At 38.7% G+C, this 144,179-nt stretch overlaps 1 protein-coding gene and 1 long non-coding RNA gene across 6 annotated transcripts; one reads left to right on the forward strand and one right to left on the reverse strand.

The window, feature by feature from the left end:
- Positions 1–1,058: 1,058 nt before the first annotated feature.
- Positions 1,059–98,527, forward strand: IGF1 (insulin like growth factor 1). Of its 5 annotated transcripts, XM_045872730.3 has the most exons (5): positions 1,603–1,929; positions 6,419–6,575; positions 54,498–54,679; positions 56,172–56,223; positions 69,342–75,674. In XM_045872730.3, exons 1-5 carry the CDS (start codon positions 1,867–1,869, stop codon positions 69,365–69,367), a joined length of 480 nt encoding a protein of 159 aa, XP_045728686.1. In that variant the 5' UTR covers positions 1,603–1,866; the 3' UTR covers positions 69,368–75,674. The 5 variants fall into 5 exon arrangements, with proteins under 5 accessions (XP_045728687.1, XP_064446795.1, XP_045728686.1 ...); XM_045872731.3 differs by lacking the exon at positions 56,172–56,223 and having other exon boundaries at positions 1,059–1,929; XM_064590725.1 differs by lacking the exons at positions 56,172–56,223; positions 69,342–75,674 and adding an exon at positions 97,028–98,527 and having other exon boundaries at positions 1,601–1,929.
- Positions 54,635–64,842, reverse strand: LOC135364397 (uncharacterized). The gene is made up of 4 exons (XR_010411376.1): positions 64,784–64,842; positions 64,350–64,411; positions 57,926–58,029; positions 54,635–54,858 (listed from the first exon to the last, which is right to left on the reverse strand). It is a non-coding gene; the product is annotated as an uncharacterized LOC135364397 (long non-coding RNA).
- Positions 98,528–144,179: the final 45,652 nt, after the last annotated feature.

Below are 144,179 nucleotides of genomic sequence, written 5' to 3' on the forward strand. Positions count from 1 at the left end.
CTTCCCAACCACGTACCCCAAGCCCTCTCGTGACACATCCCTCATTCTGGATTTTCAAAAGAGTTTCACTTCCCTGTCTTTCTAGAGAATTTTTTATTCGCTTCCATTGTGCACTGTTCGTATTTTTAAAAGAGTACATACCCACCACATGACAGTGACATTTTCCTCTCTGGCTCTGCCACTCTGCCCTTTCAGCTCCTTGACTGTGATGCATGTGTTGGGCACATAGCAGACACTCACTAAATGATGCTGAATATAATGCACCATTGAAACAGCATAACTCCAGATTTTTAATTCTTCTTTTTGGAAGGTAAACGCCATAAGTTATTAACTACACAGAAGACTTGACCAAACCCAGCTCCCTTTCAAAACCAACCAGGTTTTCCTTTGAGGGCACTTACCTCTGCAAACACTTTTCTGGCCGCAGGACAACATAAAGATCCAGACTAGGGTATCCAGCAGACCTCTGTTTTTAATTGTTGCATCAGTCTCATCAAGTCCCCTGAGAATCACGAGAGAGAAATGCAAGGTCCAGGTTATTTCCACAACCCTGGGAAACCAAGCTTGGATAGACATCTAGGGAAAGTGTTATGTCTGATCTGGGCTTTTGCAACCTTATTTCATAATCCACTTTCTTATCTACATCTCGCAAAACCAAAGAGCAATTGGTACAAACTGTATTGACAAAAGATCAGAACTTGATTCTCAATGGCAAAGGCAAGTATACATTATAAATAGCAAAACAGCTGGCTTGGACCATGTTGCCGGCCACTCATCCAGTTGAGGGATTTAAATGACATCATAACCCTTGAGAGGGTATTGCTAGCCAGCTGGTGTTATTTAGAATACACAAAAATTGGAGAAAGAAAACACACACACACACACACACACAGGTTCAAGTTATGCAGAAAAACATGAACAATGGAAAAATAGTTTGCCCCTCGGGTGCCCTTCCCTGGGCGGGGAGAGGAGTTGGGGAGAGGTTGGTAATAGGAAGCCTAGTAGAGAAAGGAAGAAAAAGATTTTATTTTTTCAGTTGGCTTTATAGCTCAGCAAAGTCTTTGCCCTGTTGCGGGCAAAAAGCATGAGACAGTGTCCTAAAGAGAGCCAATTGCAATTCTGCCTGCCCCTTTTCTAGGTTCTAGGAAATGAGATCATTCCCCTTGCTTGGCAACTAGGACAAGGGGTCACCCCAGTGCTGTCTTCCAACCTACTTTATCCCAGTCATTTCAGGGTTAAAATTGTAGGATTTGCTCGAGATGTTTTTTTTTCTTCGTTTCTGCTTTTTTATTTTTGCATTTGCTCTAGAATAGAAAAATGCTCGCCCATCCTCCATTGTATGTTCCTTTAATACCGGTAAGGTGTATTAGCAGATGTGTGTGTCTCCATGCCCAGCAGAAAGTTAACCAGAGGACAGATCCTTATTTTTTTATGGCAGCATCAGTATATTAATGTCTGCTAACCCTGTCACTAACACACATTCTTTTAAGGGAAAAAAATGCTTCTGTGCTCTAGTTTTAAAATGCAAAGGTATGATGTTATTTGTCACCATGCCCAAAAAAGTCCTTACTCGATAACTTTGCCAGAAGAGGGAGAGAGAGAGAAGGCAAATGTTCCCCCAGCTGTTTCCTGTCTACAGTGTCTGTGTTTTGTAGATAAATGTGAGGATTTTCTCTAAATCCCTCTTCTGTTTGCTAAATCTCACTGTCACTGCTAAATTCAGAGCAGATAGAGCCTGCGCAATGGAATAAAGTCCTCAAAATTGAAATGTGACATTGCTCTCAACATCTCCCATCTCTCTGGATTTCTTTTTGCCTCATTATTCCTGCTAACCAATTCATTTCCAGACTTTGCACTTCAGAAGCAATGGGAAAAATCAGCAGTCTTCCAACCCAATTATTTAAGTGCTGCTTTTGTGATTTCTTGAAGGTAAATATTTCTTACTCTTTGAAGTCATTGGGGAATTTTCTTTAAATTGTGTACTGTTTGCTTCTGCCTAGAAATGTTATTCACTTTAGAATTTTCATTGTTTCGGAACTGGGAGTTATTTATAAATTGCTGAATATGCAATTCTGTGGGATCTGAAAAACTAGCTCCGGGAGATGGATGCCTTTGCACAGATATCTGTATGAGTAGAAACTATTGCAGGGTACTTATGCTAAATCCTCCACTTGTGCAGGGCTTCAGTGGTATCATTATAGAAGATTCCTTTAAATCCTGTCTATGGTTAAGGGCTATAGAGCATGGATATGAACTTTTAGATTTTTTTTTTTTTTTGCAGGTGCAGATGTTTTCTTTTTAAGACCATGTTTGTGTGTGTGCACGCGCGTGTGTGTGTGTGTGTAACTCGTCAGGACTTTTTATTACAAGGCATGCCACATACGAAGTTACCTTTTAGGTGATATTAAAGCTTTTAAATATGATCTTTGGAGCTAAGGTCCCAGAACTCTCTGCACTTATGCCCAGAGAGTCAAAGTTACAGCGAAGTTTAATTTGCTCTTCTGAAAAAGAACTTGACAACTCTTGCTGACCCTGCATGTTCGTATAATTTAAACAAATGCATACTGTATATATGGAAAGCGGAAACTTTCTAGCAACTGCATGTCCAAGTTTTCCCTTTGGAAGAGGACTTTCATGGGTGAAGTTTGGACTTGGGATTTCGTGTTGTAAAACTGATTTTATACTCGGTGTTGTAAAGTCTCTTTAGGTAAATTTGGCTGCCGCTGTTAATGCCAACTTCTCGTTTCCAATCACTGGCCCTAGTTCAAGTTTCCATTCTCAGCAAAATTATATCCTTCAAGACTTGTGTTTTTCCAATTTGCAAGCATTTTTAAGCCACTGTCACTGGCTCCTCAATGCAATTGCCTAAGAGCTCAATTCATAAAACTTCCCTGCCTCTTAGTACAGCATTCATTTGCTCCTCTCAAATACTCCACCACTAGGATTTTTCTTAGTCAAGTAAGTGGCTTAGGAGTTAAGAGTACATCTTTGTCAGGCACCTGATTCTGCTACCTTCCAGGTGCCAAGACTGGCTACCTTGCTTTTAAAAGAAATGAAGTCTCTCTCTATACTGTATATAGAGCCTATATAATACACTATGTGGTCTGACAGCTAAGGTTTTTGTCTTCCTACTTAGATGATCATAAAAGGGGTTGTTGAGTGTTATCTCTGCATTAATTACCAGTTTGGAAAACTTTCTCCAAATGAACTTTTCAGAAATAGAGCTAGCAAATATTGTTACTTTTCCTTTGTACCTGGAGCAAGAAGTGGCTTGAGGGAGCTTCGTGGTCCTTCAAATGTAATTCACTAAGTAAAGGTGTCCTGCCTAGAGGCAGAACTCACAAGCTGACTGTACTCTGAGTCTCAAGATATTTGTAAGTGTTTGAGTCAGAGGGAAGGGGGTAAGGCAGAGGACTGGAGCTTGGGGTCCCTGTTCAGAGCAGCTACAATAGGCACACAATGGAAATTGGTGCCTTGATGGGGGTGGGGGGGGAGATGGACTCAAATCCCAGCTGTGCAATTTGTTCATTGTTTGATGGACAAAAGGCAGTTTACCCAGACTAATGGCATACCTGCCTGGGTGTCCAAATGTAACTAGATGCTTTCACAAACCCCACCCACAAAGCAGCACATGTTTTTAAGTCCTCAGTTTTCTATTCACATCAGCCTCATAATACCCACCCTGACCTGCTGTAAAAGATCTGGAACAAACAAAAAATGGTTACACCTACAGTGAGTATTTTCTTATGACTATTGCCCTCAAATTTTGCTGGGCATTTTCATTGTAGCCCAGACATCTGGAATCAATTGATATTCCATTTATTTAAAACAAAAAAGAAAGGTCTTTTAAATTTTGAATTTGTGAATGATTTTTGAGAAACAGTGCTCTGAATTCTTTTTCTTTCTTTTTTCTCTTCTCTTTCTGGTTCTTCCTTTCTTTCTCTCTATATCTTTCCTTTCTCTCTCTTTGTTTCTTTTGTGTTTGACAAAATAAAAGACCAAGAAAAGGACGGACATATGGGGCCACTTGTTTCAAACTTTTAACCCCTAAGCAAGTTTGTTATTATTTTCTTTGGGGGGAACATAATGTGATAAAATTCTCTGGTTCTCTGTGGGTGTACTGGACTGTTACCTGAACTAAGGGAAAATGCAGTGGAGGTTCTCTCTTGTCCTAGAACTGTAAGTGCTGATATTTATCTAACAACATAACTCAGCAAAAAAGAAAGAAAAGGAAAACGAAAAGCTATAAAAAAATAAATCTTATATTATGAAATGCTAGTGATCTATATGTGAGAACTTATATGTGTTATGCCAGAAATAACTATTAAAAATATAGTTTTGACATCTCACGAAGTTCTCAATTCACTAAGGCTACCTCTTCCCATGGATTTTACAAGAACTGAAGAACTTCAAGCCATCTACAGTTGCAGGTGCTTCAGCATTACTATAGACTCAACAAAGAAGGGAGGGATGGAGAAATAAGATTGGTAGAGTAGCATGCATTCTAGAACTGGCCCATTGCCAGAGTGTGGGGTATGTTCTGTAAGATCAATTCACAGTTCGCTCTTTTGAAAAAGGCAATGAAGTCCAGACAGGTTGGAACTGTTGAGATTTCCACTGGAAATACTGAAGGGGAAACCCCCCCGCCCCAATTATTTTATGACTAAGAAAAATGTAGATTGGATGAGAACCTGTTTCCTGCAGTCCTGGTGGCTTTGGCTGTGTGGAGGTGAAGGGTTTCCATGCAGAGGTCCTATTGAGAAAATGGAAGAAGTGTTCAGTTGAGCTTTCACCTCCTCTTCTATTTTATGTCCATTATTTATGATGATTTGCAAATAGAGGGCACTTTTCATCTTAAACTGTTTTACAAGCATTAACTGAGTATTTACGTTTTGTTAACGAGAGGCAGGGGCTTAAGGTGTTTTTTTTTCCCCCAGTTGCTGAGCTGAAGGTCTGGCCACAAAAATGGAAATCTTAATTAAAATGATGGAGGAAAATCTGCCGCTGATGTAGAGAGCCATTAAGTTGAGAGTTTATGGAGGGCAAGGAAGGCAAATGACTGAGTCTGTTTCTCCACAAGGGATGGGGTTGAATGGGTCTGCCACTACTGTGAGGTTCAGAAAAGCCTTTTTTTATAATGATCGCTTCCAGCATAATTCCATGACCCTTTTGATAAGGTCCCTCACTTACATCCTGCCAGTGACTCTTCCAAGGCCACTGAAAGTAAATACAGCTGAGAGAGGTAAAGCTACTCACCTTGGGAGGCTTCCTGGAAGAAACCACATCTTTGTGCCACAGTAGCAATATGGAAAAGTCAGTGATCACCTTAGCATTGTTTATACTACTTTGAGAGAGGATAGAGCCCTGAGCCACAGAAATCCTGCTTTTGGCCAGGCTGCCATTTGTCTGTCACCGGGGGTGTCTCAGCATATTCTGCTATAAAATGGATACAGAGACACATAAGTCCCTCCAAGACATGAAGTCAGAACTCCTGTGGCAGAAAAAAAAAAAAAAAACAAAAAACAAAAAAAAAACTTTTGCAGGTTTTGAGCCCAATGCCCTGTTCATGGAAGGCAATCTCTCCACACATGTTGATTTGATAGTGCACTTGACACAGAGGACTTTAGAATACAGAAGATGTAGGGTCTACTTAGCATGAGCCAATTTCATTCCTAAATCCTATTTTTCCTGTTTCTGGTTTTTTTTTTTTTTTCACTTCCACTTGTGGTTGTGTTAACTGCTGATATTCCCCAGGTAAGAAGTTTCTCTGTCTCTCTGTCTTCCTCTCTGTTTCTGTTTCTCTCTTTCTCTCTCTCATTAAGTGAAAAAAAGCAAAAACAAAAACCCTGTAATGACATATAGTATTTTCACAAATCCGTTTTTATCCACAGTAAATTATCTTTAATCAGTAGCTGGGGAATGATGTTCTAGTTAACTTAATATTCTGGTCCATAATGAATGCATGGGCCATCTGTGGATGGCCAATCTTTAGAGAATTTAAATTAATAAAATGTATTTGGTCCCAAATCTGGACTGAGCATAGTTTAACCTTTGACAGTTCAAAAGGTTTACCAGGATCTCTGAGTGGTGTGGGATTCTACTGCAATAATAGCAGTTTTCATTTACATAGTAAATGTTTCTAGATATTTTATCTCATTGAATTGCAATAGGAATCTGCAAAGAAGGGGTTCAGTGAAGTCCACGGTGGCAAGGGGATTAAACACAGGTTGTTTGATGCCAAGAAGTACTCAGGCCACAGCACCCTGAGGTCCGTTATGCACTCTGTTGCACTGCTGTGCAGGGTAGTTCTGACTAATGGCAGTAATGTAATGCTAGGAGTGAGGCACATTTGCCTCACCACCCCTGCCCTTGCAAGGACCAAGGAGGAAACATGACCATCCTTCTATTTTTCTGGCAGGTAAAGATGCACATTATGTCCTCCTCTCAGCTCTTCTACCTGGCCCTGTGCTTGCTCACCTTCACCAGCTCCGCCACGGCTGGACCAGAGACGCTCTGTGGGGCTGAGCTGGTGGACGCTCTTCAGTTCGTGTGTGGAGACAGGGGTTTTTATTTCAGTAAGTAGCCCTCCCTCTCACTGCTCTGTGGATTTACAACCACAGGCAGTGTGTGAATAACTGAATGACTGCCCGTGGCTGGCAGCCTTCCTCAGCCTCTGAGATCCCTCACCTTAAAGTAAGCCTAGTGTTTCAGCGGGGCTGTGGCAAGTTTTGCAGATTTAGGATGGAATTTTCCTCCTTAGCAGTTTGTCTTTTAACTACTTCCTGCTGAGCTTTCCCAAAATTATTGTGCTCTACCCTCGCTATTCCTTTCCTTTCAGTGAAAGGAAGGGACAGAATGACCCTGGGGAATTGAGGTTTTTGTTTTTGAGATCTGTTGGTGCCCATATAAACATATGGAAACATGGAGGCCTGTTTTAAGTGCTAGGTAATTTGGAGTAAAATAGTAAGGTGGACTGGGAAGAAGAATTAAGAGGGCACATCCCAGATGTCTCCGCGCAATGTGAAATCACCAGGGACAGAAGGTGAACTTTGCTCAAAGGCACATTTACGAAAACACAGGCACTCTCTAAATGCAAACTGAAATGCCATATTAATTTGTCCTCTATGAAAATTGACCTTGATGTTTTGTTATTGCCTTCCTTCGACTTAACTTTTCTCTGGGACTCTCCAGTGATATCTCCATCTGGAAAAGGGTTTCTGACAAGTGTGGGGTTACTTATCCCATAAGTAGGTCTCAGGTGATTAAAAAGCTGACAGTCAATAAAAAATAGACAGCCCAGGCAATGTTTGCAAATAATAAACACAAACATAAGTCAATGTTGCCTGGGGGAACTGAGCACTTACAGAATCTACCTCAGAGACATCTATCTCATTGTATATTATAGGACAGTGAAAGATTTAAAGCCAATTGCTCATTCTATATAATTATTTGGAATTTTAAAGAGTTCCAGGAAACTGATGTTCAGGTCCTCAGTGAGCATGAATCATTCTTGGAGGTTCATTATCACTGGAGTGTAGACAGCTTACCTCAGTTGCCCACTAAGCTTTGAATAGCTCCTCTGATGACTCACACACTTAGGTCTCTCTCATCTTCTTCCCAGGGAAGGTGGTGTGTGCCTGTACGTGCGTGCATGTGTGCGTGTGTGCGTGTGTGTGTGTGTGAGAGAGAGAGAGAGAGAGAGAGAGTAGGGGGAGGGGCTTGAATATAGCAGTCTGGGATGAGTCAGAGAGATGGCAAGGGAGAGGCTGATGGGGGACTGATGATTTGTATTCACCATAGATTTGGCAACAAATAGTCTTTAAACAACTAGTGACAGAGAATGAGAAGTGCTTTTTACTACTTGAATGGGCAAACACCCCTCTCTGTTTCCAGCTAATGCTTTAATAGAATGAATTCATTTATTTTTCTGGCAATAAAGCAATTCTATCCAGGTCTCTGTTGTAGGGCAGATGAGTAAGTTCATTGGGTGGGTATTTTCAAATAGCAGACTTGTTTTACCTTTGAAATATACAGTGAAAGGCAAATGTGCTACATCAACATCACCCAATGATGGGTTGTCATTATTCTTTACTTTGCTGCTACTGATCCACATATAAAAAAATGAATAAGTAATTCTCACATATTATGCCCAAGAGGATTTTTTTTTTTGCCTTGATAATCCATTTGTGCAATTTTCTTTGATCCAAGGATCAAGGTAATTGCCAAGTCCACAATTGTCTTCCGTTATGTGCCAGGATGAATTGCCTTATTCAACTTGACGTGCTCCAGGATTTCCATGTACAGTAGAAGGAAACTGGATCATTCTGTGCTTATGATGTTTGCATTAGATAATGAATATGGGAATGTAAATAATGATTTGGTCTCAAGTAACCATATAATACTGATACATGTGCACACAGACGGTTAAGAGTATTGGACAACTATGATGGAAACCAATTTCAAGGCACCAAAAGGTTCTTTTATTGAAATCACCTAACCAGGATCTACCCTCTCAATGGGCTCCTTGATGCCAAAGACTATGTTTATTTACCACTGAATCCCAGTATCTAGCTCAATGCCTGGCTGATATAGAAAAGGCTCTATTTGATCATTGAACTGACAAGCTTGAATTAAATTGAACCCAATTGAATGGAATGGAATTACTTATTTGGGATCTCAGTCTTCAGAACCATAAAGAATTAGGCTTGTCAATTACTTTGGATAATTCGTATCTCCTGTTTACCCAGCTATTGGATAAAATTGCTTTTCTTTTATTCAACTGAATATGACTGTGAGGCTGACTAGAGGCTGCATTTTGGTCATCATCCCTAAGCTACACTGATGGTCTGTTTTGTGTCTGAGCCAATTATTCTAACAGGCTTTAACTGTTGTCAACAAATTGTATTGAGTTTCCTTTTTGTCCCTTGAGATTTAGTGTGTGTGGAGAAGTTAGCTCTAAGCATTGATGGGTCTTTGAGATACTTTTTTAGAGGAAAGCAGTCTTCCTCACCTCCGTCCCCTGTCAGTTGACTCTCTTCATTGTTTTTACCCTTATTTTCAAAGTTTTATTGCAGCTGTGCCTTTTATTTAAAGCTGCTTCAAATCCACTTTGAAAGTACAGTTTTGTTGTTGTTTTCTTTTTTTAATAGTGGAAAGCAGTTTCTGATCTTCGTTTGAAATTCAAACATCTAAAAGAAAATTGCCTCCATATTTATCTTTTTTGCCAGGTCAGAATGTTTAACAAGGAGAGTTTTCTTAACCTGTTAGACACAGAACAGTTCTGAATTAAAAAAAAAATAATGTTTACTTTGTATAGACTGACCCAGTGTGTGAATGAGCTCATATTTCTCTATAAGCACAAGTTCTACGACAACACAGTGGAAGCAACCTTCTAGATTATCTGTTTTGTGAACAATTTTTCCAGCATAAGTGGAACAGTTCCTCTATAATTAATGCAGCTTCCCCAGACATTTTATGAAATGAAAGTTCCCGTAAATAGCTAATTACTAATTCTTCCCTATGCATCATAGTAAGAGAAGGTATCAGCCAGTCTTGTGCTCTCACAGTCCTGTGAGGAAAATGGTGGCGTAATGAAGTGGCACATTGGGAAAGAGCTCGCTATTATCTTGCCAGATTGATGGAGCCCTCATAGAGGAGGGCTTGTTATAACCTCATTTTGCATGAAACATAGCAGGAGGAAAAGAGCTTCAAGTGAAAAAGAAGAAGTTAAGCTTGCCATAGATATAATTTTTTGACAGTCATGGTGATTAACCATTTTAACATGTACTTTAAGGGCTTGTGGAATTTCTCTCTTTGGAGATACTTAAAAATTTGAAAGACAACCAACCATCTTGGATGGTTTCAATTAAGAGCAACCAAAAGAAAGCAAGTTTCTGGGGTCCTTTTTAGTTTTAAGAGTCTATAAACAGTCCCTTAAATAAACTGTATATGCTTTACCTCAGCGGTCTGGGAAAAAGGAGAAGTAAATCAAATAGAAAAGAAAGTTGGATACCCTTTCAGCTATTCCAGATTTATAGCTTTTGTAAAACACACTTCCAATTCGTAGTTATTAAGAACAGGTCTGAATAAACTAAGCGCATTCTTCATGCGTTAAAACATACTGCTTTATGGAGTTTAAGCGAAACTTTGCAATGAATTTCACTGTTATTGATTACAACAAACTTCCTAGATCTAGGTATTATTATTAACTCATGTTTCTTTCATTTGAAATATAGTGCTCAGAAAACTGCTCCCAGACCTGTCACTCATTAGCTGTATGCCTTTGGCAGGCATTTAAACTTCCTGGGTCAAAATGTCCTTGTCCATAAAACAAGGGGATTTTGTTAAAGTAAATGACTTCTTATAACTTTAACAGACTCATAGTCCAGGTTATAATGAACAAGGATTTGGTGCTATTCAAGAAAGGAGAACCTTAGATTTAAGTAGTGACCAAAGAACATTTAGTGTCCTTTATCTTCCCTAAAGAGTTTCTGTTTGCCCCCAAAGATAGAAGATTTCACCTACGTAAAGAAAGAGTAGCTAGCTTCTTTGTTTTGTTTTGTTTTGTTTTAATCTGGGTTTCAACCCCTCAGGAGTGGAATAGAAGCTCAGACATGACCAAATACATGAAAGTCATCTGGCCAAAGGAGCACATGCAAGCAGATTGCCATGTTTCTTTGTGAGGAAGGACCAGCTGACAGTTCTCATCTTTACATTTTCTCACTCTCTTGGATGTGAGAACAAGTGAATAGGTCAGTTTTTAGTTGCCCTTTATTAAGTCAGATGGGACAAATAAGAATCTATAGGCTTCCAAACCTTGATCAACCGCCTTTTGCCAGCCTATTGATACTGCCTTTCCAATTAAAGAAGGGAGTGTATAGTCCAGGGCATTCAAAGATATACACCATTAGCATTGCTTTGAGTGGGGCTGGGTTTGAGCTACACCATTTGTATTCCACGGCTTGGTACCCCTTAGACCGCCAGCCATGCATTTGTATGACAGCTGCTCAAAGTTAAGGGTACAGTCTCTGGTTGTGGAAAAGCTTTTCTCTTTGAAATTAATTGGCACATGTGGGGTTTTACCTTATGGCCCTGGGCTCATTAGTACCACTAAGCTAATAGGCCACAGATAGTCTTAAAGAAAAGTAATGTGTTTTTATATTGATGCTAAATGCTTGCATCCCAGAGGACCAGTCTATGCAAACAAAGGACCACTTAAAAAGTGATAGCTTCTGTGAAAAATTAGAAAATAACTTGCATTTTTCTGACATTTTAATACTCTTTAAGACCATCTCCCTGATGGAGAATTATAAGAAGCAGAAGAGTGAAGGGTTCAAGACCAAGAGCATGGTCTCTATTGCCAAGAATTCAGAGTTTGAATTCTAGCTTACATGGTAGGTGGCCTTGAGCAAATTACTTAACCTCTTTGTTCCCCAATTTCCTCATCTGTAAAATGGGGCCTACCTCATAAAACTGGTGTAAGGATTAAATGAGTTAATGTATTAGAACATATTAACTTAGAATACTGCCTGGCACATAGTAAGCACCATACATGTTAGCAATACTTATTTACTCTCTTGTGGGGTCAGTTGCAGAGTATATTGTAAAGGTTGAGGTATCTGAACAGCCCAATTAGTTATACACTCATTTTCTCTCCTTAAGGGTAGCTGATAAAACCTATTATTAGTAGTAATAGGTATATAACAATATCAGTAGCAAGAAGAATTCTTGTATTTGACTAGTATATTTACTTGTTCAAAATCCACTTGCATCAGCTCTCTCACTTTGGTTTTACCCCATAGAAGGCAAGAATTATTGCTTCACTGGACAAATGAGAAACATGAGACACTGAGATTTTGTGACCTACCTCACTGGACAGATCTAGAACCAAAGTTAGGGTCTCTTGTCTCCAAGAATTATGTTCATTTGGCCATTTACATTGTTTAGTGGCCCAAAATGTTATGGCATAGAGAGATGCTTCCAAAAATCCCAGCCCTCTTCTGAGAGAGAGTAACCCAGTTGATTCTGAACACTTCATTGAAAGGAAGCATGAGGGAGATATTCATGTGATCACCCTACATTTTATCTTCCAGAAAAATTTAGGAAATACTAATTGAATATCTTCAGGGTGCACAAGAAAAGTCTCTGATTAGGGGCTGCTGTTGTTCAAGAGACTGGACCCCACTCAGATTGAACACTGCAGTTCACCTGTGAACACCAGGATATGCAGTATGATCCGGGGGAGATCTTCTTCTGGACAACTTCAAGTTTTCTTCCTTCTCTGCCAGCAAACTTCAAGTGCCTCATGTCTTGCAGCTATTAGTTCTGTTGGTTTTTCTCAAAGACCAACTGAAGAAGGGCTGTTTATTTGGACCAGGAATTTTTCTCTGGGTGTTATGGGAGAGAAGCGGTAAAGGAGAGGGGATCACAAGGTGCCATAATCCAGATAAGGTGCCAGGCAGGAAGAGGCTTCTCCAGCTTGGCCATGGAAGGAGTTACGAGAGCAGCCAGCGGTTTGGATGTAAGGCTTCCACCTGTGCAGGTATCATTCAACCAGTTGTTTGACACTATTGGTTTTGGATGTCTCTTATCTTAAGTGGCTGGTAAGTTAGGCATTTTGGATCCAGAAGAGAGTTTTGGCATTCTTCAATTCCCTGGGCCACCATATACCTTTTCCAGACATCATGTACCATGCCAGCCCTCCTCAGGGCCTCTGTTAAGAGCCAACCTCAGTCTTCTACCAGCCTTCCTTCCCATTTCACAGCCTATAACAAAGCATCAGACAATGAAAACAGGTACAAGATCTCTCTCAAGTAGATTTCTCATTGTTCTCAATAATGGGCTATAAAGCCTTTGCTGTTTTATGCAGCCAGATCTCTGACAACCATGGTGGCAAAAAATCGTTCTTGCACTGGGCTGCTGCCCTGGCAGAGTTCCATCCTACACCTCCCTGTGAAACATCACCAAGCCCTTACATCACAAAGAATTACTTTTGATTGCCTGGAAAGTTCAAATCCTCGGGCCTTATTAGCTGTTAGACTAAGAAGATGACAACACAGCATTTTGTTTGTCTTTATCTATATGCGAGATCATGTTTAAAACAGCAAAGAGCTGTTATTTGACGTGCAGTTCCTTAACTGCAGTAAGTTGTATGCCTATTTAATGCATTGTTTAGTCTCACATTGGCTAAAGCCACTTAAAGAAGCACTTGGCAAGCTCTGGCTTTTCATTCTTGGCATAGCTGCCCCTCTTACTTTTTCACTGAACCTTAAATACCAAGAAAAACCCTTCACTTACTTTGTATCTGGCATATTGCTTTATGCAATTGGCCAGAACTTTTGCACGTGGCCCTCTGCATTTGTCCTAAGGTAATTAATGGCTTTGCAATATTTGATCAGCAGCAGCACGGACACAAAAAGAAATTGTGCAACCAGTAGAGACCACACAGTCTTTTAAATTAAAACCTTTTGCATTTAATGCTCAGGCATACTACAGGATAGGGTTTCCATGCCAAAAAAAAAAAAAAAAAAAAAGTCATGCTGAAGCCCTTGGAAAAACACCCAAGAACCTGATTATTGATTAAGTATATATCTCTCTAATATCTCCTTCTTAAAAATACCTGATTATTCAAAGGAAGTAAAATTAAAGATTGCTATAAGTTTGGAAACACTTGAAAAATAGTCAAACATCAAGAATGAAACTCATAGAGAGGTGATGTGTCCAAGGTCACGCTGCTATTTAGTGGCAGAAATAGAAAAAGACACTGTTGATTCTCTTTTCTGATTCCAATAGGGTGTTTGGCCTCTGGCAGCAATGAACCATGCCTATGTCAAAGTTACCTGGCAAATTAAAATGGCCTGGGAGAGGCCTCCAATCAAGCTCACCCAAGTGAATATAGATCTTGGTGGCTCTCTCATTCCAATAAACTCACCTGAAACTTAAGTTTAACACTTTCCCTTGCTACAGAAATTTGCACAGACTAAAGTAATTCCTTGCCTGTTTCTTATACATTACACAAAAACTTCAGATGTGCTTTAGGCATTCCAAGTCCACTTAAGGTCATAATTTAGACTATTATTGTATATTATATTATTCTGACTCTTTGGTCACTCTCTCCAATGTCAACTTGGGTAGAGCTGCTTTGGAATGACTTAGCAAAGCTGTGCTCCTGGAAAATCTGAAACAGTCTGACGAGTTGTTGGATCAGCTTTTTTTCTGGAGATTTCTCTGACGGCCCCAGGCCAAAAGAAATTTACACCTGATTTTTTTGCAGACTTCCAAGCAAATACTCTATGAATCTCTTCAGATTTTCTTCTTTCATCTGTGGTCTTTATGAGGTATTAAAAGGCTATTGGAGGGGTCTTTTTAAACTTTGAAATCTGGTTAGTCATAGAGTCAATTCTGTGAATATTGCTGGGAAGATGGTACTACCTCTGTGCCATTTACCCTGGTGAAAGGGCTCTTTCATCAGAGGCAAGTGATTAAGAAAGTCTGCACTGAGCCAACCTACATGCAGCCAATAAGTCCTGATTATCTATGAAACTGGGGAAAGGAGCACCAAGAGTTAGAATTCTGGATTAAACTGATTTGAGGACACTATAGATTTTGGCCTCCTTACTTCTCCTTCCTCACTGCCCCAGCCCCAGACCCTTTGTGAGACCAAGTGGCATGTTTTTAAATCCTACTTCATTCTCATACTCCCCACTCACCTCCCCCAGCAGTGTCATTGGCAACAGTTTCTCAACCTCAGCACTATTGACATTTTGGGCCATATAATTTTTTATTGGGGGAGGGGGCTCTTCTGTGCACTGTGAATGTTTAGCACCATACTAGGCTACTACCCCCTCTGGATGCCAGTATCTTTCCTCTGAGTCATGACAAGCAAAAGCATCTCAACATTACCTGATGCCCCCAGGGTGGGGGTGTGGAATCACCCCTAGTTGAGAACTACTGGACCAGAGGTCTCCGGAAGAGAAGCAACTAGAGGGATAGGAAAGCCATGAGTGAAAGAAACAGAGATACTAATTATCAGTCACTGGTTAATCAGGAGCCTATGTTCCATTGCCTAGACTAAGCAATGAGAAGATTCACTGTGGTTTTAAAAACTTTTTTCTGAAAATATAAAGCTCTTCCTATAGGCTATCTAGAAGGTATTTGTAGGCACCCCCTTTTGTGTTATAGCTATAGAACTCATTTATTTTAGTAACAACAGTAAAGGAAGGTAGAAATGGTGTAAAGCAAAACTTTGTGCTTAGAAATATGATTATGACCACTTGGAGCAAATGAAAAAGAAGCCCATTATCTATGACCTCAATATTTATGGCCATTTCCTTCTTAATCATATAATAAATAGCTGTCAATGTCCCACAAGTGAAAAGGCCTGGCTCAGATATGGTGGTCATAATTTTTCTCTTGCCTTCTGTGTCTTTCCTATCTAAATATCATCAGAGGCATTTTATTGCCCAGAAACAACCCCAGCAGAAAACAGAAAGATCAATGAAGTATTACATTGGAAACCAGAAGTTCCACATTTGAGCCTCACCCAGTTCCCCTTCTTAATAGCACTTCTCCCCCTTGGCGCAGTTAGTTAATATCCTTGGGTCTTACATTCTCCTCATTAGTAAAGTGGGAATTAAAATATTACACCTTGTTTTGAGACTCAACTATAGAAGGCTTTGAAAACCTAAGGGGCCATCCAAATATGTTACTGTTAATTGATTGAGTTGAATGCTTTGCCTGTCTCTCTTATCACCACAAATTATTTCAGTGGTTTGACTTCAGTTATTAATGGCATTGACCCATTAGTTCAATTGTTCTTCAATAATTATAATTTAGAAAAGTTAATTTGGCAGTGTATCATCTCAACCTTATTAATTAGAAAGAAAAGTATATTGGTATCTTCTATTAACATATCGCTTTGCATTTAGACCACCCAAGAGTTAACTAATGGATTTTCAGAATGTTCACCCAGTATTACTGTTCATGTCCTCATTGCAGGAAGCAGCAAAAAGACAGGGCTTATCACTTTACCACACTAAGCTTGCTTAAAGAGTGTCTCCTCAAGGTGGTTAGGTAGTCACTGAGGTTTCACATGGAGGCAAAAGATTTCCATTCTCCCAAATCAGCTATTAGTGATTTCTGCTCAGCCTCAAAATGCAGTGTTCAGCAGAAGGAATGTACTCACTAATCAGAAAAGTATCTCTGCACTCTCAGGTTGCCCAGTGTAACTGCTTCCTTATCTCAGCCTGACTTAGGAGAATTGAATTTTTTTGTTTGGACACGGCTTTGATGAAATCAAAATTGTGAGTTTTATCAACATATGGTCTAGTGACCATGTGGCATGTGGTTCTTCTATCCCAGATGCTTCTCATCAAACAGCTCTCAGAGACACAATATTTGACTTAGCAAAGACACTTTTGAACCTCACAATCAAATACTGGTCACTCCTGCTATGAATTTTCATTCTATTTTGAGCTCTTCCAGAAGAATAAAGTTTTAAGGTTTGTTTTTTGTTTTTTGTTTTTTTCTGTCCTCCACAACATTCAGTGTTGGGCACTTAGTTAACCTGCTTGACTTGATGTTGACAGAGTCATCCCAATAGTTATTTCCTTCTACCAGTCCCCAGAATATACCTCCATAGCTTTCCATTTGCTACTGCCACCATTAAGGATCTGAGATTTAAGGTATAGAATAAAAAAGCCTATTTGAGATATCATTTCTTGGGACCCCCTCACTATTGCCCCAGTAAAAATTTCTCCTAGCTCAACAGTAAGCTAATTCTAGTCCACAGAGAATTTTTAAGGTCTACCAAAAGAGCCTTCACAAAGAGGTTCCATCTGTGGAAGTGGCTTTGTACACAGAACCTCCACTCAGTTCCTCTCTCTTTCATCTGAGATATTCATACTAAAAGGAGGGATGGTAGTCAAGGGGAGGCTTATAACAAATGGTAGATCCCTGACAAATAAGCCCCCAAGGTAGGTATAACAGCTGGAGCATCAGCCCTCAGAGAATAAGTGATTTTTATCTGTCACAGCATAACCGAAGAATTGGAGATCTAGAAAGAATTGTATAGAGCAATCTGGTTCCGTGTACTCACTTCCCAGATGAAGGAAACGAGATCCAGAAAATAACATAATAGGCATGTCACAAAGCACACTGGTGGGAAAGCCAGAACTGCAATTCAGTCACCTCACTTAGTCTAGGGCTCTTTGCACAGGAGGACACTTTAAACTTAACCTTGATAAATTCACATAAAGGTAGCACTAGCAACTCAGAACTGCTATGTCAGTCACTTCTGATGTAATGTATTAGAATAGTGTTTGACCTTAACCAGTCAGAAAACTTTTTTTTTCCAACTTCTATCACCCATTGGATAACATCAAGTCTCTTTATTCCAAATCTGATCAACCTGACTGTAGGACTATGGATCTTCATAGATTGTAGTAGTTTGATGGATTAGAGGTTTAAAAGAAAATAGTAAAGAGCTAATTTCTTTTTAGAGATGCCTTTAATTTCAAGTCATGTCTGTTGGTTGCCTAGTTTATGCATTTTGTATTGCTTGTTAACTCAGAGGCCACCCAAAACAAAAGGTATTGTCGAGGCATTATTTCTGTCTCTACACATTCCTGACTTGCTAGTCTTCCATGAAGGTCTTCCATGAAGAAGCTTAAATTTTCCTACGTATTTTGAGTTTTATGTTTCTTTCCATTAAAGTTTCCAGCCGTTCATAGACATATTTAGTTTGGCAGAAGGTAGTGGTGACTCATGGAATGAAGAAATTTGAAAGCAAAGCTACTGAAAATGGATCTAATTTCTTCTTGGGGTAATTTGGGAGCGAGCGATTGATAATTTGTCTAATTTTTCCTGGTTTCATCAGCTGCCATACTGCCAAATATTTGTTCCATATGGATGCTTTGTTATTACTGAAACATATAACAAATTTCAGCTGCAACTATATCTAATATGGTCAAAGGGTAAGACTATTGTTGGCTCATTTTCTCATTGTTTTTGGCTGGACACCCTCAATCAATGGTTATTGAGTGAAAAAACAGGATCATATTGAAACCATTTTCAGCATGTTCCTTCCTATGGATCCAACCATTTCACTGTGAGTTTGTCAAGCACAGCAAATGTTCCTTATTAAAGGGATGATTATGTTTTCAGCATAGACACGACTGCCAGTTAATTGCATTCACCTTATAATTCCACTCTCTCAATTTGGTGTAGAGATGTTTTTGGCTTTCCAAAGATCCTTCTTTTCTGCTTATTCTTGCCTCCCACTATAGAACAGATATTTGGGGATAGATTCTGAGAAGATCAATGACATACTCATAAAATAAGCATCATTTCAGGCTTACCTTAAGATAGACAGTCTGTGGGCCCTGAGTTATTTGAATCATAAGACTTACAAAAGATATTAGTGCCACAAATCTGGCTGGCATTTCTGTAGATTACTAGTGCTTTGCATGCAATTATGGAAATCTCCCTTACCAGAGAAGCCAGACAAGGGTTCAGTAACATTGCATGAAAACACTATGCTGTGTAAGCTAAAGACACAGAAGGATTTATTTCTGGCTGGTTCTGAAGTAGGCACTGATCACTTATTGTCTTAAAGTCATCCATCAGGTAATTGATTTCAGTCAATATAAATGATTTCAATATCCACCCCCAACAAAAAAACAATGGCAATAATAAAGAACAGAGAAGTCTCTTAGAAGAAACCAGATGTTATTGAAGACCATGGAAAGTGGCAAGAAGTCTCTTGTTTATGATAGGAAAATCTGGTTTGATTAACAAATGTTCTAAGGGTCACACATGTCACATAGTAAAAATACAGTTTAATGTATGAAGACTAGAGCCTTGCTACTCAAAGCAACCTGATAGCTTATTGGAAATGCAAAATCAAGGGCTCTACTGCAGACTAATTAAAACAAAATCTGCATTTTAAACCAGATACCCAGAGGATTCGTACGCATATAAGGATTTGAGGAGCCCTGGTCTAGGGAATAACAGGTATATGTTGATTGATGACTCATCTGTTAAGAAAGAAAACACAAGCTAGTCAGAGTTGAACTTCCACTGAAGATTTGAAAAGTGTTGTTGGGGCCAAACATGCTTGTGATCATTAACAATATATATGTTGATTCAACCATATCAAGTCCCCAATTCCTTCACGTTGGTAGAATCTTTCCTCGGAGGAAGTATAGAACTTCCCCAAGGATAACCCCAAGGCCTGACCTTCTATGAACTGGAAATTGGAACTCCTAATTGCTGTGGCTGCAATTTCCAAACCCATCACTGGGGCCAGGAACTGAGATCCAGTCTTTAAGATCTTGCCAGCTTCTTTTTCAATAGTTATATTTTATAAGAACAGCCAAGCAAGAGTCCTTAAAAAAAATATTTCTAATTGCATTGAGTGGACAAATGTGTGTTTTACTCATATCAAATTGTTTCCTTTGTCATGCTTAGCCAGGTTCTAATATTATTTCTTATGACTCTGCATTGATTAGTTCCATTAGGTTTGCTATTGGAATTTAAAAGAAATGGTTTTGAGTTAAGAGAACTGGGTTTCTGTCTTCTACTGGAAGATGAAGGGTAAACTTTAAAACTGCTTTTCAAAGAGGCAGCTGGTTCCCCAGTTGAAAGCCTTCTCATTAGACCCTTTCTGGAATTCGGCAAGTTCCCCAGCCTGAACCCATTTATGAAAGTCCAGATTGCTAAAGGACGTGCTTGTTCAGAAAGACCTCATCCCACAGCAAGGCAGGTAAAAGTAGAGAGGGCCAGTTTATAACTTCTTTTCTTTGAATGACACTAGAAAAAAGAGGGAGGGCTTTGAATGAGGGACTTCGAGTATCTTGGATTTACTCAGAGGTTTACCACTACATAACTTGGTAAATTTGGTGAATAGTCCCATGAGTCTCAAAACCTGTTTCCATTGGAACAATAATATTAGGTTGAACCATGACATTCCACTTCTGAAATGGGGTCACTATGATCTCTTTTCACAGTTCTCCAGAGGGAAAAAAATAAGTCATAGATATAGTTTTCACATTTTTTTCATATACATTTTCCTTAACCTTTAAGTATCTGTCACCTCTTGATTATATTCAATTCAATTGGTGGTATTTGACTTAGCTCACAATTATATATTTAATTTATTTAGACTTAATCCATAGCATTTTAATGCAACATCCCTAACTCCTTGGCAATCTACCCATTGAAAGAATATTGACAAGATACTCTCTAAGACCTTTTCCAAAACTAACATTTACTGTTGTTTCATGGAAATCTCTAAAATCCTTTAAGAAATCCAACTGGATATAGAGCTACTGTTGTTCCTTTATTAGAATTCTTCTTTCATTACTTTTATTCAGAGCTTTAGTAAAATGTATAGAAGTAAAATTATGGCACTAACCTATTTAATTATAGCATTGACTGGGCACCTGTTCTGTGCTGAGCACTACCCAAGAGAGGATGAAGCCATGCCTTCAAAGAGATCTCTCACTCATATGTGAGGACCCATTAAATATCAGTCATGAACCCCAAGCTTGAATCAGATAGAAATGTTCCTCCCCTATATTATTCCAACCTACACCATTCATTGAGTGTCCTCTGGTTAGCAAAACATTAATGATGAAGGGAATGAGTAAAGATATTAACTACCCTCATGGAGTTACTTTAGAGCAGATGTCACAAAATGGTGCCCTATTCCCACCCCACCTGAATCTAGCCCACAAACATGTTTTGTTTGCACCAGCAAATATACTTTTTACATTTTGGAATTATAAAAAACAAGAGATTTTAAATAAAAAAAAAAAAAAACAAGGATTAACAGCTTCTCTTGAAGAGTTAGGTGATCTAGCATTACTGGCCAGTATTCCTGAGTAGCAGCTTTGTCTAGAGCTTTATAGGTAGGATATATGCCCCTCCAGCTCACCACAGTGCCTCACAGGCTTGCTTTATTCATCTATATACCCATCATGCCTCAGCATACATGGACCTGTGCCACCCCTTCCCCAGATATGCAAGATCTCTTTGGATATTAACCATTCACCTTTCTTCTTTATTCAACACAACACTCATTTATTGCCTTTTCACTATCACCCATGCATTAGACTAGTCACTGCTGATTCCACAAAACTTTTCTTTAAGGTGTTTCATTGTTCTCCTCAAACATAGCAAGGGTATAGCTGGGGTAAAATTTAAAAGATGATCAAGTTTTCCTGGTGAAGGAAGAGCCCAAATCTGAAAAACTGAACGTTCAATTATTTAGAGATCATCAAAGGGATATTTCTTCAAGAGTAAGTGGAGCTTTTGGCCAGTGACTTTGTAAAGCAGGAAAGACCAAGTTCCCAGGCAATGCAATGGACAGGTTACGCAATCACTCCAAGTGTTTAGGACAATGGAGACCATCAAACCCAACTCTAGACAAAGTGAGTTGTAGCATTGTAGTTTGTTTTGCACCAAGATCCAGAACAGCTGTTACCAATTCACTGGAAGATTACACATGTGTCCTTCCTTCCATTCCCATCACTATTTAGGTCCTCCTCATCACTCACCAAAACTATTGCAACAGCCTCCTCAATGATCATTCTGTGTCCAATATTGCTTGACACCAGCCATCCCACCCATGAAATTAATCTTTCTAAAGCACAGTTTTAATCACTTTATTCCTTTTCTAAACAACTTCAGTAACCATCCATGGCTAAGTAAATTGAATCCAAACTCCACAATTTGACAGTAAGGCATTTTATATAAGACCTCTATCTAACTTTTCAACTGTATTTCCTAACATTTCCCTACAGCAAAGCTCACAAACTGGCAGTCTGTAAATTTTATCCAATTTTCAGAAGTATTTTGTTTGGCAAATGCAAAACTTTGAATTATCTGTCAATATAAATGACTCTTACTTCTACATTAGCACCAAAATCTTCGCCACTTTCTATTGCATTACTATGGCCCACTCACACCTCTACATGATTTGCTTGGCTCTTATAGGCATTTGAGTTTATAAATACTCCCTACATATTCCAACATCTAACCTAGATGATTTCCTACCATATATAAGATTTTCTTAGGCTTTTCTCCTGTTCTTCTTTCAAATGTCACCTCCTCTGAAAAACCTTCTACCAGATTTCAACTCTCTTTCCTCTAAATAACAATACTATTACTCTTACAACACTTATAACTTATTCTATATTGTGTTTTTTGGTGAGTGTTCATGCTTTATACCATCTGGTTGGCTATAAGCTCCTCAAAGTTGAGGGCTGTCTTATTAATCTTCTGTAAAATCCCACATACTCCCTTGAACACAACATGGTCCATGTCTGCACGGAATTAATTAAGCTATCTATTTTTCTTTGCCTTCCAGGCCTAGATTAGTAGTGTGTGCCCATAAGAAGGTAGTAACTCATTTGAAATGCAGACATGGCTGAGTCAGAATGTCCCCATGGACTTTTAAGCATTTTCAAGTAGGGAGTGAGAAATGCTGTATCTAAAGGAAACTACTGAGGGAATTTAGGTAAACAGAACATGATCCTTTTTGTTGGAAGCTGGCTGTGATCTTCCGATTAAATCCCTATTGCATGTCTCACAAGGAGCATCAGCAAACCCATTAGTATGCTCAACTTTCTTAGAATTATAGGAGTCAGTCTATTCCTGGAGGGGGGTGGGGGGCTGAAACAGTGAGTTGAGCCAGTGCCAGGTAGAGCACAAACCCCCTTGAAAAAAATGAAACAGAAAGAATTTTGCACAGTGCATTCAAAGGTATCATTTTCCAGAGTTACTGAACACCCAGAAAGGCACTCTCATTCCTGTTTGCCCTGGCAGAAGGAAGAGCCCATCAACAAGTTGCAAGGTTATGGAGTCTGAACTTAGTGGCTCCAGAGATGGATCCAACTTAATGGATTTTGATCAGAATGACAGGTGGTAAAATATGAACTAAAAGGAAGACAGTCACTCTTCTAAAATATAATTCAATTAAGTAATGTTTTATGGACTAATATGTATCCAGGATAGTGCTAAAAATTAAGAGAAAGTTAAAACAAGAATGCAAGTAGAGACAACTAATATATTAACAAGCACACACCATGTTCTCCAGATATAACATAAAAGCCTGCCTTAAGTTACCTTCAGTCTGGTTAGGAATGCAAACTTTACCCATGTGTAGGAATTATCATCAAGGTAAACTGACAGCATTAAAATAAATAATAAAATATAAAAATGACATTCTTTTTTTCTATTCCTCCTGGACATGGCAGATGTCAAAACATAAGTTTACTAAATTTCCAAATGAATACTGAGAATTTTCATTCTTCTCTCTATATATAGTCTTGTGAGGTTTTCCATTGATGTTTAAAAGGAAGGTGGAATTTGTTACCTTCATGTACCTTCTGTCTGCCTGGGTCCTTAACTAGGTAGAGGTATGGATGTGCTTTGTTGCTTGAGAGAGGCATGAAATACTGGGTGAACAAGCTGCTTTGACTTTGAGTTGATGGGAAGTACATGAAAAAATCCCTCCCTTTGTGAAGTTGCCAGGCCAATCTTTCCAACTCAAGTTCAGTGATGTATCCAAATCCTACCTGGAGTCATGAGGTTCCCCTTCCACGAGATTCTCTATATTTCCCAGCCAGACAGGATCTGACGCAGAGAGCATGGGCATTATTGACTCCTTTTCTTTCAGCACAAGGATTCCTCAAAACAGATATTTTTCCAAATTAAACAGAAATCTAACTGTGGGTATCTGTGTATATTTGAATAATATTTTAGGTTAGGTATCAAAAGGGGCTCTGATTATGAGGTGAGGAGACTGAACACCCTGAGGAGACTTGGCTTTGCTAGTTATAAGCTGAGTGCATTTAGGCAACTCTCTTGCTTGTAAATGGGGTACTGTCAGCCCTGTTCTGCCTCCAAAAGGGGGGTTTTATGAGTATCAGGCAAGATAATACCTCTGGAGTTATACAAAATTTCTAGGGAATCAAGGCCAGCTACAGGTTTCTAGAGATAACTTGAATGAGGTGTTGTTTGAATTGATGGAGTGCTAGGCTAGAGTACATTCTAAAGTTGCAATTGGGTTAGCCAAAATGACATTCAGGCACCTTCCTCTAGAGGTTGGGACAGCCATTCCTTTTTGGGTCATGTATGCTTTTTGCTGGAATTACAAGGGCAAAAGTAGGAGTAGCTGTATTATTGGTCAGTGCTTCCCATATTCCACCATCCCATGAGTAGGGATAAGAGGTTAATTAAATATATCTCTTGGGCAACAGAAATGATCAAAGCTGTCCCTGGAACACAGTTGCTTCAAAAAGTAGGCTTTTGTTTCAGGGAAAATCTCCCACAGAGAAACATGGAACACCAAAGAGAACTATAAATAGGACTATCATTTATGTCAATTATAAATAGATTTGTTCCCTTTTGATTAGAAGATTAGTTCTAGCTGAAAGTCTGTAGTTGAACTGAAATGAGGGAAAAGCTCCTGACAAAATATTATTACATGCTAACAGTTAGATTTGATACCTTTTCCTCCCTGAGGTATTTTCTCCGATTTTCCCTAAATGAAGACATTTGTGTTTAGAATCCACTTTTAGTCTTTGAAGTACATTTATTCATACTTCATCACCTCCTCAGGATCTCTCCTTATCTTCTAAATTAGAATACACACACACACACACACACATACACCCCACTTTTTAAATTGAAAAAACTGAATAAATTGAGTATCAGCGTTAGGAATTCAAAAGAGGTAATATTCTCCTTAGAGGCTCCCAAGATGGCCACCATACACTATTACAAAAGTTTGCCTTTTCATGAAGGAGATTCTTTACCAAATTGCAGGTCCTTAGCAAACAAATATTAGCATAATGACTGAAGGGACAAAGTAAAAGATCAGTAGAGGAAGGGTCGTATCCCACAGGCTGTTGCTACTGATCACTTGTCAGATATGCAGCCATTTTCCTTTCATTCCAGAGGGATGATTTCCATTCAATATCCAGATGAACCCCAACTCTTTGGGTCTGGTTAGTCAACTCCTTGTCCTCTGCTCATGTTCATGACTCATCTCTTCCCAGGGCCAGAGAGAGAAGTGGCAGCTTCCCATCCAAGCTGTCTGCTAGGTTCATCCTGGGACGAGGGTTTGTGGATGGAGCAGCAGGGTGCTGCTGTACCAGGCATGATGGAATGCAATGGAATTCATGTTTCCTGCATGCTAGAATGAAGGGTTGGAAAACCTTACCTGAATCTAACCTACCTTGCGTCTTGGAGACTCTTGATCTCAGCTATCCCAGACTCAGCATTAAGAAAGAGACTGTAAGTGAGAGTAATTGGGAGGAGAGGGCAGACGCAATGAGCAGGAACCTTTCTGGGAAATTCCTCCCCCACTTTAAATGCTCTATCCTGATTTCACTGCAGGATATTTGAAAATGAACTTAGCTTGTCAACTGGAAATTCACTGCCTGACCCAAGATTCAAGGGAGATTTCTGGAAAAACACTAATCAGGGATTTGGAAAGCCTGGGCCCCAACACATAAAGAAATATATTGAATATTTTTAAAGATATAAAATTCTTAGAACTGTTGGACAGTTTTCTGTGTGTGACCTCTCTCTTCCAAGTGGCATTGCTCAACAGCCCAGCTCTCATCAGAAGGCTGACATCATGCTGTTGTGCAACTCACAGCCATTGCAATGTCACTTTGCTAACTGCACTTGCTGTGTATTCAACTACTGAGAAGTGGAGCAGCTTTAGGTTTTGAGTCAGAAGTTCTGAGCAGGATCATTCCCATGAAACCCGAGCCCTTGGTTCTTTTAAAAAGTCAAAATACATTTGGATCTTGCAAATCGAGAATGTCAGAGCCAATATTTTCTTCTTAATCAAAACCCAGGAATGCCACAGTGGGTGATAGGGGCCATGTCCTCCCATTTTCTCATTCCCTTCCCCCACACTCCCAGCCAAAATTCTCCAGGCTTGAGAGAACTGAATGGAAATGAAGTTCCGGGCTTGCATGTTCAGTCCTGAACTTCTCTACTGAGCACTGCATTATGGTGGACTGACACAGTAGGATGTAAAAACATGCGACTGAGATCATCCATTTGTTCCCAGACAGGTAGGTAAACAGAAAATAGGAAAGGCTTCTTCCCACTCAGCCTTGCATTCCCAATCAAGTATTTAGGATTCTGTTCAACAGCCCAATTCTCCCTCCAGTGTTGGCCGTTGAACCTGCTGACTCTTTGATGGCGAATCTTCCATCCTCATCCCCTTGTATCACTCTTCTAACTCAATCTATGAAACGCTTTTCAAAATTGAGGAGATGAGACCCTTCTCCATTCTAAAATAGGCTGGTTCAGAATGTTCTTGGGAACTTATAAAGAGCTCTCTCTGAGTCCTGTCTTATTCACAAAGCTGGCAATGGCCTTCAGGAGTAAGTAAAGTAAAACATAGCACATTCAAGAGACCAGGTTTACCTTGTTCCTTTTGTGTGGTTGTCATCTTTCAGGGAAATCTAGAAAAAGCAGAGATCAATCTGCCCTTCATTCCCCCTAGGGAAAAGGAAGGGAAAACCCTGACATTCCCCAGACCTCATGAATCACTCCAGAAGATCAGTAGTAGCTTTGGTTAATGGGAAGTTTCAAGAAAGGAAGCTTCCAAAAATTTGCCATGATGCTTGTAAAGTGGAATAAGGATACTCACATTTGGCTAGAAGTTGCATCTGGTGTTTAAGAGAGGTTTTGAATAGACAGGATTTTGATAGATGGAGAAATTCTGGGCAGAGAAAACAACTTAGTGGAAAAGCCATGAACAGCAAAATATAGGGCATCTTTGCACGTGCATAAGCCATCCAGCCAGTTGTTGGGGTAGTATGCTAGTGGAGAATAGTGCAAAATAAGCCCAAAGAGATAGGTTAGAGAAACATTTGTATTGAAGGAGAAGAATAACTAGCACTTTCTAAGCATTTATTATATCCATGGTACTATTCTAAGCACTAATATGTATTAATTCTTTAAATCCTCACAACAAAACTGTGAAGTGTATACTATCAGTATCCTCACTTTAAAGTGAGACTACTGAGGCACAGAGAAGGATATAATGCGTATAAAGGCACATAGCTTCTAAGTGGGACAAATGGGGCAAAACCATGGTTTTAACTCAGGCAGCTGACCCCAGCATCCATTGTACCTGGTAACCTTTCAGCATATTGCCCATAGCATGCCTTTATTCTTTGCTTTTTCTTCCATCCCCTCTTCCCTAGCTATGGAAATACTGGGTAACCTCTAAGGGCAAGCTCATATATTCCTTCCTTAGTGAGATCTCTTCCAACTCCATTGGTAAGAATTTATCTTTCCCTACTCCAAGTTCCTCTTTATTTGAATTTATAGTAATTTTTCCAATCTTACTTATATTAGAGTTAAGTATGTGCTCATTTACAAACTTCTATAATCCAGACTTGTCTTCATATCCCCCTTCATATCCTCTGACCCTGGGATAGTGCTTTACATGTAGAAAGTGCTCAATTAACATAGCTGAATTGAATATCAGAGTCCACTGGTTGAAGCCTGGGTAAATGTCCCCTAATCCCACCATACCTCGTTTATATCATCTTTCCAAATTCAAAACAACAACAAAAACAACAAAAGACTAAGAAATCTTGAGCCCTACAGGGAACTCCCCCACTCCCGAAATCCTACAGCCCATCAAAAACCATTTGGAGAAGCATAATGTGGACAGGCCACAGACCAAGAACACCATTCCAGGGTTACCCTGCTTGGCTGCAAAAGAATGCTAACTCTAACAGTGCTTTTACAGGCTAAAAGGTGGCCACACATGGATGAAGTATCTCACCAAGGGCTGTGGGGTTCCAGGATTTCTGAGAAGACTCCCTTTATTCTAATAAAGTTCTCGGTTTCTCAACCCCCAAATCCCAATTCCCTGTGGGAGACTCAAAAACACCCAATTTAATTAAAACCTCTCTTTTTTCACATTGAAGTCACAAGTTTTCACAGGGTGCAACGTGTTTCCAGACTAGACTGCTCAGGAAGACAGGTACTATTTTCTTTTTATGGCCGATGTCCTTAAATTGCTTTACTGCTTAGATATAACTGAGGGCCAGGTTGCTCAGAGAGATTCCAGCCCAATCTCTCCCTCTTTCACCCAGCTCTTTTCTGGCCTGGAAGATTTCTTTCTCCCATAGGTGAGGTTACCCAATAGGAAGAGAATGTCTTATCCTTTTAGAAAAGTATCCTTTTAATGTTTGTCATGAGTTACCTCCAAGTTCAGAGAGTCAATAACAACAAGTAAGCACAGTGTGATGCCTTTGGAAGGATGTCAGACAAGCATGTGGAATGACCTACAATTATCTAATTGTCAAGGCCAACACTACACAAATTGAGATATGCAAAGCTGAGTGCTGAAATGTGATGGATGAGTGCACAGTTATTTACTGAGCATCTATTATATGCCAGGCTCTGAAGCATGTGTTAGGGATTTAGTGCTGAACCAAACTGACAGGTTTCCTGACTTAGGTGCTTAGAGTTTAGCCAGAAATGTGCTAAGGTCCAGGGCTAAGGGTGAACAAGGAATGGTGAGACTCCTATGCCCTACATTTGTCTGGGGGGAGAACTATACAATACATGCCCCAAGCTTTCTTTTCTTCCTAACCGTTGGAATATTTTTCTAATCAATCTCCCATCTTCTTCTTCTTATCTTCTCTTATTATTGTTGCCCTCTATAGCAGGCATTGTTGCATATCCACTGTTATAGGCATTGGTTTAGATGCCTTGTGGCAAGGAAGCCTCGATGTTAGGTTCAGTTTGGGCTCTTGCTCTTTCCTCGTCTTATCCCAGACAATCAAAGGAGGCAGCTTAAATTGTGTGACTAGTTTGCTTCTATCAGGAGTCAGACTCATTGTTCCCCTCTGTTTTTCTACACATACTGGGATATTTCATGTACACTAGAGTCTCTTGTCCTGGGCAAGCCCACAGTTCCTGAGGTGTTAAGTAAAGGAAACAATAAAGTGTCCATGGGCCTATGTCTTGGCACCTTGATCTCAAGCTTCTAGAAGTGCCAGCTTCCTGGAAATTTATTACCTACTTTGTGTACACAAACAAAATAGAGAATGGTAGGAAACACTGGGAGGTCTCAAATTACTTGTTTGATAAATATCCAAGTGCCTTGTGCAAGGAAGAGCATGGTCTCTGGTCCTTGATTGAATCTGTAAGGAAGTCACAGGTTTTGATACAACTTCTTTGATGAACTCAATCCCAATCTAGGAGCCAAGTGATTTACCTAGAATAGTTCTGGGAATAGATAAGCCAGACTTAATGTGGGGGATCATTGATCAAATCATATCAAATTAGATATGAAACTGACTCACTTGATATGATATTAGAATGTATATTTTGACATTGTTTATTTTTCTCACCAGCAGACTTTTTGGTTTTCCAAAATCCTTTTCTTTGTTAGAATGGAAAGAATGAATCAAAATTAGATGCATAGATAGAAGGATAGAATACTGAAAAACAACATGTAGAACTTGAGAAAATAAAATCAATAATAGGAGAGAACTTGTTTAAGTGCACCAAATGAACTTGAAAGAAGAGCCAATGTGTCCTTTATCTGTATTCACCAACACAGAGTAAAAATCATAATCTCCAAATGAAATGGTTGAAAACCCTGGCCTTCAAATGGGAGGTGAAAAGAGATTGAGAAATCCAGAAAAGCAGTGTTTTATCAGGTCTAATTTAGTCCTAGAGCTATTGGGAGTCCATTTGTCTCCAAGTAGAGCATTGCCTGGTGTCTGTGTTTCTGTTCATGCAGAAAGCTGCTGGGGCCATCAGAGCAAGAGAGACTTCACAAAGAAAGTCAGAAAGCAGTGCCAAAAGGCAAATACGGTTCCTGTCACAGCCAAAATAGTTCACTTACCTCTTTGTGTTGCTCTTTTACTCTGTAATGGAGCAATTTCTATGAGAGTTGTGTAAAAGTAAGGAGATTTTTAGCTTTGAGTGAATTGGGCAAGAAAAGCATGAAATTTAGTGAGGGAAAGAATGATAGGGAAATAATATAAAAGCCCTGGAAAAGAGTGCTTCCTCTTTAGAAAATCTACTATGTGAAAATCCACACTTGTAAAACAAATACACTCTGGATGGATTTTCTCAGTTCACAAAAATTTATCACTTTACTAAATGCTTTTTAAGTCTTCATCTTGTGCCTTCTCATTTAATGTGGTTGAACACTTCTTTTGCTCTCTCTTCCTCTCCCCTCTCTCTACCCTACATCTACTAGAGATGAAAAGGAGAACCCATGAGGTGTAGTCCCTCAGAGGTCTCTGTGCCTACCCATGTTTGTGCTTCATTTCTACCATAGTGACAAGACTTAGAAATATGACAAGACTTAGAAACCCTTGGTAGACCAGAGGATAAGAGTTTCTGTCAAGAATGGAGATGGGCGGGGGGGGAAGGCACCTGGGTGGCTCAGTCAGTTAAGCATCTGACTTTGTCTCAGGTCATGATCTCGGGGTCCTGGGATTGAGCCCTACGTGGGGCTCCATGCTCAGCGGGGAGTCTGCTTCTCCCTCTCCCTCTCCCCCTCCTCCCCTGCTTGTGCTCATGCTCTCTCTCTCTCTCTCTCAAATAAATAAATAAAATCTTAAAAAAAGAAAAGAATAGAGATAGAGGGACTATTGAATTACAGGGTTGCAAAAAATCCCTCTGCTCTTCAACATCTTGACAGAAGGACTCTGCTGAAACCCCCCAACTTTACTGCCCCCCCACGGTCTGCAAGCAGAAAAACATAGTAATGGGGTGTTATACCAATCCATGAGATGGTCATCTCTTATGAATAGAGGTCACCCCTCAATGATTCAGCAGGGTTCTTTCTCTGAACCTCCATTGTACCTTGTACCTGCTCAGACACCTAACCTTATTCTGCTTTTTTATTACGGTATTTATGAGTTATCTCATCCCCTGCTGGGTCAGAAACTCCTTGAAAGCAAGGGTTTTGCCTTACCAACTATTTTCACATACCCCTAACACTTAGGATGGTGCATCTTAAAAATGGCAGGTAATAAAAAGTTTTGTTTGTTTTTTAAAGTGACTTGTTTTTAAGTTGAATTCCATCTTAGTTCTATAGGAAGACTATCCAGATTAGAAATTATTTTGTCACCATAGATTTAAATTTCCTTAATATTCTCTTAATATTTAATCCATAGAAAGTATGTCTAACACATAGTAGACAATGAATAAGTTTGTTGAATGAATTTATGAGTGAAAAATCAATGAACAGCTGCTCATGGAGGGTGCTTCCTTCTTCCCCTGTGAAGTTGAGGCAGCACTGGGAGAATGCTTTATTTATCTGACCCTCACTCTCCTGTTTCAGTCTAGTATTGCTGATAGAAAGGTGTCATCATCACCATTAATCCAATACTGATGTAACCTGAACTTTTGCTCTGTGTAATCACAGATATGGGTGAATTTCTTAGAAAAGAACAACCCCTGAACTAAACTGTTAAGTAGACAAAGTATAAATTGGGCCTCTTCCATATTGTCAAGAGCAAAGGAGGCCCTAACTCTGCTCTGCCCCTTTCATCCTGACCCCCCACCCCCTGCAGCACCTAGTAAGCCCTGCCACAGAATTATAGGAACCTCAGGCTTGTCTATTTTATACCTCTTCCTGCTCCATTCATGCACCCTGAGGGATCTGTTGCCTTCCTTCCCAGAAGTTCTGTATAAATATATCCTAATCCAATGAGACAAAGCCATAATGGGGTCATTTGAGGCATCAGTAATAAGCCAGTGACCTTCAATAAACTTTGCTCTTTAAAGAAGTAGTTATCATTAAGATTCTGTGCAAGTAACAGTTCCAGGATTACATTGGCTTAACCAACATGGAAGTTTATTCCTCTCTCACATAACAAGTCCCAAGATACATAGTTCAGAGCTGCTGAACTATCAGCTGAACAGAGCAGCTCAGGTATCCAGCCTCCTTTTAATTTTCTGTTTCACCATGCTTATAGTGTGGCCCTCATCTACATGGCCCAAGATAGCTGCTAGAGCAACTTAGAACAACATTCCTGCCAGCAGGAAGATTTTTAAAAAGCAAAGGATACATGCTGGTTGTCTTTTTAGGAAGGATCCCAGAAGCTGTCTTGTGAAACTTTCGCTTATATTCCATTGTCTAGAATTTGAGCAAATGGTCACACATAGCTTCAAGGGAGGCTGGGAAATATAGTCAGTTGAAAATTAATGTTTCCATTATCATGGAAAGAGGGAGAATGGATATTGGGCAATGAGAAGGAATCCCTGACAGAAGGACCATCCCAGAAATCTTTAAGTCGTATCACTTAGGTGTTCACGTATGCACTGCAAAAATCAAAGGCTGATTTTCACCTGTAAGATGAGGATAATAATGGCATTCATCTCATAGGATTGTTCTAAGAATTAAATGAGATAGTATATGTATAAACCAAATATCCCCAGGTTTTCTGGTCTGCTTGGGTCATACTTTTATCCACTATCTACATAAAATGGCTTGTGACCTCTTTCCACATTCCATGGGAAGCCCATGCACTGCCCAAAAGCTCTGAATATTTGGCGCACTAGGCTTTTCCTTGGTTAGTTCACTCCACGGTTTGTTTCCCTACTATTTCCTACTCCTAGTTGTCACTCTTGATTCCCGAAGCTGCCTTCTTCTGTCACCTTCCCCCTTTGTTCTAGGACATCAAAAGATGAATCAAGGGTGGGAAAAAACTAGGGGCAGGAGAGTCGTGAGTGCCTGGAATTTGGCAGAAGCCTTGAGAGCTATAAATAAGACTTGATGCAATATATTGCCTGCCTGGGGCGCCTGGGTGGCTCAGTTGGTTAAGCGACTGCCTTCGGCTCAGGTCATGATCCTGGAGTCCCGGGATCGAGTCCCGCATCGGGCTCCCTGCTCGGCAGGGAGTCTGCTTCTCCCTCTGACCCTCCTCCCTCTCATGCTCTCTGTCTCTCATTCTCTCTCTCTCTCAAATAAATAAATAAAATCTTTAAAAAAATATATATTGCCTGCCTGGATAAAGGGGGAAAGGAATAGCAGGTAAACAAAGGTGATTGTAAAATTTTGAGTCTGGATAAGCAAGAGGATGATAGTGCAGACATGGACAAGTCCAGAGGAAGATTTTACTTTGGTTGACTTTAGTCAATGGCAAAGATGCTGACTTTGGTTTTAGAGATACTGAATCATAATGGTGCATTCAGAAGACAATTCCCAAGGCTCATTATTGGTGCCGGTCCAAAGCTCAGAGAGACAGCAGCCCAAAGAAATAGGTTTGGAAGTTTCCTTGTACACATGATAGCCAAAGCATGATCCCCCTTATCCCAATATTTAAATTTTAAGTTATTTTTTTAAATAGGAAGGAAGAAATAAAATTGCCATTTTGGGGTCTCAAAAGAACTGAGCATCATCCAATTACATCACAAATGGTCTCCTAAAAAACTCATTCCTTTAGACCAGCAACTGAGTTTTTATTCATTATTATTTTTCTAACTAAAATTTAGAATTACAGAATCAAAACATGCTACAGTTGGAATAAGCCCTAAAATGTTCCTGGTCCAAATGCCTCACTTACATATGGGGAAATTGATCTTCTAGAGAGTCAAGATGACCTATCCTTGTTCACTCATGCTGAATAGTGATGCCAGGTAACTATAACCTACTACTAGAATTTCTGTTCTTCCTTGCTCATTTTTTTCCGCTACAGTTTAGTTACCAAAGATATGTTTTTAGAGATTTACCTGATTAAAAATGTTCTTTCCAACTGAAGTACAAACACAAGTAGTGAAGAGACAGTGTAGAATAAGGAGCCAGAGGGTCTGGATTTTAGTCCCATACAGAAAGAACTGGCTATGTGACCTGGAGAGGGTCATTTAATCTTTCAAGATATCAGTTTTCTCACTTGAGTAGCAAGGAGATTGGTCTGAATTAGCTCTGAAATGCCTTGCAGCTCTGATGTTCCTTGATTCTTGGAAGTATCAATTGTCTCCAACTGGATCCACATTTTCTAATCCCACACAAGATGGAGAGCAGGCCCATTCCAGTATTTGGGAAGGCCCATCAGGATAAGAACTGGCCTCTTTCTGTGGGGGCTGGAGAAGGGAAGCAGCTGAAGCAACACTATCAGTTTCCTTCCCATTCAGAAGAGAACAATCGAGCTCCTCCCAGGGGAAACCATTCAGATTTTGACAGTGCAGGGTCTGTCTTATGACGGGAATGGAGGATTACTGTAGAATGGGGGTGCTTAGTGGCTATGATTCTGAACACAAAATCAAAGATGGAAGGAAATCCAAGAGGTCCTTAGGTCCAGTCCCCTGTCTCTATCTAAGCCTTCCAAGGCAGATGGTTGTCATCCTACATTTAAAGATCTCCAGGGAAGCTTCCCACAGAGCCCTGGGTCAGCATGTTTCCCCCTTACAATCAAGAAATTCTTCCTGGTATTTAAGTGGAAACACTTTCTGTATAGCACTTGTCTGTTTACCTTTGTCTAGTCCTTAGTGGAGATGAGGAAGAATATTCTGTGTGATAATAACACTTCTTATACCTGGCAGTGGTAAGTAAGTCAACTATTAGCCTTTTTGGGGGACTAAATCTTAACTCCGTTTTCTACCCAGTTAATCTTTTTTTTTTTCTTTTCTTTTCTTTTTTTTTTTTTAACTCCTAGCTGGATTCTTTCCAGCTTCTCCAAATGAATCTTAAAATAGGAGGATGAAATCTGAGTTCCCACTCTAATTAAAACCTCAGCAATGCCAAGTTTTGTAGAAGGATTACTCTCTAGGCTTTCATTTCATAATTCTCGACATACGCCTGCCTCATATTACAATTTTGTTGTAGTACTTTCTCGCTGACTTGGGGCCCACAGCTATTTTGCTATAGTACTTGTCTCTTCCAGTTGGAGCCAATTTTTATCCATTTTAAACATCTTCCTGCTTTTAATGACCTCCCCCTTTCTACATTGTTAAAGGTCACTTTAAATTTTAATTCTACCTTCTAATATTTGAAGATCTTTTCCTGGCTTCGTGCAATCTGAAAAACATTCTAGTCTATTATTTCATTGAGGAAGGAGTCTCAATTTTCTCCGAATACCCACAAGCATGGTTTGAGCATGAAAAGCACAGCAGACCACCCTTCTCCAGTCATCTATTCAACAAACATCTTTTCAAGCACCAGTGATAGGCACTGGGGATATAGTGATGGATAAATCATAACTTCTTTATCCATCTAGTAACATATACATACAAGGTATACAAAATGTATTCATGAAGTACTTACTCTTTGTAAACCTGTGGTGGGTATAGAGGCTGTAACAGTGAACAGGACATATAAGGCTCTTGCCTTTATGGATCTCACATTCTAAGGGAAGTAGAGGAGGAGGGAGACAAAGTACAAGTCAACCAATAAATAAACAGTACTATGTCAAATCTTGATAAATGTTCTAAAAGAAACAATGGGATGATAAACATCATAGTGGTGGCTATCTTAGATGGGGTAGACAGGAGAGACCTCCCCAAGGAGGGGGCTCTGAAGACCTTACAGCCTAGCAGGGTTCTGCTATCCTGAACCAATCCTCTTTAGCAAACCAAACCTTCCTCATGGTCTCTTCTCTCAGACTCAGAACTAACTTTTGCTGGGATGTTAATGGCTGATGATGCACTGTTCCTTAGTAAATTATTTACATTTCCAAAGGACTCTTTCATGTTCTTTAATTAAAAGGAATGATAAATGAATTTCAGGATATAGGTGCCTTAGTTCCATAGGCAGTTAATAGACATTTGTGGAAAACAAGGATCCAGTGGTCCCTTAGGTGTAGAGAGAATGGACTTCAATACCATCACATAGATTTCTTCACTGCAGGGTTTCTTATAGCCTTGAATAGGTTGATGAACTTTAGGGCTCTCCCAAATGGGAAGTCTACAGCTGTTCCCTAAGCTTTTGGCATGGAATCTGTGAAAGAACATTCTGTGATGAATGCTGGGCTGAGGAGATGTCTTGGATCATTTGGTGTCTTTTGACATTGGGTTTGGCATTGGGGATATGATCCCAAATCATAAGCACCCAGTATGCAGGCTAGCCTTGGATGTTTCTGAATGGTATGACAGAAACAAAATGAGTTTCTCCATGAGCCTGGGCCTGTACTTCTCTTGTTTCTGCAGATCATGGAGCATTTTGAGAGTCTTTTGAGTGTCTCAAATTTCCTCTTTCCAGGAAAATACGCAAACATACATAATTACACATCATGCGGAGGGTTCACAGGTCTCCTACAAAAACGCATGCATGGACTAGAAGATTTCTAAGGACCTGTTCAGTGTTAAAGTTCTGTTTCTGCTCTCAGATCATACAGACCTCTTGGTTCATATTTTTTATTAGCCTGTGGGTTTCTTGAGACTGGGTGTTCTACTTCTTCCCAAGCTTGGTCAGCCTTGGTGGAGTACTCAGTACACAAAGGATGCTAATAAGTATCTGTGAGCCTGTGGTTGCCTCCCCAGAGGGTCCTGTGGTGACTGCTGCCTGAGAAACAGCCAGGGAGAGTGGGGAGACCCCCCAACAAAGAAGTACCAACCAACCATGGGGATACCCAGTTGGCTTCCCAATTAGTGAATGAGATCATTTTCCCTCTGATCTTTTCCAGAAATAGATCTGTGAAGAAGGCGTGCACTGAAATGACCTAGCAAAGCAACGAGAAGGAAGTGACTAGAAAGGGAATTATTAAAAACCCAACTTCTTCTTTAAAAGGGAAATGGAAACAGGGACCTGGAGGAGGGTTATAACTGCCAAGCCAGCAGTGGCTCCTGCTTTCCTCCCCATGCTCCCAATATGGATTTCCTGCCTGCAGGGTACCGTTTGATTTAGGGCTATGGGAGCCTCACACACACTCTCACGAGAAGGGCTTGGAAAAGAAATAGAGCAGTGTTTGCCCTCTTCCTGCCACTTCTGTATGAAGGCAATTAGATTAATTAACCCTGTTTCCTCAGCAGGATTGATCCTGACACTTGCTTGAGAAATTCTGATGATTATGTGTAGCCTGACTGACAAATAACAAATTATGATTTTTTCTTTTCTGCAAAACTGAATGTCCTCTGGTTTATGTAATCACCTTGATTCTATAGGCAATCATCAGTGACATACTTCCCTTTCACTCTCCTTTGCCATGAGTTTTGAATGATCCATGAAAAGAGGTTTTGATGATGTGGTCCTGAAGGTGTGCCAAAACCCCACCCCATCTTTTTGGCTTCTCTGCTTTACCCTGGGTGGTTATAAAGGGTGAAGGCATAGAAAAGGTAGATTTGGGTCTTTGGGAAGTCTGTCTTCTGAAGTAAGTTTTACAATTGAGCAGATTGGCTTGAATACCCACCTGAAAATTTTGAAAGCCTAAAAATAAATTGAATCTGGTACTTAGAGAAAGTGGCTTTCAATATCAGAGGACGTCCCTGTGTTTCTAGCTTTCCATGTGGTCGGGGAATTTGTTAAGGCTCTAATTTCCTTCGCTGAGACCTGGCTTGTCTTCAGGTGCTAGCTGGAAGTCAGAATGACACAGACTGTGCAAATAAAAAATGCAGGGAAGGGTAAAAGGTCAACATGTGTTTTTCGTTTCAGTTTAGTTTCTTTCTTACTTTGGAGGGTTATGTGTTTTTTTTTTTTTTCCTTTTTGCAATAAAACTGGTCCTGCTATCAGACTAACATATGGATACCTTTATTAGGCAATTATCAAAAGAGATATCAAGCATTTCTGGAGTTTTTCAAGTGTAAGAGGCCTTTCCCAGAACTACTGTCCTCATTGGCCCTTTCCTTCTTGCTAGTGTTCTACTAAATCATATATTACATACACATGTTGGAAGTCTTCATCACACATAGTCATTGGCCTTGGCATTATCTGAGAATTAGCTGGAAATGCACATTCTCAGGCACCACCTCAGACCTACTGAAACAGAAACTCTGAGGGTGGGACCCAGTGATGTTGTTTTAACCAAAGATACTGATGCAGGCTCAAGTTGGAGAAGCCTTGATGTGCATCATTGTGTAACTACCCACCTCCTGGTTCATTAATCATGTTGCACACTGGATGCTTCAGGAACCCCCACAGACTTATAAATCTGAAACCCATCCTTGCATGGAGGTTAGTGGAGACAAGTTGTGGATGGGGAAATTTTACCATTTGAAATCAAAGGAACTTCCAGATTCATAAGTCACTTGAACTCTCAGGCTCCTGTGGAGTAGGGGCAGGGGGACAGGGTGCAGGCAGGGACTGTGTCTCCTTTGTCCTCATCAGTATTCTAAACCCTGAGTCCAGGCAACATAATGGCCATTCATTGACTTTTTGCTGAATAATTATAACTAACATTTGGTAAATGTTTACTCATGCATTCATCAAATACCCTTTGAGGTAGGTACTATTTGTATCCCCTTTTTGTGGATGAAAACTGAGATGTTAAGTACCTTACCCATGCCCACATAGTTAGAAATGGTGGGGCCAGCATCTGAATTCAGGCAAACAGGCTCTGGAGGTATAACTTCCCTGCACAGCCTCATAACTAATCCATGAATAGTGATGCTAAGGATGGTGATGGGAGGTGATATTTCATGTTTGCTCTGTGCTGCTCACTGTTCCAAGCTCTCTTTGTGCCTTACCTCATTACAGCCTGATAGAGGTACATACTATTATAGCCCCCTTATTAATATAATTTATTTTTATAAATGATCTCAAGGAGTAGAAAGTTATTTCAATGAAAATATTTACGGCTGCATTAGTTAAAATAAACAGACTAGTCCTGATGTTGGAATTACTCTTACCAAGGTAAAAATGTCTTCATATTGCACCTCCTTGTGTACTGTTTGTGCACTTGACTTACCAATCCAACTAATTAATAAGCATTTATGAAGTGCCTGATGAGTGCCCAGTGCTGTCCTTCTAGACACAGAAATATGAGACACAATTTCTGCTCTTAAGATGCTTCAAAACAAGTTGGGAAAATGTACCAGTCTCCATAAAACAGAAAATAAAGGCTAATAGGTAGGTAAGTGCTGGTTATGATGTATAAAGTAATCATTTTACACCTTCAGAGAGATTGGTGGAAATGAAGTCCTCAGACAAGAATTTTCACAAGGGCCTGAAGGAGACTCCTATTTCTAGACTCAGACTTCAATTGTTCTGGGCAACTGTCATTGAACTGTTGAGTTCAGCATCCCTGCACACAGTCTCCTTCAAGCCTATCACAGTAGTCAGGATTATAAAGGGAACTGTGACCTGTCCCTCCATTTTTGTCTGTTTTGTTCACTTATTCTCAGTACTGAGAGCAGTATCTAGAACATATTAGATGCTCCATAAACATCCGTGATTAAATGATAATAAGCAGGAGAAGAATAATGTGGGAGAAGGACAGATACAGTTTGCCAAATTTGGGGTTGGATGGGGAGGTCAATGGTCAGGGATATTACTCCCCAAAAGCAGATTGGGCAAGAGCCTGGTATTCCACAGAGAACTTGGGTTCAGAAGGAGAACAGGAACAGAGACTTTTGTTATTTACAATACAAATTCCCCTACTCCATACAGTAGGGTGTGGTGCTGTCTTGGCTCCTTGAGCTCCCACTCTCCCCACCCTAGAGAAGAAACCTCATAGGTACTTGGTAATTTTGAATGTTGAGAACCAGAGTCTCTTGTCATCAATTTCATTTTCCCTGGTTTTATTTCTACTTAGCAAACCTTTGGATACCAAGCCCAAGTCTTGGTTACACCCCATATTTCCTTCAGAGGAAACTGTACTAGTAATTGAAAACAGAAATGGTTATTTTATTCTAATTCATGGGATGCAGGTAAGATTTCTCTTTGTACTCCACCTTGGTTGTGTCTTTTCTAATCCTGGGAAAATATCTGGATACAATTCTCTGTTTTAGTCCTTTGGTCTTTCCTTCTGGTCATTATGCAAAACCATGGTCTTTCATCAAAATTAGATTGTCTGACAATATCCTTTGAGCCTTAATAATTCCATTCCTTGGAATTTATTCTTTTTTAAAAAAGATTTTGTGTATTTATTTGTCAGAGAGAGAGAGAGAGGGCACAAGCAAGGGGAGCTGCAGGCAGAGGGAGAAGCAGGCTCCCCACTGAGTAAGGAGCCCAATGCGGGACTTGATCCCAGGACCCTGGGATCATGACCTGAGCCGAAGGCAGTCAGTCACTTAACTGACTGAGCCACCTAGGCGTCCCAACTGAGAATTTAATCCTATAAGTGATCTCAGAGTAGAAAGATATGTGCACAAAAATAATGCTACGTAAGTTAAAATAATGATAAAACTGGAAATAGCCTAAATGTCTAGTAACAGGAAAATGGTTAAAGAAATAAATGATGAAAAAGCTACTCAAAATACTCTGCTGCTTTAAAATTATAATTATGAAGATTGTGTAGCAATATGGAAAATGCTAGCAATATAATGTTAAGCAAAGAAAACACAATACTGTATTATATTTAGGCTGTGACTGTAGCTATGTCAAAATGATGTATGCATCTGGATGAGAACTAGAAAAAAACTTTTAAGTGAAGATAATATTTGTTGAGATACCAAGATTATGGGTAAAATTTCTTTATTTCAATTTCTGCTAAAGTTGTTATAACTTTGGCAATTCAAAAGAACTGGAAACAAGATGGTCTGGCTGCTGCCCCTTCTGGAAATGGAAAGAATCACAGTGAGATGTGAGCATCCCATACCCAGCTGTACCCCAAACTGCAGGAGTGCATAGACTTCTCTCTCAAGGGCAAAAGCCATGCATGGCACTCCTTCTAACACTCTCTAGAACTGTCTACTGCATGCATTCAAACCCTGGGGTTGGCTGACATAGATGGCCTCACCCACATCCTTCATGGGTATTATTATTACATGCCTTTGAGAATCCCAGTAACAGTATCAACTTCAGAGTTTTTCCTCACCTGGGATTTCTCCCGTTTTCAAGGTGTTTTAAGTTGAAGGGAACTGGCTCTGCAACTTTCTAGCTGTAGGATTTGGGTCAAGTTACTTAACCTTGCTAAGTGTCAATTTCCTCATATGTAAAATGGATATAGTAATAATGCCTACTCCATGTAGTACTGTAGGATGTAAATTAAAAAAAAAAAACAGGAAAAGTAATATTTACTATAGTAGTTTAATAGAAAGCACTCAACAAAGGGAAGCTATTGGTAGTGTTTTTATTGCAAAGGCCCCCATTGTTCTAAATGTCAAAGAAATAAGTTTAAATATAAAATGAACAAAAGAATGAAATGCTGCCTTTCACTCTCAAGAGAAACTTGCGTTTAATGGAAAATTTTGCAACCTCATTTGATTGTATCTTTGGGTCTTGTTATATAGTTCTTTCTCTTCCACTGGCTAATCATTATCCTCTGGATTTGAGTCTTGTCAAATGTTCTTGCTGCATGAAAGTACTGTCTGCACTATGGTGTTTAAAACATGTTAGGGAGTTTAACTAAGCGTCCAACCAGATAGCATGGTTGAGCATAGTAACTCTGACATTTAAAGAAATGCATAATTTCAGGCCAGGTAGAAGGCTAAAAGAAAGAGACACTGCTGGTGATGCCGCAGATGACTAACCAGCTGAGGGAGATGAGAAGTCTGGGAAGCCAAGAGCCACAGCCAAGGACGAGAGAGGAATCTGGTTTGAAAAGAGAGTGTTAAGACATCAAAAGCCTGGAAAGAAAAGTCCAGGGTAATTTGTGGCCTGTTGAGTACCAGGAAAAAAGATGTGGCAAAAGAAGGCACAGATGTTGTGAAGAATGCAAGGAATTTATGACGATTCATAGTCTGACTGCGGGAAATGCCTGCCAAGGGCAGATCTCAGTGGACCCTGGGAGCACTGGTTCAGTGAGAAGATATGTAAAGACTAGGACTTCACAAGTGACCTTTACCAGAGTATCATCTTGAACCAGAAGCAAAGGAAGAGGAGGAAGAAGAGGAGAACAGGAAGTTGTTTGAGAAGAAAAATAAATGTTAGCAAGTCTTTAGAAGTAATTAAAATGTTTCTAGACCAACAGCCCCCTTTTTCCTATCATTCTTTTATTTAAGAAGTCATCATCAATGACTTGAACTCACAGTTCAAGTGATTGAACTGTGAAATGAGGTTGTATGCAGCTCTCTCCATATTCTCTTATCAGAACCCATACTACTCGGTCAAAAAGCTTTACTTCTCTCCTCTCATCCCAAGTATATAGAAGTTGCTACAAGACCTTCAGGATCATTTCTTCTCATCAACCTGAAGGTTTCTATATGTAGTTTTTATATAAATATGCATCTAATTGACATAGTGAAGATTATGGAGACCATACCCATCAAGAGGTCAATGGATTTGATATTCTCCTTTCTCACCAGTGTGAGAGGCTTGGTGTGGGGTTACAGGGAAGAAGATATTTTCTGGAAAGCTGGGAAGAGAAAATGGAGGCTGCCCTGCTAAAAGACTATGCATCAGAAGAGATCTGTTAGCCCTCACTTGGGCCCTCACTTCATGCTGGAGTTAAGACAGAGCTAATTTGCCTAAGTATTAGCATAAGCAGTGCCACCATGCAACCTTCCCAAACCCAGATCTGAGCCAAAGAGAGTAGATAGAAGGCAAGTGTTAAGGGAAATAAAATGTCCCACAGGCAGTATCCTGCCCCAATATGACACATTAGTCCTCAGGTTGCTTGTTCCTAATGAGGCTAATTAATTCCCCAACCATGGATAGGTTTTGTGATAAACTGAAAAACAACTTCTGGGGCAACCGTCTCTAGTTCACAGAAAGTAAATTCATGGAAGTGAGCGACTGGCTAGGAGGCCAAGAGGCCACTGCTTCAGAGTGGGATCCCAGAGCGGAGCAATGTAGTCATTCATAGCATGTTTGACTATGTGAGAAAAAATTAAAAGAAAGGAGCTGGTTTCTCTTTTGTGATTTCCCAATATCACAAGATGAAAGTATTTTTCTTTGCTAAATTTAGTAAAATAAATAAGTGAATCAGAGATTTTTCTTAACTGAGAGTATTTGCTAAATAGCATTCATAAGTTTTGAAGAGGTAGGCATGCTATCAGTCTTAGATGAAATAAAATTAAGAACAGTATTATCATGGAGACAAGCCACAACTTAACCACACCTCTCCCTATCCTTATTCATAATTTACTTCTTCAATTCAGAAAAATAATATTTGGGGGAAGGAGATTGGGATGAGTGGGTGGTTAAAAGCTAACAGGCTTAGTGATTGCCAGATGACTAAGAAATCTCTTTAGTTGACCTTAAGTTTGCTATCATGTCCAAAGATGTATGAAATTCTAAAATATAATAATTTGAGGAAAGAACTTCAAGTCTCTTCATCATGTTTAAGCAATCAAATATTAAGAGAAAAGGGAGAAAAATTATAGCAGCTTGCTTGAGGACTCCTTGTACAACGATTTTAAAATTTTAATAACCTTAACATTATTTTACCAAAAAAAGGGGTGATGTTTGAAAAACCATGTTTATAATGGTCATCTTCTAATTTTGTTCTCTGGGCAGATGTTGGGTACCAATAGCAGAGATGATGACCTGTCTGGAAGCCCATTCACTTTATCAGAGATGAGATAGCATATGGTGGTAGCTGGAATTTTCCAGGGAAACTATGCATATGTCCCCCTGGAAGGAACTGAATATCTCACAGAGGATTCATATACCATTCACAGACACCAAGGAAACTAGTGAAATAAAAAGTTGGCCACTCTGAGTGCTACGAAGTTTAGCATTCTGGCCAATATTAGCAACCCTCCCAGGGCTTGTCGCTTATTCATTTTTTGAAGGTGCAGCTTTGTAAAGAGTAATGGTAAAAGACTGTGCCCACGATTTCACACTAATTTTCATTTCCAAGTGCCCACACAAGTGAAAGCCCATCCCTCACTTATTCCTCAAAGCCTTCAGGACTCTGATTTCCAGAATGTAGTTTGATTCTCTCTACTATTTCAACAGCTCCGAAAAATGACTTTTCTTACCCTCTTTCTAATTCACACCTGTATCCTCCTTGAACTGGTTTCTTCAATCCCCATAGATGGTCTTGCCCCCTCCTCTTATTCAAACCTGCCTCCATATTGGACATTCCTTATTTTCTTCCATCAAATCCAACGCTGATCTCTGCTTTCCTTAAATTCAGCCTATAAATCTTGTTTTCATCTAACATTAAACCTGACAAAGAAGAAACTCCTGGTTCTCTCATCAAACTTCTCTTCACTATATATTAACCTATTATTAGGGAGAAGTGCTGATATGCCATATGTACATTATTGATTAAAAAGTGGGTAGCATAACCATCCAGATAATCCTTAGGGTCATAGTGTTAGAAAGAGTGCTTGATTTTATCCAGTACTTAGGCTATCAACATGAGAAAACTGCATCTCAGAGAGTTTGGGTGACTTGTAAGTTTGCACAAAGGATCTGGGGCTAAAATCCAATGTTGTTTTCAATATACCACATTGCCTTCTTTTTATTCCCTCTATGCATATGGCACTCTTGTAGGTGCTATTAGAAACACTTCCCAGAACCTTTCAATTCAGGAACAGCACTGTTGACACACCGGCATGAAAGGGACATCACAAGCAACCCAACTGGCACTAAAGTGCACACCATGTGGTTATTTATATCATGTAACACCCTAGCCACCTTCTCCCTCCTTCCTCTTCCTTCTCTCCCTGTGTTCAATCTGTCGCTGACTCTGGCTGTTCCTTCTCCGCGGTAATGCCAAGGGCTGTCTCTGCTGCTGTGGAGGCTGCCTTCCAACATCTCACTCCCTGATGCAGGCCCAGTGCCTCTCCTTATGGGGCCTCCACCTCCCCAACACTCTCCCTTCAGACATGCCAGACTGCCCTGGCAGCTGTTACCCCTTCACCTGCCATCCTGACCATGTCACACCCACCCCTGGGAAAATCTCCAGATGTACCCTGAGCAAAACACATAGGCCTGCGTGAGGAGACTGACAGGGAACAGGGCCCCTGAGAACGCAGAGCAGGTGCCAAGTTGTAAAGAAAAGAGAAATGATAGACTTTAGAGTGAAACTAAAAATAAAGAGAATGTGTTTTAATACCCTTTTGGCTGATTCATCTTTCTGTGGCACCAGAGAGAGGGGTGTTACCCTCTATTCACCAGTGTGCCTTATGTTTTGCCTACAAGGCCTCTCTTACCACATTTGAAAGAGTAAACGAACAATAACAATGCAAGTATAGGAGATAATGTTGGTAGCATGGCTACAATCTCCAGGTTGGAGCCAGACTCATCTTACAATTTCCGTCATAGTCTTTCTCAAAAAAATGAGATAAGTAAAGTCCATATACGTAATTCTTCAACATCCCTTCGTATTCTTTCTCCTGTTGTCTGTTTTCATCTCATTCAGGCATGGGTCCAAGATGGAGTAGTGACTAAGGGGGCCTGGTGACACTGTATACTTGGTGACTGCTTATTCCCAAAGTGAGGTTGGCAGGAGAGGGAGCCCTAGTTTTCAGTCATTCCAGGGAGGGAACTAAACTCTAATTCCTAGCCTACTATGAGGTCTGCATAGCATCAACTTTTGTCCTAAAAATTCATCAGTGAGTAAAAACATCAGTGGCTGTCAATAGCAGGAGAGGAGAAGATATAGAGGAAGAAGAGAAAAGAAAGAGCTGAGGCATGCAGTGAAGAGAGAGGAGAAAAATACATATGCTGGTTGAAAGTGATTGGGAAACCATATGATAATTGACTTTCTCTGCTTGACTTATTTCACTTAGCATAATCTCCTCCAGTCCCATCCATATTATATTGATGTAAAAATTGGGTAAATAAAGGGGGGGGGGAATCGGAGGAGAGATGAACCATGAGAGACTATGGACTCTGAGAAACAAATTGAGGGTTTTAGAGGGAAGAGGGGTGAGTGGATGGGTTTGCCCGGCGATGGGTATTAAGGAGGGCATGTACTGCATGGAGCACTGGGTGTTATACGAAAACAATGAATCGTGGATCACTACATCAAAAATTAATGATGTATTATATAGTGACTAACATAACTTAATAAAATAAAATTTAAAAAAAAGAAAAGAAAGTGATTGGGAAACCACTTCTGACCATCTATTTTGCCCACACCCATCTCATGCCTTGCAACACTGTTTTGAAATAAGTGGATGGATGGGGATGGTAACACTGAATTGGGGAGAAATCAAAAGTAACAAGAGGTCAAGATAAGCCCATATGACTTTGCCTTGTTTGACTTGATAGGAGCAACCATTTTCAGAGTGTCTATTCTAGATTTAAACTATTTAGAACAATCTATACAACATATAGTTTGGGTATCCTTTCAAAGGAACAGTTATTCATTTATTTTAATGGCAAACAGTCCTCCTTTATCTAGAAAGGATCTTTTTCAACCAAACATTGGAAAGGATACATTTTTAAGAGTAAGGGAAGAAGATGATACCTGCCCAGCTAGCTATGTTATCCAACTCAACTCCATAGTAATACTACTTAAAATAGCTAACATTTATTTAGACTTTATTGCATACCAGACATTGTGCAAAATACTTTACATACATTATCACTTAATCTTCCCATCAATCCTGGGAAGTACTCTTTTACATATGTCCATTTTATATAACCTCTGTGTCCTAGAATATTTGGTGCCTTGCCCAAGGTGAACAGTGAATAAGTGGCAGGATCCAGACCTGTCTGACTCCAAAACCTGTGCTTTCAGCCATTCTACATATTGCCTCCTTCATTGGTATGACTGATGTCACAGGCAGATCATACTCAAATCCTGTAATATGATCTAAAGAACTGAAACTAAACAACTAGAAAATGGTAGCTAACTTATATAGCAGGCCCAACTGAAGTCGTTCAAACATAAAAATGACCTCTTGGCATTTGATTATCTTTTACCTTAGACGTTGATAAACCAAACCATTCCCTTAGGACAACATTTCTGTCCAGCAAAGCATTTCTCTTGCCAAAGTATAATTTTGTTGGCTACATCTATCTCCTCCAAGCCCTGGAATCAGACCTAAGCTAGTAAATTGTGCTGTCCTGGCAAGACGTTTGTCCTCCAGGGCATTGTATCAGGCTAAAGTAATACATCATGTTGCTTCCCACTCTGTTGGCCCATTTCTCCAGAGTCCTAAAACGGTAATGTTTCTGCTCTGAATCGCCAGTTTTCTTGTCCCTAGGCCTTGTGCTTTAGCTTCCTGGTCTTAGAGATAGAGGCGGACTAAATTGCACTATTTTTACACCTGCCCTTGAGTTGAGGCTTCCAAAAGAAAGGAGAGTTTAAGGAAAGGGGAAGCCCCATAGATCTCTGCTTCATTCCTTTCAGACCCACAGATACACAAACATTGACTTGATTGGGTAACAAGAAGATTTTGGTCTTTGGGGGTTGTGGGGATTTAGTAGCTGAGAAAGAGTTGCTGAGTGGTGGGGGTGGGGGTGGGTCAATAGGGCCAAGATTCCTAGAAAAGATAACCTTGTCCAACTGAGAAGTAGTAGGACCAGCAAACACCAGCAGTTAAAAATTAACATAGGCCAAAATGAAATCAATGCCTAAATGTGATAGGTTTTCCAGAAAAGTTTGTGACATGTAGTTCATAGAAAAGTGGACATTTTCTCAGTGTTCACTTTTACAGATGTCAAAGGTCAATCCTACTTGGAAAGATCCTTCTGCAGAAAAGCACAAATGTATAGGGTCCGCCAGCAACATATAAGGCAGGCAATAAGTATACATTTTAGGAAAACTTCTTCAAAAACAATCCTAATTTCAAAGTGTTTGACAGTAGCCTTGATACTGAATGTAAGTCACTTGACTCCCTGATACATGTGTAAGTGTGTGTATGTATGTTATTCTAAGTGCATAATGATGTGCCTAGTTTACAGAAGTGAAAGCCTCTTTCTGTATCTTTACTAAGCATATGACAACATATATCTCAATAATTGTTTTCATTCAAGTGTGATTTCCATAGAATTTTTTAAAGGTAAAATATTGACTCATCAAAAGGATTTAAGCTAAATGAAAATCCTATGAATTCAGAAAATATCAACCATCAATGTATCACATTTTGTGTTTGGATAAATAGTCTTATCGCAATTTTCCTTATGTTAGGAATTCACTAGAGGAGCCTAGTTTTCCATATAAAGCCATAAAATGTGTAGGAAGGATTGAGAAGTGATTCTCACTTTTCCACCAATGAAGATAGCAATTAAAATGTTAAAATAGAGACAACTTCACGATTACTCATATTTTACCAAACTTTCCTAGAGTATACCATGCAAAATTATGTCAACTGAATGATTTTTTTATTAAACAAGGTGGCCCATGGGGAAACGTTGCCCTAAGGAATTAATCATTCTGAGTTACTCTAAATTGTCAACATGTCAGGAGGTTTTGGATAAATAGTTGGTGTAAGAAACCTAATTTCCTGGCTTCTGTGGATTCTTACTGTAGTAGTTAATTTTGAGATCAATTCTCAGTTAATCAAAGTTAAATGGAAGTAGTTTCTTACTACTTAATAACCTCATTTGTGTTTTCCATCAAACACATAATTGTGAATTTTTTTAGAAATAGCCAACTTGAATCGTCTTACTTCTTTTTTTCTGCCTTCAAAATATGATTGGCTTTAGAACCTACTCCTGTTAGCAATTTCTAGAGAATAGTTTTATTCCTCAGAACCCAAAGAGTAGCAAGTTGTGTCTTCAGAACTGGATATTTCCCTGTTTGCAAAATGTTTGCATTTTTCATTGTTTAAATACTGATTCTTCAAATCAATGTCTCTTCTTTCCATTGATAGGGTTAAAATAATTAAAGCAAAGCTTTCTCAATAAGAGGAGAATTTTCAAAGGGAATGAAAATTGAGTACAACATCCCAACTGCATTCCGAGAAGCCTGTAAGGAACACAAGCATACATAGCACCAGCAGAGGTAGTACCATTTCTACCAGTAATGAATAACTGGAGCTCTTTGTTCTGGAAGTGGTGACCCCAGTTTAATCTCAGCATTACACCTTCTCCTTCAGAGATGGAGGGAAGCAAGTTGCTTGCATCCATGACAAAATGTGAGACTCAGCTAATTGGTGTGGTTTTGATGATGCCACAATTCTGCCCAAAACCCTTGTAACTAGCAAGTTTGCCCTGAAGATTATTGAATTACTCCACTGACCATGCATTATTTAAAGGGAAGTGCTATTATTATAGAAGCCAGCTGCTTAACCATTGGAATTCTGTCTGTTGTCCAACTTTCAAGATACAGCAGTGCACTGTGACTGTGCATTATGTCTACTCCTAGTGGAGTCAAAGCCTAGGTTAACTGTGGCCAACTTGTCTGCTAAGCAATATTTGGTGTGCAAGCTTTAGAGCAAAACCGCCAACAAAATAAATAATAAATAAATAAATATATATATATATAAATTTTCAATGTCAAGACTCTATCAGCAAGACAAATTCTGTGAAATTTTATACATGCCTATCTGTTCATGCTAATGGTTAAGTGAGTATATGGCCACTTCATAACACCAGTACCACAGAACTCTGGGACTGTACCTACTTGTAGAAAGGACTATCCTTTTTCTATTCTATTTCTTTTGTGGTAGTCTCAAGTGAGGAAAAATATTTTAAGCCTCTTGGGGAACTCAAGTAATAAATAGAAAAAAAATATTTTCACTTTCTAAGTTAAAAAATATTTGAACCTATTTCTTGAAGACAATGTAAGTAGCTTCCAACCATACTGAATATTTGGCCTAGAAGGGTTTTCTCCTCCATTTCCTTACTTGTTACAGAATCTCTGAAATAGACAGGACCATGGCAGTCATACACTGTGTACAATACAGGAATATGCTTCTAAGATCTCTGGCAGGTGTTCATACAGCCTCTACTTAACTGTTTCTAGCAATGGGAAGTTCATTATCTTTAAAAGAAGTTTGTCCCATTTTTAACACTTTTGAGTACAAATTGTTAGTTTTTTCTTATATTAAGGCAATATTTGTTTCCCATTCACCTACCAATTCTGACACTGCCCACTGGAGCAGAATTACATAGTTCCTAATGAGGAATTTATAAAGGCAAGGATAGAACCATTCATTCCATCTCATTTAAAAATTAATCATAATGACAACAGCTACAATTTACAGTCATTAAAAATCCCCATTTTTCTCAAAATTGATACTGGAGCAAATGATTTTACGGCCTTTCTAGTAAACTATATTGTTTCAGACTTGTAGTTTTAGCCCATAGCAACAAATGTCTTTATTTTAGTTCTAGAAAAAAAAAGTAACATGACTGTACTGTTGGTAGGAATGCAAGCTGGTGCAGCCACTATGGAAAACAGTATGGAGGTTCCTCAAAAAATTAAAAATAGATCATATAATCCAGCAATTCCATTTCTGGGTATTTATCTGAAGGAAATGAAACACTAATTTGAAAAGATATGTGTACCTCTATGTTCATTGCAACATTATTTATAATAGCCAAGATACGGAAGCAACCTAAGTGTCCATCAATAGATGAATGAACAAAAAAGATGTGGTATATAGTATATACAATGGAATATTACTCAACCATAAAAAAAAACAATGAAATTTTGCCATTTGCAGCAACATGGATGGACCTAGAGGTATCATACTAAGTGAAATAAGTCAGATGTATAAAGACAGATGCCAGGCACCTGGTGGCTCAGATGGTTAAGCGTCTGCCTTCGGCTCAGGTCATGATCCCAGGGTCCTGGGATCGAGTCCCACATCGGGCTCCCTGCTCCTTGGGAGCCTGCTTCTCCCTCTGTCTCTCTCTCTCTCTCTCTCTCTGTCTCTCATGAATAAATAAATAAAATCTTTAAAAAAAAAAAAGACAGATACCATATGACTTAGCTTATATGTGGAATCCAAAAAACAACACAAAGGAACAAACAAAACAAAACAGAAACAGATTCATAGATATAAAAAACAATCTGGTGGTTGCCAGAGGGAAAGGGGTGGGGAATGGGCAAAATAAGGGAAGGGGATTAAAAGGTATAAACTTCCAGTTATAAAACAAACGAAAAACAAGGATGCAATGTGCAACACAGGGACTAGTTAATAACATTGTAACAACTTTGTATGGTGACAGATGGTAGCTAGATTTATCATGGTGATCATTTCATAACGTATCTAAATGTTGAATCACTATGTTGTGCACCTAAAACTAATATAATAGTGTATGTCAACTATACTTCAATTTAAAAAAAAAAAGAAGTAATACGAGGCATTTGAAGATAAAGGACAAAACTTTGACCCTCAACTGTGGCCTCTCAATTAGTAAGAAATGATTTTTTTGGTTACATATCTTGATGTAGAACCAGAAATTGAGCATATAGGACACTTCAAAGGATGAATTAAACTTTAAAAGGCAATAAGTAAAAAATGAAGGTGGGGAAATTGGAGGGGGAGACGAACCACAAGAGACTATGGACTCTGAGAAACAAACTGAGGGTTCTAGAGGGTTCTAGAGGGGGATGGGTTAGCCTGGTGATGGGTATTAAAGGAGGCACGTATTGAATGGAGCACTGGGTGTTATACGCAAACAATGAATCATGGAACACTACATCAAAAACTAATGATGTAATATATGGTGATTAACATAACAAAATTAAAAAAATAAAAATAAAAGATATAGACAAAAGGTAAACTTTTTTATGGGACATTACAGAAAAGCCCTAAATTTCTGTTCCTAAATTCATTGATCTATGGACTGAAAAAACACAGCTATTTTATAGACTGAGCCATGTAAAACTCTGAGCTCATCTAAGAAAGGGGACAAAGCAGATGCCCAGTGTGTGTTATTATTTTTTTGCTGTGCTGATGATTACTTTCTATTTCATAAGAGGAAATAGACCTGTGTTGAGTTTCATGGCTATTGATAGTCGCCAAGAATGGAATATGTGATATATACAGTGTTTTCTGCCTTCCCAAGACTAAGGGTGGTGTCTTCCTACAGAATGAAGATTACATTAGAGATGCATGAAATAGAAATGCTAAAGAGGTCCTGGAATTGCAAACCCTAACCTCTCCATCTTCAACCCATAAGCATGAATTTTGAAATTAGTTTTTTCTGAGTTAGCCAAGTTTGAAGGTTTTTGGAACACCTTTACCACCCCACCTTTAAACATAAAATTATTATTCTATACTATACAACAAAAAAAATCCCAATTATGTCCCATTAAGAAATGTATAGTTTTGACAAAGAGCAACCATTACCTATGGTGAACAACAGGGATACCTCAAAGTAGGCCAAGCCACCTTCTCCTTCCCATCTCAAGAGAAAAACCAGTGTATCAGCTCCTCTTAACTGGCTGACCCCTTCAACCTCTTGAAATAACCACTTAGCAAAAAGTATGTAGAAGTCCTTTGTGGATTACAAAGAACCATGCAAACCCATTTGTGTCCTTCCTCTAATTTATAGTCCCAGGAAAAGATTATAAAAACAAAAAACAAAAAACATTATTTACATTGCCCGGGGGACTGGCCGAGTCTCAGCTTGCCAGGGCCTGGCTGGCAAGCAGAACCAGAGAGTCTTCAGCTCTAGTAGCAATGGCAAGTGAAAGCACTACTGAGGCTTCAGCTGGGGCCAGCTGCCTGGTCCCTCCCAAACCCCTCAACCATGAGGTTGGGTTTGCCCCTAAGTAAGAAAGCAGAACCCACCCAAAGAGACCACAAATGAACCCTCACTGAGTTACTACCCCCAGCTGCCCTAAGAATGACAATAAACCTGCCTTACAGGGAGGAAGCATCCCTTGGCTCCTATGCCAAACATCAGGAAAACATTTGGGTTTGTGGAGGATGCCATGAACGGTTGGCCCTTCAAGCAGCAAGGCAGCCAAACTAGTTTGGTAGCAGGCCATTACTATGGATCTGATCTTCCCTAACTAGAGAGTTCGAAATATACATGGGGATTTTGACTTTCAAAATGCCATTCTGAAGAATGGTGCCATTATTACACAAACATAAGACTTTTTATTTAGAATATAACATCATCTTCTGTGTCGGCAATAAAGATTGAATATATGCCAGATTGATTAGTTGGATTCTTCAGGATCCGTGGTTCATACATTTTCCTCCAGGAAAGCTGGATATCAGTGCAGAAGACCAGGCTCCCCACCTCCCAAAGGAGGTAAGGGAGATGAGAGAAAGCCAAGATTCAGTCCCCCCCTGCCTTTGTCTGAGCCAGAGCAGTTTCACTTTTGTCTGCTTTATCTATTGGTATATAGGCAAGATTTGGTTTAACAGAAGTTCTACTTTAACAAAAAGCTTACAAGGAACTCAGGTACATTTTAAGTTCCTGAGTGGCAAGTTCACATAAGCTTGTTTTGTCCTCTCTTTTAATTCTAGAGCCAGGACAAGTGTGTCCAAAAAAAAAAAAAACTAAACGAAAACCTATTTGCCAAGTAACGAGGTCTAATTTGCAAGTATCAGAAGAAATTTGATTCATGATGTGCCATCTGGGCAATTAGAATCACATGAAAGATGGACATTTAGTTCATTCTGTCTCAGTGTAGTAATTCTATAAGAAACAGAATTGATTGTTCTGGTCTCTCCAGGGTGATAGGAGAGGAAGCCCCACCACACTAGTACTGTTATCAATTCTAAACTCCAAGGCTTCTGGATGCACTTAATACTAAAGTTGTTTCTTCACAGACTATATAAGATCCTGGAAAAGGGTACTCAGAGAAAGTAAACCAACATTTATTTAGGATCTGCTCTATATCAGGTGATGTTCTAAGCACGTTTCATACATTATCTCATGTAATCCTCAAAGAATCCTTATAACAAAGATACTATCAAACCTACTTTACAAATGGATAAACTGGGCCCAGGAGGCTTAAATAACTTGTCCATAGTTACACAACAGGTCTCCTGGGCTCTCTGAGGCACTTGAACTCTGCAGGGAATAGATCTGAGTTTAAATCCTGATTCAACCCCTTACTGCATGAATGACTTGAAGCAAGTCATTCCCCACTCCGAGTCTCAGTTTCCACATCAGTAAAATGAGGAGCCCTTTCCAGACTTAAAACCCCTTTGATACTCAACCTGATGTTACAATGGAAGCAGTTAAGCAAAAGAGCAAACACTTGAGCCACCCTGCACATAAAAACTATGCAGATTTGCTAAAAAGATGAAGAAAATTTAAAACATAATCTTCTTTTAATTAATATTCTTAGCAGCCTCCAAACTAAGTGAATATATAAGGAAAGATTAGGTTTGTGCATAGACAAGATTCTTGACTACAGGTTTCTGAGAACTCGAGAATTAACACAAATAAAGTACATGGTGCATTGAGTTAGTGCTAAGGAGTTTGGGGCAGAGTCCAGAGACACACTGGAATCCAGAAGGATCTGTGAGGTCAGGAATTGTTGGGGAAGTTTCAGGAAGAGGTTGAGACATGTAGATTGGCCAGGTGTGGGGAGAGGAGAGGCTTCAGGGGCTGGGTGGAACTGTGAAGATAGCCGATTCCACTCTAAAGCCAGGCCACTCTGTTTGATTTGCACAGACAAGCCCACGGGGTATGGCTCCAGCAGTCGGAGGGCACCTCAGACAGGCATCGTGGATGAGTGCTGCTTCCGGAGCTGTGATTTGAGGAGGCTAGAGATGTACTGTGCACCCCTCAAGCCTGCCAAGTCTGCCCGCTCAGTCCGTGCCCAGCGCCACACCGACATGCCCAAGGCTCAGAAGGTAAGCCCGCTGGTGGGGAGGGATCCACCATCCTCAAGATATTGAGGATAACTGTGGGTAGGCCAAACAAATTATGCCCCACAATCTCCCGGCTTACAGGTCAAAAAAAGCAGCATTCTCACCTCAGATGTCCATCCCTTTGGTCACTCCACATTGCAGATTCTTTCCACTGCTCTGGACTATCCGATACCAGAAGACAATGGAGAACAGTCACTAAACATAAGCTTTGGTATCAGACAAAACTGAAGTCCTAGCTTCACCAGTCACTGGCTGAGAGCCCTTGGCCAAATAACATAACCTATCCAAACCTTAGTTTCATCAGTAAAATTGGGATAATAATACCTTCTACATCAAGTCATTTTAAGAATTGATAAATACACATGCAATTCTTTTCACATCCTGCACAAAGTAACTGTTGGACAAGTGTTAACATCTTTCATAATTGTAATTAATAACAAAGCGTGTAACTTTTCAAGTCCTGGTATTCTGCAAAGTTGCAAAGAAAAAAAAATATGCTAAAATGGGAACTATTTGAAATTCACATTCAATGACAAACTTAATTAAAGAAAAAACCCATTAAACATAGAAATTTCTGTTTGGCTCTAAGAATACCTAGAAATTTCTAGTGATCAAAATCTGTAGGTGCCTTTTTCTATGACCTAGACTTCAAACAAACCTTAGAGTTACTATCTATGCCATCAAAAGTACATAAATCATCCGATGCATATTAGTCACTTGATAAGTTTTGTTGAATGAGTGAATAAATGAGTGAACAAATGAGAAGTGATTAAATTTTAGTCCTGAAGTAGAAAGAATGAGAACTGAAAAATAGGGGATAGGTGAAGGAGAAAAAAGAAAGTGAGGAAGGGTGAGTAAGGAGAGTAAAGCCCAAGTAGGTCTCCTTGGGGACACTGTTTAAAAAAACAAAAACAAAAAACTGTGGTTTTACTCTTTAGAGCCAAAACTAGCACTGTGCAGAAAGCATAAGAAGAGAAACCAAGAAGTCCACAGTGACACATGTGCTGCTTCCTGGTCCTACACTGCAGCTGAGCCTGGAGGAGGACCAGGGAGCTTAGTGGAGAGTGACCCCAGGGAGTCACCATGAATGATGGAAAGGGCTTGGGCATAATCTGGTGCACAGAGAACACAGTAGCCAGTGGGTAAGTCAGGGAGCAAGCATCACGGAAGTAACTTAGGTGAATGTGGTTGAGAAGTGTACTTGAGGGGACAAAGGCAAGTTAATTCTTTCTCTTCCCAGGTGACCCAGTGCCTCACAATTTCTAGCTGGGGAGGGGGTGGGGGTCAGAGATTAGTCCCAGAGTTCTAGAAGTTTGGGTCTTGTGACTGAGGCCTAGACATCCCTCTAGTACCAATGCTGTCTCCTGTACCACATGGAGCCCGGGCATTCTGGGCTAACTCAAAGGCTCTGTCTTCTGGGACACACCAAGGGAACCACCTGTTCTCAATGCAATTATTTTTGTGATGTTTACAGTATCATCCCCCATCTACCACCAAGAAAATGAAGTCTCAGAGGAGAAGGAAAGGTGGGCCAAAGAAATGCCCAGGAGGGGAACAGAAGGTGGGGACGGAAGCAAGTCAGCAGATGAAAGGAAAGAAGAAAAGAGCAGAGAAGGGAGACTGGAGCTAGAAACTGAATGCAGAGGCAAAAAAAAAAAAGGAAACTGGAGGAGAGAAGGACTAAGCAGACAGAGGCAAGGACAATGAGAGAGAAGCAGACAGCGATAAAGAAAAGTGGGAAGTGCTATAGAGGAATGAAGAACAGTAGGCCTGGTGGAGCTAGATAATGCATGTGATGGAAGGAGAAGGAACCTGTTGTAGAATGTGGATAACAAACATGGAGAGAATGAAAAGAAAAATATAATGCCCAGAGAAGTCCAAAGAAAAACAGTGGCAAGAATGAAAAAAGGAACACAAATTATAAAAGAGGCAAATAAGACACTACGTTACCCCCCCAAAAAAAAACAATTAAATAAGAGTAAAAGAATTAAGATAAAAATCAAGGCTTTTATATGCATTTTAAAATTTTGTGTGAAGCTATTATAGAAGAATTGGCCATGTCAATATATGTCCAGAGTTAAATATTAGCCCAAAATTCTCAGCAAGACTGAATTGTGTCATAGAAGTTCCCAGATTTCCTTTCCTGCAGTGTCATGGAGGCTAGGTTTCTTAGTCAAGTCCAGGTTCAGGCCAAAGGGCACTGAGTATTTGCCTAAAGGCCTGTGAGGCCGGTGAGATAACCTACAAGAGGAGGTCACTGAACCTTTCCTTTTTTTTTTTTTTTTTTGCACTTTGGAATCAGATATAAAAGATGTATTAGTTGTATTGGTCTGCTTGGGCTGCCATAACAATGTACCACAGACTGGGTGGCTTAAGCAACAGATATTTTCACACATTTGTGGAAGCTTGAAGTTCAGATAAAGGTGTTGACCTCATTTTAACTCAATTACCTCGGTAAAAACCCTATCTCCAAATAGGACACATTTTAGGTACTGAGAGTCAGGACTTTAACATATGAATGGCCAAGGAGAGACACAATTCAGCCCATAACAGAAGACTTCTGATGTCTGATTACTGCCTTCTAATCCTATCTCTTGTAAAGCTCTGTGTATGTGTCTATCTCTGTCTCACACACACACACACACACGCACACACACAAATCAAGTTTTTCAGATATGAAATCCTGTGAGTTTCTGTTCCATGGAAACACTAGGACAAAAAGCCTCTGAAGTTGATTGGTTCAATCCCTTCATTTTAAAGAAAAGAATACTGAGATCCATAAAAGGGTAAAGGCATGCTTGAGTTCTAAGCTGCCCTCCTTCTGGTCAGCAGAGAAGAGCACATAATCAACATGGACTAAGAAAGAATTCTGAAAGGAAAAGATGGGGCAGAAATAGACGGCACATGAAATCTTCCATTAACTTAATAGTTTTCCACCAGAAGGAAGGGCATGAATGAGAGCAAGGGGCTGGATTTCCCTGAAGATAAAAAAAGCTAAGTAGAATCACAGAATTTAGGTCTTGTAAATCTCCTTCAGCTTCTTTGATTTAATTAGTAGGCTTAGCGTCTTCATAGATATAAAACAAAAAGTCTCAAGATCATCCAAATTGTGAATTATAAGAGCTGAGAGAGGGTGTAGGAGAGAAGTGGTCAGCCAAGCAAATGATGACACTTGGGGTAAGAAGATGACTAAACCAAGAAGTGAAGTATTTCATCCAAGTAACCTACTTTGAAGATGTCATGGTATAAAGGAACCTCCTTTCCACCTGGTCCTTCATGCCCCTGCTGTTTTCTACTTCAGGATCATCCTTCCTCTATGGTGCAGTGAAAACCTAGGATATATAATAAATATAACATAACAAAACATATAAGGCCACGCCCAAGGCTCAATCCAGGAGGAAAAGGTCCAGTCAGAAACATGTCAAGCCCCAGATGGGAGCTAAGCCACTTCTGCTGTGGTTACAAAAGCCTGGCCTATCTGAATAGACAAGGGTAGGCTGGTGCCTAAGCCCATCTAGCCAGCCACCTTATTCAGGAGATGCTGAGTTCTTCCACTAAGACACCCATGCTTTGAGACCAGCCTCAGGCATAAGCCAATGTTAATTGTGACCACCACCTGAGAGTAGCCTGCAAATACAGATGGTTCTTCAAGTTCCACAGAAGAATTAATAATTCATGTCCTATGGAAAGGTTCCTTAGAGAATTATCTCTTCCCTATTTATTGTTGATGGTGTAAATGTCAATTATGACTCAAGGCTTTGGATAAACTATAATAATACTCTATGATAAGCTTCATTCAAAAGAAGTGAGGCAAAGACTCAGTGACCTAAGGAACTCAGTGACCTAAGAGCCGTTCCAACCCAAAGAACCCCAGTTCTATGAATAATTCCAACTTAAGTGGAAGCTCAGCTCTCCCATGGAACCATTAACTTTTATTTCAAGGTCACAGAATGAACTTTCAGAAAACCACCATTTTTCTCAACCAGTTAAAATCAAATGTAATATGTATTTTCATTTCTTGGTGCCTGAGGAAAATTTAATTGTAGCATGAACTCCAGCTCTTACTAGTTTTAAGTAAAATTGCCAAAATAAATAGAAATGTGGGATATTTCCGGGCTCACACAGCTTCCGGGACATTTCAGTTTCTAGGGCTGCCGATTCAGTGCCTTTCACAAGCATTTGATCTTCTTTCAAGCATCTCTTGAAAACAAACAAAACCTCATACAGCTTCAAATGTGCGTGCTGTTAGGATGTAAGGGTGGAAAAAAGGCAAAAAAAGAAGTCCGCCAAGAGCCCCTCCTCCCTCCCTTCACCCCTTGACCACCTCCCACCAAACACCAACAGGAAATTATGTTTTCTTAAGTAATACATTTTGCAATTTCTCAAGTCCATTAGCATCTATGGGGGAAAGATGAGGTCTATTCTCTTTACTTGTCTATGTGAAGGGAATAAGGCTTTTTCACTATTTAATAGGTAGCAGGGAGCTGACTTTTAATCCAAGGGCAAAGTTGATAGTTTGAAGTTAAAGTGGATGGCTTTGGTAGCAATAAGAAGATAAATTGTTTTAGACAAACCAGAATGCTCTTTTATGAGGTTAGGGATTTGGGGTGACTTGTTTTCCAAAATTATAGGTAAATATAATTTCTTGGCTTTTCTTTCAGTGAAGAATTCCTCAGGTTATATGCTCATCAAAATGATTAAAAGTCCAGCTACTAATTGCTATAAAAATCAGTGACAGTGATTTATTGACCTAAGCAAGACAAGCCCACATTTAAAGAAGGAGCAGGTGAGGTTAGCAAATGTTTTTCAGTGGCCACTAAACTTCCAGGTCAAAATCAGCTTTTCCATCCTCAGGGTGCTAACTGATATCGGAGCACTTTTCCCTGATGTCCACATGTTTGGGGTTCATCTTTGATGGGACTCTTTAATGCCTTTAGTGCTACCTCACTTTTATCCAGCAACCAAAAGAGATTATTTAGAAATACTGACTTATGTTTAAACTCAAAAAGAGAGAAAAAGAAAGAGAATGGCAGGGAAATTATGCGAGATGTGGACAATGGACCTGTGAGTCCGTATCTGGTACTTCTAGCGAGCAGCCAGGAAAGTTCTCACCATATACTATAAGCTCAATTACAGATCTGATGGGCTACCGCTAGATAAGTAACAAGAGCAAGAAAACATTTTGGAAAATTCCTATCTTTATTTTATTAGCTAATGTTCAGGAAATGAACTCTTTTGAAAAGTGGAAGTTTGGGGGCGCCTGGGTGGCTCAGTCAGTTAAGCGTCTGCCTTCAGCTCGGGTCATGGTCCCAGGGTCCTGGGATCGAGCCCCGCATCAGGCTCTCTGCTCAGCGGGAAGCCTGCTTCTCTCTCTCCCTCTCCCACTCCCCTTGCTTGTGTTCCTACTCTCGCTGTCTGTCAAATAAATAAATAAAATCTTAAAAAAAAAAAGAAAAGAAAAGAAAAGTGGTAGTTTGATAGAAACAAGAATGCATCCAACTAATTTTAATTCTAAAGGTTCTTGCTGGTAATTTACAATCTGTAATTAACTACAGAAAATAGTTTTGAGGAGAAAGGGATTCTTTTCTCTACTTTCTGTGTGTGTGTGTGTGTGTGTGTTTACATAGTTTTGTGTTCTAGCATTGTTGCAACCACTAGGGATTTGGGGTGAATCACTTTCCAAAATTATAGGTAAATACAGTTTCTTGGCTTTTCTTTCAGTGAAGGCAAATTCTTATGTGAAAACTAATCATCATTCAGGAGAAATCACATTATTCTTTTGTCTTCTCAAAGGCCCAGGTTTAGTGCTAAATTAAATATTATTCAGGAAATAAAGGCAACATTATTGAAGAGGGAGAAAGAAGTTGGTTTTCTTTCTATTATATCTTCTAAGGATCCATGGATTTCAACTACTTCCAATCTGATCTACAGAGAGAAAGAATGGCTCTGTATATCAGAAAACAGAAACTTTCACATAGAACCAATTTGCAACTTTAGCTTTCAGGACTAATTCTTGACCCAGCACAATCATAGTTCAGTTCATCCAGCCTGTCTTCATTCCAGCATCCCCTGCTCTTACTTCTATTAGAGATTGGGGTTATTGGCAAAAACTATCCAATGCCTTTTCCACCACTTTCCCCTTCTATAACTGTAAACCTCTAACTTCCTCAGTTCACTCTGGCATATATACACTTTTGTTCCCATTGGATCATACAAAGGTACATACATTTATTTGAGTAGGTGTGTATTACTGTCACTCTGGAAAGAAGGATGCAATAGTTTATACCATCTTCTCTGGCTTCTCTAACTAGTAGGGTAAGAATTTCTATAGGAAGGTGGGATGTTAAGAGCAAGACCTATGAAACACTGAGCATGATGGCAGTTCTTCTGTCTGGTAAAATAACCCCAAAGTTCCCACTGAGAGATCAAGAGATTATACATCAAACCCAAAACTGACCAAGTAGCCCAGTCTTCTAAGATGGGATGCTTATGCCAAATGTTTTTATAAAATTCTGTGTAAAATATATAAATGTTTATATGGGGCTTTCTGTCTGGCCAGCTCCAGGAGGTCAAGTAATCAAAGACCAATCATACCTGCCATCTGTGAAAATATGATGTGCTCTTTTCACAGCTATAAATAACAATTATGGCAAGACAAAAATCCCAAATGATTAGATACAAGACCATGGCAGGTTGAGGGTTGGGTAAGGATTCCTAATCAGTTGACTGTTGTAGACTTGGGAATATGCAATATTTATGTCATGGTGTGTGGGTGGCATGCTTGAATAGTTCCATGAGGCATTGCAGGACTAGAAAATAAGGAAAGTATAAATGAATCAATAAATACATAGCATTATTACTGTTACTTTGTCAATATCGGTTGACTTAGGCCACTGTTGGATGCTCTGGTTTGTCTTTCTGTAAATAATGACATTTATTTCCTTCTTCAAATGAATATTAGGATAGAGGTAGAAGTGATTTTGGCACAATGAAGCAATTCTGATTTCTAAAAACCGTATACACGCATGAATTGTTCTTGCACCATTTTCTGTTTTGGAAAAGCTCTGCTGGCACCATGAGTGTTTACTTTTATAAGCTGAAAGGCTCCCATCAACCTCAAACAGATGCAAATCACTTTAACTTGTCATAGTGTTATTTTGTTCATCCTAAAAGTTCAGACAAGCCTTCCAAACTTCCAAAATTTCTCTCAATTCAGCGAGGAGGAAAATTTAGAACACAGTATTTGAGTGTTCTGCCCAGATGTGTCACACATACAAAGAATGAGTGGAGGAGGGCAACACCCTTTCCTACCGATCCTGTGAACTCATCACTATGGCGTTAAAATGACACCAAAAGCTACAGCTCTGGGCCACACATCTCCTCAGAACATGGCAATATAAATCACTTCATATACTACTTTAAGTACTCCAGCATAAGTTGTATGTCAGATGTATGGCATTTTGGAGGCTTGAGAAAAAAAATAATCAAATCCAGTTTTTAGGTAAAAATGTGCTGAATCTTTAGCCCATATCAGTGAAATTGTTAGAATGTGGTGTTTCACTTTTTAAAATACCACAACATTTGAACCTTTCAGCAATTCCAAAGTCAACTCCCTCTGGGAAAGATAGTATGCTTAAACTTTTTTTTTTATTTAAAAATGTAACAGAAACACAAACAGCTAACTAAACAAGCTGCCCATAAAATCAACAGTGTAAGCAATCTGAACCCTGAAGTGTTTTACAACATCCTTCAAGACTATTAAAGGCAACGTAAATACCTCTTTCCAACAAGGGAAAATACCCTTCAGCACTTTTTTTCCTTTTCTTTTTTTTTTCCAGGCTTTTAAACAATTTTGGTAGTGATTTCTTACATCACAGACAGAAACATTTGAAATAGAGTCAGGTGGTATCCTTTGAAGAGTAAGAAAGTTGCTAAATCTGGATAATCCATGAATAATTATGGGACAAATATAAATTCCCTAGATCCCTAGGGATTCCTAGGGATGCACCAGTCTCTAGAAAAAAAGAGGTGTACATCTGGTATCCCAGCATTCCAGGGAGCTCTAAGCACTCAGTAAGTAGATTCCCTTTCTCCCGCCAGGGAAAGGCAACACCCTCCTATGGGATGTGCTTTGACAACAGTAACTATAAAAAGGGCAGTGGGCAGTAAGAATAGCTGGTATTTATTAAACACACGCCCAGTGGTAAGGATTATAGTGAATTATTTCAGTTAATCTTCACCATTAGATTATAGGCTAAATACTAAAATTATCCCCATTGTACAGATTTAAAAAGTTGGGCTGAGTATGGCTATATGTCTTGCCAAGGTCTTGCTCTAACAAGTGGCCAGACCAGAATCTAAACTGAAGAGGGACGCCAGTGTGTTAACCATGCACTGCACTCTCTTTTCTGCATTTTTCGTTGATACTTCTTGTACCACAACCCACCAATTGTAAGTTCCAAAACAGGAAGGGGCTCTGTGCTATTTGTCCCCATAGAGAGCACAGCAGGAAGTAGGAAGCCATGCAAGGGTTGCTATTTAAACTCTATACTACTACTTCTATAGAAAAATTTAAACAATTTAGCAAGCTTTTCCTGATTTGCTATGCTTGTTCGAAGCACCATGCATCTGGGGAGGATACAGAGGTGAAGGAAATATGTTACCTGTCCTCAAGGAGCTTACTTTTCAGTGGGGAAACAAACACAGACATATTTACTCTACAGCACATCAATGCTCTAACAAAGATAGAGGCAGAGTGGACTCTGATAGCACTGAAGCCTGAGCAGATCGATGTTGCTAATAAATGAGTTCACAAAATGGATCAAAATCAAGGGCCCTTGAAACAGTAGGCTCTCTCACACACAACTATGCCAGGTAAATGTGTAGGGGTGATCACCTGCACTCATAACAACATTATGAGGTGGGTGCTCTTACCCAACCCTTTCTTTTTACAGAAGAGGAAAGAGAGGAGAGAACAATGTAGTGATTCTCAAGGTCCCTTAATTCCTGTGTGGGGAGGTGGGATCCAAACCAGGTGTGTAAGCCCAGGTCTTTGGGGAAACAGATGAGACTGGGTTAAATGAGCAGGATTTTATTAGGGGAAATATCTGTGTGAAATGGGGCGGGGGGGGGGGAATCGGGAAGCCTGGGCAAGCCATTAGAACACAATGCAAGTCTGACCCCAAGTGAAGGAGAAGGGCCCATGGAGAGAATGTTGGGTGGAAATGTCTTGGACTGCTGTACAGTCTAAGGAAACGTTCAGAAAAGCCACTGAGGAGTCCTTGAATCAAAAGTTTGCCAATAAAGGAATCTTGTGTTTCCCAGGAATGGGTCTACCTTGTATCCCCAACATACTCAGTCTTATCTTTGGGGAAGATGTCAGCTCTGGGCCATTCACCATTGCCAGAGAAAAGGGTCATATTGGAAAAAATGGCCATTCCTACCATAACCACAGAAAAAGTAGGATGAGGTAATTTCCAGGAAAAAAGGAAGAGGCTGAGCAGACTGACATTATGTCTAATCTATATACCTTTTACCTTGTTAAAGAGGCAACCATCCCACCAGGAGCACAAGTCTCTTGAAATGTGCACCTTTGTCCTTTGGTTTTAAAAAGTCACATCCCAAAGCACTGAGTAGATCGCATGACACTTACTCTCTTGGCTCCCAGAGATGAAAGGCTGACCCAACTCTCCTGGAATTTGAACTTGTGATTCCCTGAAGTAAAGAGATATCAAAGTTGTTACTGAAACATCTAAATAATCCTCCACAATTTCATGTGTCTCCAGGCCAAACCAGCAAAATAGCTAGAGCACATCCTTTTCTACAGGTAAAGAGCTGATATCTGGGCGATCTTTCCAATTACCTGCTCCTCTGTTTCCCCCCTATTTTGCCCTTTTTAGAAGGTCAATGCTGAGTTAGGACTTTATGCTATACAATAGGCTGCTGTCTACCGCCATATCACCCTGAATGCGTCCGATCTCGTCTGATATACAATAGGCTGCTAATATTCCATGCTGGACATTATTTTCCCAGCATTTCTTATAGGGTGCCAGGCTTTTCTTAGACTTTATGTCATACAATACTTACTTGTTTGGAGTTGTTGAGATGGAAACATAGTCTATTGAAAACATCACTGCTTCCTCTCTGAAATTTAAAGAGACTATTATCATCCTTCTTTTAGATACTGTTTCTCAGGCAAAATCTCATAAAGATAGGTGGGGCAAAAAGAAGGGCTTATGATATCCACAGGGTTAGCTTTTGACAAATGAATACTGTGCTACTAAATTCCTATCAATAATAATATAAATGGGGCCCAGCTCACTCTCGTGGTAAGGGACGGTACCCCTCCGTAGTTTAGAGTTTTGCCTTACCCTCTAAACAAGCATATACCACCATCTGGGATCATGGGCAGCTTATAACATTGTCAATTATTATTATTGGAAAGATATTTGGATCTTGAAGCATGCAAAAATGTTTTATCTTTTGGGGAAGTAATATGGTAGAATGGCTAACTGGTGAGCTCCAGAATCAGAGGAAACTGGTTGTTTTGCTTTTCTAAGCTTCAGATTCCTTAAAGGTAAAATGAACAAGACATATTATCCATCCCCAAGAGAACTAGGAAAATTAAATAAGAAAAATATGTGCAATTAACATATATAATGTAGTGCCCAGCCCTGAGCGAGAGAAGTATCTTATTAAAATAATAAATTGTCTAATTATTAGTCCTAGGTCTATCAGTTTGTTTTTTATGTGACCTCAAGCAAGTCACCAAATCTTAGCAAGCCTTGGGTTGTAAATAAGACTGATGCAAATAATATCACCTTACTGGAGATTACCATGTAAACTATAAAGTGTCTGCAAATGTTAATCAAGGTTATTTTTACTGCCATTGTTATTAGCTCTCAGTGATCTTTTCAATCAAAAAGTTTGTGGATTGCTTTCCTTTGTAAAGCCAGGAGCTAGGATAAGAGCCAAGAGACAATGGGAGAATGTGAATGTCATGTAATACTTCAGGGCATTTTCCAGCTTCCTAAATATCTGTGTATGGTACACAATGTGTTCTAATATATATCACAAATTAAGATGTTCTGAAACTTATTCCCTGATGAGTTGGTTAACATTTCCTTCGAAGTGATAAATTTCCTCAACCAACCTGAGTGAGCTAAAGGGCCAACATTTTTTTTTTTTCAATAATCTTACCTTCCCTGGTGTCAATAGGAAACAATATTTACTCACTACTGTTTTCCTTTCAAAAATCTGTCTAGTTGCATACTAGAAACAGTGTCAGCTGGTTTGTTTGTCTTGGACAAGCTGTTGAAGTGAAAAGTTTTTGCTTGGCTGAATGTGGGACAGTTTCATAACCCTTCAAGAAGTGCATTGAAGGTGGGTGCCAGTTCCGGCTGCTTCTAACATGCCTCCACTTGCTGCCCATTGTCAAGGGTGGCCAATGTAATTAAATTAAGACAATAAGCAAAGCAACAGATGCGACTGAGACCAAATCCCTGAGTGCTTTTGTTTTGTCACTGTCATTGTCTGCAACAAAGAAGTCACATGTGAGAGCCTGGGAAGGGAGCCAAATGCAAACCAGACAACATCCCAGCTGGTTTTGAATGGCCTCCACCTTACGCATGTGTGTATGGGAACCATGCTACTTGGAGCAGTGTCTGCTCTACTCAAGTTAGTTTCTGCCCGTGGCTTTGCTGCAAGGCTGAAACAGAAGAAATAAGCCAGAGGATCCCTGTGCTCAGATTGACAGTTTACACCTCTGCTTTGAGAGAAAAGAAGAAGAATCTCTCTGTTGGGGAAAAGGATAAGATCCATATGGTTGACCAATCTAACCTCAATCCTTTTTGTTACAGCTCTTCATGAATTTGAAGAGGGACAGACATATACAAGATACCTGAATTTTTTCTTCTGTAAATCTGGGATTAATTTGGCTTGAGAGAAAGACTGGAGATTAAACACCTCATCTTTTAATTTGTTACTATTTCATTCTTGAGCATTTTTCCTAGTGTGCTCATTATCCAGATTCTTAAAATCTTTTTCTAAGCTGGTATGCCTCTTAAAGAGAAAACAAGGCAAACTCAAATTAGCATATTTTTAGATCTGTTATTTAATTTGATTAGTAGTTTGGTAGAGAAGTGGTATCCTTAATAATGGCCATGTGGGGGTTTTGATGAGCCACATACCATCTGCAGGGTTCATTGCATACTAAACAGAAATATTTCAAGGAGTTTGGGACAATAGTGATCCAACTCTGTAGCCCCATTTGTTTTTCTTCCATTTTTCAGGAGAACTCCTTTAAGAATGCAGATTGGTGGGGGGTGGGAGGGATGGGGTGGCCGGATGATAGACATTAGGGAGGGTATGTGCTATGGTGAGCACTGTGAATTGTGTAAGACTGTTGAATCACAGACCTGTACCTCTGAAACAAATAATACATTATATGTTAAAAAAAAAAAAAAAGAAGAAGATAGTAGGAAGGGTAAAATGAAGGGGGGAATCAGAGGGGGAGACGAACCATGAGAGACTATGGACTCTGAGAAACAAACTGAGGGTTCTAGAGGGGAGGAGGGTGGGGGGATGGGTTAACCTGGTGATAGGTATTAAAGAGGGCACGTATTGAATGGAGCACTGGGTGTTATACACAAACAGTGAATCATGGAACACTACTTCAAAAACTAATGATGTAATGTATGGTGATTAACATAATATAATAAAATTTTTAAAAAATGCATCTAAAAAAAAGAAAAAAAAGAATGCAGAATAACATGTAAGATTAGGAATATAAATTTACTGGTAGCTTAACAGTGGATATTTTTATATCAACAAATGCATGTTAAGTGGACTTGGTAAAGTTGTATGGTATCTGGGGGAAAAGTGCCAGTATTTTAAACAGATGCATTTCAAGCTATCCTATACAAATGCCAAACTTCTCCCCATAAGTTTTTAATGGCCACTGAGCTAGTTATTTTAATAAACATATTTACACAATGAAACTATCTTCCTTCTATTTAGTCAGTACAGGATATTGACCATCAACGTACAAAGTGCTAACTAGCTTTTTTGAAGGACTTGATAACTCTAACATTTCAGGTAGAGCTGAAAAATATGTGTAAGAAAAATTACCAAATCCCTATGGGCCTTAGCCAATAGGTATTATTTCCAGGGATTGTAGTCGATTCTGTCCCAGCTTCTCACACCCTGCAGGTCTCAGGTCTGAACACTTTCCAAAGTCCTTTACAATGACCTATAAGTTCCTGGGTTGAGAGGTCATTATTTTAGCCAGAAGGAAGAATTTGGAGATTCCAGACACCTTTAGTGAGAACTCTTGTTTTTGGTCATGATGAAAACATGTTCTGGGAAAAGGGGATATTGTGGATTCTTGAACTTTATTCTGTACCAATAATGATTCATTATGTCCTCCTCTAAGGGCCTCCTGGTTAGAGGTGAAACCAAGAGAAAAGCTCCTTATGTTTATGCATGCAGATGCCATTTCCTCCTGGATTTAATCCATATCTTATTTGTATAAACTTTGCTATTTAAATATATTCAAGGATAAAATAATAACTATAGGAAAAGTATAATGACTTGATTCTATACATTATTAGAGGGCCCAGTATAGTCTTTTAATTCATTCTATAGCTATTTATTGAGCAACTGCAATATTCCAGGCATTGTTTTAGAGAAAGGGATATAACAGTGAACAGACAGAGGGGTCTCTACTATATAGGGCTTCTATTCTAAGCAAAACTCAATATTCCTTGGATAACAGCATTGCTTGCTAATAAGTGAATGGTAGCACTAAAGCAAGGAACGCAGGGTTTTTATTGCAGGAATAGTTTCCAATAAAGATGAAATAATAATAATAACAAGTAAATAATGATAACTAATACTTATGTAGTGCTTCCCATGTGCCAGGCCTATTATAAGTCTTTTTAGGTACTAATTCTTTAATTCTTAATCCTACAAGGTAGGAACTATTATTATGCTAGTTTATAGATGAAATTGAGACACAAGAGATTGCCACTTGCACAAGTTCACATAACTAAAACTGAAAGAGTCAAGATTTGAACCCAGCTCAGTACGTCTGTGATTTTACAGATTCTAAGTCAATTACAAAACTTCCCAATCTCCTACTTCTAAAACTCTCCCTTTCTCCATAGGAGAAAAAGAAAAAAAATGAAAAATGTCTCCTTTTTACAAAAATTAAACCAAAACAAAATGCAATAAAACTACAGAGGATGATCCCAGAATGTGTTCCTTTTTTTTTTTCCCCTCTTAGTAGGAAAAGATGCCATGGGCCAGAATTCTGTATTTTTCAGTCTCCTTTGGTCAACGAATCCACGATAGTGGCAGATGAATAGAAACACATTTCTGTGTGATTAGAAAGCAATCTGTAGTCCCCATGACACCAGGGGCACATAAAAGTAGCCTGAGTAAAGTTTGACTAAACTAAAAACTAAAGGCCTATCTACTTTCTTAGAAAGTATGTCTTTCTTAGAAAAGAAACAGGCTCAAGCTGTCCGTGAGATTGACTGATGAAGTATCAAATATGAAAGGTTAAGACCCAGTGTTAGAAATAGATGGGTAGGGTACATAAAACTTCATCAAATTAATGTCACTTTTTCTCCCTTATTTTTAGGAAGTACATTTGAAGAACGCAAGTAGAGGGAGTGCAGGAAACAAGAACTACAGAATGTAGGAAGACATTCCTGAATTGTGAAGAATGACATGCCACCAGCAGGATCATTTGCTCTGTAGGAGTTACCTGATAAACATCAGAAGACTTACCAAAAAAAATAAGTTTGATAACATTTCATAAGATGGGCATTCCTCCCAATGAAATACGCAAGTAAACATTCCAACATTGTCTTTAGGAGTGATTGTTAAAAGCTTTGCACCTTGCAAAAATGGTCCTGGAGTTGGTAGATTGTTGTTGATCCTTTATCAATAATGTTCTATAGAGAAAAATATATATATAAATATATCTTAGTCCCTGCTTCTCAAGAGCCACAAATGCATGGGCGTTGTATAGATCCAGTTGCACTAAATTTGTTTCTGAGTCTTGGCTGCTGGAGCCATTCATTCAGCAGTCTTGTCTAAGTGGTTTATTCTTTTTTTTTTTTTAATTTGCACTTCTTTCTACGCAACACAGGCCATTTGTTTTACAGTGTCTGATAATCTTGTTTGTCTATATTCACCCTCCCCCCACTTCATCTTTATATTTGCCAAATTTGGCCTCCTCAAGAGCAGCAACAAGCAGTCAAGTAGCACACCCAAAAGATTTTAACCCAAAAGATTCCATCTGTGGCATTTGTACCAAATATAAGTTGGATCCATTTATTTTAGACACAAAGCTTTATTTTTCCACATCTTGCTAAAAAATATTTTGAGGCCAATCATTTTTAGGCATATGTTTTAAGCATAGAAAGTCTCAAACTCTCAACAGTTCCTTCAAATGATGAGTTAATGTGCAACCTGATTAGTAACTTCTCTCTTTTTATTTTTTCCATATAGAGCACTATGTAAATTTAGCATATCAAGAATACAGGATATATCACAAACAGTATGTAAAACTCTGTTTTTTAGTACAATGGTGCTATTTTGTAGTTTGTTATATGAAAGAGTCTGGCCAAAACGGTAAAAGGTGAAAGCAAAACAGAAGAAGCCTGGAGCCAAAGATGATACGAAGGGGAAGAGTCCTAAAAATCCATCCATTTGGGAAAGAAGGCAAAATTCCCCCAATGATCCCTTCCAAGAAAAACTTAAGACACAAAGTCCGCTAATGCAAATTTGATTGGGGAGTCCAGAGAGGAGTGGAAAAAGCAGAAGGCTAGGAATTTAACAGTCCTGGCTTATATTTCTCACTGAAGAAATAAACATTTGCCGACTCTGTCACGGACTCACCACTGTGTGACTTTGGGCAAGTCACTTCACCTCTCTGTGCCTCAGTTTCCTCATCTACAAAATGGGGGCAAAACGCCATCTACCTACCTCACAGGGGTGGTATGAAGATTACAAAGATAAAGCTCCAGATTTTATCCTGGGTTGCTATAAGGGCACAAGGTCAGAGCCCTTCAGCTGCTGGGATGCAAGGAATTGTAGAAACAACCCATTCACATCATAGCTAGGAAACTGATCAGCTGAATGTTCCTGATGTGCTAATTCTTGTCAATGTAGCTATCCCACAAACTATCCAACTATCTAGTTGTTAAAAAGCTGCCAGCTCCATCTCTTTTAAAACCCTTTCAAAATAAGTAAGAAATATCTGATTTACAATCAGATCTGAATTCTGCATTTGGATTTATGAATATAAAGTGCAAAGAGAGAAAGGAAAAGAAAAAAGGAAAAAAAAAAAAACTTCCACCAGTGAAAGAGGGACTACTCCATCTGTTAGCACTCATTGACTCCTCCAGGCAGTTACTAGTAATCTAGTAATACTTCTTGTAAAATTATAAATGATACTCTATTCATTTTGAACAATATAGTTATTCCTTCTTTTTGGGTAACCTAAAAAAATGGCCCCGGATTTCAAATATTGAAATAATATCTTATTCTACAAAATCACAAAATCACTTTCTTTAATAAATTTTGCTCTTATCCTTAGCTATATTTACATATACATATACATTTTTTTAATTTTTGTTAAAATATGCTTGACTAGAGTTGCTAGTTGAGAGGCAAAATTTTCCTTCAGAACTAGAAATTTTCTTTTATGTCTGCTGACAAGAGTGACCCCTGGCCCTCTGCGGATGCATCTTATCCATTCAACTGAAAATTGATATCAAGAAAATCCAACAGTGAGGATAGGCCCATGGTGATCTAGAAAATGTTTCCCATCTACATTTTAAGATTTCCTTATTAGAACAATGAATCATCCATCATTCAGATCTTTTTATCTGCCTTCAAACTTTTTGGTGAAAAGCCACCAGCCTTGATTACTTCATGCAAAGTGTATTTCTTTGTTCTTGGAAATTGTGCATGGAAAACCAGAATAGCATCTTTAGTTTCCATCCCACTGTTTCACCTCAAGGTTCAGAAATCAGAAAACGTCTAAGACCTCCTGGATCTTCAAACATATGCAAAAAGAAGCCCTATATAGTGGGTACCCTTGCTCAGCCAATAAGTGCTTAAACCCTCAGATCCTCAGCATTACTTGAATTGAGCACCTCTGTCATACTGAGCAATGTTGTGATCACTATAGACAAATGTAAAAGAAACTAGAAGTCATTTTTGCTCTTAAATCTGTTTTCCAGAGAGATGTGTTCTGTGGACTTAGATGCTGGACCTCTCTTCCCAAAATGGCCCTTCTGGTTTTTATTTCTTTTTCTTCATGTATATCTTTTAAAATTGCTATCTCCCAGCAACACTTTACATGCAATCTTCTGCAGACCTATGGGTTTCCAGGCACAGTTGGATATGGTAATTCTAAGAGTGTCTATGACTTATTTGATTCACTTAATAATTCTATTCACAGCCAAAACTACCCTAGTGAGGAAAGCTTAAATATGCAAAGCTATATTATCTTTCTTCATTTTTTCTGACACATAATCCTCTCCAACTGTATCATAAATCAATGAACTAAAAATTAACTAATTATACTAACTCACTATCTTATTTTTAAATGAAATAAAACTGGAAGACAGATCAATGTAAAACCTCAAAAATCAGTTGATCTACATACTACAGCAGAATGACCCAGGATCAATAGAAAGGAGCACCTAAAATTTCACATCTCGAAACTTTTATAAGCTTTGCTTTGGATTTTTCAAATGAGGCAATTTCAAAATGTTTATGAAAAAGCTGTAAATATCGGTAAGAATGAGCTTTCAGCTTACAGGCTTAGCTTTAATTTAACTGACAATACTGAATACCTAGATCAAATTTCAGTTCCCAGTTCCCCAAATAACATTACAGTATCTTTTGAACACCTTAAGATGAGGAAGATCCACTGAAAAAGTTAATGTACCCTTCCATCAGAATCCACTCTTCTAGAAATAAAGAAAAACTTGCAACACCCACCCCCCGACAGGCATGCACACGTGCACACACGAACACTCAATCTAAGAGTCCAATAGAATACTGGGAAGAAATCACTTCCTTGAAAAAACTTATTGTGGGGGGCGGGGGGGAAAGGCCTAGCCTCCCTTGAGAATCCATCCCCTCCTTGGAATGTCAATGTTTGTGTGATGACACCATCTCATGCACTGTGGCTCCAGGGTTTCTGTTACTAGTTTATGTGCTTGGGAGACTGCTCAAATGGACGATGTAGCACATTTTGCTTTCCCATTTATTGTTTGGCCGGCTATGCCAATGTGGTGCTATTGTTTCTTTAAGAAAGTACTTGACTAAAAAAAAAAAAAAAAAAAAAGGAAAAAAAAAAGAAAGCATAGACATATTTTTTTAAAGTATGAAAACAACAATTCTATAGATAGATGGCTTAATAAAATAGCATGAGGTCTAGTCGCCACCACCTTTCAACTTTTTATCACAAGTAGCGTACTGTTCACCAAATTGTGAGTTTGGGGGTGTAGGGACAGAAGATGGAATTTTTGTAAAGTTAGAAGGCTCTGTTATTCTGCTGGCTCTCAAACTCAGCAAAATTAGCAATATGTTATCCAATCCAAACACCTCGACCAAGAGCATAGAGTATACATGGGGAAAAAAAGGACCTTACACACAAATGGCAGAACAAAACATGATGAAGTTACTTATTGATTTTTGTGCTCTCTGCTCTAAAACAGATATTCAGCAAGTGGAGAAAATAAAAACAAAGAGAAAAAATGCATAGATTAAATCTGCTAAAGATAGCTTCTGCCACATCCCCCTTAAGTCATTCTTTGGCATTTACTGATTTATAGAAGATACTCTCCCTTCATCTAAACATCTCAAAGAGCAGTAGCTCTCATAAAAAGCAATCACTGATCTCATTGGGAAGTGTTGGAAAGTATTTCCTTATGAGATGGGGGTTATCTACTGATAAGGAAAGAGAAGAATTTATGAGAAATCGTTGAAAGAGATGGCTAACAATCTGTGAAGATTTGTTTTTGTTTTCGTTTTTGGATTTTGTTTTGTTTTGTTTTTTACTTTATACAGTCTTTATGAATATCTTAATGTTCAAAAATGACTTGGTTCTTTCTTCTTTTTTTATATTGGAATGAGGGATGATAAGTTAAACCCACATAGACTCTTTAAAACTATAGGCTAGATAGAAGTGTATGTTTGACTTGTTGAAGCTATAATCAGACTATTTAAAATGGTTTTGCTATTTTTAATCTTAAAAGAGTGTACTAATTTATTAGAGACAGTTCCTGTTTGGCTCTCTTCATAAGAAAGAGCATTCCCACTCAAATCACCTGGGCTTTCCCATCAATGTTTTCAAAAGATAAATCTGATTTATCCGTCATTATGGCATCATTTATTTAAAAAAATTTTAATAGAAGAATTGTAATTCTTTATTCCCTCTCTTGCAATGATCATGAAGTTCAGAATATGAGGGAACAAAAACAAGAAGAAAATTTTGTTGATTTTTTGTTTTTGGTTTGTTTAAATGCTAGTGTTTAATCCTATAGTACATATTTGCTTATTGCTATTTTAATATTCTAAAAGACTTTCCTGTTAGGTGTTAGAAACTGATACATAGATATCTTTTTTGTGTGATTTCTATTTAAAAAAAAAAAGGAGATGAGAGGACTGTCTGAAGCTTTAAAGTGCATATGGTACAGGATAAAGATACCAATTAAAATAACCAAGTCCTATCTAGAACAATACTTTCTTGGGGGAAACCTCTCATAGATAAGACAGAGGCCCAGGGAATTTTTGAAACTGCCTCTATTCCTCCCAGTCCTTATTCATTTAGTATTTGCCTCAAATTTTTATAGAGGGGTGACCAAGCTGAAACCCTAGAATTAAAGGGACCTCTTTAAAAAACATATATTCCACATGTTCCCTCTTAATTTATGATTGCACCTTGATCTTAAACATGGTCCCTCTTTCTCCCCATTCTTCAGCTGTCATTGATAGGGTCTTTGAAGGAAAAAAAATGTTAATTTTAAAAGGGGAACACAAAAGTCCAAATGTAACTGACCAATTGAAATGTGAGTTAAGATGGAGATAGTTTCTCCTACTTTATCCCTGCTGAATCATCGGATACCTTCAGAATGACCTTTTGCAAGCCTTAGAATCTGCCTTTTATTTAATTGCCCAGACCTACTGCATCCTAAAAGTAAACATTATTCATTTTCTTTTGCCCAAAATGCACTGATGTAAAAGTTGGAAAAATAAAAACAAAACTCAAAAATCCCTTCGAAGTCACCCACTGGCCCCATTTACCTACCCAGAGCAAAGTCACTTCTGTTAATCCCTTAATCTGATTTTGTTTGGATATTTATCTTGTACCTGCTGCTAAACACACTGCAGGAGGGACTCTGAAACCTCAAACTGTCTACTCACATCTCTTATCTGTGTCTGTGTATCATTAAAATGTCTATTCAAAATATTAAAAACTTTCAAACACCATGCAGCTTGTATTCAGTTTACATAAAGGCCCCAAATACCATGTCAGATCTCTTGTTACTAAGAGAGTTAATGAACTATGAGAACTGGGATTACATCATGTGTTTTGCTTCATATGGTTTTATCACACTTACAGACCAAGTGTGATAAGTACACTTACAGACACTGAATTTTTCCCTGCTGCTTTGAAACCGGAAAATAATGATTGGTCATTCGTTATATCTATCTTAGTTCAAAAGCATATTTTTTATTAAATTAACTCTGATTGTATTTGAAATCATTATTCATTTATGGCAGAGAAATATCGATCCTAATGACTTCTAAAACTGTAACTAACTGAATCATTATCTTACATTTACTGTTAAGTAAGCATATTTGGAAAAATGTATGGCTAGAGCGTCATAATAAAATGATATATCTTTCTTTAGTAATTACATTAAAATTAATCATGTTTGATTAATTAGTTCTTTTGGACAATGTTGGTGTAATGTGTCATTCCTTAAGAATTCTATTGTTATGTAGCATTTTTATTAATGAAGGTCACTGCAACAAATTAACAAGAAAACTTACCCAGAAAAATAAAACTAATCATACACCAGAATGGAGATATCTTATAGAATTTACAGATTATATTTAAAAATAAATGTTTGAAAGAGCTTGTACAAACTATGTAAGAGATGTATGAATTGTACGATATATGCATTAACAATAAAGCAGGTGTAATTAACCAACCCCACTCACTGTAACCCAACGGTGAGTTATAATCCATGACACAAAGGGTCTGGGAAAAGATTTTCTATCAAATAGGGCACATAATATACAAGTAGCATTCAATATTTACCCATATTGTGAGATTTCATAAGAATGCGGTCTCTCAGCATTGAGTTTTTATTTCAATAAATCTTTCTAAATCTTTACTGAATATCAAACTCACAGCAGCATTTGTAGAAGCACAAGGTGGAAAGATTAATAATTTCCCTCTTGTTGTTTGAAAGTATCCCATTCTATTTTCCTTTTCTTAAAACTTCCATGAACTATTTGGAAAGTTACCTAAATATAAAAAAGACTCAGGAGACTTGTACTTGATTTTAAGGAACTACTAGCTACCAGTTTATTATTTTCCCACGTGCAGCTCACCGTGACTCCTGTCACTCCCTCAGAGTCCCCACAGCTCTCCTTAACCCTATCCTCCAGACCTCCTTGTCCTATTTGTGCTCAGCATCTTGCTGCCTATGGCCATGAGCTTCTAACTGCATTGCTTCTCTCCCTAGACAATGCTTTTCTCCCTTTATTCACACTAGGCTAAGCTGGGCACAGCCTTTCAGTAAAGGTTTTGGGGATGATGAAGTGGGAGGCAATAAAGCACGCGGCAGAAATTGGCTGCTAATGTCAAACATCACTGTTAACTAAAATCCATTAAGGAAAGTCTGGCTGCTCATGTGTCTCTTGTCATTTTAGTAAGACTCTTTCCTCCATTCAACAAACTCTCCCTAGAATTACTTCCTATCCAACACTTCATCCTCTCCCTTAGAAAGAACTTGCAAAGTTGGAGGGGGTGGGGGAGAGCACCTGGGTGGCTCAGGCAGTTAAGCATCTGACTCTTGGTTTCAGCTCAGGGCATGATCTCAGGGTTGTGAGATTGAGCCCACGTCGGGCTTCATGCTGGGCATGGAGCCTGCTTAAGAATCTCTTTCCTTCTCCCTTTGCCCCTTCCCCCCCAAAAAACAAATAAAATAAAAATACTATTCATATTTGCTGAGCATTTGCTAGGGGTCAGTCACTATGCCAAGTAGTTTACCTCTATTATCTCATTAGTCTTTACAAAAATTCTATGAGTCAGGCACTATTATGAATCCTATTTTACAGGTGAGAAAATGGAGACTCAAAAACATTATGTAACTTACTTAAGGTCACAGACAGGCAGGATGGGCTTGAATCTGGGTCTGAGGACATCAAAACCTGTGTTTTTAGTACTTTGCCATTCATGCCCCAATCCAGACACAAGGACAGTTCCATATGGTGACAGATCTATTCCTATTAAAATTTGGTTTTACATGCTACAGGCAGAAATATAGCTAATTGCACCTTTGAGTGATAAACTATTTATGAATATTATATTATCAAGATAAATAAACATTTTTGCTCAACAACTAATGTATCTAACTGGGCTTTCAACCTTACCTCCAGCCATTTCTTTGCTCATTCACACTGCAATGTCAATTCTTGATAGACCTTCACATGGTGTATATAATATCTGATGTTAAACCAATCTCAGGATTCCTCAGTGAGAAGGTGTGACTTGGGTCCTTATACAGTCCAGAAATAAGCCATTTCCACATAAGTAAAACTAGAAGCTAAGGATGAAGAACCTTGCCAAGAGCTTTGGCAACAATACACCTGTTGTTCTCTTGACAGTTTGTCAAAGCCAGTGTGGTATCAAGGTTGAATCAGGGCTTCCACAGACAAAAATGTGGATTTGGGGAGTGAGTTTCATGAGACCCATGTTCTTATATCTCTGCCCTTCGAAAGGGCCTTAGTTATCCCACTCTCAGGAGTTCCAAAGGGTATAATGCTAGCCCTAGATGGCATTTTGGAAATGTGTAGGGACATTTGGGGTTGTCATTCATGATGATTGAGGAAGGCATTATTGGCATTTAATTGGGCAGGGGGTTAGGGCTTCAGACATTTCATGTGGATGACAAACCTATTTGTAATCACCTAAGCCTAGGCTATAACTCTAATCTACTTACAAACTCAAAGTATTTTTGCATGATTTTAATATAAACTGAATTTTCCAGGAATGCAATTACCATGGAAATTAAGAGGAAGGTGGTACTTTATTTCATTTGGAACTTTACCAAGTGTTGTCCACTATTTTAGAAAAAACATCATTGATAACAATGCTAATTATGCTGTTTGAATCTCTCCATTCTCTGAGAGGATCAGTCAGCTTGCAGCTGTAACATTCATGATTCTCCACATTAAGTGTAAACATCTGACCACTTCATTACCTGTTCTAATGGAGTTGTGCCTGAGCCTTTCTATCTTGTAATGCATGTTATTTTATTATAAACTATTTTCATTTTAGTTCTCCTTTATATTATGGTTCAGGCATCATTTTTATTTTTATTGAAATTGTATATGTCAGCATTATCTATAAATTTCTCTTTGGGACACCAGAGGGTATATCATAAAATATTTGTTACATAAAGGGGAGCTTTGGGTTTGCTAGAAATGAACCACTGGGCTATACATACCAATTACAATCCTCTCTGGGTCATAATGGCAGGTGGATGTCAGAGCCTTTGCCCTCTTCTCGATGAGGCATCTTTAAAGTGTAAAGCTGAGCTGAAAGTTGGTGTCTTCCTCACCTGTTTATGGATAGAGATTAAATCTCTTTGGGATCCAATAAAGGATAATGGTTATGGTTAATATAACATCTGGTTTCTAAATGTTCTTTCCTTCATCCTGTGATGGGATGAGATGATTTTCAAAAGAATAAAGCAATCAGTAAAAACAGAAACAGATGTAAATTGGATTTGAGACAATTGCAACAGTACATCAGAAGTAAAATTCAACCTTGGATTTCAAGCAAGATATGAAATGTGGCCTAGAAAGGAGGTTTCTCTCTCTCTCTCTCTTTAAAGATTTTATTTGTTTATTTGATAGAGAGAGAAAGAGAGCAGGGGGAGGTGCAAACGGAGAGGGAGAGAGAGAATCTCAAGCAGACTCCACACTGAGCAAGGAACCTGAGGCAGGGCTCAACCTCACAACCCTGAGATCACAACATGAGCTGAAACTAAGAGTCAGACACTTAACCAACTGAGCCACCCAGGCGCCCCAGGAGGTTTCTCTTTTTAATGGCTACTACCGAGAAAGTTAAAACTGGAGTACCTGTCCTATAATTTCCTAACTTTACTTTGTTTATTTAACTCAATGGCTCCTACTTAGCCCCCAACCTCCTCCAGGGGAAACACTAGTAACAGTCTCTCTCTCCAAATGGAAATTGGAGAGTAGGGGGTGGGGAGGTCCTCGTCTCTATTCATGACAAGTCTCTAAATAAGTGCGGTCGCTGAATCCATCACTCTACTCCACAAATATGGAACCGTCCTTCGCAACTCCAAATTTCTGAGAGAGGGAGAGAGAGAGTGAGGAGAAAGTGACTGTTCCTCTAAAGAGGAGAGGAGACACAATGACAGAGGCAGAAATGATACCCATGGTTGGCCTCTGTCACCTTATTTGGCCTAGAACATCTAATTCAGCCACCCTTATAGAACCTAAAATACTCAAAGGCACGGTTACCCCAAGACCAAAATTCTCCCCTTATTTCTTTTGCCTCTCTCTGCTTTAAAGGTCATTTGGAAATGGAAACATGCCCATCCTCCTCCTATAGCCAAATAAATTCTCTTACACTGTAAATATTGAAAAGTTCCTTCTAGTATCTCTAGACCTCACTGCCATAGTAAAAGGTACACTGAAATAATTTAATACATATTTAGGCTATAATATACTGGTTGTTTATCTGTTTGCTCTCTTATCCATTTCCCAACATTCCTTTCATTGACTCTGTTTCACAAGGAACATTTCCCAGTCCCTACGTTCTCTGGTTTCTGAGTAGGTTTGCCTAATAATAAGAGGCACTAACGAAAGAAGCAGGGCAGGAGGAGGGAAGGAGCCAGGGTATTTCCTCCCGTTTTCTCTCTCTGTTTCAAGTAGCATCTTTGGCAGCAATGGCAGTTCCTTGCTCCATGGACCCTGCCCCCACCCCGAATAGCACCCTGTCCCTGGAGGGAATCTAGACCCATCCAGGTAATTTTTCTCAGATGGGAACACCACCTCCTCTCTGGGTCTCTCTAGTCCTAGGGATGGTAGTGACTTCCTGATATTGATCTCTGGGTTGACTCCCCTCTCTAATTTGGCTACTCATTTCTTCCATCACCTGTTTTAAATACCCTCTGTTTACAATGCCTAGAATGGTTTCTGCTTCCTTCAATGGACCTAGATACCCAAAGGAATAACACAGTGGTAAGAAGCATGAGCACTGAAATCAGGCAGATATGGGTTGTGTTGTGATTCTGACACTTCTAGTTGGATGTTTTGGACAAATTAAAACAATGTCTGTGAGGCTGTTTCCTCTTTTGTAAAGTGATAATAATAATAATAATAAATATAATCTACCTCATATTATTTGAGGGTTAAACATTATCATGCAAGTCCCTAAACTTCTAGATTTCTCAAAATAGTGAAATTTCCAAAACTAAAAGTATAAATTGACTTAAGGTGGAAAAATATATTTGGCTAAAATAAGGATTTTTTTTTAAAGAAATATCGATCATTATGTCATTACAAGGGAATTTATTTAAATAACATGGATATAATCTCAGAGTAAAGGGAAGTTTCTTAAGTTTACTACATTAACCTTTAGGGAAACTCATCACTTTGTATTAATTTGTTCTTTTCATCTTTCAGTTTCTCTGTGGTTAGACTAAAACACTGGCGCAGTCCTGCACTGCTCTACTCATCAGCTCTTGTGTGGTGTGGTTCCTAATGTTTGTACAGTTGCCTTCAGTATCACTACTTCCCTTGTTATTATTACTTACGAGAGAATTAATTAAAGATCTAAGATATCCAGGGTAGAACCTCTCCATTGGCTTGTCACACTCTTTTTTTAAATATTAATTAATTAATTAATTAATTAATTTTGAGGGAAAGAGCAGGGGGAGGGGCAGACAGAGAGGGAGAGAGAGAATCTCAGGCAGGCTCCATGCTGAGCACAGAGTCTGACAGGGGAGTAGGGGTGGGGCTCAATCTCACAACCCTGAGATCATGACCAGTGCTGAAATCAAGAGTCGGATGCTTAACTGACTGAGCCACCCAAGTACCCCTTGTCATACTCTTTTCTGTGTACATTCTGGTTTATCCTCAACTTTTCTGACACTGACCAAGTGATCAGTGTCACTTTTTTCCCTAATTTGATTCTGACTTAGCGAAATCAGGTGAAAAGTACTGTTTGAACCTAAAATTCCTTGCACTACAAAGGCAAATGTAAAATCTCAAATCTAGCATTTTCTTGCTATGTCATTGATCCTTTCTCTTTATTCACCCCAGCCCAGCCCAGCCATCAGGGCTACAAACTTTCCATATAATGATTTTTAACTACTTACATGGTATTTTCAGGCTGTTTCTCTATAGTACCAAAATAATTATTCTTGTCACTATAATCAATTCAAGAAAACAATGTAATTAAGTCCCTTGTGTGTCATTATGTACAACCTAAACTCCCCGAATTTTTTAACCACTTTTCCTGGATTCATCAGCATATACCTTTAGTTATTCTACACTTTACTTTTAGTCGTATTTGTTCCACGCCATATTCTTCTAAGTCATCACTGTAATTCTTGGCAATCTATTAAATAATATTTGATGGTCTGGTCTTTTACTCCTCAGCCTTTCAAATTTTCCATAATGTCAAATAGAAATATCCCTGATGTGGCAAACACAGAGTCCCTGAAAGAAAATTGAACCTATTTTCAAGTCCTTCTTAAGCTGTGAGGATTTACTTTGAATCTTTCAATATGTGTGTAACATTATTCCAAATCCTCTTTGGGGTTGCTCCTGCAGGACCCAGGGATGTATCAGTCAACTGGAAAAGCAATTCGAGAACCTCTAGGATTGATTTTTGAAAATGCAGTATCCACAGAAACAGACTTCAGATGCTATCCCAGCAAATCCTGGCAACTCTGCTTATGTAGAAAAAGCCTCCTGTGGGTTTTTCCAAAGGTTGTTCTATGGACATTGTCACTCGTTTAAACATAGCACATTCTATGCTGTATCCATGTATGACCATTTCGCAAGAATTCTGAGTGTAGACTTGTATTTCCCAGTAAGAGTATGCAGCAAGCTAGAGCAGCCTGATAAGATAAGGAAAATCTGTCAGTGAAAGGTTTGCTAAGAGTCTTTTGGGCACATTCATGCTCTCCAGGGTTTATTTGTACAATATTAGTAAGCCAATTCCCAAAGTCAGACTGATAATATTCAAATATTTCCAAGAAGACACTTGCACTGAACAACACAGTCTTGGATCATCATACTGCCTTTTACCTGAGAAGTAAATAAATGTGGGAAAACAGATGTGGGTGACCATAAACAATACAGTTCTGTGTGCTTTTGGTCATGACGTTGTCTCTGAAAATATGAACTCTGTCCGCAAGCTGAAGGAAGAAGGCAGACAAAATTTCTTAAAAAAGCAACCCAGCCAAACCCACTTGAAGCCACTCTTCAGTATTTTTAATGGATTGTACACAATCACTCACACTTTCTCATGGGCCCCCTTGGGACCAACCACATAGTTTAGAGACAAGTAGACAAGATTAGGGGTGAAGTCTGTGAACCACAGAACACAGTTTTCCTCTGAAACTAACTGGCCCTTCTGGGGATCAAACCCATGACCTTGGGCTCATTAGCACTCTACTCCAACCATGCCCAAAACAAATACAGGTTTGAAGCCAGAGAAGCTTCAAACCACACATAAGAATGTAATCAACAGAGCCACAGGGAAACACATAAAGTAAACACTTTCTATATAGGCAAAAAGAAAAGATTTGGAAAGAGACTACATTCTCTGAATCCCTTAGTCATCTAAAGGCTTACTGGAAATTTCCACTTGGATATCTTCCATCACTTTGACTTCAACCCATTTTCCTCTCTCAGCTCCCACCCATGTAAAGAATTTACCATTTTGAACTTCTGTCTATGGTACCATCATTCAGTCAACCAAGTTCAGAACCTTGGAGTTGTCCTTAGCAACACATTTGACCATCCAATGCATATTTAGTCCAAAATAAAAATCCCCCTGAAACCTGTATTTAAACAAAATTTTAAGGTATGATAATATCAAGTATTGACAAGAGTATGGAAAAACATATTCTGCTTGTGGATGTATATCTAGTTCATTGGAGGGTGAGTGGGCAGTAATGATCAAAATTTAAAATGTCTGTATCCTACATCAATTTAACTTACTACCCTAGAGGAGCCCTGACAAGTGTGTGCATAAATGAAAGCACAAGGATATCTTATGCAGCATTATTTGTTAAAGCAAAAATCTGTAAATAATATCAATGTCAACAGTGGGGAAACGATTAAATAACTGTGATTGTATTCATGGTAATGAACACTTCACATAGTTTTTAAAAATGGGGTGTATCTCTATAAAGTACATGAATAGATGTCTAAAGCAAGATTTAGAATGATATCTATGGTAGCATTTTTTATGGCGATGATAGGTAGATGATAGATAGATAGATAGATAGATAGATAGATAGATAGATAGATGATAATAAATATCTTAGTCCATTCAAGTTGCTATAACAAAATACCACAGACTGGGTGGCTTATAAACAACTGAAATTTATTTCTCACGGTCCTGGAAACTGAAAGTCCGAGGTCAGGGTGCCAGTACGATTAGGTTAGAGATTTCTTCTGGACTGCAGACTTTTCATTATATCCTCACATGACAAAAGGGAGTAAGGAGCTCTGGGGAGTCTCTTTTTATAAAAGCCCTAATCCCATTCACGAGGGCTCTACCTTCATGACCTCAGCATCTCCCAAAGCCTCCACCTCCTAATATCAACATATTGACCATTAGGTTTTCAACACATGAATTTTGGGCAGACACAAACACTCAGACCATAGCAATAGACTAGATAGATAGATAGAAGAAAAGGAGGGTGGAAGAGGGGGAAGGGAAAGAAGGGAGGAGGAAAGGAAGATCATTTAGAACAAGAAAATGGATAAAAACAGCTAAGGAAAGAGTATGCAGAAGAGTGAAGGACCCAGAACTAAACCCCAATGAGCTATATTACTCAGCGTTTGGGGAAAGGAAGGAGGTTCTGAGAAGCTGCAATCACAAATATAGGAAGAGAACCAGAACATTGAGGTGCTACTGAGCGAGGTCAACAAAATGTTACAAGGAGACTGTCAGTGTTCCACTAGATTGATGATGATTAGTAGGTTACTTTTGCAACATAGCAGATATCAGTGGCTTTTCTTGAGTAATTTTGGTGGATAAGAGAGAGAACACACATTAAGGTGAAAGTAAAGAATCAATGAGAGGTGAAGAAATGAAGAAAAGGGTATAGAGAACTTTTGATCAAGAAGGTGTCAGAGACACAAGGGGATGTGAGCCCGAGAGTTATTTTTAATGGAAGACACTAGAGAAGGTATGTATATTAACAGAAATGACCCAGTAAAAAGGTAAAGATAAAAGATGAAAGTGAGAGAAAAGGGGAAACTTGAAGAACAAAGTCCTTGAAAAGATGAGAAGGGATATGATCCAGACCCTTGCAGGGAAAAAAAAAAAAGTGGTATTTGATAAGAGAGGGGGTACTTCCTCAATGATAACAGGAGGGAAGGAGGAAAAAAGTGCAGCTGCAGATAGGCTTATAAACATGGTAGCGAAAAAAAAATGGGGTGTGCATGTCTGATGATGTCTACATTCTCTGTGAAGTCGGTAGGATTCAAGGTCATCATAAAAAGAATGAAATCTTTCCATCAGCAACAACATCGATGGAACTTCAGGGTATTATGCTAAATGAGATAAGTCAGAAGAATAAGACAAATACCATATGATTTCACCCATATGGAATGGAATTTAAAACCAAAACCAAAACCAAAACCAAACAAATAAAAAAACAAAACTCATAGATATACAGAACAGATCAGTGGTTACCAGAGGGAAAGGGGTTAGGAGTGGGCAAAGGAGGGCAAAGGCAGCCAACTGCAGGGTGATGGGTGGTAACTAGACTTTTTGGGGGGGATCATTTTTTAGTGTATACAGATGTTGAATTATAATGCTGTATACACCTGAAACATATATAATAAAAAAAGTGAGGACTGTGTAGGATGTGGGGGACGTCAAAGTTTGAGGTGGCAGTAAAAGGTCTAAAATACATTTATTGTGGTAGGTAAGAGGACAGCCTTAGTAGGGAAATGTATTAGCAGAGAATATCTATTTTAGGTTGAGGATTACAAATATATATGCCAATATGATCACTTGTCCGTGGCTATAGGTTAAATATACTAGAGAAAATGTACAGCATTAAGTTTTACTTTCATTCAACTTTCAGTAAACTTATAGTCAATCAGAAAGTGTACATTCTATCAGACATTTATTTTTTGAAATCAAAGAATTATTTGGAGAATATTGTTTGGTGTTGCTTCATCAAAGCTATTCTGAAAGCTTCTCCATCAATTAAATGAGCAGTATTCTTTTTGTTTTATAAATATATGAACTGAGAAACAATAGTGTGGAACTTATCTCTTATGTTTTCTTGTAGGAGTTCTATGGTTTCAGGTCTTTTTTTTTTTTGAGAGAGAGAGTGAGGAAGGGCAGAGGGAGAGGGAGAGAGAGAATCTTAAGCAAGCTCCACACATAGCATGGAGCCCGATACAGGGCTTGATCTCACAACTTTGAAATCATGGCCTGAGCTGAAATCAGGAGTCATATCCTTAACCGACTGAGCCACCCAGGTGCCCCTGTGGTTTCAGTTCTTATACTGAAATCCTTAATCCATTTTTGAGTTAATTTTTGTGTGTGATATAAGATAGGGATATAGTTTCATTCTTTGCATGTGGTTGTCTAGTTTTTCCAACACCATTCATCGAACAGACTGCCCTTTACCCACTGAATATTCTTATTTCCTTTATCATAAATTAATTGACCATATATGCATAGGTTTATTTCTAGGCTTTCTATTCTGTTCTATTGATAGATAGTGTCTGTTTTTATCTCAACACCACACTGTTTTGATTACTATAGTTTTGTAATATATTCTAAAATCAGGGAGTGTGATGCCTGCAGCTTTGTTCTTCCTTCTAAAGATTGCTTTGGCTTTTTGGGATCTTTTGTGATCCTATACAAATTTTAGATTTGTTATATTTCTGTGAAAAGGCCATTGGATTGCATTGAATCTGTAGATTGCTTTGTGTAATATGGACATTTTAACAATATTAATTCTTCCAATCCATGAGCATGGAATATCTTCTCATTTATTTGTGTCTTCTTCAATTTCTTTTATCAATGTCATAGTTTTCAGTGTACAGGTTTTTCACTTCCTTGGTTAAATTTATTCGTAGGTATTTTAGGTATTTTATTCTTTTTGTTTTGATTATAAATAGAATTTTTTTTCTTAGTTTCTCTTACTGGTAGTTTGTTGTTAGTGTATAAAAACACAACAGATTTTTCTGTATTGATTTTGTACCCTGCAACATTACTGAATTTGTTTATTAGCTCTAAAAGCTTTTGGCAGAGCCTTTAGGGTTTTCTATACAGTTGACCCTTGAACAAAATGGGTTTGAACTGTGTGGGTCCACTTGTACATGAATTTTTTTCAATAAATATAGTACAGTACTATAAATACATTTTCTCTTCCCTATGATGTTCTTAATAACATGTTTTCTTTAGCTTACTTTATTGTAAGAATACAGTATACAGTACATATGACATACAAAATATGTGCTAATCAACTCTTTATGTTATTGGGAAGGCTTCTGGTCAACAGTAGGCTATTAGTAATTAAGTTTTGAGGGAGTCAAAAGTTATACACAGATGTTCGACTGTTCAGAGAGTCAGCATCTTTAACCCCTATGTTGTTGAAGGATCACTTGTATGTAAAATCATGTCATCCACAAATAGTAACAGTTTTTTTACTTCTTCCTTTTCAATTTAAATACCTTTTATTTATTTCCCCTAATTTTCTAATTGTTCTGGCTACTACTTCCAATATTATGTTGAATATAAGTGGTGAGAGAGGGCATCTTTTTCTTGTTCCTGATCTTAAAGGAAAAGCATTCAGCTTTGCACTGTTGAATTTGATGTTAGCTTTGGACTTGTCATATATGACCTTTATTATGTTGAGATATTTCATCTATATTCATTTCATTGAAAGTTTTTATCATAAATGGATGTTGACTTTTGCCAAATGCTTTTTCTGCATCCACTGAGATGATCATATGGTTTTTATCCTTTATTGTATTAATGTGGTATATCACATTGATTGATTTGTGAATGTTGAACCATCTTTACATCCCTGGAATAAACCCTACTTGATCATAATGAATCATCCTTTTAATGCACTGCTGAATTTGGTTTGCTAATATTTTGTTGAGTTTGGGGATTTTTTTGCATTTATTCATCAGGGATATTGGCCTGTAATTTTCTTTTTGTGATATCTTTGCCTGGTTTTGGTATCAGGATAATGCTGGCCATATAAAATGAGTTTGGATGTGTTCTCTCATCTTTTTTGGAAGAGTTTGAGGAGGATAGGTATTAAATCTTCTTTGAATGTTTGGTAAAATTGACCAGTTAAGCTGTCTGGTCCTGGATTTTTGTTTGTTGGGAGTTTTCTGATTACCAATTCAATCTCCTAACTAATAATTGGTCTATTCAGATTTTCTGTTTCTTCATGATTCAGTCTTGGAAAACTGTATGTTTCTAGGAATTTACCATTTCTTCTAGGTTGTCCAATGTGTTAGCATATACTTGTTTATAGATCCTTTGTTGTATTTCTTTGGTATCAGTTGTAACTTCTCTTTCAGTTCTGATTTTATTTATTTGAACCCTTGCCCTGCTCTTTTTTTCTTAGTGAGTCTAGCTAAAGATTAGTCAATTTTGTTTATCTTTTCAAAGAAACAGCTCTTAGTTTCATTGATCTTTTCTATTGTCTTTTTAGTCTCCATTTAATTTATTTCTGCTCTGATCTTTATAATTTCCTTCTACTAACTTTGGGCTTCATTAGTTCCTCTTTTTCTCGTTCTATTAGTTGTAAAGTTAGATTGTTTATCTAAGATTTTTCTTGTTTCGTGAGGTAGACCTCACCACCATAAACTTCCCTCTTAGAACTGCTTTTGTTGCATCCCATATATTTTGGCATCTTGTATTTCCATTTTCATCTGTCTCAAGGTATTTTTATTTCTCCTTTGATTTCTTCATTGATCCATTGATTGTTCAGTAACATGTTGCTTAATCTCCACATATCTGTGAGAATTTTTTCCATCTTATTCTTGTAATTCTTTTCAAGTTTCCTACCAGTGTAGTCAGAAATAATGTGTGATGATTTCAATCTTCTTAAATTTTTTGAGACTTACTTTGTGGCCTAATATATGTTTAATCCTGGAGAATGTTCTATGTGCCCTTGAGAAGAATGTGTATTCTGCTGCTTTTGGGTGAAATGCTCTGTATATATCTATTAAGTCAATTTGGTCTAATGTGTCATTTAAGGCTGATGTTGATTTTCTGTCTGGGTAATCTCTCCATTGGTGTAAATCGGATATTAAAGTCCCCTACTATTATTGTATCACTGTCAATTTCTCCCTTTAAGTCTGTTAATATTTGTTTTATATAATTATGTGCTCCCAAGTTGAGTGCATAAAAATTTATAAATGTTATACCTTCTTATTGGATTGACCCCTTTATCATTCTGTAATGTCCATCTTTGTCTTCTATTACACTCTTTGTTTTAAAGTCTATTTTGTCTGATATAAGCATAGCTACCCCAGCTTCCTTTGTTTTCCATTTGCATGAAACATCTTTTCTCCATTCCTTCACTTTCAGTCTGTGTGTGTCCTTACATCTGAAGTGGGTCTCTTGTAGGTAGCACATATATGGGTCTTTTTTTCCATTTAGTCCCTCTTTGTCTTGACTGGAAAGTTTCACCCATTTATATTTAAAGTGATTACTGTAGGCATGTACTTACTGCCATTTTGGTAATTGTTTTCTGGTTGTTTTTAGTTCCTTTCTGTTCCTTTCTTTTTCTCTTGCTTTTTTCCCTTGTGGTTTTCCTGTAATGTTAATGCTTAGATTCCTTTCTCATTATCTTCTGTGTATCTACTATAGGTTTCTGTTTTGTGGTTACTATGAGGCTCACATATAAATATATGTCTATTTTAAGTTGATAGCGCATTAACTTTGAACACATTCTAAAACTCTACTTATTTACTCCACACCCCCTCATGTTTTATGTTTTTGATGTCACATTTTACATCTTATTTTGCATATCTCTTAAGTATTATAGTTATTTTTACTACCTTTGTCTTTTAACCTTCATACTAGCTTTATAATTGATTGATCCATTGCCTTTACTATATAATTTCTTATAAGGCCAGTTTAGTAGGTGATAAACTCCCATAGCTTTTGCTTATCTTCTTCAATTCTGAATGATCACTTTGTCAGGTAGAGTATTCTTAGTTGGAAGTTTTTTCTTTCCAGCACTTTGAATATATCATGCCACTTCTTTCTGGCATGCAAAGTTTCTGCTGATAAATTTGCTGACAGTTTTACATGGGTTCCCTTATACATAATAAGTTGTTTTTCTCTTGCTTTTTATATAATTATTGTATTCTTCAGCTCTATGACTTTTGTTTGGTACTTTCGTATACTTTCTATCTCTTTGTTGACGTTCTCACTGTGTTCATACATTCTCTCAAGCTCAGCGAGCATATTTATGACCGCTTGAACTCTTTACCAGATAAATTACTTATCCACATTTTATTAAGGTGTTTTTCTGGAGTTTTATTTTGTTCTATATGTGTGTAACATATTCCCATGTTTCCTCATTTTGCTTGACTCTCTGTGTTTATTTTTATGTATTAGGTGAAACATCTCTCCCAGTCTTGAAGGAGTGGCCTTGTATAGAAGATGAATCTTATCATTTAATGTTGCCCTAGCTCTTGGTTGTCTCCTGAACTTTTGTGATTGTCTAAGCAGTCTGATTATTAAGGGTATGTCAAGTGTTCCAGAAGGCAGGATCTCAGTCAGCACCTAATTTCAGGCTGATTGGAAGCTAGAACTTCAGGAAGCAGTTTTTAAGATATGTAAATATATACAGTCCTGTGGGGTTGCAATTGTAAACCCTGTTGGCCTTCAAACCATGTGATTTGGAGGTGCCCCTCGGCAACAGTTGCAAAAATCAGGGCTCCAGACAAGCATACGAGCTCCTTTCTGGGAGGGAATGGTGAACTGTAGTGAGGTCAAGAGAGAGCACAACAATGGCATCCCCTGGCCTATGTTCCTTGAGAGCCACTAGATGTGTGGAGCCTTCTCCTCAGACTGAAGCTCCAGGATGAGTAGATTGGCCTTTTTCATAGGAAGACTGGGGTATTTTTTGGTCCGCTGTCTGTGCAGTGCCTTGGAGTGGTAGCCTACCAGGAACTATCTCTCTGATTGTTTCAGATCCATGGGGCCAAGAAAGAGAACCCCTCTGGCCACCAGACCTAAGTGCTCAAGGGGCATCCCCTGTATGAGCTGCATGTGTGGCTTTGGCAGGGCCATGGGAGCAGCACAGAGGTGGGCCCCCTGTTAGCAGGTTAGAGGGAGAATGCAAAAATGGCACCTGCCAGTGCCTCAGTCCCCAGAGAGTTTTAACAAGCTCTTGCCCTTCTAATAGATGCTTTAAGATTGGCAAATTAATCTTATCATGTGGTCTAGGTGCTTTCCAAACTGCTGGTTTTTCACTGAGTCCCAGGCTAAATGGGTGTCTGCATGTGAGCCCTTTAAAAGTGGAATCTTCATTTCTTACAGCGCTCTGGTTCTCCTGGACATAAGCCATATTGGTTTTCAGAGCCAGATGTTTTGGGGACTTGTCTCTCCAGGACAGATCCCAAGGGCTGAGGTGCCTGATGTGGAGCACAAACCCTTGGCTCCTTAGGAATAAGCTCCATATGTGTGAGATCCTTCACAACTGTGGGTCATCATGCCAGAGGTGGGGTTTTAGCAAGACTGCATCTCTGCCTCCCCTGCTTACCTCAATATGGTCCTTTTATCCTTTGTTGTGGAGATGCTGTTCAGCAAGTTTTCAGGTCTTTTCAGAGGGAATCATTACATAGGTGGCTACAGATTTGTTGTGTCTGTAGGAAGTGAGTTCAGGATCTTCCTACACCATCTTCAGGCTAAGCTCCTAAAATCTCCATTTTTAACAAACTCCTCAAGTGACACTTTTTCAGTCAACATCTGTCCACATTTGAAACATACTCTACCACATGCAAGGTATATTTTGGTCTTTCTTGACTCTGTAAAGAAGCATCGCATGTACACACACACACACACACACACCACTGCCCCACCTAATAGAGAAACAAATCTGAGAAAGAGAAAGAGGACTTCCATGTCTGAACCAATAAATCATCCTTAGAGATGACTGCTTGAGTCTAAAGTACATAAGGCCATTTTGTGTGTAAGAATTGTTTGTGGAATGAGTAAATGAATGGATAACAGTTGAGTCCAAGGAGGAGACAAGGAGATGCTACATTCAGTAGTAGTCTATAAGACTGGACAAAACTTTTGCACATCCTGTGTTGAAGAGCTGCCAGGGAGAATAAATGCTTAAGGCCAAGGAAAAGTAGTGTAAGAGGAAAACTTAAAGTGGAGTATGAAGCTTGGAAGGAGCCACATATGAAATAAAATGTCATTTATTCTTTTCTAATCACAACTCATTTTAATGAGGAGATTTGGCAGGGAGGGGGCCCTGGTTGGAATAAAGATGCTCTATTAACCAAAGAAGCCAGTGGAGATTACATAGTCAAATAAACTGTAATGGCTTTCCCTAATTTACCAGCTGTTTCCTTTCTGTTGAATGGAAATAGAAAAATTAAAACTCCTAAACTCAATATAAAAATAATTCCTTCAGACTCTAGAGAGCATGATCAGGTTCCTACAAGAGAAGCTATTTAGCAGTGACTTAATAATGCATCTTCAGAATACAAATTCAAGGGACCAGACATGGAATGTTCATCAGCCTTTCTAATGACATTCGCAGAGTTATTTTTATGCTTAATCAAATGAGTCTCAGACAGCTTTTGAATATGGAAAGGATGATACACAAATGTTTGTGCCAATTTCTGGTTATGCACTTTGCTTAAAAATTGACTTGGACTGGTTGGATTTTGGCTGAAAGGTTTTCTTGGTAAGAGCAGAGTAAAACATGTGGGCATTTCATCTGAATTGGGGAAGGTGTCATTTCACTTTGGGTCTCAGGGTTGTAAAAGTTCAGCTAGGTGACAAAGTGACAAATTCTCATTACGGTATTTAACAAGATTTTATAGATTACATGTTGAAGTAGGAGATTTCCATTACCATTTCCTGGATGGGGAATACATTGAAATCTTCTATTAAAAGGATAATAAATGACTCAAAACATAAAAATTAAAGCATGTTCCCTTCATTTGCTTTTTTGCCTTAGAAATACAAATTCATAATACAATTTGCAACTAAAATAAAGCACCTAACTCAAAACATTTGTTTCACAAATGAAGAAAAGTTGTCAGATTTAGTTCAAAGTTAGAGCACCTAAGAGTTGATTGGATTTTTGATAGCACTGTCGACTTAGTATGACTGAAAACCTTGCTTTGATTTTCCATATGCACTGGAAAGAAGACCAGTGTTCCCAAAATAATACCCCATAATGGACAGTTGTCATTTCCCTCAAAGTCCTTGTCTTCAGATCTTTCCCACAATATGCTGATTTCTAGGAAATACCTGGTGGAACAAAGCGAAGAGAGGAAGGGAGACCCCTGCAAAATCTTGCAAAACTACCAGTTCATGTGAAGAGAAAAAAATCATTTTTTCCTTGGCTAAAGTAATTTGGTTTGGCTTTCCACATGACCCAAATTCACCAGATAATTACCAGTTCTCTGTTTCTCTTCATGCCATTTTGGTCTGGCCTTTGAATCCTGAGTGTACCCACAGTCCAAGGGATTAACTGAAAATTTCCCCTGACATTATTAAACCCATATACCATGCCTTTTATGACCTGCTGCAAGACCCCAGATTGCCAACACTAGGGAATATTCTCAGAAGATTATCCTGTGTCCCCAGATCAGATAAAGGGAAAGAAGTTATTTGAAAAGACTAGCTGGGGTGCAAATTACATGAGGGTAGAAATATGTCTCTCTTATGTCATTTTATCCTCACCACCTTGCACAGTGCCTGGCAGTCAGATAGAAGGGGCTAGATAAATATTTCTTTAAAGCACGTATAAATGAATAAACAGAAAATCAAATGAACAAATCTATGAAGTTGAAACAGTGAAATGTAACTGACCTCTTGATTACTATAAAAAACTGTCAGTTTGTCAGATCTGTACCACACACACAGAAATTTGTTCTGGTGTGGCTGAACACAGATAATAAGAACAACTAGAAATAACAATTAGTGGACTCTTCTATGTATCAGGCACTATTCTAACTAAGTCCTTCATATGTATTAATTCATTTTAACCAAAGCAAACCTATGTAGCAGACATTGTGATTATGCCATCTGGCAGACAAGGAAACTAATGGGTTGACAGTCTCATAAATTTTCTCAAAGTTTCCCATCTAAAAAGGAGAGAGAACCAGGATATTAGGCACACACTCTTAATCACTATGCTGTGTTAACTCCCAAAATTAATGTTAAACTTAAGTAATGAAGATGGCTGGTGACTCAGGATAATTGTGCTAGGGGCTCACCCTCCACATCTTCACCCACCTTCTAAGAAGTGTGGCTCTGTTTGGGGGTTATTTGTTAGTGTCATTGGCCACTAAAGGAGAAATATCTAAATAGGTAGCTATTATGGAGCTTAGCAAAATCTTGGGACATTGTGGGGTTTCGCTTCTGCTGAGAGCCCACGCAAAGGTGATATGCAGGCCACTGTTTACAGAAGGTCCTCAACAAAAAAGCTGAAACAGCTAACATGACCCTCTCCTAAATGGCACCTAATTTTATGCCATAGATTCTCTAGCCTGCTTCCTTAAGGACCTTTCCTTTGGATTCTCAAGGGTTTTTTTTTTCCCCCCTCTATCAACAAAACCTGTCTCTTACAAATCAAAAGCTCTGACATTCGAATCTATGTTTCTGTTGTAGGCTGCATGAACATATTTTATTAGTTTCTTTCTTTTTGCTTTCCTTATCTAACAATCCTAACTCTCCTCAAAGCAATATAGATGCCTTTGGCTAAACATGGAAGAAATGCTGAAACATAAAGAGAGGTTAGTATTTCAAAAACAAAAATGCCTTTTTCCCTTTCATGCCAGCCAACCATAGTCTACTCAATTTAAGAGATCATCAAAGCTTAATAATTTACTTCATTGAAGTATGTTGTTTCATTTTTGTTTGTTTGTTTCATTTTGCCTCCTCCCAAAACCTGTGGAAGCAATTCTTGTACATGGCCTGATTTGCTCCAGAGTGGAAAACAGCTCTGGGCTTTAACTTTTGTCCTATGGCAATTACTTACTGCCATTAACTTACTGTAAGACTTGGGCTGGCCACCTCCCTGCACTCCTGGGTAATCTGTCCCAGTTGCACAACCTATGGAACAATCCACTGTTTATGAGGCAATTACCATGAGCCAGATCTCTCTGGGAAGGGGTATATGCATTGCTTCTCTTGACTTCACAAGAATCCTGAGAGCAAGGAAGGTATTTTCATCCCCATTTTACAGATGAGGCAACTGAGGCTTATCATCCAGGTGTAGTGATAAATCCAAGATTCAAACCCAGGTTTTATGGACTCTGAAACCCTTTTCACTCTACATCTATTATTGTGTGTGTGTGTGTATGTGTGTGTGTTACTATAGAGCTGCTAAGTACATCATAGGAGAAACATTAATGGGCAAATACACATTCCAAAACACACCTATCCCCACTACTGGAAAGAGAATACCCAATAGTTAGTCACCCTAGTCAAGGGGCAGAGCCATGGGGATATCCTCATCCAAGAAGATACAGACAGCAAATGTGAGTGAACAAGCAAATTCCCTTTGGTTGACCAATCTGGGTTGATTACATTGTTGGGACAATTTCTCACCCTTCTAAGGCAGACCAGAGTTGCAAAATCTTTAGAAAGGGCAAGGCAGAGACCACAAGCATTCTGGCAAAATTCTGGTTTGCAGTGGCCTCTCATGATGACTTATTTCTGCTGAAATGATAAGGATCCCAGACAGGCTCTCTGGGCAGGAAACTCCAGTGCCTAGGGAGGGAACCTAATTGGGAAATGGACAGTGAACCATATGCAGATTCTCATATCCCTGACACAGCAAAATACTCTTTGCTCTGCATGACAAAGTTGTTTTCCCACTGTGTGCGTGGGAGAGAGATGACACATTCTGTGACAGTAACTGCGAACAGGTGGGGGGAAAAAACAAGGGTCACTTCCAAGAGGTCTGTTAAAACTTTCCCTTTTCAAAGTCTGAGGAAATAATAATGTGGCTGCCCAAGTGAAAGTCTATCTGTTGCTATGTGTTCAGTGTACACCTTGCTTATCCACTCAAAAGTCTCAATTAAAATCACAGCTGTTATTTGTGTATTGGGTTCAGAAACTCTCCCATGGCCATGGCAAAGGAACAAAGGAAAATACCCTTATTGGTTGTTATACCTGCAAATGGGATGAATGGCGGTTGATGTCAGCTCTGTTCATATATCTGGAATAATAATAATGCCTTTCATTTGCAGAGAGCTTTACAGTTTGCGAAGCCTTTTTATGTACATTTCATGCATTCATTTAAATATGGTGCCTCCCTTACAGAAAATAATACAAAGAGATACTTTTAAAAAAATCAGTTTCTGCAGCATGTAGATGACCAAATGGATCTGAGTGTCTAAGTATATTCATTACATGGTCATAACACCCCAAGATTTCCCACTCAACAAATTTCTCCTCTATCGTAACAACAGTAGCAAACACACACACACACAGCATATAAGCATATTTCTTGTTTTTGTTGTGTTGTCTATCATTTTTGCTTATTGGTTTATAGGAGTCCCTTATGCATTCTTGATATGGGTTCTTTGATATGAGTTCTCAATATGAGTCAGATATATGATTATGACCATCTTCCAATTCCTTACTGAGTCCGTGACTCATACTATTTGTTGAACTTTGGAGTAAGAAAAATTACTAGTGATTCTTTAGCCCAACCTCTTCATTTACAAATGAGGAAAATGGGCCCAGAGAGAAGTTTACAAAGCTACTTAGTGGTAAAATTAAGATTAGACCCCAAGTCTTCTGGCTTTTTCTCCTGGGCTGTAGCTAATATTCTGCATTGGTAAATTCTTAAATTGTATGACTGTCATACAATGTGATATAGTCATACAATTCACATATAGCGAGTAAAAATAAAACAATCTACTGACATGTGAAACAACATGGATAAATCTCAGACATAATTCTGAGTGAAAAAGTTAGACATAATAGGTTATATACTGTATGATTCCATTCATGTAAAGTTCAAAACTAGGCCAAACCAGCCTGTGGTGGTAGAAATTAGAGCTCTATTCCTTGAGAGGACAAAGACTAAGAGAGAGCATGAGAGAGCTTTCCCCTGGTGTTGAAATGTTCTATATTTTGATGTGGAAATAGTTGCATGGATGGATACATATGTAAAGATTCACCAAGCTGTACATTTAAGATTAGTGCATTTTACTGTATGTAAGGTATACATTCATAGGAAACAAAAAAGAAAACCAAAGCAGATACTTAACTATTTCTCATTGACTTGATGGATATTGAGCAAAAAAAAGAATAATTCTGGCCCTCAAATGATTTTTAATCTGAATTATTCTTTTTGGCTGACTTTCACTATTACACAAACCACAAAGTTGCCAAATCTCCACTTTTTTGAATAGTCTGGCTCTGGCTTGAACAAGCTGTGGGTTGGGCTAATTGACCTTCAAAGTCACTCCTGGTCCAAATTTCTGAGATTTTTTGAAAGAGATGCCAAAATATATATAATCTCTGAGTGGGAAGGAACATCAGAAAGTGTCTGGTTCTTGTCTGTTATTTTGTAGGAGCAAAGAGTGAACTTGAAGAATGGAAACGACTTGTCCAAGGTGGCCCTGATAGTAATTCAGTGCAGCTCTGCAGATGTCATCTCAACTCGGTTCAGCAGATAACCTGAGTACCTGCTATGTGTCAGGCACTGAGTGAGACTATGTTGGGTTCCCGAGTTCCATAAAGCCACAGCCAAAGGCACCACTGTATTACTTTGTGAGAGAAGCAATGAGCTCATATACCACATTCTTGTGTGAGAGCAGCAGCAGATAAGGTCAGAAGACTTGAAAAGGAAGTAAGACAAAGGTCACAGCACCAAAGTAATGTAACCACATAATGGGCTTTCCTGCACTCAACCACAGAATCATAAAAGGCTTTCCTTGTCCCAGGATAGTGGTTCTGGGAGTCTAAATAGTGATAATGGCAAACTATAATTCTAGAACCTACTATATGAAAAATCTGGTCATATGGCCTAAAATTATATGAGCCTGAAATTCCCTATTTTATAAATTTGTTCTTCTTTTCTGGAGGAACTTGTGTTTTTAAGCAAAGTAGTTTTATTCTTCAGTTGCCTTAGCCAACATGATGAACTAATTGCTGTAGCCTTCTTATAAAGTGGCTGTAGGAACCAAACTGATGAATATAAAATTTCTCACTCAAAGCATGTAAAACCTAAGAATTCACCATTGTGACAACAGCTTAGTACAGCAGACACAGTCTCAGGGAGAAAGTCAGAAGACATGGGTCTGTCTTTTGTTTATGAGGTTGGTTGGTTGATTTCTTTTTCAAGTTTTTATTTAAATTCCTGTTGGTTAACTACAGTTTAATCCTAGTTTCAGGTGTAGAATTTAGTGATTCATCACTTACATACAACACTGAGTGGTCTGTCTCATTTCTACCACTGACTAGTTGTGTATCCTCTCCTCTCTGGGTAGTCACTTTCCTTCTTTTACAAATTAAATGAGTTGGACCAAGAATCATCCACACTTTTCTCAGCTCTAACATTCAAAAAGGCTGTGACTCGTGCGCTCATTTAAAAACTTCTGAGTCTGGCAGGCTTTGCTAGTTGTTCCTGGGAGCCCTATGGGTAATGAGGATGCAGAAGGTTAATGAAAAAAAGAAAGTATGGAGAACACAGAAGAGGGAAATGGGGTAATTGGAGCAGACTCTAAGGGGAAGAGATTTCACTGAGGTCTGCTTGACTAGCTGCTAGGTAGGGCCTTCAGGTGGCTCCTGTACTGGAATTCTGACTTTTCCTTTCCCTTCACACCTTTACCCATGAAATATCTCATTCTATCTTGATCAAGTTGATTACTAAGGTTCCAGGACCTTAGCCTGGGATGGTGACTGGCTGTTTTCCTGTACTTTCTCCCTCATCTCCTACCTCTCCCTCATCTATGCTATTTTGGTCCACCCCAAAACTTCTCTATGTTCCAAAGGCAACATAATCCACATATTTCTTTCTATTTGTGAATCTCATGGAATTGGTTGAAGTTTATACCTCTAACCTCTGAGCTTAAAGGAGACTATGTAACCCCCCACTACCAATCTCCTTGCAGTCTTGCCTCCTTTAAGCTTAGCATGGCTCAGAATTCACCTGGGATACAGACAGGGATTTTTCAACAGTGGGCACAGTATAGGTGCCCAATGCATCTCTGAAGAAGTAACAGGAATACTCAGTGCCCAGTTACCAGGAAAGCACAGTCACACACAGCTGAGCCACTTCATGTAGACAAGCTCCCAGGAGAACATCCCTTCCCCCAACACAAAGTGTGTACAAACCAGATTGGGTCTTGTTTCCTACCACCACCATTTAACGAGACCTAAAGAAAAATGTGACCTTGTAGGAGCAACCCCCCTATTCTATCACTCATAAAATCAAAACCAAATTCCCCAATCTCCCCAAACTCCCTCATGAACTTCTTACATCGCCATCATAATCTTTAGCATTTCACCTTCTTGAATCTGATGCTGTGGTCCTGTGGTTTTCAATGTGGGGTGGAATGGTTCTCCACATTAGAACCACCAGGGGAGCTTGCCCTGATGCCCAGGCCACACCCAAGATCCAATAAATGAGAATCTCTGAAGGTGAGACTCAGGATTAATATTTTGTAAAGCTCCCTCACCCCCGATGATTTTAGCATACTGAAGTAGAGAATCACTGCATTAATTGGCTTAAGAATCATCTAGGAGACTTGTTAAGAATAAAGATGGCTTAGTCACCACCCCTGAGATTCTAAATCAGTGAGTAAGAGGTGGAAGCCTTGAAATGTGCATTTTCAACAGACTCCCTAGGAAATTATGGTGCAAATGGCATGAGGACCACACTTGGAAAAAACACTGCTCTTTGTCCACCAGGATACTCAGTCCAAGTTGCCTGAGCACAGAGAGCACTCTCACTCTCCTTGGCTTTGATTTGGATTTGCTCTCTCCTTGGAATGCCTTTCCCTCACTCTGACCTCTGAGAGAATTTTCAGTCACCTTCCAAATGTAAACTCTTCTCCGTGACTTTTCCTGACCCTTCCCAGGAGGAATTAATCACTTCCCCGTCTGAGTTTCCATACCACTTTATACATGCTGCTGCTAAAGCATTTATCATACGGTATTATGGCTGTTTCTTTATGTGTCTGTCACACCCTTTAAACTATGAGTATTTTCCTTTTTTCATCTCGCCAGCACCTAGCACAGTGCCTGGGACATAACTCAAGTTAGTAAATGTTTACTGAATTAAATGAAGTTTTTTTGTGGAGTTGGTCATCATATTTGATATCCATCCATCCATGTGTGGCAAGACTACAGACACTGGGATAAGGCACAGGAAAGATCCTAGTGCCAAAAAGGAGTGTTGGCCATAACAAGGTGGGGTAGGAGGACTGCCAGCCCCAGGACCAAGGCTAGGGCATGACTCTTTCAACACAGAGGGCATACAAAACAGATTCAGGTTTGTGTCCTAACACCAGCAGAGACAAGGAAAATACATAGACTGGTAATTGAAAATTAGAAGTGGATATGAAGCAGAAATCAGGCTCATGGATATGGTTAATAATCATAAGAATAACTGGTACAATTATTTAAATTCAAATAATGCAGACTCTCAGACCTACAAACAAAATTTTGATGAGATATGCTGAGAATCTGGAAGTTTAACAAGAGCCCCAAGTGATCCTTATAATCAGTCAGGTTTATGAAACAACTGGCTAAGAAACTTTAGGAAGTGGTGAGAATGGGTAGAAAAAGTTTTTAATGCAAAGGAAAGCCAGCATCCCCAAGCACCTGATGACCTGGACTGGTGGTACTAAGTCTGTACCTGGTGCAGAGTGAGGGAAGTTTGAAGTCTGGGGAATACTTGTCATGGGTCATCCCTAGGTCCCATGTCTAACTTTTAGAGAACCTATAGTAAATTGCACCAGCTGAGAGGCAGCTGTTGTCCATCCAACCTCTATGAAGTGTAGAGCTGAGTAAGGCTTAGTATAAGGTAATGGACATTGTGGAAAAGGAAAACAGAAGCTGAGAAAGGCTGTAGAAACAAAGCCAGCACAGACTGAGTGGGTGGAAAAATAAATCAGAACAAAAGCAAAGGTCAGCCCTGTCTCTCCCAAACTACAACAATGTAAAGTTGTGCTTCTGCTCATTTCAAACTCTGAGAAAGGAGGGGACTATAGGGGTGTCATTACTAGAGTTAGCCAAACTGCAAAGTCTCAGGGCACAGTCTCTCAAAATTCACTCATGTATGACACTAAATGCAAGTTTGGGGGATTCCCAACACCACCTCCGTTTTGATCATTCACTAGAAAGATTCATAGAACTCATTGAAAGCTATTATATACACAGTCATATTTATTAAAGGGATTAAAATCAACAAAAGGAAAATCCATATAGGACAGAGTTTCAGAGAACTCCAAATACAAAGCTTGTGTCATTCTTAGGACACATTACCCTCCCAGCATCAATGTGTGACAATACAAACACAGTAATTGCCAACTGGGGAAACTCAGCTTCAGTGTCCAGAGTTTTTACTGGGGTTTTATTACATAGCTATAATTGATTGATTGATTGCTCACATTGTTGAACTCAGTTTCTAGTGGCACTTTCACTTCCCCATAGGCTGGGCTAAGAGGCCTGAGGATAACAGGGTGCCTGTTCTTTGCCATACTTGAAATGGGAGTTAATGCTTGCAGAACTAAAACTGGACTTTCCATGGAGCTCTAGGACCCCCATCAACAATACATAATCATGGCATCGATCCAAGAACAGACTTACTGAAAGTTTGGAATTGAAATAAAGGTATTAAAATATATGTGTGTGTCATTATATATAATATATATGTTATTATATATATGTATACATAAATATAAACCTATATATATATAGTGTTATATTGAAATTTAGGTGAGTCATTATGTGTGTGTGTGTGTATATATACATAATGACTCACCTAAATTTCAGTATAACCGTCAGTTAGTAATCAATAAAAAAAAATCTATCAATTACTTTTTGTTGAAAAGAGTACTTGCTATGTGCCTAGAACTATCCCAGATGTTAAGCCACTATTTGGAGGAATACTGTAGAAACATGAAATACAATCAAGGATCCCAGAAGTTACAAACCAGTTGAGAAAGATAACTGAGACAAATGAATAGGTAGAGGTTTTCAAATAGAATGCAGCAGGGCATGTCAAATTCTCCACTACTGATGATCATTGACAGAAGAGAGATCTTGGTAATGAGAATGTGGGAACCAGTAACTCTCTGGAGGCAGAAAAGAGTTTAAACCCCCACTGAAATAAAATGCCAAACAGTTTGCAATTAAGGGCTTAAATGTGAGGTAGAACAAGTATATGTGAAGTGAGCTCAAAGAGAAAAGCAGTGAGGCATGGAAGAGCAGCAGAAATTTCTGGACAAACATTGAAGCAGCAGGATAGTGTGGACAGAACAAGTGGAAAAGAAGGCCACCTTGACTACCCTGATGGGACAGTAAAGAGTTAACTCCATACTATATTTCTTGAGAGCTAGCCATCTGAGTGGCAGTGCGGACATTCTGATAATGAAAATACCAAATAAAATCTTCAGAATAACTTCAAAAGCTGATACACAGAAGTAAACAGGCACATTAATTAAGCAGGATGATGGGTGATAACAAAGATATAAGGCCCTCTCCCACGATCTTTATGAAGCAGCTGCTAGATAATCAAGAGATATCACTTGGAGAAGAAAATGTTGGGGAAAAAAAGTCAGTAGTTTGCTGGAAAAGGAAATGAGGGTGCTCATTTGGGAGATTTGGAAGGGAGATTTGGGATTAGTTTGGGAAGAATAGGAACATAAAACATAAAAGCATTTTCAGGGCGCCTGGGTGGCTCAGTTGGTTAAGCGACTGCCTTCGGCTCAGGTCATGATCCTGGAGTCCCAGGATCGAGTCCCGCATCGGGCTCCCTGCTCGGCAGGGAGTCTGCTTCTCCCTCTGACCCCGCTCCCTCTCATGCTCTCTGTCTCTCATTCTCTCTCTCTCAAATAAATAAATAAATAAATAAATAAATAAATAAATAAATAAAAGCATTTTCAGAGTAAAATAGGCCATCAGCACAATTCTGAATGGCTAAAGAATTTGGAAGATAGCAAAGAACCCTGAGCAATTTCAAAAACTCTCTAAAACATCTTCTATGTTATGCTTAGTAAGTTGTCTGAACTTTGAGAGATACAGGCATCTCATCTGACATCCAAGGCTTTCTGTTATCTGGTAATACATTTTATCTAAATTAGATAATAATTTATCCAATTAATTAATGAAATCACTTATTCAATGAAATCTGAACACCTCCACTATTCTAGGCCCTATGGATATAATAATAAAAAGTTTCTGTCCTCATCGAGATCATATTCCATTGGAGAGGGACAGACAATAAACATACATATGTCTATTATCTAATATGCAATATACCCATTAGAACTAAAGCATGGAGGGCACCTGGGTGGCTCAGTCGGTTAAGCATCTGCCTTTGGCTCAGGTCATGATCCTGGGGTCCTGAGATTGAGTCCCACATCAGGCTCCCTGCTCAGTGGGGAGTCTGTTTCTCCCTCTGCCTCTCTCTGTGTGTGTCTCTCATGAATAAATAATAAATTTAAAAATCTTTAAAAAAAAAGAGGAGGTGGAGAGTTCATATAGAGTGGGCAAGGAAAGTTTCACTGATGAGGGGCATTTGGGCAGAAATCCAAATAAAGTAAGAGATGAGATCATGTAGATATCTGGGGGGAAAGCATTCCAGGTTGGGGGAACAACTAGTACAAATACTTGAGACTAGAAGGAGCTTCACTGGTAAGCTTTAACATGGCAGGCAATGGGTAGAATGAAATGAAGTGAGAGAGGTAGGCAGGGGCCAACTCACACAGGCTTTTGTAAATCAGAGTAAATTTTGGATTTTATTCTTGTTGCAAAGTAAACATTCGGAGGGTTTCCTTTATGTTCCTGAAAATGAGGATTACTTCCTATTCTTTTCATGTCTACTCTCAAACCATGACTCCCCTGGTGAGAAGACCATAGTAAATATGTATTATTTCTACCCTCCACTACTCATCCCTTTACTTTCTCTTCAGATGGCCAGTGTTTGTACTGTGGACTGACCCAAAATTTTATTCCTGAAGGATCTGAGCTTTCACTGGTTCCCACTTAGAGGGAATTGAAATAGCTTCCCTTAACTTATGACTGAACAGGGAAGTCCTAGGAGTTTCCTCTGGATTTCATTCATACTCCTCTCTGACCCCACTATACCAGAAAGTTTTCATAACCAAGATCAGTCACATTAGTCACCCCAGCCAATGCTATGGCCTATATTTTCCTGGCCCAGTGGTAAAAGGAGCCTGGGATGGCAGAGTGGCAGTTTCTGTTGTCTCCTCTGGGAGAGGCATGTCTCCTCCAAGTACTAAAGCTTCTATACAACTATTGCCCAGAAGTCATAATATAATGACCATAATATTAACTGTAATTGTGAGAAGTGGCAGTCCCATTTCTTCACCTTGGTCCCTGGATCCATATTTTCTGTAAGAGTCTGCACCATATATCAAACACAAGTAAACATAAGTCTCACCTCTAAGATAGCACCCCAACATTTCAAGATGTTTACTTTATGTTGGCACAATAATTGAGTCTTATCTTAATCATTCTACTGTAAAAAGCCAGATGCTTCCAGGACAGAGTTTATGGTGAGACTATGAATTTCCATGGGCATCAGCCCATTGGCTTCCTTTCCTAAAATGTGAGTTTTGTGGTAGGAAACATTGGGTGAGATACTGTAACAATGAACAAGGTAATCAGAGTATCTGCTGATGATGGCTTTGGCAGAAGCACGGAGGGAAGGAAAGCAAATCAAAATCCAAATAGTATCTACTTTAGTAAGGATATACTGCTTCTCCCTCCACAAAAAGTCAAATATGATGAACCTGCCACCAGTGAATGACTGGAATGGTATCAGTTGAGATGATTAGGGCTGGTCACTAGAGCTGACAAGTTGGTGATTCTGGGAAATCCTTAGTGAAGGGAATTCCACATAATTAAGCTAGTAGGTTAGTTCCTGCTGCCATGGCCACTTAAGTAAAGAGCCCACTGGGCACCATTGGCACAGCTGAGGTCAAAGGCCTACTGGCATTCAAAGGACAGATCATATTAATTATCTAATTATCACAGGCCCTTTTAGTGAATTTTTATACAGAACTCAGATATTGTGGACCCATTTTGAAAGCACATCAGATTAGAGTGCACGTGGGCACACCAGAATGTATGGTTTTTATGGATCAGAAAACATTGTGCATGGTTTCAATTTCTATATCTATTATTTAGCTATAAGTATCAGAAACAAATTTTTTATGATTTACCAAAAAAAATGATGTTGGATAGCTCACAAAATCTCTAGGAAAGTCAGCAAACCAGGCTCAGATTCTACACATTCATGGATCATATTCTAAATCATGCTACAGAACCTGGTTGGTGAAGACACCATTGCCATTACCACTAACACAGTACATTAATGATAGCCCTGAGGCCATTGCTGTCCCTGGAAATCAGATGTAGCTGCTGATCACTTTAATAGATCTGTGTGTCCTCAATGTTCTGCATCCCTGCCTTGCTTTTGCATTTGTGTTTATTCATTTTATTTAAAGGCTTGTCTCTAGCAGCAAAGTCTAGAGAAATAACATAGAGTGTGTAACATAAACCAAAGAAAAGGGGAAAATGGATGATGAACTAAGAGAAGTTTTTTGACTTCAATAAGAAATTAGTTTAACCAATGGGACGGAGGACAAGGACAATCTCAAGAAGCTTAACTAGTGTTTATATAAAGTAGCTCACTAAGAAATTATGAGCAACACCAAAGAAATATAAACAATTATAAGAACATATTATGAGCAACTATATGTCAGCAAATTAGATAATCTGGAAGAAATGGATGCATTCCTAGAGATGTATCAACTACCAAAACTGAACCAGGAAGAAATAGAAAATCTGAACAGCCCCATACCCACTAAGGAAATTGAAGCAGTAATCAAAAATCTCCCAACAAACAAGAGCCCAGGGCCAGATGGTTTCCCAGGGGAATTCTACCAAACATTTAAAGAAGATTTAATACCTATACTTCTGAAACTGTTCCAAAAAATAGAAATGGAACGAAAACTTCCAAACTCGTTTTATGAGGCCACCATTACCTTGATCCCAAAATCAAAGACCCCATCAAAAAGAATTACAGACCAATATCCCTGATGAACATGGATGCAAAAATTCTCACCAAAATACTAGCCAATAGGATCCAGCAGTACATTAAAAGGATTATTCACCCCAACCAAGTGGGATTTATTCCTGGGCTGCAAGGTTGGTTCAACATCCACAAATCAATCAATGTGATACAATACATTAATAAAAGAAAGAACAAGTACCATATGATCCTCTCAATAGATGCAGGAAAAGCATTTGACAAAGTACAGTATCCGTTCTTGATTAAAACTCTTCAGAGTGTAGGGATAGAGGGTACCTACCTCCATATCATAAAAGCCATCTATGAAAAACCCACAGTGAATATCATTCTCAGTGGGGAAAAACTGAGAGCTTTCCCCTAAGGTCAGGAACACGGCCGGGATGTCCGCTATCACCACTGCTATTCAACATAGTACTAGAAGTCCTAACCATAGCAATCAGAAAACAAAAAGAAATAAAAGGCATTTGAATCGACAAAGAAGAAGTCAAACTCTCACTCTTTGCAGATGATATGATACTTTATGTGGAAAACCCAAAAGACTCCATCCCAAAACTGCTAGAACTCATACAGGAATTCAGTCAAGTGGCAGGATATAAAATCAATGCCCAGAAGTCAGTGGCATTCCTATACACCAACAAGACAGAAGAAAGAGAAATTAAGGAGTTGATCCCATTCACAATTGCACCCAAAACCATAAGATACCTAGGAATAAATCTAACCAAAGAGGCAAAGGATCTGTACTCAGAAAACTATAAAATACTCATGAAAGAAATTGAGGAAGACACAAAGAAATGGAAAAACGTTCCATGCTCATGGATTGGAAGAACAAATATTGTGAAGATGTCAATGCTACCCAGAGCAATCTACACATTCAATGCAATCCCCATCAAAATACCATCCACTTTTTTCAAAGAAATGGAACAAATAATCCTAAAATTTATATGGAACCAGAAAAGACCCCGCATAGCCAGAAGAATGTTGAAAAAGAAAAGCAAAGCTGGTGGCATCACAATTCCGGACTTCAAGCTCTATTACAAAGCTGTCATCATCAAGATAGTATGGTACTGGCACAAAAACAGACACATAGATCAATGGAACAGAATAAAGAGCCCAGAAATGGACCCTCAACTCTTGGTCAACTAATCTTCCAACAAAGCAGGAAAGAATGTCCAATGGAAAAAAGACAGTCTCTTCAACAAATGATGTTGGGAGAATTGGACAGCCACATGCAGAAGAATGAAACTGGACCATTTCCTTACACCACACACAAAAATAGACTCCAAATGGTCGAAAGACCTAAATGTGAGACAGGAGTCCATCAAAATCCTAGAGGAGAACACAGGCAGCAACTTCTTCAACCTCAGCTGCAGCAACTTCTTCCTAGAAACATTGCCAAAGGCAAGGGAAGCAAGGGCAAAAATGAACTATTGGGACTTCATCAAGATAAAAAGCTTTTGCACAGCAAAGGAAACAGTCAACAAAACCAAAAGACACCTGACAGAATGGGAGAAGATATTTGCAAATGACATATCAGATAAAGGGCTAGTATCCAAAATCTATAAAGAACTCATCAAACTCAACACCCAAAGAACAAAGAATCCAATCAAGAAATGGGCAGAAGACATGAACAGACATTTTTCCAAAGAAGACATCCAAATGGCCAACAGACACATGAAAAAGTGCTCAACATTGCTCAGCATCAGGGAAATCCAAATCAAATCCTCAATGAGATACCACCTCACACCAGTCAGAATGGCTAAAATTAACAAGTCAGGAAACAACAGATGTTGGCGAGAGTGCGGAGAAAGGGCTCCTACACTGTTGGTGGGAATGCAAGCTGGTGCAGCCACTCTGGAAAACAGTATGGAGGTTCCTCAAGAAGTTGAAAATAGAGCTACCGTATGACCCAGCAATTGCACTACTGGGTATTTACCCCAAAGATATAAATGTAGTGATCCGAAGGGGTACGTGCACCCCAATGTTTATAGCAGCAATGTCCGCAATAGCCAAACTATGGAAAGATCCAAAATGTCCATCAACAGATGAATGGATAAAGAAGATGTAGTGTGTGGAATATTATGCAGCCATCAAAAATATGAAATCTTGTCATTTACAATGACGTGGATGGAACTAGAGGGTATTATGCTAAGCAAAATAAGTCAATCAGAGAAAGACATGTATCATATGATCTCACTGATATGAGGAATTCTTAATCTCAGGAAACAAACTGAGGGTTGCTGGAGTGGTGGGGGGTGGGAGGGATGGGGTGGCTGGGTGATGGACATTGGGGAGGGTATGTGCTACAGTGAGTCTGTGAATTGTGTAAGACTGATGAATCACAGACCTGTAGCTCTGAAACAAATAATACATTATATGTTAAAAAAAAAAAGAAGAAGAAGAAGAAGATAGTAGGAAGGGAAAAATGAAGGGGGGGAAATCGGAGGGGGAGATGAACCATGAGAGACTATGGACTCTGAGAAACAAACTGAGGGTTCTGGAGGGGAGAGGGGTAGGGAGATGGGTTAGCCTGGTGATGGGTATTGAAGAGGGTACGTTTTGAATGGAGCACTGGGTTTTATATGCAAACAATGAATCATGGAACACTACATCAAAAACTAATGATATAATATATGGTGATTAATATAACAATAAAATAAAATTTTAAAAATATTAAAAATAAAGATAAAAAAAAAAAAAGAAATTGCAAGCACCCTGTCTCCCTCACAGGGTCATAAGCCCAAGGGGTAAGTGAAACCCAGGGTATGTTCAGGGACACCTAATTGTTGCAAAGAACCATTGCTTAGTTTCCCAGCAATGTATGGCCTGGGGGACTATAAACCTTGTTTGGGAGCCTCATGTCCAACATGAAGATAAAATAGCATTAACTGAAGGAAGTGTAGAAGTTGATGTCTAGCAAGGTAAAGAGACATGCCAGAAGCATTTCAAACAGAAACAGTGTCAAAGGAACTAGTTACACAGGTGATGAAAGAGCTAAGAAGTCAAGGAAAGATGGTGAGGCAACTCAGGTATTAGCAAGAACAGAAAGATGCCACTAGCCTAGGGCTGAAGGGACACAGGGAAGATGTGGTATTACCAGAGCCAGTAACTAAAGCCGGTGGGTGAGATTTAGAACTGTGGTAGGGACCACTCCACAGTAGCTGGGAACACAGAGGATGGGATTGACCGATAGGAGCTGAAACTGCATAAATAAACAAGCAAACAAAAACAGTTAGTGCTGGAGGCCTCATTTGAAGCAAAAAGGAGGAGAAATACTCTGGTCCACCCTGCCTTCTGGTCTTCCACCAATACCTCGCAGTGGCCAAACCCATTTGCAAACCAGGTGGCAAGGAAACCTGGTAAATGCAGCTCCCTGCAGGCAGATGACATAAGCTCTTCAAGGTCCACCAGAAGGTACAGGATTCCACATTATGCACACTGCTGACCCTTGAATCACAGCAGCCTTCAGCACCAATACTGCAGGCCTGGGGAGGTTACAGCCAGGCTGGAGGTACTCAACCCCTTCCAGGCCTAGGGCTAAAAGATAGGTCATCATTAAGGTCACATTTGTGTAAATTATTTTATAACCTGTGGCTAAGACAGGAATGCAATGTTAGTGCAATCATGAGGTCACCACACTGGGTTCTAGGGTGATATAGCTGAAGGTCCGGGAAGCACTTAACTGTATCTCCTGTTAGGATTTGCGGATTCCTGAAAAGCCACATTTAGCAAATGATCCTATTTGATATCATCCCCAGACTTGCTAAGACCTACTTCCTTTAAGTTGACCTCAGGTAAGTATAACTTACATAAAACATACATGCACTGGTGCCTATTTTCACCTGTTCTCATGCCCGGTCTTCTGTTGTACTGATGGAGGGGTTAGTGGCTGACCCAGTTCTAAGAAGAGCTCTACTGCTGAGGGATGAAAGCGGCAATGAGACTGTCCATTACTCATGCCTGTTCAGCTATTTAGGAGAAAGGTTGTCTCTTTGGAGCAGTTTTTGACACCCTTACACCATGCTGGCTTCCTTTTTTCTGGGGCAAAATGCCCCAGTAAGACAGACTAGATGTCTGGTCTTCTGAGAGCAAGGAAATATTTACTGGATGCCTTCTGTATACCACATGCCTTGGCACTTTTCAAATATATCATGTCATCCATTCATAGAACCTCCCCGTGGTAGTGCTGGTACTGCATTTTATAGATAAGGAAACTGAAGTTCAGAGAAGTAAGGTACTTTCCTAAAGCTATAGCTAACGGGTGGAGAGCCAGAGTTTGAGGTACTAGCACCCAAGGCTATCTTCCCAAAGAACATTTGAGAGGACCCCTCAGAAGAAAAGATTCAAGTCAAGGATCTAGTTACCCAAACTAGGGGAATCAAAGTCCCGTAAGGTTAAATCAGATCTGCTTCAACTGGGATCCATAAAGACTGCAAAGGAAAAATAGCTAAGGACTCATGACACCTAACTGACAGAGGATTCTGGAAATTTTCTTAGCATTGGTTGTTTTACAAACTCTTCCTGTATTTGCTTTGGATTTTCAGTGACCCCCTTAGATAGCCTAGATGATGGAAGTATTACAGTAAATTATACAATGCCATCACGTGAAAGCAACCGTAGGGTGATGGAGTTATCAATCTGAGTTCCCCATTACTCACCTAATCTGAGAACTGGGGAAGTGGGGGGTGGTAGAAAAGAGGGAATTGCCACAATGCACTTGCTTTCCAACACAGGGTACCTCTCCTCCTCCTTCTCTCCACTCCCACTCATATTTGACTCAGCTTCTGGGAGGGAGTCATCTCCCTCACACAGTACCTGTTCAGCATCAACTCCAGACAAGGCACTTCCCCACCTGTGAGGAAATTTCAGGCTCTCAGCTTCTAGAGTTGGAACCGAATGCCATGCTGCTGGTAAGCTCAGCTCAAGTTCAATGCTTCCCACGCCACACACTCACTTATTCAATAAAAGAATGCTTTCAAAGTATGAGACAAGCCCTTCCTGGCATGGCCTGTGACTGCAGGCCCCATTAGTATGTTGGCCTTCCTGCCAGACCTTCCCTGGCTGTCCCCTGGCTTGGGGGCTCAGGTTCTCTCTTCTTTCAGGCAGTTTGTTCCATTTCTACCTTCCAGATTCAAGCTATTGTCTTGTGAGAAGGGTTAGGGTGGGGATAAAGAGGGGGGTAGGTGGGTGGAAGGGCAGGCTTTGCTCTTTGGGTCCCCAGAGAAGCTGGGTTCTTTCCTGTTATCTATCTTCTCCCTCCAGCCCTTAACCTAGGTCCCTTTAGAGGATGTCCTTTTTCCTGTCTCTGGACTAAACAAACTGGGATTCTCTCTGGCTTTTGGTCCTGAGGGCTTTGTCTGCAGCCCTGCCTTGATTCTGCATCCTCTCTGATCTCGTCCTTTTCCTGCCAAGATTTTCTCACCTCCCCCACACCCAGGGTCACTTTTCCTGCCCTCTCCTCTTCACAGTTCCCCAAGCTCTCAGGCTATTGTCCCAGGAACTCAACCATCCTCCTCCCTCATCATCTTTTCTACATATAACCTTGGCACTACCTGGTCACATCTGACACAGGTCCTGCCCTTTTCCTCCATCCTAGACAATGCCATTTTCCTTGTGCAGTTCTGTTCACACCTTCACAATCCACATCTGCATTTCAAAGCATAGTCATTGATCCCAACCGCAATAATAAAATAAAGACTGCACTTTTTTTTATTTTAACAAAACATTTTTAGCCAATGATGACTACTTTTTCAGGGGACACTGCATTCTTTCCCAGAGAGTACTGGCAAATATACACAGCAAATCAGAAATATTCCTACAAATTTGTGCAATGAAATATTTTGGTATAATATTAAAGTCAATATGTGTCTAACAAGTGTTTCTCCTCTCCCCTCTTCAGTGTCTCTAGAAGATCTTAGTACACTACACTTACCATCAAAAACCTCCATAATCTCTTGGGGAAGTCTCCTTGACATACCCCTGGTTTTATTTACTATATACATAAGCAAGTCTACTAAAAAGAAAATTTATGTTGTCCAGTGTCAAAGGCCAAAAATAAAAATATATTTCAGAATGAGAAAGAAGCAAGCAACTACAAAGCTAAATAGAATTCTAGAGCAAATTTAAGGAATAATGGAGTGGACTAACAGGAGAAAGTTGAAGCAAAATAAATTGATTTTTTGGTAGACTGATTTCTTGCTAAGCCAAAGAAATTCTGCTGGCATCTGTTCCTTCATGTACCTCAAAACTCAAAACACAGCTAAAGCAACTCTAAGTAAAGTTAGGGACTAGAAAGCAAGGTATTTCATAGAAGCATAGAGTTTTAGAGCTGGAAGGAAATTTAGGGATCACTCACCCAAACAATTAGACTGTAAGAAGACTGAATCCATAAAGCCAGTCTCAAATGGCACCAGATAATAGAATGATAGCTAACATTCATTTTTTAATTATTGTAGAAAGAACACTTAAAGTGAGATTCATTCTTAGCAAATGTTTAAGTGTACAATATGTGCCTATTGGCTGTAGGCACAATGTTGTACAGCAGATCCTAGAGCTGATTTATCTTGCTTGACAGAAACTTTATGCCCATATTTAGTAACTCCCCATTTCCCTCCCTCCCCAAGACCTTAAAAGGGTATCCTCCAAGCTGAGTGTTTTTATACATGATTTTACTTCACCTCACAATAGCCTTGTAAGGTAGGAACTTTAATTGTCTGATTTTCCAAATGAGGAAACTGAGATTCAGAGATTGAGTAACTCATTCAAGTCTTTACAGGTAGAAAATAGCAGGGTCAGTACATGAACAGACGTAGCTGATGACGCAGACCTCTTATCCTTTATACTATCCAGTCATCACAAGGGGCTAGTCAATTCAAACCTCTGGTTAAACCACTCAGATAAGGAAAGCAGATACATTTAGGAAGGACTTTTGGGGTTTTTACATTCTGGATGGATGGAGCCTATATTTGGAGAGAAGGTCTAGGTAGAATAATCTAGGTTGTGCTCCATTAACAAACAATCCCCAAATCTCAATGTCCTAGAACAAGTTCACATCTCACTCATGCTGTATTGGGTCAGTAGTGAATTTGGCTTCATATTATCCTCATTCAAACTCAGTTGGCAGAGCCTCCCCCTTTGGAATGCTGTTAGTCATAATGACTGAAGGATGGGAAGATGGTGATTTGTGCACTGGCTTTAAAGGCTTCTACCTGAAGGTGATACTCATCAATCTACTCATATTTCATTGGCCAAAGTAAGTTACATGGCCACACCTAATTTTAAGGATGTGGGAAAATAGAGTCTAACCATAAGGATTGTTTACTAACATGTTATAGGACACAGGGCATTACTCAAGGGGGATGTCTGGAAATATTGATGAACAGTCTTGGTAACTACCACAGTACCAAATTCTTGGAATTACTCACTTGACCCTGGTTGTGTTGACTAGCCCTAATGTAATTTAAATTTGTTTTGTGTACTTTGAATTTATATACTTCACAAACAGGTCTAATTCCAAATTATTTACTGCTACCATTGTTCTTTTAGAGCACCAAATTCACTTTCCCTCTAGTATAAAACTGCATAGGTAACACTTCAAACCAAATTAATAAAAACAAGATTTAAATAAAACTAAGTAAAATCTATATTCCAACTAATACACACAAAAAATTTGAGGCTTTATGACATAATACATGCAGAAATTCCTAGCACATAGCCTGGCACAAAGTAAGTACTTGATAATTGTTAGTTTCCTTAAACATATCAGGCTCCAATTAGTCTTTCTTCAAGAGACACATCTATCTCAATATCTGCCAAAGACTGTTGAAGGCTAGCAACACTTCTGGCTCTAATGCTCATTACCAGATGCACAGCATACTAAAAAATTAAAAGGCAAAAATGAATGACCTTGAGAGATGTTGTCCCAAAGCTCTCCCCCAGGGAGAAAATATACAAGTTAGTTGTCTGGGCCACAGTTATTTTCATGTGAGCTAAACCTCTGAAACCATAGCTCTTTCTAATTGACCAGGATGGTTTTCTGACATGTGCTGATCACCATCAGCCCCTCTCTGACAAGCAATTACACATTAGTACAGAATACAGGAGGTAAAAGCAGGTGGAGGAAAATAGAGTTTGTTTTCTCAAGAAAAAAAGAACAAAACCACAAAAGGCACAATGGGATTTTCCTATTAACTGCTGGAATAAAGATGGAAATGGGTGTCCAAAGGCAAAATGCAGAAAATGCCACACAAAAGTGAACCGCAGTAATCGGAATGGTAGATCTTGAGGGAAACCCATGGTATGAGAGCAATTCTCTTTGAGAATTTAGAAAACAAACAAGGGCAGTGCCAATCGCATAATTCTGCTCATCCCTTTTCTGATTAAACCAGGGTCAAAGGAATGCCAGTCCACTAGAAAAAAATAATGGATTTTTTTTTACTGGTCTAGTCTCACCCATGATGAAGACATTTTGATGATGGAAGATCTCCCCAACTTTACTCTACCTTACTTGACCCCAAATCTGAATACCTCCAACTGAAACCTTGCTTCTTCATTTTGTAATATGAAGAAATGCTTGCTAGGGGAGCTTTCTAGCCGGATACCCTTGAATGCACTTCCTGATGAAGTGGGAGATGCGCCAGCTGCCACTACAGATGCTGAAAGAACTGGGAACAAGTGAAGCTGATTGTAATAATATGCTGCACAAGGCTGAAGGAGCAATGGTAGTGGAGAGCCCCAGTTCAGTGGGTAGGCACCTTCCAGCTAAACAAAGGCCAAGGCAAAATTTGGTCCATTGCTCTAGCAAAGCTATGAAGATTGCTTGCTAATGTATTATATGGCACTGGAGGGCTACAGAATATCTCTTAAAAAGAAAAAGAAATAGTAGCATCAAGAGGAAACTGAAAGTTTCTTGTTCCTAGAGATTATGATTGCCGATTTAAGTAAGCTGTATAGGCTGTGATTTCAGAGACATGGAGAAGGCTCTCAGCCAAGAAATATATCATTTTACTACTTGCAAGTGCTTTACTTTCCATCATTACAGATGTATTTGATCTAAATCTTGTTCTGTTGTTAAAATAAAAATTCAGGCCATAGTAAATCAGCATCAAGTCATTTACACCTTACTATGAATTAATTAATAAATTAGAATCTTACTCCAGAAATTTGTGAACATCTCCTAGTAGCAAAATGGGAGAGAAAGAAAAATAAGGTGTTCCACGTCTGAAGGGGATCTTATGGCATATAGGAACAGATTACTTTAAACTTAAAAATCAGAGGTTGAGAGTTAGGTTTCTGGGAATATGATAGGAAAAGGAAAACAGATTGGGAAGGCAAAGGTAATGTTAAATGTTATTCCTTCATATAAATGTTTTTGTTTCAATAAACCGATTAATGGAGCCATTTGCAGAAATGGGATTTTTGAAGGCTAAGACATACCAATCTTTTAGGCCAAAGATAAAGTCCTGAAAATTAGCATTGTTTTGTTCTTTTTATTGCTCATAACTGCATTTTCACTGCCTAGAAAACCACTTGCCATGTGGCAGATAATACATTTTTTTCATGAATGACTAAGTGAATGAATGACTAAAACTAAAGCTTCAAACCCCAAAACAGCATTTCCTTCAAAGTTATCACATGGGCGGTTGTGTACTTATCCCAGTCATCCCCTTATTGCTCAAAACATATCCAAATGCTCTTCTGAGAATCCCCAAAGTGACAAATTCATTTTAAAATCATTAATGATGTCAACTCATTTCCCTTAGGTGAAGTATTTGGTTTTGTTTTGTTTTTTTAATGTTACAAGTATAATAGCAGGTGAATTTTTAAGTCAGTTCTATTTTTTAAACAAAAATGAGATAAAATTTTATGAAAAAGTTAGGCTGACTTTCTCATGTGGCATAAGCAAACATAAAAGTAGGTCCCAATGATTCCAAAAAAGTTTTAAGCAATGGCAGTATTGTTAGGCCAATTGGCTAGCCCTCCAAAATGGTCTTAGAAGGATAAGATTTATTTGAATATCTAAATTTTGCTCTGTTTGCTATTAAACAAACAAACAAAAAATGCATTAAAGTCATACTCTGTTACTTCTTATTATTTATTACAGGCATCATAACAAAGCATAACATAATGTATAAACTTGTTGAAACTCTATGTTGTACACCTAAAGCTAATGTAACATTGTGTGTCAACTATACTCAAATTAAAAAAAAAAGACAACATTTTCTAAAAATCTCTTCTGGGATAGAGCGATGACGTATATATTTCCTTTGCATTGCCTCATTTCTCCACTTGCCCTGGATCCAGCTTAGGTAATAAATACTATATGTATACAGAAGGACTCCGCATATATCTCTCCCACTTGGACCTATCCCTTGAGTTCCAGATTTATATTAGACTCCTCACTAATAACTATCTCAAACTCAAATGTCTAAAAAAAACTCTTATATCCTTTAGTCTTTCCCATCTCAATTCTTGTTCATAAATCTAATCTCCTCGGCCAGATTAGAAATCAAAAATCAAAAATGTAAATCAGCCAATGTAAACCCTCTAAGACCTACTATCACCTTAAAATCCAATCTTATAGCCATTGAGCACACAGCCCTCTGACCTGACCTCTGCCTCTGCCTCAGCCCCAACATCTCTCCCCTTTACTCACTCTGCTCCAGCCCCTCTACTCTGCTTGCTGTTCCGAGAGACACTAAACTCAATAAAGATTCAGCCCCTTACATTTTTTCTTCCTTCTACCTAGAATTCCCTTTCCTCTAATTTTCACATGTTGAATTCCTTCTCATCATCAGGACTCTGTTCAAATGTTATCTTCTTAAAAAGTTATTTCCTGATCTATCTAAAATTTCCCCACTCTATATACTCTCTATTCCTTAATCCTGATTTATTTTACTCATAGGACTAATCATATCTGAAGTCATTATTTTATTGTTTGTTTACTGTCAGTTCCCCTACATCTGGGATGTCCCCTACATCAGTGCCATGAGGGTAGGAATTTTACTTATCTTGTTTACTGTTAGGGTTTAGAATAGCACTTGGCACATAGTAGGCATACTACTGTGAACGAATGAATGTTCAATAAACCATAAAAATTGTAGAATGGTTCTAAGATCTATGATCAGACAGCAGCCATCAGTTATGTAAACAAAGCACTGGATTTAGAACTAATGCATCCACACAGGCTTGGGTAGGTTACTAGGTATGTAGTCTGTATTAAATATTACCTGCAAACAGGTTATGTATCATTTCACACTATCTTCAGAATCTTTGAGCACTGGATAAAATGTTTCTTTGGGCAGATAGAAGATGACCTGAAATAAAGGAATAATATTGCCCTGGCCAGGCCTGACAAGGTGCAGAAAATGACAAATACTGGCATTAATTGGCTATCCTTCTTTGCTCTCTTTCCTTTTAAAGTGTGGAGCACATTGGAAAAGAAGCATTTTATGAATTCAAAGAATTATCTTATCAAATCCCCATAATTATTTTAACTATGTGGCATAATCTGTGCATAGCCAGTGATTAAGTTGTGCCATAATTAAAACAGTATCATGAAACTAATTACAAAGAGCTAGACAGACTGTGCTATCTTTCTGCTCAGTAGCCGAATGCTACATTACAGAAGAATATAATTCTACTCTGCGGACACCATTAAAATCTTCCAACATATTTTTAAATCCCTGGCTGTCTGAGGGGTGAGTTGGGTCAGGGAAGGATGGGTGATGACAAAGAGTGGGTAAGAATCCTGAATGAAGTTTGGGCTTTTAGATAAGCCTTTCATCATGAGATGGGAAAATAACTAAAACGATACTTGGGAAAAAGTTTTTTTTTTCTTTTTATAAAAACTGTCTAATCAGAAAGCCAGATAGTTTGGCTGGACTACAGGAACTATCTAGAAGACAGAAAGACCTGGCTGATATTTCCCCATTTAGACTGAAACTACAATTATTTTCCTAATCAGAGCAGATGAAGGAAAGAAGAAAGAATCCAAGAGCTAATGTTAAATTCATCATTTCAGGTAGTTATTCACACAAGGTTAATGGCATGAGTAAAATACCTCACATGTATACATGTCTTTGCTAACAGTATGTTTATGTGTTGCTTTCATTGATATTATCATTGTTTTTATCTCCAACTAATGGCAGGAGAGGCAGCTCATAAGTACATAGGGTAAATGGCAAAATGAAAATATCTGACATTAAAAAACTTGCCCTGAGTCACTAAGAAATGGCTACAAAATAATTCAAACTGATTTTCTTTCAACCCAGTCCAAGGCTACCCTGACAAAGCCATAAAAATAGAATCACCCTATGGGGTTACACAAGAGAATGGCAGAACAAGACATGGTTGAAGGTAAATATCAGGGATTACCTCAGATCAGTTGGTGTTGGACCAGTACCATCTGCACTGCTTGGGAACTTTTTAGAAATACAACCTCTGGAATCCTAACCCAGAACCGACTCGGGAACTCTGGAGGTGGAGCCCAGCGATCTGTGTCTTAATAAGGCTTCCTGGTGATTTTGATGCTTGCCCAAGCTTGAGAGCCACTGTCTTTTGTCATTATTGCTGAACTCCTTCTTTCCAGTTTTACAGAGCTATAATTGCCATAGGTAAGTTAACATCATGTAAATGGAAGGTGTACAGATGATAGCTCTCCATCACTTTTCCTAGAGAATTATAAGGATCCAAACATGCCACCCCATGGGTGTTCCAGGCCTCCCTTCCTGCTCTAATCCTGACCTTCCCATAACTAGATGAATGAATAGCAACACAAACTGTCAGTTAAACTCCCCTCTGTAACTGAAGAGAGGAGTGTCAGTAGACCCACCTACAAAACCAAATCAGAAGAGGAGAGCTGGAATTTCATGTCTTTTCTCTGGATAGCACCATGCTATTGGAAAAAAACAATTTACGATAACATTATACATTGGATCTTAGATCTAAAGATTAATAGATGATAAACTCTTTGATTTCTAGTCATGTTGAATGTTCTTCAGTAGCTGGGACACATGCTTTAACTATGTTGACAATCTATACATATTTGCTTAAATTAATGAAGTAATATTTTTAATAGATTCCAGTTACCCTACTTATAGGAGGCAGTTGTCCTCAGTTCTGTTTTTTCTACACTGTCTTCCAGAGCACTGCCTCACCTAGCCAAGTATATCATCCTGAAAATAAAAAGAATTGGCCATTTACCAGGCTCCCTGACTTAAAAGTCAGACCTTACTGGAAAGGTATGGTTATTCATACTTCTGTTCATTCAACAAATGTTAACTATACATCTGTCACATGTCAGATACTGGGCTAGAAACTAGAAGAACATACTCAGATATGATCCTACACCTGGGAGGACACAGTTTAGTGGAAGGCAACGTACATGAATAATTAAGCACAAAAGGAGCTGCTAGTTGTTACAATGGAAGTGAGCACAGGATATGATACAAGGTAAGAGGATACATTCAAGTCTACTTCTAAGAGTGTGGCAGGGTGTCTGGTAGCATTATGCCTGAACATAATCTATGTGTATTTCTAACCCAGGAACTCAAATTAAGTCAACTCTGGGGATAAAAACTTGTTCTGCAATCTAAGTCCTTGGTAAGGACTAGTATTAGTTGGTTTAGAACTGGCCAAGGACATGAGGATTTGAAAAAATAAAACCTTTCCTTAGATAGCATTGTCTGAATACTCTTACTGCAAACTACTTTTCCTGGGCTGTATACCGAATCTGTGTGTCAGTTCATTTGTGACTCCTTGACGACTGAAGTCAGGGCCTATTGCTTGGCAAAAATAATTTGAGCAGCATGCCACCCACTCCCCTCTCTGCTGCCACAGTGACTCTAGACTTTGTGCAAATCTACCCTAAGCAACTACAGACTATAACTAGGGAAATGGATTTCCTTAAAAAGCAAAGGGAACGGAGTTGCCAAAAGAGTTTCTAGGAGGATATGCCTGGAATTTGGGATTTTTGATTTGTGTTTCTACAAAGCCTGGGCAAGCTGCCCTACTAAAATTACCATTAAGTTGAATTTATGACCAAGTAATGCTACATTTCTCTCATTAAAGACAGATCTTCTCTATCTGTCTGGGCTTGATGGTGACCTGCGTGGGAAAAAAATAAATCACTAGCCCTGCATTGCTCTTTTGTGTGCCTTGGGAGTAGAGGGGGATGCCAAAGCGGTTAAGGTCAGCTTTGTGATTTGTGTCCCAGGAGGGCAGAAAAATCAGTTTGAGGATTTGCTAAAGGATCAACAAAATAATTGATAACCAGTGCACTGGCATGATTCTGCAGTTGGAATGCCTTTGAAACCATTCCCAAATGGCACCAGGGATTAGGGAAGATGCTTGTACAGAGAATGAGCTATGCGACCTGGGGCATACTTTAACTCTGCCTTCGACCTGGGTGTTGTTGTGAAGAACACTTAACCTCAGGGACCTCCTTGTCTGGAGTAGGTAGAATAACAGCTGCAACCCAGGTGGAGCCCACAAAGCATCTAGGGACACCCTCAAAAAGCGGTCAGTTATTTCTGGGGCCTTCCTCAAGTTTTGTATTAAAATCAAAGAAACAAAAACAGATGAAGATAAAGCCTGATTTCAATCCTCAATTCCAAATTATGGGACCAACCGCTGACGTTCTTTGCTTGAATTTTCCAATGTTTCTTCACTTTCAGATTTCTGCCTAAGGAAACAAGAATGATAATTGTAATATTTAATATTTACTGAGTGTCTGAAACCTTGGGCCAGGTACTATATACTAAGCCCTTTACCTGCATTCTATGTCATCTCCACCATTATCCCATGAAATGGGGATTTCTAGCTCCATTTTGCAGATGAGAACCCTGGGGTTTCTGGAAACCAACTCAGAGATCATGCTATGACTCAAACCTAGATTGGGCTGTTTCTAAAGTTAAGCTCTTAAGCATTAAAAAACTCCAACAGAGGAAATAAACTTCCTTCCTTCAGATCCTACCTGTTCTAAATTTTCTAGATCAAATATTTCAAATGTTAGATAAAATTTTGATATTATGAGGCTTAATAATTGGTTGTGTGGGAATATCCCTTTTCAATTACTGCTACCACACAGAAATCCATTCAATAAGTATTAGTTTCTCACCTCCAATTAACTGCATCTTTCTATTCCATACTTAGAATATTTAAAGCAGAAGCATTTCCAAGATAAACTCTCTACGTTAACTCCATTCAGCTTTCTGACACCAGTCTTTTGTAAGTCTTACACTTTTTATAGCCTCAGATCCTTTCATAACATAAATTCTTTTATATTATTAAGGATTTAATTATATGTTCCTCAAAACTGAGGAAGTTATAATTTATTTCAACCAATTCTGAAATAAATTGTTATAAACTTTTGATGACTCAAGGTCCTCTGGAGAATTCATGCTTATAAGGCTTTCTCCAGCTATATAAAATAAATCCAGACTTCTGTGCATTGTAGTTGTTGGATCTGTATTTTATCTCTCTCCTCCCACCATTGTAAGGCATGTGGCCTTACTGGTTATAATCTATCTTGCTTTATAAATAATTGTCTGGATAAAGGCCTGAGAGAAGATCCATGTTTTTACTGTGGACTAAAGTACATGGGTTTTGTGACATATATTATATTATCATTTAGCTTACTTGAGTTCATAACTGTGTTCCCAATGGTTATGTCTGACCAAAGACATGAGTTGAATGTGAATGCAAGTTAGATTTTTTTTTGCAAGTCATACATACATACATAGAAATAAAAATAGTTATAGATACAGATGACGACATAAGCAGAGAAATACAGATAGAATGCACGGGTGTTTTAGCTTAGACTGTTTGCAGACCAGACATAATACAGTGAGAACCATGAGAATAAGGTCTTCTCTAAACTGGAGAATCTTTTTTTTTTTTTTAAAGATTTATTTGAGAGCTAGAGAGAGTGGGAGAGGGGCAGAGGGAGAGAATCTCAGGCAGACTCCCTACTGAGTGTGGAGCCTGACTCAGGACTCCATCTCAAGACCCTGAGATCATGACCTGAGCTGAAATCAAAAGTCAAGATGCTTAACCGAATGAGCCACCCAGGTGCTCCTAAATTGGAGACTGTTTTTAAGTTTGCTTTAGGTCCAGAATTCAAATTTAAACATTACTTATCACAATGCTTACTTATACTACAATGCTTTATACAGAAAGGTCACTCAATACATGCCAACTAAAGAAAATCATACAAAAAGGCATTCAATGTCAAACCATTGAATTGTTTGCTATTACTTTTTTCTTCCCAGATCCACCTATGCTCCTCTTTAAGCATAAAACAGTTTGTAAAATAACTCACCTGTGTTAAAACTCTTTAAAAATATATTAAACATTAAGAGAATGAAAATATAAACCACAGAGAGAAAATATTTACAAATTATATATCCAATAAATAAATTCTATCATGAATGTATTTTAAAAAACTTCTTGGGGCATGTGGGTGGCTCAGTTGGTTAAGCGACTGCCGTCGGCTCAGGTCATGATCCTGGGATCCTGGGATCGAGTCCTGCATTGGGCTCTCTGCTCAGCCTTTCCTTCTGCCTCTCTCCCCCGCTTGTGCTCTCCTGCTCTCTCTCTCTGTCAAATAAATAAAAAAATCTGTAAAAAAAAAAAGCTTCTTGAAACTCAATAATAAAAAAAAATGGATAAGAAATTTGGACAGACATTCACCAAAGAAGGTATACAGATGGCAGATAAGCACATGAAAAGATTTTTGCACCATTAGTTATTAGAAAAATGTAAATTTAAACCAAAATGAGATACCACCACATGCTTATTAGAATGGCTAAAATTTTTTAAATGACCTTTCAAAATGTTGGTGAGGTTTTAGAGGAACTGTCACAGACTAGTGATGGGAATGTAAAATGGTGCAACCACTATGGAAAATCTTTTTTAAGTGTTAAACATACAACTACCATATGACTCAGCCATTCCATCCTAGGTATTTACTCAAGAAAAATGAAATCATATGTTCATACAAGGATTTATACATGAACATTCATAGCAGATTTATTTATAATAGCCAAAAACTAAAACAACCCAAATGTTCATCAACTGGTGAATTGATAAACAGATTGTAGCATAACCATACAATGGTATACTCTTCAGAAACTAAAAGAAATGAACTATGGATACATGGCTATATTTCAAAATAATTATGCTGAGTGGAAGAAGCCAGAAAAATATATGTACTCTATGATTCCATTTATGTAAAATTCTGGAAAATGCAAACTAATCTGTAGTAACAGAAAACAGCTAGCTCAATAGTTGTCTGGGGCCTGGGGTAGATGAGGGTGAAAAGTAAGCCTTACCAAAGACAACAGGGAATTTGTAGGGATGATGGATATGTTTATTATTTTGATTATGGCAATAGTTTCAGGGGTGTATAAGTGTGTCAAAAATTCTCAAATTATAGGGTGCCTGAGTGGCTCAGTCATTAAGCATCTGCCTTCGGCTCAGGTCATGATCCCAGCCAGGGTCCTGGGATCGAGCCCCACATCTGGCTCCCTGCTCTGCGGGAAGCCTGCTTCTCCCTCTCCCACTCCCTCTGCTTGTGTTCCCTCTTTCACTGTGTCTCTCTCTGTCAAATAAAAAAAAAAAAATTCTCAAATTATATATTTTAAATTTGTGCAGTTTATTGCTTGTCAATTACACCTCAACATCCACCTGGACTTTTCAACAGACTTACTCCAGTTGCTGTGTTGACAATAGAATGAAGAGGAGGTAGGGTGTCAAAGGTAGGAGGAGAGAGCCCGTGGGAAACTACTCCAACATTCCAAGTGAGAGACAGTGGACATGTGGACCAGGGTGGAGACGATGGAGATGGATATATTTTATCCACTCTGAATATATTTTAAAAGTAGAATCAACAGGTTTTCTAAGGGATCAGACAGGGCATGTGAGAGGAATAGGAGTCTCCAAGGGTGACTTGACCTGACCAAAGGTAAGAATGGAGTTTCCATTCTACTGAAATGAGGAAGGCTGTGAGTGGAACAGAGGTGGGGATGGGAATCAGGACCTGAGTTTAATCTTTTTAGATCGATAGGCTCCTACATTCTGTTGACATCTCCTCACCCCAACACATGGTGCACAGACCATCAAGCCTTAAATCTAGTTCCCTCAGAGTTTTCTATCTGGAGCCTCGTCCTTTCCAAGTAGTCATGGCTGATATAATACTCACTGGTGTGCCAAAGACTATACATTGTTTGGTTATGGGTAGTGTGTGGGGGTCATGTTTTATGTTCCTCTAGTATGTAGCTCCTTATTAGAGTGAGCCTTTTACCTTATTCTACAAAAGTTGCAAGCAATTTCTTAAAATCTGGTCCTATCTTACCAGATCCAGTGCCAGTCCCCAAACTCATATTTTAAGAAACTGGCACAGTAATATTTCTGTCATGTTCTATTGGTCAAGCGATCATAATCCATAATGACTCAAGGAGAAGGGACACAGACCTCCCACATCTAGAAGGAAGGAGGGTCAGAAATTTGGAGGCCATATTTTAAATCCATTACACCAAGGTGCCACATAATGACTATAGTTAAATATTACCTGCACACTTTCATTAGCTTCTATTGAAGCCCTTGCTATCTGATAAGAGAGTGAAGGGATCTGTATATTCACCTTGACTACAATCTCAGTATTATGAATAAACCATTCTTTGCTGGCATGTGTGATCTTGGCATCCAATTTGTTTTCACTCTTTACAAATACAAATGGTAACATTGCATTTTGAAATCATTCATGATACAATCAACCTAAAAGCTCTCTGTAGACAGGGACTTTATCATACTACAGTGCCTCAAACATAATACCCATTTAGTGATATTGAAAATTGATATATGCCAACTTGGCCCTACACAATTGTCAGATTCTTCTGGTAAATATTGATTGCATCAATATTTGGTAAAATGATAAGAGATAAGTAGAAGCTATGACTTCTTCCCCTACCTCACCATTAGGTGGTAAGTGTAGTGAAAGTAAATACCAGGCCAAATTCTTCCACATAGAAATAATAGCAAGCAAGTTTCAAAATAGTCATACAAACTATATTCTTATGTATTTGAGGAAGTCCTTGCTCTCTACCTTTTAGGCATACCAACAAGCTTTACAATAATAGTTGAATACAAAAATTAACAAAACTTCTAATTAGATCAGGTGACACAGTCTTGATTAAATAGGGAGGCACAGAATCAAAATTCTAGACCTAGAACATATTCTAAAGATATTCTGGGTTTTGTTGGATCCTTCAGTTTTGTTCCTTCAAGGACAGAGATGCCTATGTAATCTTCTTTTAGTCAGATATATATATACCTTGCACACCATCATTCACGTACACCCCAGAAATTATGTCCAACATCCCTTGCACTCATCACTGAACCCTCTGGTGCAGATTTAAATAGCAACATTTCAAGTGTTCTGGATTTGGATCCCTGAGTAGAGAATTGCAAGGTCATAGTGGTGTGCTAGAGCTGGCTTATACTGGCTATGAGTCAATTGTGTACATCACTTCCCAACACTGCATTCCGTGACCTCACACTGATTGCTTGAAACTGGCTAAGGTGAGAATAGTTGCACAACAGAAATCAGTAAACAATACAAATCAGGACTCTGTCCCTCCCTGGAGCTGTGTTGCCAGCACATTACTGTAACTGACCAACCCTATGGTATGAATTAAAGTTAATTTACACCATACCATTTATATGGAGTATTTGAAAGTAGCTTACTAATAACATAATAAGCAAATATTAGTTGCTTAAATTAATTATTGCATACAGTTCTTATATTTAAATAAATACCTAGGGGTGTTTATGTGTATGTGTTGAGTGAGTCGTTTGTCCAATCTCATCAGTCATCATATTCCAGAAGTTTTCAGTGATATCATATTTAATAGAATATAAAAACTGAGTAGAATAGAAATTGAACATCAGGGGTAAATTAAATGATAATATAAGATCTTTTATAAGATTATCTACTCATATGGTGCCTGGGTGGCTCAGTCGTTAAGTGTCTGCCTTCGGCTCAGGTCATGATCCCAGGGTCCTGGGATCGAGCCCTGCATTGGGCTCCCTGCTCCACGGGAAACCTGCTTCTCCCTTTCCTACTCCCCCTGTTTGTGTTCCCTCTCTCACTGTGTCTCTCTCTGTCAAATAAATAAATAAAATCTTTTTTTAAAAAAAAAAGGTTATCTGCTCATATTTAAGACTGATATAAAATAGAATGACATATTAATCCAATTTTAATTTTATTTTCATTGAAAATTCTGATCTAATCTGAGGCATGGCCCATTTATGTGCAGTATGAAGGGAAAGACCAGAGTTCATCTCTACTTTAACACATACCAACTGCATGACCTCAGACAAGTCATTTCTGAAATTCAATGTTCTTATCTGTAAAATGGGAATGACAAAGATGAGATCATTCATGTGAAAACATTTGCAACTTGTACAATGCTACAAAACTGGTTTTTTTTTTTAAAGATTATTTATTTATTTATTTATTTATTTACTTATTTATTTGAGAGAGAGCACAAGTGGGGGGTGGGACAAAGGGAGAGGGAGAAACAGACTCCCTACTGAGCAGGGAGCCTGATAAAATATTTTTTTAAAAACTTTTCTCTCCAAAATAAAGACTACTAAGATTAACTTTTCCAGGTTCTCTGAGGTTACAAACAGAGACTGATTTTAAAATTGTCATCAGGAACATACATTTGGACACACTGAACGTCATTATCTTCTCTGGGTGCATACGAGATGCTCTAGCTGAGGCTCACTGCCTTCAGAACTGGCTTAGGCTGTACAGTTCACTGCCTGTCACAGTTCATTGTAGTGTTCCCTAGATCTTCACAGTTTTCTTCCCTTTTGCTTCTTTAATATAAAACATCCTCCCAACTGCATCCCCCCCAACTCTCTCAAGAGAGAGAGAAAAAAAAAAAGACCCTGAAGTATCTGCTTAAATCCAATCTCCAATTTCATTAAACACACCTCTACTCTACCATACCTAATAGGTGCTGGGGCTTTATATGTATTATCCCATTTAGCCCTCTTCAAAATATTCCCTTTTTAGGGGCGCCTGGGTGGCTCAGTTGGTTAAGTGACTGCCTTCGGCTCAGGTCATGATCCTGGAGTCCCGGGATCGAGTCCCGCATCGGGCTCCCTGCTCGGCAGGGAGTCTGCTTCTCCCTCTGACCCTCCTCCCTCTCATGTACTCGCTCTCTCTCGTTCTCTCTCTCTCTCAAATAAATAAATAAAATCTTTAAAAAAAAATTCCCTTTTTAAAGATTAAAAAAAAAAAAACTAACTAAGCTTCAGAAAGTTTAGGGACGCCTAAGACTCACAAAGCTCAGAGGTGGTATAGTCAGATTTCTAATCCAAGTCTGTCTGGGTTTGAAGACAAAATTCTTATTTTCCTCCTTAATAATCCCTCTAGCAAGCTTGCAGGGGAATTTTTAGACTCTCAGAAATTAGTCAATATTTTTAAAGATCTTCTAGGCCATGCAACAGTTTGATAGTTGAATTCCCTATTTTCCATTAGAATAATCAGCACTTGATTTAAAACTGTATGTCTGACACCTAAAATGGACCTTTGTTAAGAGCATGACTTTCTTTTTTTTTTTTTTTAAGATTTATTTACTTATTTGAGAAAGAGAGCACGCAGTGGGGAGGGGCAGAGGGTGAGGGAGACAGTCTTAAGCAGACTCCATGCTGAGCGTCACTGGATCTCAAGACCCTGAGATTACGACCTGAGCCAAAACCAAGAGTTGGATGCTTAACCAACTGTGCCATCCAGGCGCCCCAAGAGCATGACTTTCTACCTTTGAACTCCTAGGTTGTATCTCAGTGCCTGGTAAAGGGGGTGTTTTAATAAATATTTATTCTTGAATGAAAGAATGGTTCCAAATGGCTGTGCATCTACACCCAACTAAATACTTCCAGTGACAGGGAAGTCACCATTGCCATAGGAAACCATTGCCTTCAAGATCTCCTCATGTCAAAATACATGCATGATGCAGTAAAAAGAAGAAGAAGAAGAAGAAGAAGAAGAAGAAGAAGAAGAAGAAGAAGAAGAAGAAGAAGAAGAAGAGAAAGAAAAGAAAAGGCAAAGAAAAGAAAAAAGAAAAGAAAAAAGAAAAGAAAGGAAAAAGATAAAACATAAAGAAAGAGAGGTTCTTTATGGAATAGATTTAACTACTTGAAGCAGACTATTTCCAAATGAGCTGCAGTGGCTGAGCAAAGACTGAGCAAAAACTGAGCAAAGACAGACATACGCTGAGCAAACTGCATTGCACTCTATACCAAAGGGACATTTTATCAATAAGGGTATAAAAAGATTCAGAAGAATCCACTGATATCAGTAAATGTAGTGCTTTGATTCAATGGTCCATTTGCAAAAATAAACTTAACTATGAAAAACATGAGTCAGGTTTGAAAGAGATGAAAATAATGCATATAGGTCAAAAAAATAAGCAAAGTTGAAATAAAGATGATTTAAAGTTTAGAGTTCTTAACCACAATAAGATATCACCTCAAAAAATAGTTTAGAATTCTTTTTTTGAATAATATTTTATATTTTTAAAGTTTTCAGAGTTTGGGGATATGTTCATGGAATACCTCTCAACAGATGTTCCTATAAACCATTGCACAGATAAAATCTTTACAATAAGGTATTTTAAACACATTTAAACATAGGTTTTTTATAGTATCTAGTTATAAATCACTTTAAAAACCAGGTACCCCATGATATATCTACTTTATAAGTTCCGATTTCCTTTTATGGTATTTTGTAAACTATGGTAAAAAGCATTTTTCTGTCTTCTAGCAAAATTACCAAGCCAAATAATTTAGACATGAATTCCAGGTAATATATTATTATTTTATTAAACTCACTGTGCATTGAAATAAATTCCTAAACACTGCTTTGTATTCTGATACTTCATTGTGTGATTATAAGTAATCTTTTTGATTTCTGGCCTCCTTTAATAGATTTAAATGTATTCTTGTACAAACAAGACAACAAAAATCAGGAGAAGGCTAGTGGCTTTTACGGCATCTCGCACCTGGACCACCACGGAGTCAAGGGTAGCAGGGACTTCTTGAGGTCACACCAGTCTCTCCTGACTTAACAGACTGAACTCTGCTTTTCATTATTTAAATGTCACACATTTAAATTCTTAGTCCATAAGTATAAATTAGAAAAGGGGCACCTTTGCCTTTGATATATGTCAGAATGAAGAGAAACTGAGGTGGAAAAGAAACCTATTCAGCTTCCTTTCCTGGGTTTCCCTAAAATCTGAAGAAACATTTCAACTTAATCTTTCTAATTATGGCAGATGGTCTCTTTGTGCTTTTTGTACAAGGCAGTATGTCTGTAAGAATTTATAAGAGCCACTGAGTGAGGCAACAGCCTAACTGTGAACCCCTAAAACCAAATGCACCAGGAGAAGGGGCCAAAGAAAACTCTTTGGGCTCAGCACAAAAACCTTCCAAGGACTGCTTCTGTCTCAAAAAAACCCACTCTTCTTCCTGCCTCAGGTCCTTTACATATGCTATTCTTTTTCTAAGACTGCTCTTGCCCACCTCTTTTCACTCGTTTTTTCCCCCAAGGTCTCAGATACCACATCTCAGACACTACTTCCTTGAGGCAGAATAAAGTCAACTTTTCCTGTTTGGGATCCCTCTGTAGTTCCAATTACAATTACAGTTAAGTTGTTAATTTTGTAACTATTAATATCTGTTTCCCTCATTAAGTATTGAGCTATAGATTAAGAACTACTCTTGCTTGTTTGCTACCCCATTCCCATCACTTTGCCTAGGGCTTGATACATAGATGGTGCTAAATAAGTTCATCTGTTCAATAAATTCTATTGAGTACTGACCACACTCTAGCCATTGTGCCGGACACTGGAGATAGAGTACTAAATTAACCATCCTAAAGCTCACATTCTAGTAAAGGAGAAACTCAAAAATCAAATAAACAAACATCTATTTAAGGAGTGCTATGAAGGAAATAAATAGTATGCCAAGAAAGAAAATACTAGGGTTTGGGGTGTCTAGGTGGCTCACTCAGTTAATTATCTGCCTTTGGCTCAGTCATGATGCCAGGGTCCTGGGATCGAGCCCCGCGTCGGGCTTCTTGCTCAGCGGGGAGCCAGTTTCTCCTTCTCCCTCTGCCTGCTTCTCCCTCTCCCTCTGCCTGCCACTCCCCCTGCTTGTTCTTTCCTTCTCTCTCTCTCTGTCAAATAAATAAAATAAAATCTTAAAAAAAAATACTAAGGCTCAAAGAAGTGGAGATGAAGCTATCTTGGACATGGGGTCACAGGGTCATAGAAGGCACATCTAGAGTCAACATTCAAGCTGAGACCTGCAAGGATGAGAAGCCAGCATTGCAAAGTTCTAAAAATGAGTTTTCATGCAAAGGGAACAGCAAGGGAAATGACCATGTGGCAAGACAATGTGGTGTATTCAAGAAACAGAAAGATGTCAGTGTACCGGATAGAGTGAGTAAGGAAGAAAGTGGCCCAAAATGAAGTTGCAGAAATAGGCAAGGTTGGATCATTCAGAGCCTTTCAGGCCATAGTGAGGAGTTAGGATTTTATTCTAAGGGCAATGAAAAGACATTGAATGATTATAAGCAGGGGTTTGACATGCTCTGATTTAACTTTTGTTTTTAGAATGTGATTAGACTTAGGTTTTGACTTTGGTTGCTGAGTGGATAATGTGGTCTAAAGAGACAAAAGTGAAAGTTGTGAGACCAATTTGCTAGTTTTCATATAAATCCAGACAAGAGACAATGACAGCTTAGATTACACTAGTGACAACAATCGTGGAAATAAGTGAATGTATTTTATATCTGTTTTGGAAATAGAATCAGTAATCACAGTGGTTACTGTTGGATTGAATATGTGGAGTGAAAGAAAGTAAGGACAATGCTTGGGTTTCTGGCTTGACCAAGTAGGTAGAGTGCAGGATAATTCACTGAGATGGGTGTAGAGTGGAACAGGAAGAGGTTGGGGAAACTCAAAAGTTCCATTATGTAAATGTTCAAGTTTGAGATATCAATTAGTCTCTCCTGGTATACATTTGTTGATATAAATATTTGTTAAATCAATAAATGTAGTTCTCCTTTCACTTAGGATGCAGAAGCTACAAAAGAATATCACTACCACCCAAAGTTGATAATCTATACTCTTTGTTTTTTTAAGTCCAAATACTCAGAATGTTTAAATTCCAGGTACTGACAGCCTGATAGCGAAAGATTTCTTTGGGCAGAGTATGAGCTGAACAATTCTAGCCTTCCCGAGTCTAGGAGCCCTTTTCCTATTAAATTTTGATTTGAAGTTAATGTGGTTTTCAAAAGGGACACATTCTACTTTCTTACATTTGTTAAAATACATCTCTGTATGTGTATATATATAAAGCTTATATCATTATCATTGCTTTATTTAACAAAATCTTTACTGAGGACTTATTATGTGCTGCTCCTCTCAGTCCAAGCTACCATCATTTCCCATAGGAATATACCATAAGAGTGGTTTCTCTACTTATACTCTCATACCTTCCTAATTCATTTTCCTCACATATGCTAGGTAATCTTTTTAAATTCTAAGATTACCAAGATTTGGACACATTTGCTTCATGTACCTACACCTCCTAACCTAGCCTTTGAAGTATTTTAAAGCGAATCCCAGATATCATCATTTCACGTATATATTTTATTATGTATTTCTAAAAAATGGATCTTTTTACATAATTATAAGGCTATTATCCCTCTTACACAATTATCAATAATTCTGTGGTATCATCTAGTTAACTAGTCCACATTCAAAATTTCCCACTCATTTAAGAAATATCTTGTTACCATTGGCTTGTTTGAAGCAAGAGAAAAACAAGGTCTACAAATTACCTTGTGTTGTATTTCTTGGTTTTCTAACTATTGAGTACTCTCTCCTTTTATTTATATTTCCATATCATTGACTTGCTGTAGAAGCTGGGTCAGTTGTCTTATAGAATATCCTAAAACAATGTGGTTTTCTGGATTTGTCTGTTTGTTTTCAGTAATCTATACTCTTAAATAATCTACACTGCCTTAGAAAAGATCAAATAATCTATAAAATAATCATTCTTGAGTTCATCAGTGAGCTAAGGTTGCAATGTAATCAGGTGAACTGAATTTCAAAGGGTAAAAGACTGCTCAAAGGAAACATGGGACACCCAATGTTTCACCCTGGATGGAACATAGGAGGAAAAGAAGATGGCCATAGGAGCAGGTAAGAAGTACACAACTGAAATTTTTCCACATTCTTCAAAGACAAATGTAGACTAGTGTGAAAGTGTAGAATCCCCAGGGGCCACAGGCATAAGGGTGTCTATGCCCACACACCGGTTACTCTCCACAGGCCTCCACCAGATATTCACAAGAAAGATTGGGTGCAGATAGGAAACTGGAAAGTCCTCTTGGTAGCACAGATGTGCAGGGCCTGCTGGAGTTTAAAAGTGGAACAGGAATATCTACAGAATCTTACCTCACATTGGGCTCTGCATGAGTATAGGATGTTGAGCAGCTGCCACTACCCACAGCCCAGAATCCCCTTGATAAGAAGCAAAATCTGTCTGCTCTTGGGGGTAGTGGAAAGAACCTGTTCATATCCCAAATATCACCATGATTGTACATGAAATAAAATGCATCTGGCATAGAGGGAGAGTCAGGAAACCCTGTCATGTTTCTATTCCCAGGCAAAAGTTGGCTGCTTCTGAGGAAGAAGTACCCAAGAACTTGCTTACACCCAAGATCTTATACTGCTAACAAAGCAGGGGTCTGCTACTGCCCGGGGAGGATCAGGAAGCTCATTAAAAGGCAGAGGGGACCACATCTTCTTCATCCATTCATCTGTTGAAGGGCATCTTGGCTCTTTCCACAGTTTGGCTATTGCGGACATGGCTGCTATGAACATTGGGGTGCAAATGGATAAAGAAGATGTGGTCCATATACACAATGAAATATTACTCAGCCATCAGAATGGATGAATACCCAACTTTTACATCAACATGGATGGGACTGGAGATTATGCTAAGTGAAAGAAGTCAAGCGGAGAAAGTCAATTATCATATGGTTTCACTTATTTGTGGAACATAAGGAATAGCATGGAGGACATTAGGAGAGGGAAGGGAAAAATGAAGGGGGGGATATCGGGAGGGAGAGATGAACCATGAGAGACTATGGACTCTGAGAAACAAACTGAGGATTTTAGAGGGGAAGGGGGTGGGGGGATGGGTTAGCCTGGTGATGGGTATTAAGGAGGGCATGTACTGCATGGAGCACTGGGTGTTATATGAAAACAATGAATCGTGGATCACTACATCAGATACAACATACTAATGATGTATGGTGACTAACATAACATAATAAAATAAAATTTAAAAAAGAAAAAGGCAGAGGGGAGGGGAAATGCAGAACACATACCTGCACTGAGGGGAAGGCAAAGATAGCTTGTTTGGCAGAGAGGTGGGAGTGACCAAAAAGCCTGACAAGTGAGGTTCAGTAGCAAAAGGTCTGCCTAAGACTGAGGCCAAAGCAGGAGAAGTAAGAAACCTCAGCCTCAGCATGAGCTTTGTACAAAATAAGAAGCAACAGAAGTCTAAGGCTAGAAGAAAAACCAGAACACGGAGAGAAATCCCCTTTGTGGCAAAGGCACTTAGGGATTGCTGAAAGTTGAGGATGGAGATGGAACATTTAGAAAATCACTCTAGAATTCCAGGCCTCACACCAACAACAAGGTAGCAGCAGTCCAACACTGGAGAAATTTTAAAAGCCTAGAGTTCACTACAGGTGACAACAACACATCAATAATTACAGCAAATCCAAACCCAGCTCCTCTACTGACTAGATAGCTTCAATTCTCCAAAGACTAATGACCTAACAGAAAAAGAGGCATATCCAGTTTTGGGCACAAATATTACTTGTTCCAGTCGCTAATGTTCTTTTATATATATTATCTGGTATGTAATTAAAATTGTGATTAACATAAAAAGCAAGAACAAAATGACCCACTGTCAAGAGATAAAACAGACTCTGAATTTGGCCCAGATATTGAAACCAAAAGATAGGAACTTTAAAATAACTGTAATTCATATGTTAAGGGGCTTAGTAGAAAAAGTGTAATACATGGGCGCCTGGGTGGCTCAGTTGGTTAAGCGACTGCCTTCAGCTCAGGTCATGATCCTGGAGTCCCGGGATCGAGTCCCGCATCGGGCTCCCTGCTTGGCAGGGAGTCTGCTTCTCCCTCTGACCCTCCCCCCTCTCATGTGCTCTCTCTCTCATTCTCTCTCAAATAAAGAAATAAAATCTTAAAAAAAAAATTAATACATGAATGAATAGATGGGAAATTCAAACAGAGAGATGTACTCACTTCCTAGTGGTGCTATGAAAAATTACCACAAATTGGGTGACTTAAAATAAGAGAAAATTAGTCTTACACAGTTCTGGAGACCTAAAATCTGACGGTAGACTTTTAGTCAAGCTATACAATCCAGGAGATGATGGAACATCTTTAAACAAAACAGTTAACAGAATTATATATTCAGCAAAAAATAGCTTTAAAAGTAAAGAAGAAATAAAGGCTTTCTCAGACAAACAAAAGCTGAGAGAATTCATTGCCTGCAAACCTGCACTATAAGAAATGTTAAAAGAAGTTCTTTAGGCAAGAGAAATATGGCACCAGGTAGAAAACTTAATCTATATAAAAGAATAAAGAGTACTAGAATTGGTAAAAATACAGTTAAATGTAAAAGACATTTTTCTTATTTTGAATTTCTTTAAAATATAATTCACTTTTTTTAATGCACCTGCACCCCAATGTTCATAGCAGCAATGTCAACAATAGCCAAACTATGGAAGGAGCTGAGATGCCCTTCAACAGATGAATGGATAAAGAAGATGTGGTTCATATATACAATGGAATATTATTCACCCATCAGAAAATATAATTGACTTTTTAGAGCTATGATAGTAATAATATATTTATGGAACTCATAATATATGAGGAAGAAAATATATAACAATAAGACAAAAATCAAGAGAGGAGATGGAAGTGTATTTGGTAAGATTTCTATACTATGTGAAGTAATATATTTAGAAGTAAAATATATTTAAAAATTAAAGAGGCTTTTTTTAAAATTCTAAAGCAAACACTAATAAGCCAATTGTAAAAATTAATTAAATATTAATTTAATAGAAAGGAGGAATAAAGAACCAATGAGACATGTTGAAAATGTAGCAGCTGGTATATTTAAATGCAACAATATCAATAATTATTAATAATTATTGAAATTAACACTTCAATTAAAAGACTGATTTTGTCATGTTGGATACAAAAGTAAGACCCAATTATATATTTTCTACAACAAATATGCTTTAAATATAAAGACATAGACAACTAAAAAGTAAAAGGATAGAAAAATTATACTACTAATTAAAGGAAGATGGAGTACTTATATTAATACCAGTTAAAGTAGACTTTGGAATAAGATATATTAACAGCAATAAAGATATCACATAATGATAAAAAGGTAAATTCATCAAGAGGCAATAATAATGTTACATGTATATACATTAATAACACAGCTTAAAAATACATAAAACAGAAACTATAGAACTGAAAGGAGAAATAAATACACAATTATAGTTGGAGACTTCAACACTTTTTTTTTAAGATTTTGTTTATTTATTTGAGAGACAGAATGAGAGAGAGAGAGCACATGAGAGGGAGAGGGTCAGAGGGAGAAGCAGACACCCCGCTGAGCAGGGAGCCCAATGTGGGACTCAATCCCTGGACTCCAGGATCATGACCTGAGCCAAAGGCAGTGGCTTAACCAACTGAACCACCCAGGCGCCCCTCAACACTCTTTTTTAAATAATTGATAAAACAAGTAGACACAAAAATTAGTTGATGATACAAAAGGCCTGAATAAACACTATAAACTAAATTGACCTGATGATTATAAAATATCCCATCTAGGGGCATCTGGGTGGCTCAGTGGGTTAAGTGTTTTTGCCTTTGGCTCAGGTCATGATCTCAGGGTCCTGGGATCAGGCCCTGCATTGCGCTCCCTGTTCAGTCAGTGGGGAGTCTGTTTTCCCTCTGCCTCTCCCCTGTTTGTGCTCTCTCAAATAAATAAATAAAATCTTAAAAAAAAAGAACATTCCATATAACAGCAGAAGAATACATGAAAGATAGACCATATTCTGAGCCATAGAATAACTAATTTAAAAGGGTTAAATCAGATAATGTATGTTCTCTGAACACGATAATGAAACAAGAAGTCAATAGAAGAAAGGGATCTAAAGATCCCCAAATTTGGAACTTAAACAACACATGTCTAAATAACCTACAAGTCAAAAATGAAAGTAAAATAATGGATTAGAAAATATTTTGAATTAAATTAAAATGAAAATACATGTCAAAATTTAACAAATCAATTCTTAGATTAATTCTCAAAGCTGAAAAATAAGAGAAATAATGCCATCCTTACACAATTTAAAAATAGATAAGGTAAACAAACAATTTGGACCAAGAGTTCACTATAGAAAAAATACCAATGGCAAATAAGCACTTGAAAAAATATTCAGTATCATTATTTATCGGGAAAATGCAAATTATATCCACAATGAGATACCATTTTACACCTACACATGGCAGATTTTTAATGAATAAATACATAAATAAAATGATGTGATAAAAATATTCTGTCTTGAAGGGCCACATGCACCCCAATGTTCATAGCAACAATGTCCACAATAGCCAAACTGTGGAAAGAGCCAAGATGCCCTTCAACAGATAAATGAATAAAGATGTGGTCCATATATACAATGGAATATTACTCAGCCATCAGAATGGATGAATACCCAACTTTTGCATCAATATGGATGGAACTGGAGAAGATTATGCTAAGTGAAAGAAGTCAAGCAGAGAAAGTCAATTATCATATGGTTTCACTTATTTGTGGAACATAAGGAATAGCATGGAGGACATTAGAAGGGAAAAATGCAGGGGGAGAAATCGGAGGGGGAGAAGAACCAAGAGAGACTCTGGACTCTGAGAAATAAAGTGAGGGTTTTAGAGGGGAGGGGACTGAGGTGATGGGTTAACCCAGTGATGGGTATTCAGGAGGGCACATATTGCATGGAGCACTGGGTGTTATACACAAACAATGAATCATGGAACACTACATCAAAAACTAATGATGTACTGTATGGTGACTAACATAATAAAATAAAATAATAAATAAAAATAAAAAATAAAAATATTCTGTCTTGATTATGGCAGTGGGTACATAACTATATTGTTTTTCAAAATTCATATAGAACTATACACCTATACAAGGTAAACTTTAGTGTATGTACCTCATCACTTAAAAAAAATAAAAAGGATTGTGCTGAGTGAAAAAGCTAGATACAAAAGACTGAATATTATATGATTCCATTATATGATGTGCTAGAAAAGTCAAACCACAGGTAGAGGAAACAGATCAGTAGTTGTTAGAGGTTTGGTGTAAGAAGATTAGCTGCAAAAGACCATGTGATGATGATGAATTTATCCTTATTTTGCTTGTATATTTTGGCTCTGTATTTTGGTAGAGGTTACACGATTTTATACATTTTTCAAAACACATCAACTGTACACTTAATAAAGCTGAATTTTTATTATGCAAATTATACCTCAATAAATGAATGCCACATACCATCCATTCATTCTATTGATTCAATAATCATCATTGATTTAATATCTTATAATGTGTAAAACACTGTACTAGGGATACAGGAAAATATAAGTAAATAAGGAAGAATCACCTGCAGAAGTTTTACGGGGAAGTGCTCCTGAGAGTAACACTTGTGAAGCACTGAAGGAAGCGAGATTGAATGAGGGGGCCACACAGTCCCAAAAAAAGGCCTCTGCCAATCCCATGGGGAATTCTGGAGATGGATGGGCCTACAAAGTGGTTCCAATTAAAGCAAAGGGGTTAAGCCTTTGTACCCCTGCATTGGCCAGTCCTTGAATGCAAGCTGCCCCCTGGGAGGAAGACAGTTCCCAACGAGGGACACAGCTATGAGCTGTCAAAAGCCAATATTCCCAGCATCTAGGGGAATGAATGACTTGATCCTAAAGAGGGGCTGGGTCTCTGGATGGTACAGCAAGCATTCTCTATAAAATTTAACAACCTAATGGGGACATTGACATGTATATGACTAGTTAGACTCTGAAGAAGAATGAGATTAGGGTTTTAATAGTAGCAACAGGAAGTGTGTTGTGGGAGTCAGAGAACTCACAGCTTGGTTCTAGCCAGGGGCAATGGGATCCAATGGTGTGTCATTGGGACAACTTTAATTTATCTATATAAATTAGCACATAAAGTGGTATTGGGGGCTGGGAAGCAACCTCAGGGCTAATCTCTAGAGAATTTTTCATCTGGGCTCCCTTGTCCTTTGGTTGCCACTGATTTGGCCAATATCAGGGAGTAGAGGAAGCTGAGTTTGGGGTATTCATTCCCTGCTCCCTCCTTGCCTCGTAGTAATTTTGACAGAAGCTGTGTTTCTTCACAGCCACTGCTCTTGAACAGCTGTTTCTCCTTGTGCATGGCTTTAGCTCTCACTGGGCTGCAATAACACCATTTCCTCACCTTGTCCTTTCGGGCCTCAAAGTAGTAACAGTTTCCTGCTGTTGCTAGTCCCTAGGTGCCTCACTATCCTTTGTTGATTCCCTTAACTTGGATCTGAAATAGTCCCTTTATAAATCAGCTCAACTCTTCTGAGTATGTCGGGTTTCCTGCCAGACCCCCTAAGTCATTCCACTCTTGCTTGCTTAAAGTCTATTTCTGCTTTCTCATTCCTCTTTAACTTTTGGGACCTATCAGCCAATTAATTTGAAGATCTCTCTGATGATATTTCTGCCTCATTTTTGAATTGGATTATTTATCCTACAGGAATTTAAAAGACGTGAGGGCTAATGTATTTAATAACCTAATTTGCATTGTTCTCCAAACCCATACCCACGGGCCCATGCTCTTCCTTCTGCCTTCAGTACCTGCCTCCTCCTGCCCATCCTACAAGACCTACTATAGGGACAGCTCTTCTACAGAGCCTTCTCTGACATGTCCCTCCAAACATCAGCAGATTTAAGTGTTTTCTCCTCTTTGCTAACATAACTCACTACAGATTCCTTTATCATAACACTTATCACACTGCTCTGTTTACACACACAGCTCTCCACTAGACTATAAATTCCCACAAGATTGTATCCTGTTAATTTTTCTGTTCCTATGATCTAACACACACCTGGTACACAGTAATTGCTCAATAAGTTTGCAATGAATGAGTTAGAGAAAGAAGCTACATTCTTCTATAACAGTTCTAGATATAATCCAGGTACACTGTAGATTTAAGGCCACCATTAATCAATAAATCCATGGGTTGTCAGGATTAGATATCAGGAGGAGCATTCTCTAATCCCACTTGGAAACATGCATTTCCAGTTTTCCAGTTTCATTGGCTCATTCACACTCCTTAATGTTAGCTTTCCAACAAAGGACTACAGAAACCCAGTTTACACAGTTGAAGACCAAAAATCTCCAATACATACATGGCCATCGTCAGATCCCCTAGACTAGGCAGAATTACAACAAATTAAAAGAAGGCATTCTTTTTTCTAGATTTTCCAAACTGGAAACTTAAGAAAAGGCAGTGAAATTGCATACCCTTGTACCATTTGCCCTCTCAACCTTTTTGCATAAACTAACTTTGGAATCTTAAGTTTTCAAGATAGATCTTGAAAATTAGACATCTCTATGAGGATGCTATTTAAAAGAGTTTTCCAAGGTTATCTTTTGGGAGGCTTAAGTTTATGTGCTTTCAGCTTCTACTGAAACCTCAGTCAATCTGCTGTTTTCTACTCCATATGGTCTGGCAAGTAATTCCTCCCTTTTCCACTGCAGGGAGTTAACCCCACAGCAGAAACAGTGAGTCACAAGGACAAGAACCAAATGATGTAGACGACCCCATCACAACCACTCAAGCTGGTGTAAACATTTGAATATGGCATGGAGATTAGACATAATATGGTGCTCCTTCTTCCCAGACCTGAGTCATCTTCCTCTATGGATCAAATATAACAGCAGTCAGTTTTTAAATGAATTTCTCAGAGTAATGGCATATATTCTGTCTATTGTTTATAGGGAAATTTATATTACAAAAGATGTTGATATAACTACAAAAAGAAAAAAATGCTTTCTTATCTCCGATACTCCCCATTAACTTGTTGGGCTCTAGCCACCCTGCACTAGTTAGTTATTCATTTAAAGCTCTTAATTGTGACATTAGTATCCTTTCACATACAGATGATTTATGCCAAGAAAATTCTCCTAAACCAGAAAATGACTAGAAACTGGTCTAGAGAAATGCAATAATAGTCAAATTTATATGATCTATAAGAGGGAGTAGGAGATTTCTTTATGGTATAATGGCACTGAAATTAAGCTGAACTCAAGAAACTGAGTGAAGAGGGATGATACAGCGTGAGGAACCCTGCTTAGCACCTTCTTTTTAGTTTTGTATCTCATTTAATCCTTATAGTCTCCATGGATTGTTGATATGATTAACTCCATTTTACAAATAGGGAAACTGATTCAGATTTAGAAGGGTAAGGAACCAGACCTTACTCTACTTAACTCCATGAACCCTTCAGTTAATAGGATTAGTGGCCAGGGTGGGAGGGTTTCTGCTCCAAACAAATATTTATCTGTTCATCGCAGTGCTGCCCTGCCCCACTCAGACATGTATTGTACTTTTTCATTTCAGTGCCTTTGCTTCTTCCTTCCCTGAAAACTTCCTCCTCACTGTCCAATCCACTAATCTAGATTTCAAATCTCAACTCTAATTCCATTCCTTCCAAGAAGCTTTCTCAGCTCATGCTGTGCATAGGGACTATACTCTTACTGAATTCCTGTAGCCTTTTCTCTTTCCTTGGATCACATGGCACTTGTCATATTTTGCCAGGTAGCTATTTTCCCAACTTCATGTCTTCTTTCCATCTGGTTCATAAGCAACCCAAGATCAGACACTTAATCTTAACATTCCCTACCATTCTTAAAAATAATTCTGAGCACCCAGTTGAATAACAAGCATTTAGGAATACAGAAATGAATAGTTTATGGAAGAAACATTTAAAAATATGTCTTGTGTATGTCCTATCACTATTTATTGCCTACCCTCTACATATTTACATTGTGTTACAAGAACAATTCTCATTTGCCATAGAAAAAGCCAATCTATTTGCCAAAGTAGGAAAATAACTAAATTCTTCTATAAGAGTTTTCAACAGCAACCGTTGAAACAAGCAAACAAACAAAGCATAAATCACTATGACCTGAGCTAACTGGGTTAGTCTATATTGTACACAGGCTATCCTTACATAACTGTTACATTTTTTCTTGTGAGAGAATTTACCTTTATAAAAAGGAGTTGAGAGGCAAAGGCCACTTGCTGGAGGTCCCACAAGCCCCTTGGATGGCCCTGTATTCAGAGCACAAGACCAAGAAAAAGTGATAGGGTTAAGGAAGGTAGTCAGAAACACTCAAGGTATCAACTGAACTACAAAGTGAGGAGAACAATAAACTCAGAGAAAACCCAGGCCAAACAAACCGCTTCACTGAAAAATCCACCCCTTCAAGGGAATTGACCACTCTTGGGAATTGTGAATTTTTTCTTTCTTTCTTTTGTCATGCTACATGATTAAGTCCTCTAGTTAATGAGAAAAACATTTGACTTATTTATGTTCAATAAATTCCCATGAAAAAGATGGAAATTGGAAACATTTTCAAGCTGACAAACATTTAAAAAAATTCAAAAGCATCCATCAAGCCACCATGCCCCAAATGGAGGTATTTAGCACCATCTTGGCAACCTAAGCCATATGCCCTGCCCTTCCACTCAGCAAGAAGCATCTAAAAAACCACAGGAAGCTCATCCCAGGCTCCTTGAGCAACATTCCTCCTTCTCGGATAAGGCCCAACGCAGGCTAGGATGGAGCCTTAGAACCAGCAGATGTCCCAGATGCAGAACTCGGAATGTAACCACATATTTTCTTTGGTCATTAACTTATTTTTACTATTAAAGCATCCTTAAAAAAATTAGGACCAAAAGAAGAGGATTAAAAAGAAATAACCACCCATAATTATACCTTCTTAAGCTAACAAATATTAACAGAACTCGACTTTCTCCCCCAAAACCTTCCCCATCTCTCAACCATGCTCATCTCATTGACTGGCATTACCATCCACCAATTGGCTAGATAGGCCACAAATCTAGTCATCAGACTTTATGTCTCTCTATATCCAATTAATCAGCATTTTTCTAATAACTTTCATATTTATAAAATTTCAACTTCTTTCAAATTTAGTGGAGTTAATATTTTGTACGTATTAAACCAACGTTCTTTTTTGTTGCTCTTTCCATTATTCTTGTTTCCTGACAGTTCATTTAACTCTTATAGCCACAGAGAATTCCCCCTACATCAAAGAGAATATTGTGACTCAAAGGAAGTGTCAACAAGATGGGAAAAAAAAGCCTACTTCTCCAGCCCCTAATGGATTGTGGAAGAGGGGGTGAAGACAGGGGAAGCACGTAGTGTAAGAAAAAAATAAACCCCTATGGTTGTAAGCCATCAGGATTTGGGAATGCTTTTTTACAACAACACTACCCAGCCTATCCTGACTGATATACTAAGTTATACCAAACCCAGAAAGCCCTGATAAGCAGACTCATGCTATTTCTAGAGCCACTCAGAGCTGACAATCTCTCTGCCTTTTCTTTTCCTTCTACAGAGGTAGCACAATACTCAGACCATTCATGAGAATTTATAGAATGGGTATGGCTCCATACTCCAATATCCAATAGTTATGGCTCCACACTCCAATATCCAGAGCCTTTCTCAAGGCTCATGTGGATCTTAGATAATAACTCAAGGTCCAAGTCTCACCACTGCCAGGAATCTGGTTCAATCCTGGTTAAAGAGTCTGTGCTCTTAGTCACTAAGCTATGATGCCACTCAAGTAGGAGACACTGAATATAAATTACAAGTTGACTAGAGACTGCTGTAAACCTTCTAAGAAACTTAGGGTCCAAAGGGATTTTGAGGGCCACCCCCTGATAATATCTCATCAGCAGATCATCCAACCTGTGCTAAACACCTCCACCAATGGGAAACTCACCACTTCTCAAGGCAACTCATTGAATGAATGTAATTATTAGAAAGTTCTTGGTTGTATCAAGATAAAATCTATTTTTTTTTTTAATATTTTATTTATTTGAGAGAGAGTGAACACAAGCAGGGGGTGAGGCAGAGGGAGATGGTCATGCAGGCTGTATCCCAGGACCCTGAGATCACGATCTAAGCTGAAGTCAGATGCTTAACTCACTGAGCCACCCAGGTGCCCCAAGACAAAATCTATTTCTTTATAGCATCTACCTATTGATTTTAATTCTATGCTTTGGAGTATGTAGTATGAAGCTAAGTTCTCATTCTCATGTCTGCCTTTCAAATATATGAAGACATGTCCCAACAGATCATTTTCTTCTCTTCTTCCATTTTGCTCTTCTCAATTCTTTATTCAATTGTCACACATGTAGCAGAGTTAAGAGTCATCACCAGCTTCATCACTGTTCCCTGAACACACTCTAATTTATCTGTAACTTACTGTCACTTTTATTTTGTGGCAAAATACAGCATAGTTCCAAAACAGTACAGAAAACATATGTATAATCTTAAAAACTAGAATAAAAATGAGTATCTGCATATCCACCACTCAACTTTAGAAATATGGCATTAAAAGTGGTTTACAAGCCTTCCTATCCATCTCCTTGGTTGCAGCCCTCTTCCCCCTACCCAAGGTAACCACTAGTCTGTATTTTCTGTTCAGCATTTCCATGCTTTTTTTCATCATGCATTTACCAATCATGTATCCCTAAACAATATATTTTTAATTTTGTTTTAAAAAATATTTTATAAATGGAGCCATAATCTATATGTTCTTATTTCACTCAACTTTATGCTATTGAGATTCATCCATTTAAGTTAATTTCTTTCGTTAAGTTCATAAAGTTCATTTTATATCTTTCATAGCCAAACTTTCCCATATTTTTTTTAATTAATGAATAAAATTTTATATTCACTCTATTACATGGAATCTACCCAATCTCTTCCACCTCAGAAAACATCTCTTGCTGAATAAGAAAAATTTTTAAATTATTACAGGGATACTGTCCATACTGTAATCCCTGGATTGTCCTCTAGAATCCCTTTCAACACGGAAGTCCCAAGTTTTGAAGGAATTGCTGAGAAAGAGCTATGCCATGATTTAAACCATGATTTAAA

This window comes from Mirounga angustirostris, unplaced genomic scaffold, assembly GCF_029215605.1.
Source record: "Mirounga angustirostris isolate CCGP_5_RB_7025 unplaced genomic scaffold, mMirAng1.0.hap1 SCAF_5, whole genome shotgun sequence".
Classification (NCBI taxonomy): domain Eukaryota; kingdom Metazoa; phylum Chordata; class Mammalia; order Carnivora; family Phocidae; genus Mirounga; species Mirounga angustirostris.

What these genes read in the sequence shown, in the direction of transcription:
- IGF1 (XM_054506865.2), top strand. An exon ending in AGACAGGGGTTTTTATTTCA is followed by an intron (nt 6,576 to 54,497) that starts GTAAGTAGCCCT and finishes TGATTTGCACAG; the next exon opens with ACAAGCCCACGGGGTATGGC. An exon ending in ACATGCCCAAGGCTCAGAAG is followed by an intron (nt 54,680 to 56,171) that starts GTAAGCCCGCTG and finishes TGATGTTTACAG; the next exon opens with TATCATCCCCCATCTACCAC.